General features: G+C 35.2%; 9 protein-coding genes and 1 pseudogene across 10 annotated transcripts in view; 3 read left to right on the forward strand and 7 right to left on the reverse strand.

Moving 5' to 3' along the window:
- The window catches only part of LOC125681703 (WD repeat-containing protein 38-like), a 10,046-nt gene extending 10,021 nt beyond the window's left edge, over positions 1-25 (reverse strand). Inside the window, exon 1 of one of the 2 annotated variants that reach the window (XM_048921894.2) lies at positions 1-25. This exon is cut by the window's left edge and continues 198 nt beyond it. The gene's annotated coding sequence lies outside the window, so the exon portion shown is untranslated. The other variant, XM_048921893.2, reaches the window with a different exon arrangement.
- Positions 26-21,073: 21,048 nt separating this feature from the next.
- On the forward strand, positions 21,074-23,039 carry LOC125680937 (acetylcholine receptor subunit alpha-1-A-like). The gene has a single exon (XM_048920765.2). It carries the CDS (start codon positions 21,074-21,076, stop codon positions 22,268-22,270), a length of 1,197 nt encoding a protein of 398 aa, XP_048776722.2. The 3' UTR covers positions 22,271-23,039.
- Positions 23,040-27,453: 4,414 nt separating this feature from the next.
- On the forward strand, positions 27,454-28,650 carry LOC125678732 (neuronal acetylcholine receptor subunit alpha-6-like). The gene has a single exon (XM_048917395.2). It carries the CDS (start codon positions 27,454-27,456, stop codon positions 28,648-28,650), a length of 1,197 nt encoding a protein of 398 aa, XP_048773352.2.
- A 2,403-nt stretch (positions 28,651-31,053) lies between these two features.
- LOC125678890 (complement C1q subcomponent subunit B-like) lies at positions 31,054-33,083 on the reverse strand. The gene is made up of 3 exons (XM_048917675.2): positions 32,696-33,083; positions 31,607-31,686; positions 31,054-31,494 (listed from the first exon to the last, which is right to left on the reverse strand). The coding sequence occupies exons 1-3, from the start codon at positions 32,998-33,000 to the stop codon at positions 31,085-31,087; spliced, it is 795 nt and encodes a 264-aa protein (XP_048773632.2). The 5' UTR covers positions 33,001-33,083; the 3' UTR covers positions 31,054-31,084.
- A 2,966-nt stretch (positions 33,084-36,049) lies between these two features.
- On the reverse strand, positions 36,050-37,358 carry LOC125678891 (shematrin-like protein 1). The gene is made up of 2 exons (XM_056156080.1): positions 36,692-37,358; positions 36,050-36,562 (listed from the first exon to the last, which is right to left on the reverse strand). The coding sequence occupies exons 1-2, from the start codon at positions 37,356-37,358 to the stop codon at positions 36,510-36,512; spliced, it is 720 nt and encodes a 239-aa protein (XP_056012055.1). The 3' UTR covers positions 36,050-36,509.
- A 7,319-nt stretch (positions 37,359-44,677) lies between these two features.
- LOC125678894 (ctenidin-1-like) lies at positions 44,678-45,561 on the reverse strand. Its single transcript, XM_056156081.1, has 3 exons — positions 45,423-45,561; positions 45,060-45,362; positions 44,678-44,969 (listed from the first exon to the last, which is right to left on the reverse strand). Exons 1-3 carry the CDS (start codon positions 45,559-45,561, stop codon positions 44,905-44,907), a joined length of 507 nt encoding a protein of 168 aa, XP_056012056.1. The 3' UTR covers positions 44,678-44,904.
- A 2,701-nt stretch (positions 45,562-48,262) lies between these two features.
- Positions 48,263-49,442, forward strand: LOC125678892 (acanthoscurrin-2-like). The gene is made up of 3 exons (XM_048917678.2): positions 48,263-48,469; positions 48,600-48,911; positions 49,050-49,442. Exons 1-3 carry the CDS (start codon positions 48,265-48,267, stop codon positions 49,148-49,150), a joined length of 618 nt encoding a protein of 205 aa, XP_048773635.2. The 5' UTR covers positions 48,263-48,264; the 3' UTR covers positions 49,151-49,442.
- Positions 49,443-54,099: 4,657 nt separating this feature from the next.
- On the reverse strand, positions 54,100-118,384 carry LOC125678889 (collagen alpha-1(I) chain-like). The gene is made up of 59 exons (XM_048917674.2): positions 117,953-118,384; positions 109,655-109,798; positions 108,344-108,572; positions 97,767-97,935; positions 97,256-97,675; positions 96,323-96,370; positions 95,917-95,979; positions 94,314-94,388; positions 93,847-93,912; positions 93,676-93,732; positions 93,243-93,296; positions 92,369-92,422; positions 92,213-92,266; positions 91,822-91,875; positions 89,556-89,609; positions 89,364-89,408; positions 89,178-89,231; positions 88,998-89,042; positions 88,794-88,847; positions 88,582-88,680; positions 88,047-88,091; positions 86,450-86,503; positions 86,306-86,350; positions 84,746-84,853; positions 84,366-84,419; positions 84,210-84,263; positions 84,016-84,069; positions 83,875-83,919; positions 83,197-83,349; positions 83,061-83,114; positions 82,505-82,558; positions 76,870-76,923; positions 76,680-76,733; positions 76,220-76,309; positions 75,991-76,044; positions 73,936-73,989; positions 72,764-72,817; positions 69,751-69,804; positions 69,506-69,559; positions 69,210-69,263; positions 69,001-69,054; positions 68,736-68,789; positions 67,391-67,498; positions 67,087-67,248; positions 65,262-65,369; positions 65,106-65,159; positions 64,756-64,809; positions 64,292-64,345; positions 64,093-64,200; positions 63,831-63,884; positions 63,462-63,515; positions 62,369-62,530; positions 60,494-60,547; positions 59,866-59,901; positions 57,142-57,177; positions 56,709-57,048; positions 56,352-56,461; positions 55,560-55,829; positions 54,100-54,951 (listed from the first exon to the last, which is right to left on the reverse strand). Exons 1-59 carry the CDS (start codon positions 118,095-118,097, stop codon positions 54,808-54,810), a joined length of 5,241 nt encoding a protein of 1,746 aa, XP_048773631.2. The 5' UTR covers positions 118,098-118,384; the 3' UTR covers positions 54,100-54,807.
- Positions 118,385-127,089: 8,705 nt separating this feature from the next.
- Positions 127,090-142,844, reverse strand: LOC125678893 (uncharacterized). Its single transcript, XM_048917679.2, has 5 exons — positions 142,665-142,844; positions 131,352-131,416; positions 130,505-130,646; positions 127,535-127,662; positions 127,090-127,283 (listed from the first exon to the last, which is right to left on the reverse strand). The coding sequence occupies exons 2-5, from the start codon at positions 131,371-131,373 to the stop codon at positions 127,219-127,221; spliced, it is 357 nt and encodes a 118-aa protein (XP_048773636.2). The 5' UTR covers positions 131,374-131,416; positions 142,665-142,844; the 3' UTR covers positions 127,090-127,218.
- A 724-nt stretch (positions 142,845-143,568) lies between these two features.
- LOC125678736 (uncharacterized) overlaps positions 143,569-144,179 on the reverse strand; it is a 1,946-nt pseudogene continuing 1,335 nt past the window's right edge.

A 144,179-nucleotide genomic window follows, 5' to 3' on the forward strand; every position in this document is an offset into this window, starting at 1 on the left:
TGGAAACGCTGTCGCTGTGCTATTTACAGCATGCCGATCCCGACTCAATGTGTAACGTCGAAAAGGGAGCCTTGGTATATGGGTAAACGTTTCATAAATATGTCAGAATTTTAGTAATATACCTCATGAAATAAGATATTTCATTTCCACTGATGGATAAGAACACATGCAAAATCAGATCGATTGGAATTATTTAAAAATTTAAAAAAAAGTCAACTCAAACAGTATTTCTATGTCAGTATTACACGTTCGCAAATTCAGCTATTTATCTAGATTAATGAGTAAGGAATTTTTTTTTTTCTAAATGAGGAAGATCTTAAACGTTTTCACACGGGAATTCTAGAAGGTATCCATACGACAGATGTTTACATTTTTTTTTTTTTTTTTTTTAGTATTATTAAACTACAAAGGTAGATCTACTTTTAAGGGGAAGGGGTCATATGGAGCGCCAAATTAACATAAACTCAAATAATTGAAGATATCTTCAATTATTTGAAGATATCATCAATTCATTTGATGCGCGCAACAATTTAATTAAAAATCTCTTCAAATAATTAATGATATCTTCAATTCTGAATTATTGCGCGCATTAAATGAATTGATGATAGCATTAATTCTTCTGCTGAATTGATGCGCGCTTTAATTGAATTAATGATCTCTTCAAATGAATTAATGATATCAACAATTGAATTGATGCGCGCTACAATTCAATTGAAGAGAGCAATAATTGATATAATACGCGCATTAAATCAATTGATGAGAGCAATAATTGAATTGATGCGCGCATTAATTCATTTGATGAGAGCAATAATGGATTTAATGCGCGCATTAATTCAATTATTGCTCTCTTCAATTGAATTAATGATATCTTTAATTCATTTGAAGAGAGCAATAATTCTTTGAGAGAGAGAGCAACTATATGATTAAAGATATCTTCAATTCAACATATCCACTTGAATTGTTGCTCTCTTTAAAGGAATTGATGCGCGCATTAATTCCTTATACAAAAGCATTGTAAATAATTAAAGATATCTTCAATTGAATTAAAGAGATCATCAAATTATTTATACCGAGCTCTAACTCAATTATTGCGAGCAATATTTCTACGAAATTAATGCTCTCATCAATTGAATTGAAGAGAGCAATAATTGAATTAATGCGCGCATCAAATCTATTATTAATTCAATTGATGCTCTCGTCAATTGAATTGAAGAGAGCAATACTTGAATTAATGCGCGCATTAAATCAATTATTGCTCTCATTAATTCAATTGATGCGTGCATTAATTCAATTGATGAGAGCAATAATTGAATTGAAGCGCGCATTAATTCAATTGATGAGAGCAATAATTGATTTAATGCGCGCATTAATTCAATTAAAGAGAGCAATAATTGAATTGATGATATCTTCAAATAATTAAATATATCTTCAATTATTTGAGTTTATGTTAATTTGACGCTCCATAGGGTCAAGGCTTGATAGTGCGGATGAAAAGCGTTAACACAAATGAAAGGCGTAATTTATTTAATGCGAAACAAACACACGATGAACCGAATTAAAAACATAACACGAAGTTAAAATGCGCTGTATAACGCAAAAGAAGGCATGAGAACGCGAATCAAAGGCCAAAAGCATAGGCCCCTAATATTTTAACGCGTAATATTAAAGGGGAGCAAAGACATAATGACGTAAAGTTATAGGTCGTAATGATATATTTAGTATTGTTCGGACGGGACTTCTCACTCTTTCTATATTTAGTACTCAGAACAGAAGATTGTACAGATCCAGTAGGGGCAAAATTATTTTGTTTTCGTAGCTCCTCCAAAGCCCAATCATGACTCCCCCCCCTCCCCCCCCAAAAAAAAAAATCTACCACATATCGGCTAATTCTAGCGAGGAATATTTAGTTGATTTTTCTACAAATTATAGTTTGAAACATTAGTGCTTTATTTTTTTTTTAGCACATTTTCATTGAAGAAGTGTATCATTTATATGAATTTTGGCGCTTTCATTTATGGTTAATTTTCCTCATCTACCATGAAACCAATATTCCAGCGAGTCAAAATTCCCCGATATATATGGTATCATTTTTATTGTATATGTATAGGTTGTACATGTATAGATTTACCATATTTATCCATTAATATGTATACCATAATACATGTGTTGTGTAAGATAATCGTAACTTCTTTGCCTATTGGTTGGGAAAAATCTCGGTACCGTATACCAGTTTTGCATCAAAAAATGATTAGGACCCATGAATTTTCCCTGAAGGGGTGTGAGGGTGTCATTAGTGGAAACTAGAATACTCCAGTCGATCACGAAAGAGATATTTTAAAAAAACACTAAACCATGTATTTCGTTACGTAATTACGTAATTACCGTATACTGTTTTTGTATTTGCATTATTCGCTTTATTACGCTTTTGATTGATTCGCGTTATTACGCTTTTGGTTCGTGTAAAATTATATGTGTGTATATATATATATATATATATATATATATATATATATATATATATATGCTTTTGAAAAAAAAAAAAAAGATGTTCTGTTTGAAATGATTCTCGTAGACATTCCTCCCTACAAGTACTAAAATAGACAGACCAACAAAAAAAAAAAGGGGGGGGGGGATCGAAGTTCATCTTTTACAACTATTTCGTACAAATGTTCATCTTTCACTATACCGATGTATCTGCTAGTTATGACTAGAAATACATATCTTGGTCATGTATCCCTTACATTCAATGTATTTCATGATTGTAAAATGTTTTTTATAACCAAAAATCATTTTTTTGATTTCACATAAGAAAAAAAAAAAGGATAAAAGCCGAATAGGACTACCCCGAGAGAAAAAAGAAAAAGAAAAGAAAGGCGTTATACATGTAATGTAAAGTAAAAAGGCAATCTGATTAAAATCAGATCTTTGATCCGCTCCGTTATTTTTATATCGCTACATAAAGCGACATAACAATAACGGAGCGAATCAAAGATCTGAATTTAATCAGATTGAGTAAAAAGTCGTATTAACGCGAAACAAAAGGCGTTATAACGCGGATAAAGTCTAAATAACGCGAAGTAAAAAGGCGTTAAGGTATTCAATGTATAATGACCATATTTCATATCTAATAAATGGATAGTGGAATATTTGTAATCATGGTATCATTTTGAAGGGTTCATCAAATAAAAATAATCCACCATAGGAATTTTCGAAATTTTGTTTACTGCTTGATTTATTTCACCTAGAATTTAACGTTGAAGTACATGTATATGGGAAAAGCATGTTTTATTACAATATTTTAAAAACAAATTCTATTTTCATAATTATCTCTTGGTAGAAAGTTACATACAGTTTTTATGAAAATATGAAATAAAATTAATCAATGACCGCACACAGTTTTAGAAAATGAGATTTTTCTTATTTTTACAAAGGACAGACAACTTTTCCAAAAAGTCTTAAGTGCAAAAAGGTCAGCTTCTAATCATTTACCAGTCATGTGAATTTCATCTGCTTCACTTTCATCATTATTTAACAATAAACTTTTATGTTGATCTAAATCCTTCAAAATTGTTCATTATCCTTTCATTATACATGGAATACCTTAAAACGCCTTTCAGAACTAGCGTATAAATAACGCGTTTCAAAAGGCCGAATCAGAGGACGTTATGACGCAAATTGAAAGGCGTCATTGCGTCTTTGAAAGGCATTATAATGCGAGCTGAAAAGGCGAAATAACGCAAAAAATGCAGGCAAGATAGGAAACCCTTAGAACTATCGTTTTCCGCCCTCAGTATGGGACTGTATGGATACCCCCCACCCCCCAGGGTGGGGCCACATTTCAGACCTTTCCAATGATTGAATATGGGTTGATCGAATGGAACAAAACAAAACTGCTAAAGGGCTAGAGAACCGTAACAGGGGTCACACAGGCCTATATAACGGTAATTGAGCTTAATTAAAAGTATCCACTTTTAAATCATGTAGGTCATAATGAAGGTTAATAACAACGTAATCGTTGAAGAGTCCACAAAAGGATAGAAATACTAATGATAATTCAATATGAATGAGTTAATATATGAATGAAATTTCTTTGTTGCTAAATCATAACTCGAGATACAGCTACAGTCTATGGAAAAAAGCATTCGTACAGTCACGCCATTTTTCAAACGTGTTTACGTTGCGGGTTATCTCGCTTTGCACAGACATGAGTTATCCTTTCACCGATGATTTATTTATAAAGTCAAAGGTCATTAATGTGACTTGGCGTAAAGATGTTTTTTGACGTCTGCAACTCTACATGGAAGCAAGGCAAGGTAGTGATTAGAAAACATGGGTTGTAATCATCTGAACTCAAAAAAGGCTGCAAAGAAAACATCGTAGCATTAGTTCAGGGCGGTAAAAGTTTCGGGGAAGTTGAAATATTATTAAAAATTCCTATATCAACTGTGTAAATTTATTTACAAGTGCTTGGAAAAAGTTTCGAGAGCGAGGTCTACAACAGATAACAAGCAGAGAAGTGGACGAAAGGAATTAGTGGATGAACGCACAGAACGGAGACTTGTTCGACAGACACGGGCGGATAGAAAAGGACCACTGTCGGACGTTACAAGAAAATATAATGAAAATTACGTACAATGCAAATATTTCAAAGAAAGAAATGGATACTGAATATGTGTTTGTATAAAGAAAATACGGCCCGGGTTGCCAATCGTGTAAAATGTGTGCAATGGTGCGCGGGTAAAATAAACTGAGCCATGGAAAATGAACGGAAAAGGTCATGCTTTTCTGACGAGTGCTAGATTGCTGTTGACTGTCGAGCATGTGTATAGAGAAGAAGTGATGAATCTTGACTGTCAGACTGTATCCCCCCCCCCCCCCCCCGAAATAGGTAAAGGAATTTGGGTGTGCATTAGGTGTCACATCTTCGCTAGCCAAGGGTTTACGATCCGCTCCGCTTCTCTACTAACCCTTGGCAGATTTAGTGCGATTTTCGTAGCTTTCAGTGGCGCCCTCTAGCGGAGGAGAGAACAAACCTGTTTGGATTACATCATGCTTATCCAATGAAAATGCGTGTTTCAGCTACTGTTTAAAAGTTGTTTAGAAATGGCTGCGCTCAGAGAGTAACGCAATGAGGTATGCAAATCATTCAAAATATTAATAATAAATTTAACTATCTCTTAATTGCATACTTGAAAAAGAAATCAGTGAGAATAATATGTTGTACGGTGTGACCGTTGAGACGAGCGAAGCCCATTAACATCCTGCAACACGACTTTTATCCGCCTCTTCATTTAACGCGGGAAATATAACGCGCTTGATGTAAACAGTTACAAATTGTGACGTCATATTAGCTGCAATGTTTTTTTCTTCTCTCGAACCAAGCAAAAACAAAATGTTTGAAGCTATGAGAAAGCTTGTATGGAATTTAAAAACGTTTATGGTACTTTCTAAACAATCTAATTATTTTAATTACGGGTTTGTCAATGAGGTATACCGCAGTGACGGTGACATTTTTTCGGAAGCATTATGGGTGATACTCATCTTTTTTCGGCTGATGAAGAGCAAATCACGTGACTCATATGTGTAATCATTGGAGCGAGCTCGTCGCGTCGCTTCGCTCGCTATTATTTAGAAAAATAAACATGTGTGAACCCATGACATATATGTAGTCGTTGTGTCTCCGTCTAAAAATAACCCCACGTGTGTAAGGTGAATTCCAAATTGAAGAAAATAGCTCTGACGCAACTCTAAATCTGGGATAGATAGAACATAAAACAACGAATGACAAAAGATGTTTAATAATATGATTACGGTGTGACCGTTGGGGCGAGCGCAGCATATCTGAATACATTTTCAAAAAATTTATATTGAAAACAAGGAAAACTGATCTGGTTCACTGTCAATACGTAGGATTACTGTTTTGCTCTTCTCGCCAATGTAGGAACCAGTTTAGCGGGAAATGCAACGAGCGTGTTGTGACGTAGCCTGGTAGTTGTGACGTGACTGTTTACATTTCTTTAGACAATATTTTAAAAAGAAAGGGGGAAGAATATGATTGTCATCCTTTCCTTTCAAATAAGAAAGGTTTGTAATAGCGAGCGCAACGAGCCAGCGCTCCGCGCTGGCTCGTACTGCGAGCTCTAATGACTAGAGCGCGGGAAATAATCCGAGCTAAATCTCAACCTCTAACAAGAATTTTTTTTTTGACGCCAATCCCAGAAGTCCCTCGTACAAAATGGCGGATGGTTCGATTCGTAAAATAATAATTAAAAAAATCTTTGAAGTATTACAAACCTTTCTTATACTGGTTCCTACATTGGCGAGAAGAGCAAGACAGTAATCCTACATATTGACAGTGAAAGAGATCAGTTTTCCTTGTTTTCAATATAATTTTTTTGAAAATGTATTCAGATATGCTGCGCTCGCCCCAACGGTCACACCGTAATCATATTACTTCAAAGATTTTTTTTATTATTATTTTACGAATCGAACCATCCGCCATTTTGTACGAGGGATTTCTGGGATTGGCGTCAAAAAAAAATTCTTGTTAGAGGTTGAGATTTAGCTCGGATTATTTCCCGCGCTCTAGTCATTAGAGCTCGCAGTACGAGCCAGCGCGGAGCGCTGGCTCGTTGCGCTCGCTATTAAACTTATGGTACGGTACTGTAGTAAATAAAATGCACTTCTTTACGCAGATATGAGTCTGAACTGCGCACGTGGCATCATTTGTTTGGATATGTACAACTGTATTTGATACACGGCCGAGTGACAGTTGTAGGTATTTAAATTCCTTTGTTTTGCACGTGATCTAACGTAACACGTTCTCTGATTGAGCAGTGAACTTTCCCTGCGTCCAATCATATGCTGAAAGTTGAGGCTACGAAAATCGCACTAAATCTGCCAAGGGTTTGTAGAGAAGCGGAGCGGATCGTAAACTCTTGGCTAGCGAAGATGTGCGTGTCATGGCGTTGGTACTCTTTGTTGAGAAAAATGACAACATTAAATCTGAAAAATGCATGCATAATCACCTGATTTAAGTCCCATAGAAAGCATTTGGGTGAAAATTAACATTAAATTCTGGTGATGAACTGTATCAAAAAATTCCAACGTTTTCGATAAACAAAATGGCCGCCATCACCCGTGCAAATACTTTTGTCCACAGTCTTGTTGGTATCAAACATTCTGTGCAATATCGTACACTATATCATACTATTCAACGAACACCATTTATACCTTTATATCATTTATACCTTTCATAGCAGTATTACGCCTTCCTGTCGCATTATAACATCTACTTTAATACCCCTTTACATCGCGTTATTACGCCTTTAATTTACATCAGTAGGCCCATCCTTTACGTTATTACGCCTTTAATTTACATCAGTAGGCCCATCCTTTACGTTATTACGCCTTTGATTTACATCAGTAGGCCCATCCTTTACGTTATTACGCCTTTAATTTACATCAGTAGGCCCATCCTTTACGTTATTACGCCTTTGATTCGCGTTATTACGCCTGTCTTTCGTCTTGGGTCGTAAGCGGAGTGTCGCGAATTCGAGCCCCGCTCATTCCACTGCCGCATTAAACCTAAGACATAAACATAGGAAGTGATTGCTCCTTAGCCAAACGCTTGTCATTTCGAAGTGGGTGTCATGGATCTTGGATGAAACCTTAAAACCGGAAGCTCCGTGTCGCGGCAACCGTTGGGACATAGGATCCTGTGATGCTACGGCCCTTAGCGTTAAGCCTAGTTATAGATATGTGTTACTGTAGCTCTCAGTGTGTGTGCAAAATTCTCAGAGGGATGTAACACAAACAAAGGCTTCCTCCCAAATAGAATTGACGTCGTTGATTTGACCACGATGCCATATATGTATCTAAAGTCGAGAGAAGAGATTTATTAATGATACGTTTAGATACCATAATCGCAAAACTCCCGTGGGGATCCGGGTTAGATTAGGTCCTCAGTACCCCTTGCTTGTCGTAAGAGGCGACTAAATGGGGCGGTCCTTCGGATGAGACCGCAAAAACCGAGGTCCCGTGTCACAATCAATCAATAATCGCAAAACAAGATTAAAGCTTTGGGTTTTTTTATTGGATCAGCATGTCCCCTTTTTTCTCATTGTTTCCAAGTATATTTACAAAGGGAGGAGAAGCTTTCTATAGATATAAATTGTGAAAATGAATACGTGTCGTTAATGAGAGCTTCACCGTTGAGTGCATACATTGTAGGTGAAATTGACGTGTGGTAGTGCTTTGATATCAGAAACAATCGCCACATATAAATCACAAAATAGAATTGGACTTGCCACTATTTCTATTGAAAAGCAAACCATTAAGTGTATTGATATAGCTTTTTGTACATGGTAGCATTATTGATCGTTTAAATCACAATAATAATAAAGCCTTTATTTATCCAGGATTACATATCTAGCAATAACGCTAGTTTTCAATATGGTCCTGTATATGACATACATACAGACAGATATTAGTAAAAGAAACACAGATTAAAAGAAGTAGAATACATATAAACTTAAGAAATAATTATGAATGTAAGATAAATAGGAACAAAATGAAGCTTAAAAAGTATGGTGATAATCCCTAAGATAATTTCTCTTAAAACACGCAACACTTGTTGAGTTTCTTATATTTTGACTCAAGGCATTCCACACTGTGCTCCCTGAAATGCTGAAAGATCTTCTATAATATTCTGTTTTTGCCCTGGGTATATACAATATATTTGAATAAGAATTTCTAGTTTGCCTCTGACTGACTTCTGATACATATTTAAAAGCATTTAAATAATCTGGCATTGAACCATGTAAAACTTTATACACTAAAATGACTTTTCTATAGACAAAGTAATCTGATAGAGGCAACCAGTTAAGTTCTGTAAACATGACATTAGATGGTGTTTCAAAATTTCTGATGTTAAGAATTACCCTTGCAGTTCGTTTTTGCAATATAAAAAGCTTATTCACATTTTAAGCATTTCTTGGATTGCTCCATATAGTACAACAATATGTAAAATGTGGAAAAATCATAGTATTAAAAATCTTCAGCAGTGCATCTTTGACATAAAATATCTTATTCTTCTTAAAATGCCAATACCCTTGGAAATCTTGTTCATAAGTGATTCTATATGACTTTTCCAGGACAAAGTTTCATCAATAATAATACCAAGTAATTTTGACTCCTGAACACATTCTATGACATGGTTATTCATCACTAAATTTAATTTTTTATACTTTGATAATTTTTGTGCCGATCTAATAAGCATACATTGAGTTTTAGACAGGTTTAAGCTTAATTTATTTTCCTTAATCCACATTATACTGCGCTGAAGATCTTCGCACATCTTTGACTCAATGTTTTCCACTGACTTATCTGTTACATCTTGTGAAGTATCATCTGCATACATATTTACATGGGAATGTTTCATGATACCTGATTCAACTATTAAAAGTTGACAAGATTGTGACCAAATCAGACGAAAAGCTGACAAATCATGAAAAACATGCATTTCAAATTAGTTTTGATCGTTTGTATTTTTCACTCTGTGTACTCCTACAATGTCACTGACGAGGGGCGGCTAATCACGGATTTGTTCTCTAACTACAATAGAGACCTTCGTGCTGGAAATGACAGGGATTACCCACTGAAAGTGTTGATGAATTTGTTTCTGTTTGCAATAAAAGAATTTGTGAAGGCGAGCAGCAAATTCACAGTAAATGGCGTGTTTTCAATCACTTGGCGAGATGGACGTTTATCCTGGGATCCAGCGACGTACAATAACATCATGGATACACAAGTGTTCCAGGATAAAGTATGGGTACCCAACATCGTGACTGTAAACCCATTCGAAGAGGCCTACGGACTCGGAAGTAATCTCGTCCAGGTTTCCGTGCATAATGACGGATCCTGTTTGTGGACAACCATGCAGTCTTTTGAAGTTATCTGTGACGCAGATGTAAGGTATTATCCTTTTGATAAGCAATACTGTGCACTCAGGTTTGTTGCTTATTCTTTGGGAGTAGGTTGGTTAAATCTATCTTTCTCAGATTCTAAGGTATTTTTAAGAAATTATGAAGAAAGTGGGTTATGGGAATTCGAGGACACGACCAACGATTGTTAAGTAGAGGGCTCCACATATGTAGTAGTCGGGCTGCACCTAAAACGGAGATCTACTTACTACCTAGCGAGTCTCATACTTCCTATGACAGTCATAGCCATTTTGCAGGCATTCGTTTTCCTCCTTCCCTATGAGGCTGGTGAGAGGGTCGGGTTTTCCGTGACCATTCTTCTGACAAGCGTGGTTTTCCTGACCATCATTCAGGGGAAACTTCCCGAGGCGTCCGAACCAAATATTTTTGTTCTCGGATTTCTTTTGTTTGGATATGTGATTTTAGGAGCAGTTGTTACTCTGTGTGTGATTCTCAGTGCAAACATCCACTCGTTTAAGGAGGGCTCCTATATCCCAAATTGGTTAAATTTTTTATGTTGTTTGAAAGCAAACACAGTGGATGGCGTGCTTTCATCTAAAGGTGATATGAAAGTTGCACCAATGGAGGAAGAAATGGACGAAGCATCTCCATCATGTTTTTGGAATGATGTAGCCAAAGGGTTTGACAGATTCTGCTTTATTTCTTCATTGCTTTTGTATGCAATTCAACTAATTGTTTATTTCTGGTTAACAGCCTGAACATTCCCACCAGATTTTAATTATTTGATTAATGCGTGCATAATATCCTATCAACAGTATACAATTCTAACGAGCACCAATCCACCAAACAAAATTACAAATGATATTGATATATTTTGAGATCATGGGCTAGTTTGCTTTCTTTTCATGGGAAGAAATTAATGAAATATACTATATGTTACAGGTGTGCTTTCAAAATGGACGAAATGCTTCAAAATTTTGTATTGCCATAGTTATATCGTGCGGTGTGGTTGGTTGGTTGGTTGAATTGTTTATCGTCGCTCTTGAGAATATTTCACTCATATGGAGACGTCACCTTTGTCGGTGAAGGGCTGCAAAATTTAGACCTCTAATCAGTGCTTATGGCTTTGGAGCGGGGAGGGATCTTTATCGCGCCACACCTGCTGTGACACGGGACCTCGGTTTTTGCGGTCTCATCTGAATGACCGCCCCATTTAGTCGCCTCTTACGACAAGCAAGGGGTACTGAGGACCTATTCTAACCCGGATCCCCACGTGCGGAGTGGAAGTGGATGGAACAGGAGTTTACCTTTACTACATTAATATGTATTCTTCACTTTCCCAGAATGCAATATGGTCTAAATATGGTCTAAAGTAGATTTTTTCATTTATATGTTGTTTTACAACCTATTTAAGAATTTCTACCTCCTATGGGGACAAACTGTACACAGGAAGCCACAGAGTTTGATGTCTTGCACGGCGATCAAGTCCGAAGCAGAGAGGGTTATTTATCGTGTGAACACACACCATGATACGGAACCTCCGTTTTCAGTGATATCCGAAAGAGCCATTAATTTTGCCTCCGATAGTTACCAATTTTAAAGGTTTTTAATTTGACTCGACCACTTAAAGAAAGCAAGGAGAATATTTTTAAATGGATATTTAAGAAATGAATTTCATTTTTAAAGAGATTATAGAGAATATTACTTGCCAAAATCCATATTATATGTCATATCAGACTGAGTGACCCCATATCAGCCCGAGGGCCAAAGACCCGAGGGTTGATATGGGGCTCGAGGGCTGATATGACATATGATATGGATTTTGACATGCAATATTCTATTTATCAGACTGAGTAACCCCATATCAGCCCGAGGGCCAAAGACCCGAGGGTTGATATGGGGCTCGAGGGTTGATAGGACATATGATATGGATTTTGGCATGCAATATTCTATTTATCAGACTGAGTGACCCCATATCAGCCCGAGGGCCAAAGACCCGAAGGTTGATATGGGGCTCGAGGGTTGATAGGACATGATATGGATTTTGGCATGCAATATTCTATTTATCAGACTGAGTGACCCCATATCAGCCCGAGGTTTGATGCAATGTTCTATTTATCATATACTACGCTTTTTAAATGCATAGATATCGTATACGATTTTTAATTTGATCAGAGTCCGGGAGCAATTTTATAAAATTTTATACTTTTCATCACATGAGGGTTACTGTTTTAGCATTTTAAAGGTACATCAAGGAATATGTGGTACATTACGTTACTATGGTACAATAAAAACTTGATGCAATGATATTCTGGTACTCGGTGCAGAATCGGCATAATCATTACCAAGTATATGATAAATAGGGTATGAACTGTGAAGTTTCATGGCATTAGCGGTTCATGAAAAGTATGCCGGTGTGTAGCTTTGCAGTTCATACCCTGATGAAGTTTCAAAAATGAAATTTATTTCTTATACTTACATTCTGCTTTCGTTTCTGTTGGTATTCCCAGCCGTTAAAATAAACATACTATAGCTATCAAGATTCATTGTCGGTATTTAAACATGCTATAGCTATCAAGATTCATTGTCGGTATTTAAACATGTTATAGCTATCAAGATTCATACTCGCCTACAACTGTAGCGCGATCATGAGGAAATGGCTATTATTACAATTTGTAAAGATATCAAAGGCAAAGCATCGGAAGTGTAAACATATGTCAATATTGTAAGCACATTTAGCATCACAAGATCTACCGTGTCACCACGTATAATGGCAAAACAAACCTTTCTTTCGAGTGTCGGCAAGTTGCTCTTGTATGATTGTAGGAAATGGTTATATATGTAAACATAAATTGTGAAATAAAAATGGATAAAAAATTCGATAGTGGTAATGAACCACTCTTGAATTATGTCCATTCATTACCAATCTGATCAAAATCAGATCTTTGATCCGCTCCGTTATTGTTATGTCGCTACACACAGAGCGGATCAAAGATCTTTGTTTAGCGACATAACAATAACGGAGTGGATCAAAGATCTGATTTTAATCAGATTGGTAATGAATGGACATAATTCAAGAGTTCCTAGTACTGCACGCTGATGCTGAATCCAATTCGATATTGGTAACAGTTGCAATTTAAAATAACATAATACAATAGAAATGGAAATTGTTTGTCTCGATTTTAATAGAAAAATGGAAGCTTTATAAAGCGATTTGTATATTGATATAACTATTGTAAGTAATTGTGGCAAAGTAATGATCGCTTCTAATAGCATTACACAAAAGAAAATCAATGGATCCAATTTCAATTTCTCTTTCACCATGATGCTGCCGAGAGGGTTGACTTTTCCGTGACCATTCGTCTGATAAGCGTGGTTTTACGAGACATTTCCCAAGGCATCCGAACCAAATACAGTGTATTTCTGTTCTCCAATTGTTTACTCAGTAAGAACATCCACTCATTCACAGAAGCCACCCATATGCCAAAATGGTTAAAATTTTCATGTTCATTGAAAACGAAATAGACCTTAAGTTTTCATCTACAAGTGCAATGAGAGTCACAGCAGAGGGGGGAGAAGAATTCCTATGGAAGGATGTAGCCAAAATATCTAATAGATTTTGCTTTGTTTCCTGGTTGGTTCTGTATGCAATTCAAACAATTGTTTATATTAATTTAACAGCTTGACCACCCGTATACACCATATTTTGATTGTGCAGTGGCCTGTGTATGATCTACACTTTGTAGATGATATTATGTAAACAATATACTTGCCATTGTATTTTATTTTACTTGTATTACAATGTTGGATGTCTCATCTCCCCTTTCTTAGAAAAATACTAGTTAATGAAATCATACCAAACTCATTGTATGTTTGGAATACATGAGTGTGGTTGTTTCATACGAATTGTTTTAGTGATAATTGACGACACCCGTTATAGAAGAGATCGCCCGATAGTTGTTTATCAGCGATGACTTGCTAGATGTTGGTTGTATAATGTTTAACGTCCCATTCAAGAATTTTTCGCTTGTATGGTGACTTCACTATTGTCGGTGAAAGGCTGAAAAATTTAGGCCCATGCTCGGCGCTTACGGCCTTTGAACAGGGAGGGCTCTTTATCGTGCCACACCTACTGTGATACGGGTCTCGGTTTTTGCGGTCTCATCCGAGGGACCGCCCCATTTAGTCGCCTCTTACTGAGGTCCTATTCTAATCCGGGTACTCACGGGATTAGATGATATAAAAGGAAAATTATGCAATGAAAATTAGAAAATACATAAAGCAAATGAAAAATATCTACATACACAATCAATTCAGAAAAAGGCGAGGACATCTAATTACGTCATTATCAAAATCCAGCACCCGGAGGTCAGAAGTCAGATTAAACTGTCAACCGTCTAATGTTATCTTTAAAAAAAAAGGATAGTGGAAGTTGGGAATATAGCTATCAACATTGTCTAGTGGGGAGGTCAGATCTAGAACATAGTCCAGATGTCAGATTTTTTTTTTTTTTTAAAGAATTAGCGAAGTTTATTCATACTTCAAAGTGCCCTTACAATGTTCCAGACATTCGGGCGCATGTCTTGATAACAAGAAAACATTGATATATATATATATATATATATATATATATATATATATATATATAATCGCATCACAATATATTACAAATTTTTTCAAACATATCATTGAAATCTATATGTAGCTTTTTGTATACATGAGAGTACATCTTTAAAGAAGCTTAAACATGCATGTATATATTTTCGGTACTTTCTTCAATTTCTTTGATTCTACAGTACATCTTGTATTTGTAAATAACAGTTGCTATAGTAGAAATTACGTTATTCAAAATGACAATTCTGTGGTTGTTTTTAAGATAAAATCCAATAAGAATGTGTTTCCATTTGATGTCAAATTTGACAACCTTTGACGTTATTTCCCATATATGCTTTACATTTTCACAAAAATAAATCAAGTGTTCATTGTCTTCAACATTTTCTTTACAAAATTCACACATGTTTGATTCGGTTTTCTTTATTTTCATGAGAAAAGATTTGTTACATAGAAGATTATTGAGAAGTTTAAATTTAAATTCTGCTACCTTTTTTTCATACATATCTACGATTTTGTTTTTGTAAATGAGACTCCAGGAGGGTTTATTAATATTTAAAGTTCTGCTATAGTAGGATTGATACAGGGGGGTATGAAATTTCCTTTGAACAAAAATGGTATACATCTTTTTCGATGAAATATCAGTTATTTCAAGAGGTTTTTTCATTGATGTAATTTCAAAGATGAGTTTCAAGCTCAGGTTTTGATAGGGTAAATCTTGAAAATTCAAATTTCTTAGCTTTATAAAAATATTACTCATGATTTTGTATTCGCATAAAATATTTCTTTTTCTCTTAAGATTATCGTAAAACCATTCAATGGGTTTAATACCATTTTCATCAACAATATTAACCACATATCTTAAACCACTTTGTATCCAATTTTCAAAAAATACACATTTTCCTTTATATTGAAAAAGTTTGTTACATCACAATGGTTAACATAGAACTTCATACAATTTCATATCATTGATGTCCTGGCATCTTTTGCATGAATTGAAAAATATGAATAATTCAGTATAGAACATGTTGAAATTGCTAATTAGTTCAAAATCATTCACAACTGTAGCATTTGTTTTCAGTATATATTCGATATCAATATTTCTTTCAATACAAAAACTATTTAAAAAATCTTTTAAACTGGCATTGGAGTAATATATCTTCTTCACTCACGCTGCCTTTAATGACTTTATTTTGGATTCAATATCAACTAGATTGATACCTCCTTTAGATATTTTCCCAATCATCGTATTTCTTTTTATTCTGTCCTTTTTGTTCCAAATAAAATGAAAAAAATTTTTACTAAGAAGTTTGATTGTTTGATCTTTTGGATAATCGAGTATAGATGCTGTATATATAAATTTTGATATATAGCAAGATTATTGATCAGACACACCTTTCCAAAAATTGTTAATTTTCTTTTTTTCCACGATTCAAAAAGCTTTTCTACATCATCTATCTTTTTTTGTCCAGTTATTTTTTTAACATAAATCTTTGTCATGCCCAATATGTATACCTAATACCCTTACACATGTGTCATTCACTGTAATACCATCTATATCTGCATATTGACCTTTCAGTGGTCCTAATAAAATGCACTCTGTTTTTGAAAGGTTTAATTTCATACCAGAGAACTTACTAAAAGTATTGATTTCACTAATCGCTGATTTTACAGAAGTAATATCTTTCAAAGGTAATGTACAATCGTCAGCATGTTGTAATGTTTTTACTTCACAATTCATACCTTTCTTTTTAAAACCATGTATTTCGTCATTATGACGTAATCTAATAGACAGTATTTCAGCAACAAACAGAAACATTATCGCCGAGATCGGACACCCTTGACGGATGCCTCGCATCATTGTACATCGTCTTGAGAGCCAATTATTATTTTTAAGTCTAAAAACAGGATTTTTGTATAGAATTTGAATCCATTTGATGAATTCTTGACCAAAATTAAAGCACTCTAGTGTTTTTATCATAAATGTCCATTCGACAGAATCGAACGCCTTTTGAAAATCTAGTAAAAGTAAAATTACCTCTTCATTATTATTTTCACAATATTAAAAAATGTCAACAATAAGTCTAGCATTCATACCAATATATCGGCCTTTTATGTAGGCAGACTGATCTTTTGATATAACATTTTCCAATATTTTTTGTAATCTTTTTGCTAATACAAAGGCTAAAATCTTATAATCTGTATTGGTAAGGCTGATAGGTCTATAATTATTCAGGTGTCTTTTATCTCCCTTTTTATACAATAGTGAAATGACAGATAAACGTTGTGAATACGTAAGTGATTCTTTTTCATATGAACTTTTCATGCAAGAATAAAAATGACTCTTTAGCTCATTCCAAAATTTCTTATAAAACTCTGATGGTATTCCATCTGAACCAGGATATTTGTTCTCCTTCATATCAAATAAGGCATCTGTATATTCATCAAGATCTGGAAATTGGTTTAACATATTCTTGTCATTATCGCTTAAAACATTCTCAAAAATTGTATTTTGTAAATAATCATTCAATTCACAATTTTCGTTTTCTTTTTGATTTGTATATAATTTTTCATAAAAGTCACACATGGTTTTCAAAATATCTTCATCTTTATGTATAACTTTATTTTTCTCATTGAACAATTGCTTAATTGTGTTTTTGGACTGACGACTCTTTTCCAAACGCATAAAATATGCTGAACTCTTTTCACCATTTTCAATCCAATTAGCTCGTGATCTTATTTGAGCACCAACTGCTTTTCGATCAATTAAAACATTTAGTTCATTTTCAAGATTTCTTTTTTCGTTCATGTCTATTAAAATGAATCCATATTTTCTATACTAAATATTTTGTTCTCAATATACCTTATTCTTTCTTTGATTTTTTTGTTTACTCGTAATGAAAAGCTGATACAAAAAGATTTGATACAATATTTCAAATTTTCCCACGATACTTGTGGGTCTGCACTAAAATTATCAAATTTTTTAATATATGATTTCATGTCCAAAACAAAACTTTCATCTTGCAGTAAGGATATATTAAATTTCCAGTAACCTGGACCTCTCTCGTTCTTATTCCTTAATATATGTAATGACAAGCATCGATGATCGCTCATTCTAGTGCCATTTGAATGAGTACCGGGTATTCGTCTAATACCAACACCTTTGATTTCATAGATAAAAAGCTTTGTGATAAATATGTAATCAATACGACTTCTGGGGGCGTCGCTTGCATCACACCAAGTATATCCAGTTTTGTCTGGATGCAATTCATTCCATATATCACATAAATTTAAGTTAAGTAAGCATTTACTCAAAATATTGCTACATTTATCATGAGAGTACATCTTTAAAAAGCTTTAACATGCATGTATATATTTTCGGTACTTTCTTCAATTTCTTTGATTCTACAGTACATCTTGTATTTGTAAATAACAGTTGCTATAGTAGAAATTACGTTATACAAAATGACAATTCTGTGGTTGTTTTCAGATGTCAGATATAGCCGTCAACATAATCAAATTTATGAAGAAATTTAAAGAAAGGCGAAGATAGCGAACAGTGATCAATCTCATAAATCCCACAGGAATACAAAATAAAATGTTGGGCAAAACACAAACCCCTGGACACACCAGGGTTGGGATTAGGTACCTAGGAGGAGTAAGCATCCCCTGTCTACCGATCGCACCCACAGTGAGCCCTATGTCTTGACCAGGTAAACAGAGTAATCTGTAGTCAAAATCACTGTGCCAATAACGACCTAACAATCGGTAGGAAACACGTCAAACAGCATTTGACCCAATGATAGGTTACACAGGCAAACTAGATCATTATAACGACCATAGAATTTGCGAAATGTTGACTTTAAAAGAGACTGTTAAAACCCCTGTAACATCAACTTGTTTGTCTGTAACTTGTCTCGATTTAAAACTGATCATACGCAAAACGAGCTCTTGCGTATAGAATCAGTTGAGAGATATAAACACCATATGCAGGTGATAATGAAATATTGCTACATAAGTATGGGAAGTTGACGATGGAGAATATGAAATCATCTTGTCAAGGTCAGAAAATAAGATTAAGCGATCAATATGGTGTAGTTTTCTACAGTAAATTTGCTTGTTCCCAATGCAAGGTGAAGATAACGAACAGTGATCAATCTCATAACTCCTATAAGCAATACAAAATAGATAGTTGGGCAAACACGGACACCTGGACACACCAGAGTTGGGATCAGGTGCCTAGGAGGAGTAAGCATCCCCTGTCGACCGGTCACACCCGCCGTGAGCCCTATATCCTGATCAGGTAAACGGAGTTATCCGCAGTCAAAATCAGTGTGCCAAGAACAGTCTAATAATCGGTATGAAACACGTCAGACAGAATTTGACCCAATGCGAGGTTGTATTGACGAACTAGATTGTTATAACGACCATAGAATTTGCGAAATGCTGACTTCAATCGAGAGTGTTGAAACCCCTGCACCATCAACTTGTTTGTGAGTAGCTTACTTCTATTTAAAAACTGACTATAAGCAGAACAAGATCTTGCATATCGAATCAGTTGAGATGTATGAACACCACATGCAGGTGATAATGGAATATTGCTACATAAATATGGGAAGTTGACGATGGAGAAGGTGAAATCATCCCGTTTGTCATACAGTTGAGTTGTCAGTTTGCCGTTAATGTCTACTTTCAATAAAATATCTAAGTATGAAGCAGAAGTGGACGACTCTGTGGTGTCCTTTATTTCGAGCTCACAGGGAAATATCAAATCGACATATGAATGAAAGCTATTATTATTAATAGACAAAACGTCATCGATATATCTAAATGTCGAATTGAAGGCCACAGCGAGAGATTTTTTCTTCTCGCGTTGAAGTTTTTGAATAAATTCGGCTTCATATGAATATAGAAACAGGTCAGCTAACAAAGGAGCACAATTCGTGCCCATGGGAATTCCAACAGACTGTTGGAAGACCTGATCACCAAAGACCACGAAGATATTGTCAATGAGGAACTCTAGCATATTTTTTATTTCAACTTCAGAGTACTTGTGCGTGGAATCAGAGTGGTGTTTAACAAAGTAAGTTTTTGAATGACTGATCACTAGATATGAATATTTCCGTTTTTGTTGAAGAAGCAACTGTCTATGATGTCAAAAAGTCTAGTCTTTAATTTATCGTGAGGAATGATCGTGTATAGTGTTGAAAAGTCATAAGTTTTAATGTTATTGATTTGGGAAAAATTCTGCGATTTCAAGTTTACTAAAAGTTCTTTAGAATTTTTTAGAATCCACATTTGATTAACATCACTTCTGGTATATGTAGTCGCACAGTACGTTTGAAGTTTCTCCTTCACAGCTGTTAATATTTTCGTGAGGAGAAAAGATAGGGGCTTAATAGAGCACTTACTGGATCCAGCAATGTATCTTTGTAAGGGTTTTTATGTAGTTTAGAAATCCAGTATAGGTACGGTAACTCATATTCATTCGACCCAATTGACTGGGATATTAAATGTGTCTAAAACTGAAGCATGGTTTTGAAGAATTTCATCTTTTGAAAGGGCAGTTGGGGTATATGTATGATTACCAAAAGTGGAATTAATGCCAAGTTCGTTTACAATACAACTAGTTTTGTCAGCTGGAACCAAAACATATTCCTCATGTAACATATCTAATTCTTTTATCACTTCTGGTTTACTAGACACACAGAAGGATAGATGGTACGTACTTTTGTTTTCATGTGTCTAATGCGGGATTTTAATATCCCTCTTACGCTTTTAACACATTCTGACATTGTATCAAGTTCTTCGTTTTCATATTTAGCCCATCGTCTGGCATAATCTTCGACAGAATTCATAATAGAGATGAAGTTCTGTCGCCAATTAAAAGACCGATGTTCTCTGTATTTAGGACCTTTTAGAATAAGTGATTTGAGGTCCTCATGCCTTTGAATTTTATGACAATATTATATCTAAAGCAGAGACAAAAGTTTAAAATGGATGTATGTAAATTGATTGAACAACTGTATTGTCTTGTATTATTCAGTATATGAAGAAGTGTCAAGTTACAAATTATCACGACAAAACAACAAAGTAAACTTGACCTGTTTCTCTTTGTTCTAGAATTATGTTTCTTTTGATCATTGCATTTAAGTGCAGTTCATATTTCTTTATGTAATAATAAATTGTGAACGAAAATGGCTAATCATTTCAGCTCATTAACGAGATACTTTAAACGTAAATGATTATGTCCATACGAATCGAATAATCAGGAAAAAAGTAGGTGTAATTGACGTGTGTTGATACTTACAATTACTGGATTGTATTTCTATTGAAATTAAATCCCTTCAATGCAAGCCGTTTAAATATTGATAAAGCTGCTCGATAAATGATTCTGAATTAATAACACGAATAATCGTGTCTAATACCACCACACAAAGACAAATCACGTCAGCTGATTTTACTATACGCGCAAGTGACAAAAGTGTTGCGAAATAAGAGAAGATATCAGACAAATTATGAAAAATATGCATTTCAAATTAGTTTTGATTGTTTGTATTTTCCATTCTGTGTACTCCTATAATGTTACTGACGAGGGTCGGCTCTTCACGGACTTATTCTCCAACTACAATAAAGACCTTCGTGCTGGAAATGACAGGGACTACCCACTTAACGTGTCGATGCAATTCTATCTGCTCGCAATAAAAGAATTTGTGGAGGCGAGCAGCAAATTCACGGTAAATGGCGTGTTTGCAATCACTTGGCGAGATGAACGTTTATCATGGGATCCAGCGACGTACAATAACATCACGAAAACACTAGTGTTCCAGGAAAAAATATGGATACCCAACATCGTGACTGTAAACCCATTCGAAGAGGCCTACGGACTCGGAAGTAATCTCGTCCAGGTAAATGTGGATAATGAGGGATCCTGTTTTTGGGTGACCATGCAGTCTTTTGAAGTTATCTGTGACGCAGACGTAACGTACTATCCTTTTGATAAGCAATATTGTGTACTTAAGTTTGTTGCTTATACTCTTGATGTAGACTGGCTAAATATATCTTTCCCAAATTCTGAAGTCACTTTGACGAATTATGAAGAAAGTGGGTTATGGAAAATTGAGGACACGGCCAACTATTGTTATATAGAAGAAGGATCTACATATGTAGTGGTCGGGTTGCACCTAAAACGGAGATCTACTTACTATCTAGCGAGTCTCATACTTCCTATGACAGTCGTGGCCATTTTACAGGCATTCGTTTTTGTTCTACCTAATGATTCTGGTGAGAGGGTCGGGTTTTCCGTGACCATTCTTCTGACAAGCGTGGTTTTCCTTACCATCATTCAGGAGAAACTTCCCGAGGCGTCCGAACCAAATATTTCTGTTCTCGGATTTCTTCTGTTTGGATATGTGATTTTAGGAGCACTTGTTACTCTGTGTGTGATTCTCAGTGCAAACATCCACTCGTTTACGGAAGCCACCCATATGCCAAAATTGCTAAGATATATATGTTGTTTGCAATCAAACATAGTGGAAGGCACCCTTTCATCTAGCAGTACGATGAAAGTTGCATCGAAGGAGGAAGAAATGGAAGAGGAGCCCCCATCATGTTCTTGGAATGACGTAGCGAAACGATTTGACAGATTCTGCTTTATTTCCTCCTTGTTTCTATATGCTATTCAAGTAATCATTTACTTTGGATTATCAGCTTGAACTCCTCTCGTCAACCCAGAGTAGGGGGTAATCTTGATCGTTGTGTATGTAATACAGGATAAATAAGGTACCTCTTCATGTAGTTTATGCGTAATAATATCTTGGAAACAGACATTGGCTGCATTATTAAAGAAAAAATGGAAATCATGTAAACTGCAAGGTACCTGCATATTTGCAATACTTCACGTGATGCATGATTGTGTTGTTTGAATTTTAAGTCCTAGTAAAAAATGATTACTCAAGGAATTGGAATGAATGCATAGAAAAAGTCTTTCACATTTCCTGTCGAGCGACGGAAGAATTCCTATGTGTCGTCTAACCCCTTGTTGTTCGTGAACTCTTGAATAAAGATGACTTCTCCTTTCATTAGAATTGTGTGAATATAACGTTTTACGAAATTATTGCAATATTTTCATTTCAAATTACTCTCATTTAGTAATGTGAATGTTTTTTTTAAGGATTATTACCAGTATGATAGTTCTCTATAAACGAATCATCGTTTTCTTGCATACTATGTTAATGCTCTCTCAAATTTGAATTGTTTTACTTCGTACACTAGTAATCATATAAGATGCAACTGAATTGTATTTGATAGTATGGATGATCAAGAACCTTGGAAACGGCCATCAAAGTTTAGGTTTGTCCTAATGGAATGATAACTGTATGGATTATTTGATTATAGATTGATATTCGAGCTACCAAAGCGAAGTTTACTAAATACTTGGGTATACTGCTCCTTTAAATATTAATTAAACTATCGAAGTAATGACTTGGGAAATTGTTGTTTTCGGGAGAAGAGGGTTATGGTGTTCTTGTTCGTTAAACCGGGATTTGTTGTTCCTCTAGACCTGCCATTTATTGAGTGGATGTTTCCAGTCACGAAAGACATGCACGAGATAATGGGGGTTGTGGAGGTATTTAGTGAAATTATTAAGATTGGGTTGTGTGTTCAAGTCTAACTTTCTGGTCTGCAGTATTGTTTATGAAATTGGAATATATAATTAAAACTGATTTCCTTCCTTCAGTCTCCTTAAGGTTGATCGATCCTCATGTGATGTCATAGGTTTTTGCAAAATCTTTATTCAATTAAATTTTGCGAATGATAGAAATATATTTTTCAGAGGAATTTTATTCACTGAATAAAATAAAAAAAAAGTAAGCTTTTGATAATGAAAAAGTTTTTATTTTCCATAGATAATCAATTATTTATAATTTAAAAAATTGTCAAGGGCAATAACTCCTATGCTGGAATTTCCTCTACTGCATGTCTATGACACAATGATTTCCCTAATATCCACAATTAATCTTTATATATCTATGAATTAGCAGTTTTCTTAAACTGTTGACAATTAAAATTTGTCATTTCAGTAGGTTTTTATTGATTTTCATTATTCTGTTTAACGAAAATGTGTGATTTTTAAATGTTGATATATACTTCTGGTTTTGTATGTCTGACATCTTTAAAAAGGTGGCAACATACACATTTTCTTTGGTTATTAATTAAATTAAACTATATTGAGTGGAAATTAATACAGTTTTCCCACTTTTAACCATTCACATTGATAAGTCACGTGAGGATCAATCCACCTTAATTGAATTGGATTCTGCTGACGAGTAAATGTGACCTATTTTTTAACCACCTATCTTTTTCATTAAAAGAAATCAAATCTGAAAATAAGTTTTACTTCTTCACATTTTTTCTTATTAGAAATAAAATCTGATATCCTCAACTCGTATGTGAAAAGCTGAAGAAAGCGAACAGTGATCAATCTTATAACTCCAATAAGGAATACAAAAACGGTTGGGCAAACACGGATCCCTGGACATAGCAGAATTGAGATCAGTTGCCTAGGAGGAGTAAGTATCCCCTGTCGATCGGTCACACCCGCCGTGAGCCCTATATCTTGATCAGGTAATCGGAGTTATTCGTAGTTAAAATCAGTGTGTCAAGAACAGCCTAAAAATTGGTATGAACACGTCAGAGAGCAGTTGACCCAATGATAGGTTGTATTGGCAAACTAAATCGTTATAAACACCATGGAATATGTGAAAAGCTTATTTTAAACGAGACAGTTTCCGTACAGTGGACGATGTTGATGGTTTCCTTGCTTCCACTGATGTATCCTCAGCTTCTCATCAAAGTATGACAATGGCTCCTTAATAGGCAGCACCTTCTTTGAGCTGAGTTACATTGTATACCTTTTCTCTCTATTTTTCTGTAATTGGTCTCAACCGTTGATACTCGATAAATAATGCACATCAGCTAACTGTTAACAGAGTCCAATTTCACTCAGTACATTTCACTTCCGGGAAGTAAGATCGAACCATTAACATGGTCCAATTTTAATAGGTAGATTTATTACTTACGGAAAGTTAGAGCTACCATAGTCCATTCCATGAAGGAGACAGGTTCGGGAAGTTAACCTCAACATTGCTCAATATCATTAAAAAGTAGATTTCAGTTACGAACAGTAAGATTTATCATTAACCAAGTTTATCAACACATGTACAAAGAGATGAAACATGAAAACACAACTGACTTTGACTACACATTGCTCCGTTTACCTGATCAAGATATAGGGCTCACGGCGGGTGTGATCGGTCAACGGGGGATGATCTTCGTAGGCCATCTCTACGGTGTGTTCAGAGATGCTGGTTTGTCCTACCCTTAATTTTGTATTCTATATAGGAATGAGATTGATTATTGCTCGTTAGGCCATCCTTAAAAAATTGTATGTTTGCTGTAACGCGACTCAGATTTTTCAGTGTGGGTAGGTAAGTAGGCTTTCTTTTTTTTTGAAAATCACTTACTATATTGATTTGTAAATGAGCAAAATTGCGATGTACACTAGGACAACACATTAAAGATTTCAAAACTAATAACTTTACTTCAAGAACTGAACTGGAGTCAAGTTTTCAATGCAGAATGTAAATAGATTGCAATAAACAGGTACTGGTATATATTTATATTTACATGTACATTCTGTTCTATATAACACTACCAAGTAGACAATGGGTTTATGGTCTCATGAATTACCATTCTCTCGTGCCAATGTGACGTCACTCAAGCTAGCTTTCAGCCGAAGGTTAGACATATTAGACAAATTTTACCATTAGTCAATAAAAAATTAATATTAGAACTTACTAAAAAATATATTCAGGAGATAATGTATTTAAATACAAATACATTGTAACAACTGTCTAGTTTGGGAGCGTTACAAGTTGATAATGCGATTGGCCCACATAGTGCTTTCACCAGCGTTTATGTCAATTATCATGTGATCTAAACCTAAACAAGAGTTATTCCTTATTTGTATCGTGATACATTATGTTTATTTTGTGTGTATTGTAGTTTATAGGTATAACATAATTATACTAAATCTCACTTTGAATGTGCCTACTGTTACACACTAATTAGGTACACAAGACACGGACAGCATTCAGACTTTATGAATATATAGGTACATGTATATATGGGCAATATGGAAAGGTATTGCTATTATACATTACAAGTGTAATTATTTGTCAGTCCCAGTCGATCTTCAACAGATACTAAAATAAAGTTATCTATGACTAGATCTATATTTAAATGTTTATATGTCTTCCATTTTGAAAACCTGTGAATTGTTGTTTGTCAACCAAAAAGTTACGCACTTTTTAGGTACTTGGTGGCTGCATTAAAACGTCGAATGCATTTCTGCTAGGCCTATAGTTTTAACTTGCAATTGGGACTGCTGGTAATCCAAGTCCCTTACAGTGGGTATCATTTTAATTTTTTGTCAAAGTCTATTAAAACACTAATTAATCATATGGACACGCATGATATGTAGAATCAGTGTGTGGGTTGGCAGCAACTGATGACCTCCGAGGTCAATGCACATTGGAGATGATGAGCAGGAATTACTGTCATGAAGACAATAATTCATGAATTGACATATTAATATATTGATACGATAGGTTTATGAAGAATATTCAATCACAATTATGTTATTCAATTTGTTCTTTTATTTTTCAATTCATTTACCGTCAGTTACAGCATATATTGCTTTAAATTGACAGTCACAGTAAACGTGACCATGGACTTGTCCACCATGTTGGATTTTTTTTTTTTGAATCTCAATCTCGATCAAAAAAAAACAAAACAACAGCTTTCAGAGTAGCCATAATAAAATTGAGTCGCGGTGTTTTGAGTGGGTCGGTCGCGTTACAGCAAACATACAATTTTTTAAGGATGGCCTTATCTTCACTTTTTCATTGAAGAAACTTCTGTTACGGATACTCGTGCCTAACCTTTAACGTGTTTAATTTCATTAACACAGACTTTACTTACAGGATGTCAGATTTAACCGTTTTCATATTCCACTTTGAGCAAGGAGACTTCATTTACAGGAATATTAACTATTAACACTTGCATTGTCAAGGATATAGACACGGGAACTTAACAGTGAACAGTAGTTAATTTTATTAATGAGACTGAAAGTTGCAATTAGAAGTCAAGTTTAACCGTTATCAAAGTTTATTAATTGCTTTAGAGACTCCAGGGAATCGGATTTTACAGTTCACATACTCTCATTTATAGTACGACAATTAAGATTTTCTAAGCCTACTTGGTTTGTTTCCATTCAGACGTTATTGATTTTGCAACAATTTCATATCTAACGCAGAAGGAAAAGATTTGTAATCTAATTCCAATTTCTTTTGTATTATGCTTCAGTATATTTAGAGAAGTATCGAGTTACCAATTAACATAGCAAACAATAAATCATATTGATCACTGTTCGTTATCTTCGCCTTTCATATGACCCATTTTTCTGTGGTCTGTTGGGAAGTTTCTTTAATGTTCTTGTTATTTACTGTTGTGTATTTCATGATTTTCTGTTTAAACATAAATGATGAAATAAAACAAATCAAAGCTGAGAAGTAATTGTATTAATGTGTGATAGCACTTGACGTAATTAATTTGATCACGGAAACAATCGCCACTTAAAAATTACAATAAACTACAAATCACGTTCATTCTTTTCTGAAGCAAACCAATACCCTTCATTGAAGGTCGTTAAGTCTATCATGATGGCTGCTGGTATAATCACCGCCATTAATCGTTTACAACTCCCTCACGGAATGAAAAACCACGATATCCCGATCACCTATCAAATTAAATGAAGAGTTAGTGGCTAACGAAGATGAAGTTCATGCATTTCACATCAGGTTACTTCATTTGTATTTTCTATTCTGTGTACTCCTACAATGTTACTGACGAGGACCGTCTATATAGGGACTTATTCAACAACTACAATAAAGAACTTCGTGCTGGAAATGACAGGGACTACCCACTGAACGTGTCGATGCAATTCTATCTACTTGCAATAAAAGAATTTGTGGAAGCGAGTAGCAAATTCACGATAAATGGCGTGTTTTACACCCATTGGCGGGATGAGAGGTTATCTTGGGTTCCAGCCAAGTACAACAATATTACAAAAACATTAGTATCTCAGGATAAAGTATGGATACCAAATATAGTGAACATAAACCCTTTCAAAGAGGTATACGGACTAGGAAGTAATCTCGTCCAGGTAAATGTGGATAATGAGGGATCCTGTTTTTGGGTGACCATGCAGTCTTTTGAAGTTGTCTGTGACGCAGACGTAACGTACTATCCATTTGATAAGCAGTTTTGCGCACTTAGATTCGTTGCTTATACTGTCGGAGTAGACTGGCTAAATATATATTTCCCAAATTCTAAAGTCACTCTAACGAGTTATGAAGAAAGTGGGTTATGGGAAGTCGAAGACACGACCAACTATTCTCATACAGAAGAAGGTACCACATTTGTAGTGGTCGGGCTACACCTAAAACGGAGGTCTACTTATTATATAGCGAGTCTCTTACTTCCTATGACAGTCGTGGCCATTTTGCAGGCATTCGTTTTCCTTCTTCCCAATGATGCCGGTGAGAGGGTCGGGTTTTCCGTGACTGTTCTTCTCGCAAGCGTGGTTTTCCTGACCATCATTCAGGGGAAACTTCCCGAGGCGTCCGAACCAAATATTTCTGTTCTCGGATTTCTTTTGTTTGGATATGTGATTTTAGGAGCACTTGTTACTCTGTGTGTGATTCTCAGTGCAAATATCCACTCGTTTAAGGAGGACACCTGTATGCCGAAATGGTTAAAAATTTTATGTTGCTTAAAAACAATCGATGCGAAAGGTCCATTTTCAACTAATATTGTGATGAATGTTGAACCACAGAAGGAGGCAAAGGAAAAAGAATGTCGATCGTGGTCTTGGAAGGATGTAGCCAAACGATTTGACATGTTTTGCTTTATTTCCTCATTGTTTCTGTATGTACTTCAAATAATCATTTACTTTGGATTAGCAACTTGAATCCCTCTCCCACAACCTAGCGTTCTTCAGAATACAGAGTGACTTTAATCACCGTGTATGTGATAGTTGATGTACAAAATAACTGCATAAGCAGAATTTTCGTGGAGATTTAATTTTGGCATCATTTGCGGGGGTGTTGTGATCGCTAGAATTGAACATCGCTTACAATTTATTCAGTATCGTAGGTTATAGTTACCTTTCTTGGAATGATTAGCTCTCTGGGGAAAATCGCTACATTTGTGTCTCGATAAAAAATTCACTTATACGGTGTCTCCTGACGTAATTTATGAACAATACGATTTTGAAAACGGACTTTGTCTCCCCTATTAAGGAAAATCAAGACAATTGCATATTTCCAGTACTTCAATTTGATCCATGGTTGTTTCCAATGAATTTCAAGTCCAAATAAAATTAGACAATTCCAGGCACAGTAGCATTAAGACAAAAGTGAAGGTAGACAGATGTTTTTATTTGCTATCATAAGCATATGAACTTATGATGAAGCTTTCCGTCCAATTTTCCATTTGATATACCGCCATCAAGAAGAGAATTATAATATTCATTTCTTAATTCAAGAAATATTCCCATATATAGAGACTTCACCACTGGAAGGCAAAATGTCAAATATTTAGACCTATGCGTGGCACTAAGGTCTGTAGTAGCGAGGTTTCTTGATCGTGGCACGCCTGGTATGAAACAGAACCTCGGTTTTAAAATACTGTCCGAAAGACCCGTGACTCTCACTTTACTTCTAAAGGCTGACTATTTGTCAAACGAACACCACCTTTTTGACGTTTTCGGTATGACGCTGAGTTTGTATCCACATCTTTTAAAGTCCAAGAGAGAGAGAGAGAGAGAGAGAGAGAGAGAGAGAGAGAGAGAGAGAGAGAGAGAGAGCACATGCTTGTATATCAAATCAATTTTAATCAAAACATTGCTAAATAACAATTAAAAAGATTTCAATATTCTATGTATTATCTATGATTGTGTGGCTGTTATTTTAGATTGTGATTCAGGCATTGGCACACTAAAGAATCCTCACTGCTACGGCCCTGAGCGCTAAGCAGAGGTCTGTATTTGTGGTACTTCACCTACATCTGCAGGTGATATCTCAATATGAGTGAAACATTCTCAACGAGACGCAAAAAAGAACCAAAAACCAGTGCCCCAATTAGTGGCAGGGTGTTCGCTTCGTAACCGGGAGGTCGCGAGTTCGAGTCCCGCTCGTGCCATGGTCGCGTCAAACCAAAGATATCAAAATAGGGAGAGATTGCTCCTTTGCCAAACGCTCATCATTTAGAAGAGAGAATCATTTTCTTTTTGGATATGACCTTAAAAACGAAGGTCCCATGTTGCAGCAGGCATTGGCACGTTAAAAAACCCTCACTGGTACTCAGCTTTAGCTATCCTGAAATTAACCATTGATCTCAAATTGGAGAACACCGAGAGATGACATGTCTTATTTAAGAATATATAAAAATTCATAAAGTTCATATCACTTTAGAATTGGAGACGAATCATAACGTTTGTTTATATGACCAAAACAGATAGCAACAGATAGTAAAAAAACCCACCTAACTTACTTGGTTACATTGCCTTAGAAATAACATTGGAGAATCTATTGACGAGGCATTTAAGCAATGGGTACTATTTCGCCGTTTATCTGATCAAGATGTACAACTCACGACAAGTATACGTCAACAGAGGATGCTTACTCCTCCTAGGTATATATATCCAGTGGTCCGTGTTTGCCCTCAAGTTTGTATTCTTTATAGGATTTATGAGATGCTCACTGTTCGTTATCTTCACTTTTTCATTGGGTAGGCTGTGGGGTTCGTGAAGCTGAAATGACTTGTTAGTCCGCTAGCAAATTGACTGAGAGCAAGGCATAAATGGGCGTTTGTCATGGAACAATATGACAATTTAGTCAAAGCCTTTTAGAGTATTTCATTTTCAATGGATGGTAACGTTTTATTTGATTCTATTTTGTGAGAAATTAGTAAAATCGCTAAAAATCTGTAAGCAGATTTTCTAATACGCCAAAATGTTGTAGAATCTGGATTGTCTACTTTAGTATGTTATTGCCAAAGCAACTAGATAAAGTCGTATGAGAAACTACCCATGTATTAAATCTCAAATTTAAAATGGACCTTGTTTTGTCCAAAGGATAAACGACCCCTCAACTCAGCATTGATCGATCAAAACATGCATAGCCGCAACGGTATTCGTACTTGTAGGTACATCAGGCTAAAGTTTGTCATGATCTGAGTGTAATCAGGTCAGAGTTTATTAGTACCGTCAGTAAATAAAATACAATTTGTAGTCTCAAGAGGTCTATGCTAATCACGAATCCCTCTCTTTCTGTTTCTCTCCTTTATAATTCATAAATGAAAAAGTGAATAGTGCAAATTTGCAATCTTTAATCAAATATAAATCAATTTAACAAAAACCCAGAAAACATGGTTTTGTGACCGATTGTGTCTGCATTTGGATTACTCGTGGAGCTGACACGTACCCATATTGAACTTCCTGACGTCACTTCCGCAACAATCATCTCACCGCTGTTGCTATACGCGTCAGATTTGCTATCACAGTAAGTGTAGCCGATTGAGTTGCCATCGTTCATGATTTCTATCCCCATACTTTGATGAGGTGCACATTCTACGCCAGAATAGAACACATAGAGGCCGGAGACATCAGCAGAGAAAATCCCAGTGTGCTGGTTATAGCGTGATCCAACATTGCTGAGGACCTTTTCGTAAATAAGGGTTTGTTTTGGAATAAGTGGGTCGTCTGAATACCTATAGGCTGTAAACCCAACACGCTGTACAACGCTTCCACCCACTACAAGAAAACAAACAAACTCTCGCTGCCATATATGCTACCTCTCTACAATATATAATATCCATTTCAAGTTAGTTGTTTATTACATTTATCCATAATTGTGTGGACTTACTTAGTAGCCTTTTAACATGAGGAGTCAAAGGTCCTGCAGAAGCCTTCCCTTCAGTAGTCGAGCTCTGTTGGTCTGGTTCCCTACAAATTATAATATAGTACTATAATACAGTATTGATGCTGTGATACTAGTTATTCGTTGATAGCAGTTGATTTCTTCTTCTTTGATTCTAGATTAAAAAATAGTCTTCTCTTTATTAATCAGTGTTCTTGTATATAATAAAAAGGTGAGCACCTAACCCCAACAAAATAAACTTACTTTACGTCCTTATTTGTTTGATATATAAAGATTACAATATTCGGGATCACATGTGCATGTCTCGTAATTTCATAGTACGAACGACAATTGAGTATTAAGGTAAGAACAAAGCAATGAAAACAAGCACTGCGATGGTTAATTACTGAGCTGCAACGTCTTCCCATTGTAGAGAAGGGTGTTCTTGTAGAGAGGTCACCTGCTTTAGATGAAGTGCAACGAAGTTTGATCAATGGATGGTTCATACGGTTGTAGCAATGAATACCAACGTTAACCGTAACACGGCCGGAAAACTCCATTTAAAGGTCATATCTGAAAGACCCATGTGACTAATGACATAGCCCTCGGTGAAGGTCACGACTTATGTTAAACATCTAATGTTCGAGAATCAAACCGGGGCCTTCCGACTGCAAAGCGAGCGCTCTAACCATTAAACTTATTCATCTGGTTACACAAGGAACCCCAACCTTGATCATCAGCGTCATACATTGGATCAAATTCGCGCCACTTCATGCACAGCTGCTGACGTCACAATTTCACGATTCTCTACGAAAATCTAACAAAACTGTTAGCATATGTACCTATAAGCACTTCAAATAAGAGCAAAAGTTAGTGCTCTGTTGGTTCTACTAAAACATTGCCCACTGTAAATCAAGTTCATCAGATCCACTTTAGCGTGACACAATTATATGTTAAGAAAATAGTATGTGCCTTCATGGCCCTCATGTTTTATAATTGAAGGAAATACATTCCCATATGGCACATAAATGATAAGAATCCATCTCTAATCTTAATGGTGATCGTCAACTACGAAAATAATAGGCGACAAATCACCTGTGGTACAGTTTGGTCGGCGGGGCGGTTGTCAGGGTCACGTTGTCTGATTTGTTCGAACCTGAAGTTCGATCATCTGTGTCCTTGTGGTGACTCTGGGCTACAGTAGATCTGAGTGTCTCTAATTCACACCCCTGTGTCTTTACAATCTGCTGTAACTGAATAATCTTTTCATTTTGTTCTTGGACCGTAGACGTCAATTCGGAGAGTTTCCTCAGAACATTTTGCAGCATAGGGTCCCCGTCAGCACAGACTCCGATTATTCCCAGAATAAGAAATAGAAATATTGAACTGTATAACGTCATTTTATGTGTCAGTGTAACAATGCTCAGGGATAATCATAAACACGCGTAGTACGTAGCTAGATAAGGTGGTTATCTAGTTTGATGTCGAATATACGGAAATATTTCTGAGTGTATGAATCGCCAAATTAATATCAACGCAAACAATTGACAAAAGGCCCATGGACCACATCGCTCAGCTGAGCAGCAGTTCTTGGCAATAAACAAACTTGAACAAAACTTTCATTATACAAGCAACCATCTTCGCAAGCCAGAGGTTTTCGGTCCACTCCGCCCCCACTCCGCATGTGGGGAGCGGCGTGGACCGAAAAGCCTCGGCTTACGAAGATAACAAGCAGATTGGTTCAGAAAAAGCTTGTCAAATGTAACATCTAAAACTTAATGATTTATCAAACTTAATTATTAAACTTGATTTCAGATTCATTAATTATCATATGCCCTTGTAGATAGATATGACCTTTCATATCAACATATTTCATCTAAGGATGCTTTGTGCCAATTGGTTTGGTTCCCATCGCATGTAAAACTTTGATTCCCTATTGCGGCTCCCACCTTAATCCCGGAGATCATGATTTTGACACTCGGGTATATCCACTATGTCAGGAAACTTCAGTAAATTTCAACTTTTCTGGCCTAGTGGTTCTTGAGAAAATGATTGTTAAATGACCCCACTCTATTTTTGAATTTTTGTGATTATCTCCCCTATGAATGTGTCATGGCCCTTCATTTGAAAAAATTTCAATCCCCTTCACCTAAGGATGATTTGTATCAAGTTTGATTGAAATTGACCCGGTGGTTCTTGAGAAGAAATTTTTTAATATTATATTTCTGCATGTAAAACTTTGATCCCCTATTGTGGCCCCACCCTACCTCCGGGGGTCATGATCTGAACTTTGAATCTGCTCTATATCAGGAAGTTTTCAGATAAATATCCACTCTTCTGGCCCAGTGGTTCTTGAGAAGAACTGTTTTAAAGATTTTCTTTATATAATCGCATGTATAACTTTGATCCCCTATGACGACCCCAACATACGCCCTGGGGTCATGATTTTGATAAACCTGAATCTCCACTATATCAGGAAGCTTTTATGTAAATTTCACCTTTTTTGGTTCATTAGTTCTTGAAAAGGAAATTTTTGAATGACAACATCCTATTTTTGTGATTATCTCCTATTTGAAGGGGACATGACCTTTCATTTGAATGCAATTGAATTCCCTTTACCCCCAAGGACGCTTTGTGCCAAGTTTGGTTGAAATTGGCCATGTGATTCTGGAGAAGATGAAAATGTGAAAAGTTTATGACAACGACGACGACAAAAACGTCAACAACGGACAACGGAAAGTTTTGATCAGAAAAGCTCACTTGAGCCTTCGGCTCAGGTGAGCTAAAAAGTCGTTAATTATTTGAAGATATAATCAATTCATTTGATGCGCTTCAATTAAAAAATATCTTCAAATAATTAATACTATTTTCAATTCTGAATTATTGCGCACATTACTTGAATTGTTGATAGGATTTCTTATTCCGCTGAATTGATAAGCGCTATAGTTGAATTGTTGATGTCAATAGTTGAATTCATACATGTACACGCTATAATTCAATTGACGAGAGCAATAGTTCAATTCATGCAAGCAATAATTCTTTTTGAGAAAGCATCTATGCTATAGATTATCTCCCATGATCCTTATACGAATTTGGCTCCAGTTTTTTGGCACTCTAGTTTTCCTTTTAGCTCTTACAAGTTTTTAGTTATTTCGGATTTCCAATATTTCGGCTTGAGCATCACTGAAGAGACATTATTTGTCGAAATGCGCATCTGGTGCATCAAAATTGGTACCGTATAAGTTTTACATAATTAGACTAGAGATATCTTCAATTCAACATACCCTAGGCACCTGATCCCACCTCTGGTGTGTCCAGGGGTCCGTGTTTGCCCAACTATCTATTTTGTATTGCTTGTAAGAGTTATGAGATTGATCACTGTTCGTTATATTCACCTTTAATCCACAATTTAATTAAATGATCTCTTTAATTGAATCGTTGATATCTTTAAAAGAATTGATGCGCGCGCTTATTCCTTATACGTCAGCGTTGTAAATAATTAAAGATATCTTCAATTGAATTAAAGAGATCATCAAATCATTTAAATTTTGCGAGAAATAATTCTACTGCATTGATGCGTGCATCAAATCGATTATTGCTCTCATCAATTAAAATGATCGATTTGCTTGACAACTGCATAAACGAGTAAGTTACAGCCTTTAGTGTAATGTAATTATATAATTACAGTATATATCTATTTCATTTTTCAGAGCTGATAACGTTACAATGTACACATTTAAGTCGACTTGTTACAAAGATAGGATTTATATAATCGATACACATCACTAACCAAATTTAAAGCCAGTTGTTGCTACATGGATACTCTAAAACTTCAACGTGTACACACAAAAAATATTTTGACTTTTTCAAATGTTTAGAAATATCGTTATTCCATATCTAGACAGGCTAGACGTGCTGTATTTTAAAAGTACACTAAATTTATTTTCTTATACCAATAAAGATTTTAGAAAGCATAATATAATTATTTACAGTTCATTCACACAAGTAGGAATATATCGTCTGGGAAAAAAAGATCCGTAATTGTTGAAACGTTTGTGAAATTTGATGATCAAACATTAACATATTCATATTTTACTATTTGATTTATGTAATAAACAACTGAGTGATACACCAAATAATAACAAACAATAAACACCTTCACATTAGATCTATCAAAAGTGAAAGTAACGAACGAGCTACGATTTTCGTCTAGTAGCTAGACCCCTGCCTAATTGACTGTATACTGCGCATACGTATTTGATGTTGTTGAAACAGTGTTGTGGTAGACGTAGATCCTATTAGAGCCAGAGGGAAACAGAGTTTATCGAAGCGTAACCTTTTGAGCACCAATTAAGAAATTAAGTTCATTAACTAATCCGAAGGCTAGATTATGGATGAATCTACTTAAAATTAGGTGTTAGATCCGCTCACATACTCGGGGATCGAACATCCAATTTTAATTCGATTGGATTATTGATGTTAATTAGATTAGAATTATCATGAATTAACACAGATTGACAATTATAGCGGATTAACAAAGGTAGTGCTGTTTATTCTTTGTGCGTTATTGAAAAGTTAAATACACTGTAGATGTTCAATATACCGCATGTAAGACGAAGAACAACCGCTAGCTTTCAAAGGGATTTATTCTTGTCTATCATGATTATATACACATAGAAAAGACACAAAACACTAAATATGGTATATCAAAATCAAATTTAAAAAAAAAATACAAAATACACATACTCGCTACAAATCAATTTTAATCTCTCTCTCTCTCTCTCTCTCTCTCTCTCTCTCTCTCTCTCTCTCTCTCGTATTAAATACTGTCTGTGTGTAAAATCGATTTCTCAATAGATTAAAGCCAATATAATATACACAGGTTCACAGTTTCTATACATCCTCTGTTTTATCCAAGTTTCAGCAGACCTGCAAACAAAAGCGCTCCTCCTACCACTGTCACTGTAATGTAGAAATAAATAAAGAGATAAAAATAAGTCTGATCCAGAGAGATGTATTCAAATCTTTGAAGTTAGAATTTCATAGGATTAACATTTGACTGAAAAGTATGTGTTTTTATAAAAGAATTACCTATGTCTTTGGAAATTCCATGAAATCCTAATCGGTCTAATAACCCTGGCTCCCTATATCCAAACATAGAGTTAACACCGGACCCAAAAATAGAGTTAAAACCGGACCCAAAAGCCCCAGAGATGGGGGCCCGCATCGGATGGTATCCCCATAATCCGTTTCCATATCCACCCAGTGGACTGTTATATCCATACATTTGATACACGTTATAGTGGCCGCCATATTGATATAAAGGATTGATCGGATAACCATACAGGTTTTGGTAGGGCTGAAGTAAAGCGTGAGGATGGAGGTAGGAGATACTTTGAAGCCCGTATCTCTGTGGAAGTGCAAAGCCCATCATTTTATACAGCCCATTTCCAAGGAGTGAATACATGTCTTGACCCATAAACCCGTATCCCAGGTTCTGTGGCAATACGATTCCAACACGCGGATAAGAAGAGACTCCATATCCGGATCCCCGAATTCCGTTTGCATACGTTCCAGAATATGTCGTTCCATAGGAATTTCCTGTGGGAAGGTATGACTGTCCCGATAAACCACTTCCGTAAGATTTTTGGCCAGAATACTGTTTCGTCCCTTGACTCCATTGGTAATCGTTTGCTTGACTTAGTGTTAAGAATGAAGAAGAAATGCAGACGGTAATAAGAACTGAAGTGAAACCCATTCTAATCTCAGAGACAAGTTAAATATATGTCTATTTACTACAGCCAATGCTATCGGTTTTTGACGAATATCTGAGTTAGTACAAGATTCAGACTAGCGTTTATATACATCGGAATGTTTATATGTGTAACGAGGATGACTGTATCTTTTTGCGGAAGAAAACTGGAGTATTGACGAAATTAGTCATTTTTACGCCTGAATCGACCAATGCACAATGACGGTCGAGACTATAAACGGTCATCAATGACGCCACTAGGTATCACGTCCTCTCCCATTAGCCATGACCACCGTTGAACATCGTATAACACGAAGTTACTCGAAGTTATGTTCCCCGATGATCGCCCAGGACGTATTACCGCGTGATGTTTCGCAATAGAAGGAAGTAGTTCCCTCTACACGGCAGTGTATTGACATAAATTGTCGTCAAAATTTCAGGTAGAATCGAATGACTAATATCTTGATAGATATCTATTTGTACCGAATTACATTGTGGGTATACAAAGATCACATAAGTATACTAAACTACAAAATTGCAAAACATTATGCATCTTACATGTATATTAATGCGCCTTTTCTATAGTATACATTGTATATATTTACAGTGCATCCACCTGTCAATAGAATGTTAATATTAATTTCTTTGACTGACTTTTAAAGTTTTGAGGGAAACAACATTTTAATCAATCGTCTGGAAAAAGTATTGAATTAAATCCACGAAGGAAAATGTCTCGGTAAAGTTTATGCTAAGAAAAAGAGGACATTAGAAAGAATTCTCATACTTTTCAATTTTTTTGTCATTATATTCATCGGATTCCGCATCAGCTTGGGGTTTAGGATGGATTCTAGACTAAAGCGATGCTCCCGCTATACGACAGCAGGGATGTCGATATGTCTGAAAGACACCTCTCGTATATTTATTTTATAGAAACACCAAAACATAAAAAGATATTACGAAGTTGGTGCAGAAGACAGAGACAGATCCAGAAAAAGTTTCAAAGGGTTGGTATTACGACCCAAGTTTGTACTCTTTCCTCTCGCTAAAAAAAAAGGGGGGGGGGGAGGCAATTTATTTGTTAAAAATGTTCAACCAAAGGGAATTGCAACTCCCATACCCCTCTCTTGATTCGCCACTGGATGTAGATCATTTATTATGGGCCAGCACGAGCCGGCCCATTCTATGATGTAAGCTGGAAAAGTCGCATGCGTTTCTGCAGGACAGGTGTCTGTTACCTAGGACGTGTTCTAATAAAGAATAATGTGTTCTATATTTCTATTTATTTATCTTTTTTATCATATTTTTAAAAAGGCCAACTTTGCCTGTAATAATAGCGGAAATAGAAAATTGTCGAAAACGTGTGGAGATAATTCCTACCCCCACCCCCTAATGCTACGTAACTCAATCAATGCATGTCGAGTTGTTTAATGTATTTAAGTTGATTTAAAGAAAACATTATTTTCAAAATATTGAATCGCACGAGAAAAGAACACACACCAAAAAAACCCACCCCCCCCCTCCCAAAAAAAAACCCCAACCCAAAACCCAGATTCCAACAGAAAGATTACATCAGATACGGATTCAATATACATGTACATGTAATCAACATTGTCCAGGCGCGGATCTAGAATATTTCCAAGGGGCAGAACCAGAGGATTAAGTTGTTGATATCATGATATATATTTTATGTATTTTTTTATCGTCTGCATGGGGTTTTATAGGTTAGCTACAATGTACATGTACCAAATAAAGACACTTTATAAAAAAGAATTTTAAATGACAAACGAATTTACAACGTTTATTGCTAAGAGGTGTGATCAAAAGTTCAATGTCTGACAAAAATACTAAATTCACATATTTCTCATTAACATCCCACCCCTTTTAAACTACATTAAATGACTGTTGAAAATGATAATAATCAGTGTGTGAAAATCGAATCGGATGACATAAACTTACAGGAGTTTTTATACCCCCCCTTCCCCAACTATTCAAATTTAGATTTTTATCCTACAATCAATGCGATGCAGTAATAATATTCCTGGAAAATATAGATTCCATACCCTGATATTTCTCTCGTTCTCTCTGTTTTAAAACAAATCAAGGGGGGGGGGGTGCAACCTTTGTACCCCCCCCCCCCGTCCCCCACTAGTAATGTTAATGCGTTGGTTCTACATGTAGTTTTTGCATATCGAATTGTGTTTTGGTCGTCAAAAATATCAAACTTGACAGTGAAGAATTGAGTTATGCTTAAGATACATGTATCCTGATCCTGATCTGAGTGAGTAGATGACTAATATTTACAAAATTTGTTTCCTCATGCCCGCGAAAAAAATCACACAATGGACACATAAATAAAATCTGTGACTAAAATTATTTTGCAGTCATATTAGCTTTCATTAACAACTGGCACTTAAGGAAGTTAGCTCCTGAGCTTTTGAGCAAAACTGCGCAGAATGCTACAGCTAAGTATTTAGTGGTTCTACTGATCCCATTGGTGCACACATATTACACATCTATTACTAAACTCTATCCAGTTGAAAATTTTTGTGTCAATTAATCCCATTTAGATGTCTTTTTATTCAAATATAAGAATTTTTACCACGTAATATTACAGAAACTGCCAAGATCACAGAAATTTTCACGTACAACGTCAAGAAAAAGAAATCATGCATATTATTTAGTCGAGGCGAAGTATATCAATTGATCGGACAAACGTATTTTTGTATCGATCGATCGGACAAGCAATTGTGTATAGCCTGCTGTTGACTTGGGTATTGCGAATGAAGTTAAAATCTTATATAAGACTAGTTGCATTATTCAGCTACCAATAAATTGTTACTTCTTATATAATTAGCTATTCTTTTTACTTAGTCCGTTCATCTCCGGATTTGATCAAAATTTCTCTTTTACCAGCGCGTTGTAATTTTCTCGTGCTTTTAAACAAATTAAAGGGATTCTTTTGAACACCTTTTCTGAAAATGTTTAGTTCTTACACTTCCCAATTTTTTTCCGGCCCATGAATTTGGTGCTTACACCAATGTTTATTGTAATTGACCCATATCGGCTAATGAAGTCTTCCGAACAAATGGAGTTCTACATCATATGTATGCAAGGGCTTCTTTGCACCCATTTGCGTTTCCGTCAAATACCAGTGGAATTTTGATTTATAATGTTTAGAATGCTTAACTAAGGTATTACTAATGATCAGCAAAAATTTGAATGGCAGTAGTCAAGGTACATGGGAGATACAGAGGTCACAAGTCCTTGTTATGTAAACAAGGCTGTGCCATGTTTTTGTTTACATAGGTGAAATAACTAGTAAAAGTTTCGTTTAAAGCAGAGTTTTTCAATTTATAAGTGAATTCGTAACACAGTTAAATATTTTCTAGTGTTTGGCACATCTCATTTTGTTTTAAACACGCTATTTTCTATCAAACAGTCTAATGCAAACAAAAACATGGCACAAGCCTTTTTACATAACAAAGAATTGCGAGTGCTGTATCTCACTTATAACTCAACAACTGATGTTCAAATTTCGGTTGACCATTAGAAATACTTTAGTTAAGCATTGTAAACAAATAAAAATGGAAAAATAAGATTTGAAAATGTTCGGCCCAAATCGTGTCCATGTCCCTTTAAACCACACCTAGGGTACCATGGGCCCCTGTATTGGATGTATTCATAATACGCGGACAGTAATTATGATATCTTATTTCATATATGATTGTTATTGCAGTAAAAACCGGGACCTAATCAATCAAGAAATTATTTGAGAAAAGAAAATATATATTTACATGTTTTGAAAAGTGTAATACTTGTAGATTAAAAGTAAAAACAGTTTTAATTTTTTTTAAAAGTATATTAGCTTATAAATGCAAAGACCGAATCACTATAAATCTGTTAGGCGTATGAACACTGTCGATCATGTAGTCTGCACCTCGGCCAACAGGAACCGGTCATTTTGTGATAATAATAGAAGGGGTATATACCATACCACTTATTAATAAAATTATTATTACCCTTTATTAGGGGGTGGTATGGTACCTACTACTATTATTATTGCAGACAAAATTACCGGTTTTTGTTTTCGGCTGCACGTACAAAGCTTTGTTGTCCATTCCCGTCTCAGACAACACAAGTGCACCTCATTCGATGCCTAGAGAAGTTCATCTTACCTCTAATGTGGTTAATATCACCAAACAAACATAAGAAATTAATCCAAGTGCTGGGTTTTTCAACAGTACAGTAATTGTACTTTCAATTTCTCAAAGTGACTGCATGTTTAAACCCAGTTCAGATTGTACAACTTTGTTAATAAGTTGATGTTTATGATATTTAATTGAAAATCAATTCAAGAATTGATTGGACTATTATATGCGCATCTGGTGCATCAAAATTGGTACCGTATAAGTTTTACATTACGACCCCTGGGTAGAGACCTCTGCTGGTGGACTGTTAGTTCCCGAGAGTCTCTACAGCCAAGTAGCTAAGTACATCGTTACTAACTTGAAAATACGGATGTATATTTAATTGCTGGGATAAAAGTTAGAAATTCATTTCAAAATAAAGGATTATCTCCCTCATGCATAGCTCTTATCCTTGGACGAATTTGGCTCCAGTTTTTGGCACTCTAGATCTAGTTTTCCTATTAGCTCTTACACATTTATTGTTATTTCGAATTTCCAAAATTTCGGCTTGAGCATCACTGAAGAGACATTATTTGTCGAAATGCGCATCTGGTGCATCAAAATTGGTATCGTATAAGGTTTTACATTTTTTAAGCATTGCGCACTCTTTTCTTTTACGTTATGACATCACACTTTTGCTGTCCATGGCTGTTCCGTTAATCGCTACTTACCCAAAGAATTGGGCGGGAAATTGAAGATATAAATGAAAAATGCACACGTTAAAAAGGTTTCAAAAAAGTAAATATAAGCAATGAATTATTATTTTTGAAAGATGTACATGTAGTCTCATAACTGCACAACGATGTGTGCAAAAGATTTAATTGAGATGATGAGACATATTTCATCAGACAAAGGAGAGTAGTTTTGGAATCCTTTGAGAAAATTGAATTTCATGAGAACAGATGCTATGAGACATACATGTGAGAATTTATCAGATGATTTAGAATTGTTTGAGAACATTCTTGAGATTGTCGAGGAAATTGAAATGATATGATCAGACATATTTCTATCATTTTATCAGATGAATGAGAATTCTTTTCGAATCATTTGAAAAGATTCATGACATTATTGAGATATCCACTTAGAATATTGCTTTATAACTTTTTCCTTTGGGGTGATACAATTATTTCATTTATTGGTTTTTGACGTTCCTTTAAGCAGATATTTGCTCAAAATGGTATTGTGTGACAACTTTGGAGAAAGACCAAGCATTACTCTTCCTAAATTTTATTTAATAAAATGGCGTGTTTTTCATATATCAAAACGAGTTTGTAATTTATCTAAATAAAATGTTTTAAACATATTACGTATATCACTGCAAAATTCGGCCATTTCATTAACTTAACAGTCCCAGTATAAGTCATTACAATAAAAATCAAATTAGATCGAACAACGACATGAATTGTTCATTTGCAAGATATAAAATACAATTCTTCCATTTAAAAAAAACAACTCATCTCATTTCATAAGGCAACCCCATCGTGATTACTAGTATAACATGCATCTATAATTGCTTAGAAAGGTGTTCCTATGTTTTACTCTTTCCATTACTTGGCAATTGCAGCAATTTATTGAAAATTATGTTTTAAAAAAAGCTAGTAGTGCTATTATAACTTGTATATCTATACATCATCATTCCAAACCACGCCTAGCGCTTCTAAGTACTTTCAGGACTTTGATTTTTATTAGTAATGACAGTCCATGTGGTGATGATATCGTCAGTTGTAGGTCTGTTTAAATTGTTTTTCTTTGGTTTTATCACGAACTGGGGGAAGAAACCTCTTTTACATGGGTGTGATAATGTAATTTATATACATTTGTATACTCACTCTGGCCAACCGCCGCGGTGGTCTAGAGGTAGAGCGTTCGCCCCGCATGCTGAAGGTTGGGGTTCGAATCCCGGCCGCGACAGACCAAAGTTTTTAAAACAGGTAGTGACAGTTCCATCGCAAACGCTCGGCGTGAATGTCACGGGTCCTCGGAGATGACCTTAAAAACGGATGACCCGTGACACAGTAGGTGTGGCACGCTAAAGAATCCGCACTGCTCAATGGCCGTAAGCGCCGAGCACAGGTCTAAATTTGAAGGCCTTCATCGGCCTTGATGACGTCTCCATATGAGTGAAAGATCCTACTACCAATTTTGTATTCTTTATAGGAGTTATGAAATTGATATCTGTTCGTTATCTTCACTTTTCATTCTAGTAATAGAAAACCGATAGATAGCTAAAAATATAAGAGGAGCGTGCTGTCTTTGGGGAATTCTGAGGCGCTTTTTCCGGGGGGTATGGACCCTGGTTGGTTCTTTTTAGGGGGATATTCTATGCTGGATTCATTTTTCCGGGAAGAGAGTTTAATCCCGTCCCGTTTTTACGGGGAAGGGGGGGGGGGTTTATACGACAAAACCGGCTCCCAAAATCGTGTTTGTAAGCACGGTCTTTGTCTATATCTAGAGTCAGATGGCTGGAAACAAACGCTTGCCATCAGCCAAGAAACCACGTGAGGAGATGAGAATACATGTACTTGTAGCGAGATTCCTAAAAAGATGTCAAAAACATCAACATTTTGACATAGCTTAATGATGAATCAGATTAGGGTGCTTGCACAAATGAAAGTTTCTAAAGAGTTTTTTTTAACTTTGGCACCATGTTGATAGTTGGGTAACGCAATCTGTTTAGCAAAAACAGGGCTCGTGCTATTTTTTTGTCGTTGTAGAAGTAGATGTTTGTGTCAATTTTTAAAATTGGGGTTTGTTGTTTTAAATATGGTTTACACTACTGAGTACTCTCATGTTAATAGATTAAATATCTAAATATTCTTTTGGACAACATTTTGGTTAAGTCATCTTTTGTAAGTAATTCTGTGCACAATATTGGATACAAAATTTAAAAAACTAAATATGTCCTATACTGTATTCATTAATGCGATGGCAAATTGTTTCTGTCTTCCAGTTAACAGAATTTAGGAAATTATCGTCGGCTGATACCGAGATATCACGTGACATCCGTGAAAGACTGTCATCACGTGTATTCTCGTGTAAAAAATAAGAACAGGGCTGGATAGAGAGAGATGCTTTTAATAGCAAGTGCAACACAATACAATAAAAAACAGAAACTTCGGGCGACCAATTCAAGTTTGCGTGATGAACAATCTGTGAAGTAAAATGGTAATTAGTATCTCATTTTGGCTGAATATACGCTGTGTAGTCTGTGCCGGTTCTTCATCTCTATTTAAAATTTATTTATATATTCATGAGAAATACACACTTTTCATCTACGGTAAGTAGGGTAGGCACTGTTCTATCATTATAAGAATACACCTTTGAAATGGCGACTTACAGCGATAAAAGACAGAAACCCTTCTGGTTTATCCAGTGGTGGTGGTGCTGGTGTTGTTCCGTTGGTAAAGCCAGTATAATAGAAGACCTCCCACTGAAAAACAACACCAATAAGTTTTAAATCAATCCGACAATTTCAGACAGCTGACATTCAATACCGCCAAACGGTCGCATGTATACTTACACAACGCGGCAATCCACCCGTTCTGGTTTTGCTGCGTTTGCTGACGAATTCCAGTTCCCAAGTTTAGGGGGACGGGGTTCGGTAAGGATGGCAGGGGAGTCGGAACGCCTGCCCCTCCACCACCACCACCTACAGGGACAGGGTAAGGAACAGGGTTGGAGTAGTAATAAGGTATGTATAAGGCACCCCCTCCTCTGCGTCCTTTACCGTATCCACTTCCGCCATTTCCTCCACCACCACCGCCATATCCACTATAACCTCCGTATCCCCCGCCGGAATATCCACCCATGGCGGAATACACGCCTCCACTCATGTATCCCCCTCCTCCTCCTCCCCCTCCTCCAAAGCCGCCGTAACCCCCACCGCCGTAACCCCCGCCGCCGTAACCCCCGCCGCCGCCGTAACCCCCGCCGCCATAACCTCCGCCATATCCACCACCGTAGCTGTCAGCAGTCACACAGGAAAATACTGTCAAGGCAGCGATCGCTATTAGGATCCGCATCTATGTATAAGAAAGGAGGAGATAAATCATCTTTGACGTACCATTTGTAGATGTCGCTGACCATGGAATACCTCTGCAGTGTTTTAACACATTCGGAGCACGTTTATGTACCTATAGATTTAATTATTTTCCCCCAGAAAAATGCATCCTTGATAGAATTAACAGAATTAGAATTTGCGAAAAAATATCTCGGTTACCAAAATGTACAACTTTATCATATCTTATGTCAAATGTAGTAGCGCATATAATATTATATATATAAAGATTCTTTGATTGAAAGAAAAAGAAAGTATTCGAAACTGAAAATCCTAAGAAAAGAAATGATAATTATATCTAAACATCATCAAGATATCGCATTTGAAAAATTGTGAAAAGTTAAACATGGACGTAGAATCCTCCTACAATTACTAAATACATCTGTAGAAAATGAAAATAGCAGTAGATAAACAGTGACGAACAATATATAATTACAATTCAAGAGCAGCGTCACTTGAAAATAAATGATTGGATGAATATACCAGAGCTACACTGATTTTATCGTTAGGTCGTAAAATCCCAATATGAAATGCTGTAGAGTACCTTGTTGGGATGATCCACGGGCGCCACCAAATGGATAGCACACTTACCCGGTCAAAATCTTAAATACCAGGACCTGACTTAACGTTACACAAGACAACTCCCTTTCCGTAGAAGTCAAACTCATGGGTGACTATGATAGATATACCGAACATATATCCGTTTTCGGATCGTGATTTGGGTTGACTTTTGTAAACGCAAGAAGATGGATCGGCTCGGTGACACAACTGAGCAAGTAGACCATCGCGCATTGATACAAGCCGTATTTTCGCAGTTATATGAATGGGTATAGATGCTGTACACATAAGTTTGTTTTATCTTATCGCGCCTTTATGTAAAGCAATGTCCTCACATCACTACTCTGTCGTAGGAAACAGGCGTCTTATTTCCCATTACATCTACACTATTCTTCCGTATCTAAATACTTTATTTCATTTTTATTTTCTGTGAAGCCTTAAATACAGTGTTGAATGTTTGTTGTAAAAACAACTGTTATTCTTCTAGATTGCAATGCTATAGAAATACTTAGAGTATACATGTAGCAGGTGGGGGGGGGGGGGGGGGGGGGGTGAGGGCTGGCCCACTACTTTTGGCAATGTTCATTTTCCGTTACTTTTACATGAAAAGTGAGTTATTTTCAAATGCAAAGTCAGATATGTCGGTTGATTCCCATCTTCACGGTTTATTGTAGTGAATATGATAGGTGAAACGTAAAAACAAAGTAAGAATCAAATTCATGCAGGGAAGGACCACCAATGCTCGCCTCAACCCCCCCCCCCCCCCCACCTACCCACACACGCACGCAAGCACACACAATCACACACGATTAAGGATGTTGGAGTTTGGGGAAAAGTACCCATTTGTAGGGGTTTTTTTCATCAAGAATTTTAAACATATGTGAAGTAAACTCCGACTGCCCCCTCCTCTTTGAAAAACGATGCTACGTGCTTAGTAATGTTTCCCCATCTTTAGTGTTTACCGTTTTTTCTAATTCATCATTTACGACTAGATACTGGTATGAGATTGTATTCTTCAAACAAAATGATATGACGCTGTGAAATTTACATCAGAAATAAAAGTAACAAATGTGAATGTAGTCTTTCGTGTTTCTCTTTTCTCGTTACACGTGGAGGACTGTAATATATAATAACAGATCGGTAAACCGTCCACCGTTTTCGGTCTATCTCTTCACTTTGCGAGGATGAAACGGGAATCGCGGAGATTACGTCGGCAATCCATCAGCGCTGTGACGTAACTGCTCATTCACTGTAACGCATAGCAGGAAAAACTACGGCAAACCAATCAAAGCCCATCGCTATCTATTAAAACATGCTTAAGGTACACAGGGGGGTGGATTAAAAACCGCAAAAGGAACGACAAATGGAATAAAAGATAATGTCTTACATTGCATATTTCTTTTAAATGATCAAATATGCCCATTAAATATATTTCATAGGAATTTCGATTAAACTATCAACGGTGGGGAAAACAAACTTCACTCCTTTTTGTACCGATATCCTGTCGGGATCCCCATCGGACACAGTGGTGGTTGGTCAGTATAAAATAAATTGCCACTTTTAAGGTTCGGGGTCCACTCTGGATACGGTAGCCGAGAACACACTAGTCCCCGAAGTAGTGAGTGAAATTTTGTTGTGAATTTCTCTGACTTTATCAGATTGGTTTACTATCGTTTCAACAACAGCAAGCCCCTTCGCTTGATCGAGCGTGCAAATATTTGGGCGAGGATTCTCATATATTTCAATGAAACGGGTTTTACTTTTGTTCTCAGTGACCAATCACATTGCAAAAAATGATAAAACGTGGTCCAAACTCATTTTTATTGAATCAGTGTGAAATTTGTTCGCTCGATCGAAATGTCATGCTGTTATAAGAACGATAGTAACTGTATTTCTCTCTTATTCTAAATTGACATATATCTTTTTAAACAACACACTTTCGAACTATATTAGAACTTTATTTAATTTAACGGCAAAATGAATTTCAGTAAGCATCATATTTTGAAATCAAAATTTATTCATTATAAATTTTTCGCAATTTGAATAATCATATATGCAATAGAATGTACATTTGGCTATCGAGAAAAAGTCCTTCTTTTCAGGAGACAAAATGAAGGCCATCTTGACGACTCTGTTGGTTTCGGTGTGTGTTGGGGCTAGTTTGGCCGGTGGATACGGCGGCGGCGGCGGCGGTGGATATTACGGATATGGAGGTGGATACGGCGGTTATGGTGGATACGGAGGAGGATATGGCGGAGGGTACAGCGGATACGGCGGTGGCGGCGGCGGTGGTGGTGGAAAGGGCTACGGAAAAGGTATTGTCATTTCTCTTCAAATAGGGTCTATACTTCTACGTAACTAATGCCAGTATTGCTTAGGAATGATCGCTTGCTCCGATTAAAAACAAACATTCATATTTGGTACAATTTTCTGATATTTTATCAGGCAAAGGGGGAGGATATTCTACCATTATCTATTACCCGGTGGCCCAGGATTATTATGTTCCTGTGCCCATGGGCGGAGGCGGATTTGGATATGGAGGCGGCTACGGAGGCGGACTCGGCGGATTTGGAGGCGGCTACGGAGGCGGAATTGGAGGCGGCTACGGAGGCGGACTCGGCGGATTTGGAGGTGGACTCGGAGGTCTAGGTGGAGGACTGCCTAACGGTGGACTAGGACTGGCCTTGGGATCCGTTAATAACCAAAATAATATGGGATTATTTGGTGGTATGGGTGGCCAAAGCGCTTTAGGAGGAGGTAAGTAGAATCTAATAGCAATTAATGCAGATATTGGCACTGGAGAAGTGGCAGTGTGGGCGGGGTCTCCTAATGATGTATTTGTAAATCATTGTGTTCAGAACTCCTTAATCTGATTCTTGCCGTTTTAATCTACAGCTCTTGGTCTGGCTCTCACTGCGTCTAACCCTCTACTCGGAGGACTAGTCACAGCTGGTTCAGGATTCCCCGGCCTCGGACTTTTGGGAGCCATCGGCTGATTGTCCATACAATGCTGGTATTGGTAACCAGACATTTTTTTCAGGGGCAAGTTAATGTACAAAATTTAACAAATTTTCCCTTTGATTTTGACTGAAAATAAACTGTTTCACGTCCGGTTTATGTTTAGAAGATATGACAATCATACAATGAACTGATATTTTTTTCTAATTCTATATCAATTAAATTACAGATTATCTGCATCTCGCATCGCATTCAAGAGTTTTGTCACCGCCCACATTTGTTCATAATTGTATATACAATATTATTGATGCAATAAATGGCTGTATCCTTTTTGATTGTTAAAGTCTGATTCTTTAAGCCAATGTTATCTTAATAAGGGAAAATAATTTGACGTCTTCAAGTATAATGACTGTATTGACCATAATCTTTATTTCGCTTCTTTTTAAGTCTTTCCACCAAAACAAGATTTGATGTTACAAGGCGCGGTTCTAGCGTTTTTTGGTATTAGGGGTAACTGAGGTACAAACTGTAAAATGACACAATATGACGTTTTATTGGTAATGTTCAACCACAGGAAGTACAACCCCCTTAAACCCTCCACCTTTTAAATCCACCACTGTCCTATTAAGTTTATTTTAACTTCGGACCTTGATAAGTGTTTTCTAACGAAGCAATTGTGAATAATTTACATGATATAGGGGATATTTTTTTTAATTCTCATTTTGCAGGTGTATCATATCTAGAAAGCTTTTGCGAGATTTGTCGAGACATCAATATGACCGAAATATTCCAAATTAAAGCAGTTTGCAAAGTCAAAGCTTTATGGTGAAACATTTTTTGGTATTCATCCAATCAATGAAAATGTTGAATTTTTAGGACATTAATAAATCATCTGGCGTTGACTTTAATTGTTCCATGTCGTCTAGATAGATATGTGCACCGGTAACTCACCTTATTATCGCAATTCACCTTTGAATTAGAACGCTTTACCCGATATAGTATTGCGTTGAGTGACGACACAATTGAATGAGGCGATTGAACAGTTTGAATGACATGTTTGATGTAATACAACAAGAGTTTTCTTTGGCCGATCACAGCCCGCCCACTTTCTCGTGCGGATTCAGGTGATCAAATAAGTTGAACGAACTAGAAAATTACTTGCTGGAGAACTGTAGCTCTCTGAAAAAATATTGTGACAGCGAGCAACAGATCCACCTTTTATAAAAACCTTCGATTTATGGGGCACTATATCGGTGTATTCTTGTGTTGCTGTCTCATAAATTCACTATAAAAACATTCTTAACAACTTGTGCCCAAACATACCTTCAAATATTCATTAAATCCACACACGACCCGAAAACTCGCAGCTTGCCACAGCAGGAGTTCCTCAGGGTTCTATTTTGAGTACGTTTGTATTTTTATTTCATATAAATGACTTTCCGTTGCTTGTAAATAATTCATTACCATATTTACTCAATATGCAAAACCTTAAACTACAAATTATTTACACTAAGCAAGATAAAATCGTTTCTCCCCCTGAAAGCTTTATTACAATGCATACATTCTGCCGTCTGTTAACTACTGCCTGACTGTTTGGGGTACGTGTAATACATCCAAAGTTGGTTTGGAAAGAATATTTTAAAAATTACAAAAAAGAGACGCAACGACAAATCTGGATGAAACCCAGATTCATCATCTAAAATTTTGCTTGAGAAACTTGGTTGGTTCATAATCTATGAGCTAGTCGATTTACACAAATATGCTTTATTATTTGAATTTCCCGCGCTTTGGCTCCTCATTATCTTGGCGAGTTATTTGAATTTCAACCCTCTGCGTTCTGAATCAGATCATGATCCTCGATTACCAAAGTTACGCACACAATTATTCAAAACCTCTCTGCAATACTCAGGTGTGTGACTATGAAACAAAGTACACCATTACATAAGGCTTTCTCAGTCTCAACATACCAGGCACTTATAAAAATAATGTAGAAAAATGCATTATCAGCTGCCGTACCACTATCTAAGCATGCTTGTGTTTTCTCGTTGATAATTTCTATACATTTATGTCTATTAATCGCATTATCTAAGCATGCTTGTGTTTTCTCGTTGATAATTTCTATACATTTATGTCTATTAATCGCATTATCTAAGCATGCTTGTGTTTTCTCGTTGATAATTTCTATACATTTATGTCTATTAATCGCATTATCTAAGCATGCTTGTGTTTTCTCGTTGATAATTTCTATACATTTATGTCTATTAATCGCATTATCTAAGCATGCTTGTGTTTTCTCGTTGATAATTTCTATACATTTATGTCTATTAATCGCACTATCTAAGCATGCTTGTGTTTTCTCGTTGATAATTTCTATACATTTATGTCTATTAATCGCATTATCTAAGCATGCTTGTGTTTTCTCGTTGATAATTTCTATACATTTATGTCTATTAATCGCATTATCTAAGCATGCTTGTGTTTTCTCGTTGATAATTTCTATACATTTATGTCTATTAATCACATTATCTAAGCATGCTTGTGTTTTCTCGTTGATAATTTCTATACATTTATGTCTTTAATCGCATTTTGGAATATTGGATTTTGTGATTCTTTATCATTGATATATAATTTTGATATATAAATTTGATATAAGTGATATAAACAAAAGTTTACTACGTGCTCTTGTGTTCAGGCTATCGAGACTCTGTTTTAAGTGATTATTCTTGTTTATAATTATATATATCAAGTGGAAGGCCCTGGGGAAGAATAGTGCGTGTACTATTCAGGTCACCTTCTTGAAATAAAGTATTATTATTATTATATTTTATTACTTATATTTTTCAATATTTATTACATCTCAGATAACATTGTATACATATGGAATGAGCAAATAAATTGAAAGGGAAGTTGAGCATACCAAATTAAAGTCATTTTCAAGAAACTAAATGCAATACAATCGCTTGAGGCAATTGATTTAATTGTGAATTTCAAATAGAGAGAAAGTACAAGAAATTACCCAAACAGTGACGTATAACACAGTTACTTAATTTGTAAATTAAACTCCATAGCGGCGTATGAATGTTAGGAGTGTTACCTTTGGCTCAAGTGAGCTATAACGAACACATACGCGAATATTTTACGTGTGCTGTTCTCCTTAGTTTTCAATATTGCGTCATTGGAAAGTTTGTGATAAATCTGCGTTTTAAATCGTACGTATTTTAAATACATTGTATACGAAAGTATTGGAGACAATATGATTTCCAGTACATACCAACTGATGAGTGGAACGCCTTAGTTTCCTTCATTATTTGATGTTGTAATATCATCATGTGATGTTGTAATGTTACCATGCGATGTTGTAATATCATCATGCGATGTTGTAATGTTACCATGCGATGTTGTAATATCATCATGCGATGTTGTAATATCATCATGCGATGTGGTAATGTCATCATGTGATGTTGTAATGTCATCATGCGATGTTGTAATGTCATCATGTGATGTGGTAATGTCATCATGTGATGTTGTAATATCATCATGTGATGTGGTAATGTCATCATGTGATGTGGTAATATCATCATGTGATGTTGTAATGTCATCATGTGATGTTGTAATGTCATCTGTGATGTGGTAATGTCATCATGTGATGTGGTAATGTCATCATGTGATGTAATGTCATCATGCGATGTGGTAATGTCATCATGCGATGTAGTCCGAAATATCTGACGTTTTCCTGACTTTTTTATGATTTTGATATTTACCGTGCCAGGAAAACGTCAGAACCGGCGCCATTACGTAAACTGGCAATTCGCCGCCTCCAACTGGAGGCGGCATTCTCGGGCCGATTTTAAATACTTTGGAGTCGAATTCAATGTTAAACTCATAATTAATCAATAAAACGATGCTTCTTGTACTTACTAATATCGGTTTTATGGGTTCTTTCAACACATAAAAGTGTCTTGAAAACATTTTAAGAAACTGTTGAGCTTTGTTTTGCGTCACGTGACTCGTTCGCTCAAATGACAGCGAAACTTCGGTTGACTACAATTGTGTGCTTCTGTTATCAAATTTTGGAGTGGTATTTTCTTTTCATCGATATCAGTAAGTACAAGAAGTATCGTTTTGTTGATTAATTATGAGTTTAACATTGAATTCGACTCCAAAGTATTCCAGTTTACGTAATGGCACCGGTTCTGACGTTTTCCTGGCACGGTATATATCAAAATCATAAAAAAGCCAGGAAAACGTCAGATATTTCGGACTACATGCGATATTGTAATGTCCTCATGTGATGTTGTAATGTCCTCATGTGATGTTGTAATGTCATCATGTGATGTGGTAATGTCATCCTGTGATGTGGTAATGTTATCATGTGATGTTGTAATGTCATCATGTGATGTGGTAATGTCATCCTGTGATGTGGTAATGTTATCATGTGATGTTGTAATGTCATCATGTGATGTGGTAATATCATCATGCGATGTTGTAATGTCATCATGTGATGTGGTAATGTCATCATGTGATGTGGTAGTGTTATCATTTGATGCTGTAATATCATCATGCGATGTTGTAATGTCAGCAAGCGATGTTGTAATGTCATCATATGATGTAATGTCATCATGTGATGTTATCATGTGATGTGTTATTGTCATCACGTGATGTTGTAATGTCAGCAAGTGATGTTGTAATGTCATCATGTGATGTGTTATTGTCATCATATGATGTTGTGATGTCATCATGCGATTTGGAAATATCACGTGATGTAGTAATGTCATAATACATGTATAATATGGTATAATCATTACGTAATGTGGTTATATACTATGTTATACATTTATTATCTGTGATAATTCTTCGGAATACTGTGTAATCTATTTTTTTCCATCCACATCACGCATTGAGATATTACCACAACACGTAACGAGAATCAGTCGTGAATGGGAGTTCAAAACCATAAAAGTTCAAATCTATTTGACAAACAGAAGTAAATTGTACAATTTAATCTTTATTTTGTAATTCATGATTATAACAGCCTTGGCAGTGAAAAGGGCTAGTGAAAAAACCCAAACAAACAAAAAACAATGCAATTTACAAAATGGCAAGTGCAAATATGATACATACCTGGAAACGAAAAATTATGGGAAATAATAATTTCAGCCTCTTATCCTGCAATTGCTGATTGTATGATTAATTCTCGGAGATTGTATGAAACTTTGGGTTGAAATTTATTACGAAGAATAAAATGAGACCCTATTGTTGCAGTATGTATTCAGTTTAGATGACACATCGGAGCTGATTTCCTCTTCTGTCACATGTATAACTTGTAGTCCTTGTCCAGCCATACAATATGAGCGATACATTCAATACTAGTGGGCGATATGTGAGTAATAAATTTTATAATGACGCCTGGCTATATTGAGTACTGTAGATGTCGTGTAGATTACAATAAACGTAACCCAATATAATGGTTAATCACAGTTTCGCTATAAATGATAAACCGAGTTTACCACCAGTGTTCCTATCAGCTAAACAAATTAAAGGACTGTCAATTTCTATGTCCAACATAACATTGGTATTCCTACATAGTGTATGTATATAGGGACATTAGAACACAGTTCTCTAAGAAAAACATTGTTTGAGATAAACATGAAGATGATAAAACAAATACAGACAAAATGAGCTAGAGTGTAGTAAGTTAAGAAAAGCAAACGGGTCCGACTTCGAATCCAAATTCCTGATGCGACTGTCCGTAGTCCGTTGGTATAAAGTCAATAATTGGTAAGCTTTGAACTGCCTTTGTTGATATTTCGAAGATGGCTTTTCCATCGCTACTCCTTGACTGAAAAAAACAAGATATTGACATCCTAAACATAATGTCTGTTGCTGGATAATTTGGTCAGGTAAGAAGTAATGGTGATTGACAGGGGTGTAACAAATAGAAGTGTAGGCACCAAGCGGCAAGGGGTCAGGGCGCTTAAGGTCTCTAGCCGGTCCTACGGCTTTTTGCGCATTCTGAAATGCCACAAGATGTCTGTTTTTACCGAGCAGATTAGCGGCGCCATTTTGTTGATTTTCCTTTCCGGCTGAAATGTACCTCTTTTTTAAGAGAGCTTGGTAAAAGGATGCCAACCCAGTACCGTTAATTTAGTGTTATGGTGAATGGAAATAGCGTACCAAAGTTACCAGAAAGTGTGGAGATAGGCATAAATGACTTATGATTTTTTTTGGCATAGACGACTGAATTTTTGTGTGTGAAAATTATGTGTAGGTCTGGGCTTTTGTGCCACCATTGATGTTACGCCCCTGACATTTGAATAGTGGTAACTATTGCATTTATTATCATTAGAAGCAATTTTGAAATTTTGTAAGACTTCTCTGAAAGCAAAACAAGGGACCTAAACTGAGAAAAATAAGATGACAAAATCTCCACAAGCTTGTCCGACTTACCTTGCATCCATCTACCACATTGGCGAAATTCTTAGTCATGTGCTTTGTTTTATCGGCACCTTCCAGGACAATGGCGCGCTTTTTATCTTTGTACTTTTCATCGTACCAAGCCAGAGAATTTTTACAGTAATAAGTAAAAGTCTGAGTAGCTCGTTCGCTGAAGAGCTGGAGAAGACGGAGTTGTACTTCATTGGAATATTCAATGCTAAATCCAGATTTCAGTCCACTAAACGATTGTCCTTCTTCTTTTACTCTTGGTTGAAGTGGAGACTGCAAGACAAAATGGCATCAAATAATCAAGGTATTACTATGACAACACTTTTATAACTAATACATTTATCATAAAAAAAAAACCCCACAAAACGTTACAATATTAGCATTGAAACTTATAGGCGTGTATTTTGATATTTTAGTCATGTTAGGGGATTTTTAAAATTTATTTTTGTCGTTGTAGAAATTGCACAGTGGATCAAAAGACAGATCTTTATTTCCAATGTTTTTGCCTTTGCTAGCTCTATAAATTGTAATGATAGTCATTTCCCCATGAACGCGCTGCAGATGTAAACAATGCTCGTATGAATCTTGATAAAGTGCATTCATTTTAATGACTGCTAGATGTACTTCCAAGAGAAATGAAAGTAGAATGTACATATAAGAAATACATTTCCTTTTTGAACTTCACACCGGCAAACACTTTCACCGTCAGAAATATGCCGGTGTAAAGCGTCGCAATTCATTTCCTCGTGTATTTTCAAATATCAAATTTATTTCTTAATTAAATAGGGACCGTACCATCTTGGTGTCATCTGTTGGATGGAGGCAGGTACTTCCGTCTGTCATGTTACACCACACTTTGATGGCATCACCAGTCGCGCCGAGGGTGGGATCTACCCAGTACCATCCTGTTCCAAATATTTCAAGTGGCAAGTCAATCACAACATTTTCTCAGAAAAATATAGACTTTCAAACTCAGCATCTTCATTAATTTATGGATCTACAATCTATATATAATGATACCATAAACACATGATGAATAGGAGAATACTACCGAGTTGGTATACTTATGGTCTCTATTAGTATTTTCCTTTTTTGGAATGAATATTTTCAGTATTTCAATTGCAGTTCAGAACGACTACTAAAGAAACCGACCGTCTTTGGATTCCGGATTTCCCAGTTTGATGTCATTACAGGTACTGGCAGGGTTGTCGTCCTTTCCTGTGGGATATCGGATCCTAGCTATCTCATCGTTTATTTTTTCTATTTGTCCAAACAATTTGCCAACCAGAAGAGTGACGCCTTCCTTGAATTCAAATTTCTGTCCCGACATGTCCTGTATCAATGTGTCAACGTCAAAATGGAGGGGGTCTTCCTTTTGATTGACAGCACGTTTCTTTCTGCGTTGTTGTTTATTTCCACCGAAATTTGAAGCGAAGAAATCGGATGGGAAAGCTTGAGATGACCCCGGGGGACCAGCCGGTCCTGTGGCTCCCTAAATCAGAAACAGGAAGACAGTATAGGTAAAGGTAACGCGTCTCATTAAAATTTAAAGCGTCATTACAGTAACGTTGTTGTTGCTACATACCGAAAGTCCTGGTTCACCCTTGGGTCCTGTATCTCCCTGCAGTCAAAAAATAACAATGCTACCTTTAGCAAGAGTTTAAAACTGACCATTACGACTAGATATCTTAAATAAAATGCAATTAAATGATTACTGATGAATCTTACAAACATCACAATTTTTGATAGAAAATAGAATGTAGTCCAGAAAAGTATATATATGTGTATATATATATATATATATATATATATATATATATATATATATATAAATTGGTATCGTATAAGTTTTACATGTATATGTACTACATGTTCTCCCTTTGCTTGACGTCACCCACTCTCCCTATACTATGTTAGACTCAGTAAGGAGTGTATACACGATTTGTCGCTCCGTAGATAAATGTTTCTATACTTATATTACCCCACTTAACCCAGGTTTATATAATACCAACCTATAATCCAGTAATGGTGTTTTCCCTAAATTACCGGTTCTCTTTATAACCAGTAATATGTTTCTGTATTACCCGTTCTCCGTATAGACCAGTAATATATTTCTATATTAACCGCTGTCCCTTAGCATAAATAATTCCATAGTTCTATGATACATGTATTCGTACTCCCTAAAAACCAATATTGTACTAGTATTTCTATATTCTCCACTCTCCCTTAGAACCAGTAAGTTCATGGTTCTATATTACTCGTATTCCCCTAATATATTTCTATTCTACCCGCTCTCCCTAGAAATTAGTTCCATAATATAATAACATATACCCGTTCTCCCTATAAACCAGTTATATAATTCTATATTACCTGTTTCCCCCATAAACTAGTTATATAATTCAATATTACCCGTTCTCCCTAGAAACCAGTTATATAATTCTATATTGCCCGTTCTCCCTATAAACCAGATATATATTTCTATATTACCCGTTCTCCCTATAAACCAGTTATATATTTCTATATTACCCGTTCTCCTTATAAACCAGTTATATATTTCTATATTACCCGCTTTCCTTATAAAACAGTTATATTTATAGGTTATAGACTTTGTATGGGAAAATATGACGACCGAGTTTTTTGGCGCGTGCACGGACCGAGCTTGCGAGGTCCGTCCGCGACAAAAAACGAGGTCGTCATATTTTCCCATACAAAGTCTATAACCTTTTTATTATATACTTTCAATTTCACTTAGAAACTAACAATAATTTATTTTTAACAATTTCTTTATTGGTTTAACTGAGTAAAAGATGAAAAAACACGAAAAAATTGAAAATTAACGACGCAGTAATTTGCTTGTGTATTGATTGTGACGTAATGTTTGCGGGCCGGGATGTTTCCGGGCATATATCGCGTGATATATGACCGCAAACTTTTAAAGAAAAAAGAAGAGATGAAATTGAAAGTATATCTATATTACCCGCTCTCCTTATAAACCAGTTATATAGTTCTATATTGCCCGCCCTCCCTATAAACCAGTTATATATTTCTATATTACTCGCTCTCCTTATAAACCAGTTATACATGTATATTTCTATATCACCTACTTTCCTTATAAACCAGTTTTATAGTTCTATATTACTCGCTCTCCCTATAAACCAGTTAAATATTTCTATATTACCCGCTCTCTCTCTAAACCAGTTATATAGTTCTATATTGCCCGCTCTCCTTATAAACCAATCATATATTTCTATATTACCCGCTCTCCCTATAAACCAGTTATATAGTTCTATATTGCCCGCTCTCCCTATAAACCAGTTATATAGTTCTATATTGCCCGCTCTTTCTATAAACCAGTTAAATATTTCTATATTACCCGCTCTCTCTATAAACCAGTTATATAGTTCTATATTACTCGCTCTCCTTATAAACCAGTTATATAGTTCTATATTGCCCGCTCTCCTTATAAACCAATCATATATTTCTATATTACCCGCTCTCCCTATAAACCAGTTATATAGTTCTATATTGCCCGCTCTCCCTATAAACCAGTTATATAGTTCTATATTGCCCGCTCTCCTTATAAACCAATCATATATTTCTGTATTACCCGCTCTCTCTATAAACCAGTTATATAGTTCTATATTACCCGCTCTCCTTATAAACCAGTTAAATAGTTCTATATTGCCCGCTCTCCCTATAAACCAATCATATATTTCTATATTACCCGCTCTCCCTATAAACCAGTTAAATATTTCTATATTACCCGCTCTCCCTATAAACCAGTTATATATTTCTATATTACCCGCTCTCCTTATAAACCAGTTATATAGTTCTATATTGCCCGCTCTCCTTATAAACCAGTTATATAGTTCTATATTGCCCGCTCTTTCTATAAACCAGTTATATAGTTCTATATTGCCCGCTCTTTCTATAAACCAGTTATATAGTTCTATATTGCCCGCTCTCCTTATAAACCAGTTATATAGTTCTATATTGTCCGCTCTCCCTATAAACCAGTTATATATTTCTATATTACCCGCTCTTTCTATAAACCACTTATATAGTTCTATATTACCCACCCTCCCTATAAACCAGTTATATATTTCTATATTACCCGCTCTCCCTATAAACCAGTTATATAGTTCTATATTGCCCGCTCTTCTTATAAACCAGTTATATAGTTCTATATTGTCCGCTCTTTCTATAAACCAGTTATATAGTTCTATATTGCCCGCTCTTTCTATAAACCACTTATATAGTTCTATATTACCCGCTCTTTCTATAAACCACTTATATAGTTCTATTTTACCCGCTCTCCTTTTGGTCCGGATAGTCCTTGTTGTCCCTAAAAGCAAAAAAAAAAGAAGTTTGGTTTATATTCTGTCTGAGAAGTAGGGATTGGGAAATGATATCTGCGATTATTATACTAAAAGTATGAAACATCAACTCCAAATGTGTAAATGTTTGCAGACCCCCCATATTTACCACAAAAGTTTCTTATGAAACCACATTTATTTTCGCATTATTCACAAATCTTTATTGAAAAATTCAATGGAAAACATGATCCAAAAATTAATCCTTCAAAAGTGTCTTTTTATTGGTGCATTTCATGAATTAACGAACGATTTACATTATTGTTTGATCAATTGATTTGAAAATCCCACATAAACAAAATCCTACTTCATTTGATGAGTACATAATCTTGGGGTATCATATAACCTTAAATCCATTACACGGGCAAAGAAATGTTGAAAATCACTTTTCTACAATTAACAAATAAATTATAATCTGTCGAATCAATTCACATATAGCCTGAAACATGTGGTGTACAAATGTCTAATACCAGGATTTAGCTTTTGTGAGATGCAACAGACAGGGCGCCACAACAGAATGACTTCAGAGTTATGGCGCACTTGTCTCCTGCTTTTTATACTTACAGGAAAGCCTGTCGTTCCCTCCGGCCCTGGAAAACCTGGCGGTCCATCGGGTCCCTAAAACAAACAAGCTCTGATTCTGTTCTACAGATATACAATTCCCAGAACTTTTGAGTTTAACAAACAGAAAATATCCATGAATACCGTACCTTATTTCAGTAGAATTTTCTAAGATTTAATCAGAATTTTATTTCAGTAGAAGTTTCTAAGATTTAATCAGAATTTTTGCAATGTTAATAAAAACTTTAATGTAAATTTTATTAATAACAGGAATTAAAGAAAGGCGAAGATAACAAACAGTGATCAATCTCATAACTCCTATAAGCAATACAAAACAGAGGGTTGGGCAAACACGGACCCCTGGATATACCAGAGGTGAGATCAGGTACGTATTAGCAGTAAGAAATTTGATTTTCCTATGTTAAAATGAGTTTTAAAAGTGGAATAAGAACAACGTCATCAAATCTTGATCAAATTTGATGTGAAATTATTCAGAAAGAAACTTATTATTAACTGCTTTTATTTTCTTCACAGTTTGAAAATTCAAAGGAGCTCAAATGTATATCTTGGGTAAAAAGTTTTTATTATTCAGGGGTTTTCGTGGATTTTTCCATTGAGCATACGTTTCTTTAACATCTGTATGCAGTCTTGCAAATTTCGTTTGGTAATGTATGGTAATTGACAAGGTAAAAGTGGATTTTTTGTTCATCTTGTATCTATTTTTCAGTAACAATTTCTGATCAATCATTACCATTGATTGCTTTTCATAGTTTTATAACATCTTCACAAGAGAAATTGAGACAAAGTTTAACCCTACCAATATAACTCGACCATCATCCCGTTCTGAGTTATTTAACTTTTTTGTTATTTATTTCTGAGCTATCTTATTTTTATTCCGACTTACTTTACTTTTCTGCTGAGTTACTGTACTTTTCCTCTGTTACTTTACTTTTTCTCTGAGTTACTTTACTTTTCCGCTGAGTTACTTTACTTTTCCTCTGAATTACTTTACTTTTCCTCTGAATTACTTTACTTTTTCTCTGAGTTATTTTACTTTTCCGCTGAGTTACTTTACTTTTCCGCTGAGTTACTTTACTTTTCCTCTGAATTACTTTACTTTTCCTCTGAGTTATTTTACTTTTCCGCTGAGTTACTTTACTTTTCCTCTGAATTACTTTACTTTTTCTCTGAGTTATTTTACTTTTCCGCTGAGTTACTTTACTTTTCCGCTGTGTTACTTTACTTTTCCACTGAGTTACTTTACTTTTCCTCTGAGTTACTGTACTTTTCTGCTGAGTTACTTTACTTTTCCTCTGAATTACTTAAGCTTTCCTTAGAGTAACTTTATTCATGAGTTACTTTACTTTTCCTCTGAATTACTTTACTTTTCCTCTGTGTAACTTTACTTTTCTTCTGAATTACTTAAGCTTTCCTTAGAGTAACTTTATTCATGAGTTACTTTACTTTTCCGCTGAGTTACTTTACTTTTCCTTTGATTTACTTTACTTTTCCTCTGTGTAACTTTACTTTTCTTCTGAATTACTTAAGCTTTCCTTAGAGTAACTTTATTCATGAGTTACTTTACTTTTCCTCTGAATTACTTTACTTTTCCTCTGTGTAACTTTACTTTTCTTCTGAATTACTTAAGCTTTCCTTAGAGTAACTTTATTCATGAGTTACTTTAATTTTCCCTGAGATACTTTATTTTTCTTATGAGCTATTTTACTTCTCCTGTGAGTTATATTATCTTTTGTCTGATTTACTTTACTTTTTCCTACTATTCAATTGTTTGTTTCAGAGTTACTTTACCTTTCTTCTGAGTTATGTTACTAATAAATAGCAGGCAGTGTCAGGACATTCAATCAAAGATATAATTACAAGAATTCCTCTGTCACCCTTCGGTCCCGGGGGGCCTGGCTCTCCTGGTTCACCCTTCACTCCGACGTCACCGATAACTCCAGGGGCCCCTACACGTCCCATGTGTCCCTTTATTCCCTTCTCTCCCATTTCTCCTTTAGGTCCAGATGGTCCAGGTGGGCCCTGTCAACAGCACAGAATATTTTTTCTAACACATACAGACATTTACTTCAGTTTTATTCATGGATGTAGAGTTTTTCTGTAACCTTTACCATTGTGAGACTACTTGTAAAGAATGCATTGGTTGTTTTTTTTTAATTGTGATTTGTCTTGAAAATTGTATAGTTATAGTAGACCTTGCACGAGATGAAGAAAATGGATTCCTTTCCATAGGTAGAATCTACTGTCAAACCTTGCAATGTGTACATATATATCTAATATACAGTAAATGTTTTGCTTAAGAAAGCCCGATACAACAACAGAAAATATATTTTTTGTCAGATGACCTTGTCAGTCTTGTTACTTATGACATTATGAAACGATATTCTCAACTTAAGAATATGGTATTTGTGCTTGTTTGCGAGAAAGATCTTGATTTCATAGAATACTTGTTCCTATTTACTATCAGTACATATATCTAGTAGGGGCATTCAATTAACAGCCACTCCATGTTTTAGAATCAAGGGCAGATAACTAAAGTTCACAGTGTATTGGCCTTCCTTAAAGAGGTAGTAAAGTTCATTTTGGCGATAAGATAAATGAATGATATTCATCAACTTTGAAATGAATGCATGTGCGTCAAAATTTACACTAGAAGCCAGTGTATATAGCAGATTCAATTTTTTCCAGGAATAAAACATACAGGGGATGTAATTTGAATGTCATAATTATTTTAAATTTGGAATTAAATGCAGATAAATGCATACAATTGTTATTATTTACACAAAATGCCCCGTTTAAGTCAATTGGACTCATTCTTTTTTTGATCACGATAACCTTACCATCATTTAAATGTTTCTGTGTCTCATATCAAAGTATGAGGGAGATCTCTTCCTTGTTCTTCAACATTTGATAGAAATACTACAGATGTTAGTTATCATTTGAAATGCTTTACCAATAGTCCTTGTTCTCCCGGAATTCCTGGTGGCCCCACAGCACCTGCCTCTCCCTGAAATACAAGGGACGAATTCCCTATTAATGCGTGAAAGAAAGCGCGTAGATAATGTACATAAAACATTAACTTCATCCGCGATAAGAAGTGTAATGACTAATTGAGCAAGGAGAGAAAAAGAACACGAAGACATTCAAAGTATATTAGCTTCGCTTATTAAAACTTTTAAGGACATTTCAAAGTTTTATAAACGAAGTTAAGAATCGAACACAAAAACATAATATCAGAACGTACCAATTTCATTAAGAATTGGACAACTAAGATCTCTGACTATGATTTTAATTATTTAACAATGAACTATAAAATGCTTACCACGGGTCCTGATGCACCGGGCGGTCCAGACGGTCCTGGGGATCCTGGATTACCCTTAAAATGGAAAGAAATCAAATACTTTGGGATAATTTCTTTTAGGTCGGCTTATAAATATCTATATCGTACTATCTATACTGACCTATCACAAATGAAATTGTCATAAGAATAAAACAGAAGCTGCTTAATTTCCTTTATGAGTTTTTCTTCTGCTTCCTGTAAATTAACAAATGCATTATCCAATGAAAAACTACAACACAATTACCGCTGGTCCGGGTAGTCCGCGGCTTCCCATTGGTCCTTGAACTCCACGGTCTCCTTTATCACCAATGGGGCCAGGTTCGCCCTGTTTACCCGGTCGTCCTACCTCACCCTGTTGTAATTATTCATTAAGTAACTAATGTTAATTATTTCAAAGTTCAGTATGACAGGAAATCTCTCATTCTCAAAATCTTCAGGCTTACCTGTTTTCCGGATTGTCCCGGAATTCCAGGCTCTCCTGGCACACCCGGTGGACCCTGGAATGTATTTCAAAGAAATGTGCTGACTACAAAATCCTTTAAATGGATTCAACTCTGTACAAATAAGAATTCATGTAAACTTTAAATTTATAAGAATCGGAATTGATTGTTAAACATGCCTATCCTGACATCCGTATGTACAGTAGAATCCTAGCTATACGCGAGGAATCTATTATCGCGTAATTTCGCGAGAGGCATCACTCGCGAAATAAAATTACTCGCTTTTTATTTTTTGTTGCTAAAATACATAGTAATCTATTTCACTGACAATTTGTGTATTCCTCTGTTACATGTATGTCAGATTAGACAGCTCTCGCTGTATTGTGATATCCCATTAATTGCGGTACACAATTTTCTATACGCATAGCTACGATAATACATGATAAAAATAGTAAATGAATTCTAACCACCGGTCCAGTGGGGCCTTGCTCTCCATCCGGTCCATCTCGACCAGCTTCACCCTGAGAAAGAGAGAAAACATTTCGCATGTATTGGTCACCTTAAGAATACTATACATCTGGTGAATGCCCTTAAAACATCAAACTCTCTTTTCATTGGCGCTTATCTTAGCTACACCTCTGCTATTTTCAGGAAGATCAACAGATAATCACTTGTTTTTTCTTGTAATTTTTTTTACAGTGGGAGGTATGTTTCTCTCTACATTAGTGAATATGATATTGCAGCTTTGTATGTATTCAAAATTCTGCTTTACGTGAATTGTAAAATGAATTTTGATCCGGATAGAATTGTTCTTTACCTTCATACCGGTGGATCCCTGTGGCCCTGGTACTCCGGGGGGTCCAGCAATCCCCTGATTTAGAAATAAAAGAAATTAAACCCAATTCTGAAAACAAAAATACCATTTTGCTTGGAAATATAAGAAAAAGTTCTGGATAGAAATGATTTTTTTTACCTGGTGACCCTTTGATCCGGGCACACCAGGCTCCCCTCTGATTCCGGATGTTCCTTGTGGTCCTATTCTTCCGTTTTCTCCTTTTGGTCCGGGTTCTCCGACTGGTCCCTATCATTAAACACTTCATGATGAAATATAACGTACAAAGTATTTTGCTATAAGTAAGCAATAAGTTCAGATACCAAATACTCAAGACAAACTCCTCATTTCTGAGTGCAAAATCCATATCCTTAAAATACATTCAGGAAACGATTATAAATTTTCCGGTATTGCCGTTCTGTGCTATTTACGACACCCACTGTCAACACGAAATAACAATACCAGTAGTGTAGTTAGTGTAATTTTGTAATATTTCCTCAGAGTGTCAACATCTTTATACCAGTGTAGTTATTGTAATTTTGTAATATTTCCTCACAGTATCAACATCCTAATACCACTGTAGTTAGTGTAATTTTGTAATATTTCCTCACAGTGTCAACATCCTAATACCAGTAGTGTAGTTATTGTAATTTTGTAATATTTCCTCACAGTATCAACATCCTAATACCACTGTAGTTAGTGTAATTTTGTAATATTTCCTCACAGTGTCAACATCCTAATACCAGTAGTGTAGTTATTGTAATTTTGTAATATTTCCTCACAGTATCAACATCCTAATACCAGTAGTGTAGTTATTGTAATTTTGTAATATTTCCTCACAGTATCAACATCCTAATACCAGTAGTGTAGTTATTGTAATTTTGTAATATTTCCTCACAGTATCAACATCTTTATATCAGTGTAGTTATTGTAATTTTGTAATATTTCCTCACAGTATCAACATCCTAATACCAGTAGTGTAGTTAGTGTAATTTTGTAATATTTCCTCACAGTGTCAACATCCTAATACCGGTAGTGTAGTTATTGTAATTTTGTAATATTTCCTCACAGTATCAACATCCTAATACCAGTAGTGTAGTTATTGTAGTTTTGTAATATTTCCTCACAGTATCAACATCCTAATGCCACTGTAGTTATTGTAATTTTGTAATATTTCCTCACAGTGTCAACATCCTAATACCAGTAGTGTAGTTATTGTAGTTTTGTAATATTTCCTCACAGTATCAACATCTTAATACCACTGTAGTTATTGTAATTTTGTAATATTTCCTCACAGTGTCAATATTCTAATACCAGTAGTGTAGTTATTGTAATTTTGTAATATTTCCTCGCAGTGTCAACATCCTAATACCAGTGTAGTTAATGTAATTTCGTAATTCTTATCCACAGTTTCAATATATTTGAACCGAAACAAAGAAAAGAATGGTGGGTGTGATCTATACTTGTATGTCAGGCATGGGGAAACAAAACAAAAACAAAATCCACAAACCAAAAAGAAAAATGAAACATATAAAACCCGACCAATAGTTTTACCAATTCTTTTAAATCCTAAATCGTGGGGGAGGGGACTTGGTCCTTTTCACTACATGGGTTTAATTCATCAGTTCAACCTTACATGTTTTACATTTCCACTATCACTATTAGAATCAAAGTACTGATAGTACTGAAAGAAAAAGGGGAGATTAGCCAATATACCTTACTTTGTATAACAGAAAATATCCGTTGTCAAAAAGGGGGCGCGTTGCTACGTGTCTGAATACTAGTGTAGCAGGGCCCCTAATGGGCAGTCTGCACTTTAAACTTCACCATCGTCGTCGTGTCTGAATATGTACTGTATGGTATGCATAGTTATGAGGAGTAACTTACTTCCCGTATTGTGTAAATCAAATGACAATTCATAATGTCGATAATGAAGCACAAACCATGTTCAATAAATAACACCTACTGGAGTACCGTCACTTCCGGCCGAGCCCGCAGGGCCAGGAATGCCCTGTTCTCCCTTCAGACCCTGTTTTCCTTCATATCCAGGAGGCCCGGGCATCCCAGTCAGACCAACTGAACCTCCTGGTCCAGGCTCTCCTTGCGGGCCGGGAGCACCAGGAGGACCCTGAAAGGATTGCACATGCTTTAATAATTTTGCATTTCATATATCTATTGCTGCCAAAGAGAAAAATATTTTTAAAATAATGAAATGTGTAGAGCCACAACATCAAATTAGATCATGTGACTTTTGCCCGAAATATACTCACATTCATGCCTCTGTCGCCCTGCTCGCCTTTGTCCCCATAAGAACCCGGAAGTCCCTGCAATCCTTGTAATCCCGGCCTTCCTTGAAGCCCTACAGGACCGGTGGCACCCTGTGTAAGAAAGTTTTATCAATTTTATGCAGACTAAATGTTTAGTAGCTTTGTCCCGACTTTTACAAAGGAGTTTTTTTTTTTTACAAAAGTCATAATCCGTAGCCCCATTTTAAAACCCTCTTGAGGAACGTAAATTGTCTTTGATCAAGACTTTTTTTTTTTTTTTTTTTTTTATACATATACGACTTAAACTGATGTTATCAAAGTAAAAGCATCAGGTTTGTTAATCTACAGAAGACATCGGTTACATCGAACACGCTTTTAATGAATTAACGCATACAGCGAAGTGATATCTATTCCCTGTAGTTGCAAAAACATCTTATAAACTTACTAACATCGGGTATGTCGAATTACATTTATAACGAATAAAAATATTTCAGTCCCAGTATTTCGCTATAAGCATGTTTTACTGTACACTAAGACTGTAACACTGCTAGAAATGCTAATTAATGATACCCTACTTCATGCATTAACTCCTGGATTTTCGGGTTAGTCCGGTATGTTTGTTAGATATCTATAGTAGGCGATGGCGGAATCCAATTACGCATTCTTGGAATTTTTTTTCTATGACTTCAAATATCAATTTCCAGGCTTTTAATGGTTATCTGATTCGCTAGAGAAATTAACCAAATATAAAACCAATACGTGTTTTGAGTATCTTACGAACTTCGGAGTAATTGACTTTCTCTCAAAATGCAACGATCTCATTTAGTGTTTGTTTATAAGGATTCACGCGGTCAGCTTAAGTTATAAATCATGTGATACGAGGTCAAAACCATGTAAATAATGACCGCTCACGATGGAAAAAGCTTTAAGTGATTTGATTTAATTATTTCATTTATATGAAGTTTGAGAACAAATGGTAAGTAAATAAAAATGGCTTTTTAACACAACCTTTATCTGAATGCGATACAAGTTTGGTATTTGAACAACTCTGATCAACAATGCGCTCGTTGTAAAGAACATAAAAAGTATGAAAATCCGATGACGTTTCTTATAAAATTTTACTTCGCTCTTCTTCAATGTTAGAAATATTTGAATTGAACATGCTTAAGATGTAGTAAATCAAATGACGAACTAATGAAGCTTAATTTGAAATCATTTAGTCGTAATTTGCTTGGATCGGAAAATACATTTAAGCTTGCAGTGGGTTGCTCCTTTAAATTTCAACATCAGCTTTCTGTCCTTGGACATTAGTTCACATTCACCAGTTGATAATGTTGCCTGTACATACCTTATGCCCGGTGGGTCCCTGAATTCCTTGGATGCCTGGTTCTCCGGGAGGACCCTTCATAAGAAAAGGGGTAAATCTTTAATCCATTTGTATTAATTACTGAATGCCTTTCATTCACTATTATGTAAGGGTTTATTTTAAACTTTCAAAGGTCACTATAATCATTTTCGTATAGTGAATATTTTAAAAAATCGGTAACAAAAAATGCATGGAGAAAAGCGCCTGTTTCGGAAGGCTGAGTTGTTCGCAAATTTGACTAACATACCGGTGGTCCTTCAATTCCCTGTAAACCTTGTGGTCCTTGCGGTCCAGATAGTCCCTAAATTTAGACAACAGACTGATCATTTGTAATATCACACGATCATTTTCATTACTACCTTTATCTCAATTTGGACAAAAATTGGTTTTATAAATTTTTATTGTGTTTTCAATTTTGCCTTTGAATATGGCAGACACTCTATCACTTTTGCTAACCATTTGTCCATGGTCTCCTTTTGTCCCTCTTGTTCCAGGCTCACCGATTGGCCCCTACAAAATGCAGACGTTTTCGGAGATGACTCTTAAAAATCAGATTCATTAACATTGACACGCAGTGAAGACTGATGAATGTTTAAACTTTCAAGTAATTGAAAAATGTTATCGTCGTATGTTTCCTTAAATTTTTCAGGATTATTTGAAGTTTAAATATTCTGTGATAAAACTTGTCATATCTAAATATGTTACCTTATGTACATGTGAAAAATTTAATCTGAAGAATTCAAAATACTCACTTTATCTCCAGCTTCGCCTGGGGGCCCTATGGGTCCCGGGGACCCGGGATATCCCTGCAATCCAATATGTATAAAATTATCGTCTATAATTACAGTTTCTATAAATCAAATATTTATTTTTCGACATTGACCTTACATATAAGAATTTGAGTAGCTTTAAAAGATATTCCATAATGCAATATTATTTATGAACAGAATTTGTTTGTAGTTGTCTCTCATTCACACTTAAAATCTGAATCATTTACCCGTGCTCCTTGGGGTCCTTCTGGACCAGGTAAACCTGGGTTACCCTCTAATCCCTATAAATAAACGAAAAGGTTCAAAGGACTGGATTTTCAACTGTGTTCCACACTTCAAAAACAAAAACAGATCTATTGTCTGGTGTTGAGGCAATGACCAATTAGCTTATCATTCATGCGTGTGATGAGTTGTGATAATAAGAGGGAAATCATTGATATTTTGTCAATTGTTTTATAAATTCCAGTAATGCATTTTTGAGCTTTCTATTTAAGATATTTTCAGCGATAATCCACGTCCGCAAATTAGGGAACAATTAGTGTTTAGTGAACTCACCCCTTCCCAATGAAAGGTGAAGATTTTGAGCAGTGATAAATCTCATCACTCCTATAAGCAATACAAAATAGAGAGATGGGCAAAGATGGACCTCTGGATGTACCAGAGGTGGGATCAGGTGCCTAAGAGGAGTAAGGATCCCCTGTCGTCCGATCACACTCGCCGTGAGCCCTATATCTTAATCAGATAAAAGGAGTAATCCGTAGTCAAAATCAGTGTACCAAGAATAGCATAACAACTGGTATGAAACACGTCAGACAGCATTTAACCCAATAATAGGTCATATTAACAAGGTAAATCATTACATCTATAACGACCATAGAATTTGCGGAATGCTGTCTTTAAACGAAACTGTTGAAACCCCTGTAATATCAACTTGTTTGCCAGTAGCCTACCTTTAATTAAAAAAAATATCATACGCAGAACAAGCTCATGCGCATCAAATCAGTTGAGAGATACAATGTAATATCAATTTATCTGCCAATAGCCTGCCTTGATTTAAAAATGATCATACGCAGAACAAGCTCCTGCGTATCAAATCGGTTGAGAGATATAAACACTATTTGCAGATGATAAATTCCATTATTACATAAATAAGGGAAGTTGACGACGAAGAAGCTGAAATCATCCCGTTTGTCATAAAGTTAAGTTGTTAGTTTGCCGTTAATATTTATTTTAAAGAAAATATCTAATCACAAAGCAGATGTAGAGGGCTCTTGTTGTCTTATTTCGAGTTCACTGGGATATATCGAATCGACATATAAATGAAAATTATTATTATTAATAGATAAAGCGTCGTCGATATATCTAAATATCAAGTTGAAGGCCACAGCTAGAGATTTGTTTCCTCACTTGTAGAAGCTTTTAAATAAATTCTGCCTCATGAGAATATAAAAACAGGTCAGGTAACAAAGGAGCACAATTCGTACCCATCGGAATTCCAACAGACTGTTGGAAGACCTGATCACCAAAGACTACGAAGATATTATTTGGTCAATAACTACCGTCCAGTGTCTGTTTTGCCTATTCTCAGCAAAATTATTGAAAGGCATGTTCACAATTATTTTTACGAATACCTAATACATCACGATCTTATCAATGAAAAACAGTCTGGTTTTAGACCCAAGCATTCATGCGAAACAGCTCTTCATAGTATAATTGAAAAATGGTTAGGAAACATTGACAATGGAAAACTTACAGGTGTCTTATTTCTATATCTAATTAAAGCTTTTGACACGGTAAATCATGACATATTACCTCACAAACTTTTGGAATATGTGAAAATTCATACAATTGGTTTAAATCTTATTTGACAAATAGATCACAATGTGTTAGATGGAATGGAATTCAGTCCGACAAACTAGATATTACAATAGGAGTACCTCAAGGGTCACTACTTGGTCCTTTGTTTTTTATTCTATATGTAAATGACTAACATCCAGATTGTTTACAATACTCTGCAGAGCATATATGTATGCGGATGATACAACCCAAGATGTCTCGGATAAAAGTATAGATGTTATAGAAAACAAATTACATATGGATCTTAAGAATACTTTGGAATGGATGGATAAAAACAAACTTACAATCAATCTCAAGAAAACGCAGTGCATGATAATTGGTACAGAAAAAAGATTGAGAAATTGTAGAAAACTTTCGATAACAGTGGACAATATCGCCATCGAAAATGTATCATGTGCAAAACTACTTGGTGTTTATATTGACAGATGTCTCACGTGGTCTGAACATGTTGAAATTTTAACCAAAAAACTTGCAAGCAAAATAGGTGTGTTATCTAGATTACGTTCATTCTTGTCAACTGAATTATTACTGAAAATTTTAACACAATTGTTTTTCCTCATTTTAACTACTGCTGTACTGTTTGGGGCAATATGAAAAACAAGGACGGTCTTTACAAATTATGCAAACTTCAAAAGCAAGCTGCTAGAGTGATTTTAAATAGAAATTTTTATACACCTACAACAGAAATGATGCAGCAACTTAGATGGATGCCTCTGTCAGACTATTTTGTATATAGAACTATCATTCTTGTCTTCAAAGTTTTACATAGTCTAACCCCCGATTATTTAGATGTTTTTCAGTATGTTCATGAAATTAGCAGTAGATCTACCAGATTAAGTCAAAGTAATTCATTATATATCCAGAGAGCAAAGACATAATATTTTAGAAGATCTTTTACAATTTACGGTTCGCAGTTATGGAATAATATGCCAGAATTTTTAAAATATTACCCAACATTGGAAACTTTTAAATCCGCTTATCTTAGAAATTGTTTTTTTATTCGGGAAATTAAAACCATATAGATTAGTTTTTGATTATTTTAGTTTTATTTTTATTTGTTTATTTATTTATTTTGTTTTATTTTCAGTTTCAAATATGTAAATAGCATACATGTATGTATACAACATACCTTCATATACTATTTTATATTGTATCTGTATAATACTGCTGTCTGTATATATGTTTTCAGGAACACAATGTAAACTAGATTTTCCATTTTTGTTGCAGAAGCAACTGTCTATGATGTCAAATACTCTAGTCATTAATTCATCGTGAGGAATGGTCGTGTTAAATAAAGTGTTAAAAAGTCATAGGTTTTGATGTTATTGATGTGAGAAAAGTTTTGGAATTTAAAATTTACTAATACCACATCAATTAACGTACCACTTCACCCTTTGTTCCTGGGGGTCCTTCAGGGCCTGTTGGTCCGTGTGGTCCCTTGGATCAAGAAAAAAGTCAAAATCATAAGATGACATATAAATACCAAATTATAAACAAGAAAAGTTTGTAAAACACATATGCCCCCGTGGAGCAAAAATTGAAAAGGGTTATATATATGCATCATTTAATTGATAGTAGTGTCAAAAAAATTCAAGATATTGAGTGGAAAACATCTTTCTATGTCCAGTGTGGATTTACTCTTGGCCTTTGACCATGTGACCTAAAAATCCATAATGGTCATTTAGTTCTTACAATGTACCAATGTACCAAGTTTGATGTCTGTCCAGCAAAGGGTTATCAATATATTGAACAGACAGTTTCTTTTTATGTCTAGTTGACATTTGACCTTAAAATCAAAAGGGGCCATCTACTACTTAGAGTGTACCAGTGTAACAAGATCAATGTCTGCCAAGCAAAGGTTTTTCAATGTATAGAGTGGACAGTATCTTTTTATGTCCAGTTTGACCTTTGACAATGTGAACTTAAAATAAAAAAGGGTTATCTATTTCTTAGGGTGTACCAGGATTGATGCCTGTCAAGCAACGGGTTCTCAAAATATTGAGCATACAGTATCTTCTTTTGTCCAGTTTGACCCTTTACCTTGGACCATGTGACATCAAAATCAATAAGGAGCACCACTCCTTATGATGTGCCCGTGTACCACGCTTGATGTCTGTCAAGCAAAGGGTTCTCAAGATATTTAGAGGACAGTTCTTCCTATGTCCAGTGTGGATTAACCCTCGACACTCTGACCTGAAAATCAATAGGGGTCCTTTTCTACTCATAACTAACCCACTAATGAAATATTATAATGATTAAGTGAATGGTTCTCAAGATATTGAGCGGACAACACCGGCCAACAGATCGACAGACAGGTGCAAAGCAATATGCACCCTCTTCTTTGAAGGAGAACAGAATAAATTATCAGTATTTACCGAGGAATTGGACAATAACTTCATAAATGAATATCAGAAATTAAATTTTCTTTTAATCTAATATCATTACCTGAATCAATTTGAAAAGAAGTGATTGTCATAACTTGGTAACTCGCATGGAAAGTGGGGCTAGACGCCAACATATTATCACGTGACTTCATACTATATAAACATACTTACGGGTATACCGGGGCTTCCACCTGGCCCCGCGTCACCGATTGAGCCCTTCATTCCCTGTCAAAGTAGAGAAAATATAATTGTATTTCATTTCTTGTTATCACTCAGACAAGTTAGATGCATGCCATCTTGTGCGTGTATTTTCTTCAGTTATGAACGACGCGGGTTATATTGCCACATTTCTCTTTCTTAGTTACAGTTGTAACATTGAATGCTAAAGTGGGGTCTGGGGGACAACTTGAATGATAGGGGATTATATTTTCGGTTAATCAACGGCGTAGTAAAATATCACCTTATTTCCTCGTTTGAAAAATTTGAAAGTACTGGCTTTCGTCTCTAGTACAACAAAATCAAAGCAAGAAAATGTTTTCAAAACTATGATGGAAATAGTGAGTGACAAAATGAACAGGGTATAGTAAATTTGTATTTTATCTTGAACGTGCTACCTCGGGAGACCATTTTAAATACTATATTCCTAATATTTTTCTAAGGAAAAATTGGGAAAAGCATTACTTTCTTTCTTTTATGTACAGTGCAGTGATGTACCAGTGTACCAAGTTTGATGTCTGTCAAGCAGAGGGCACTCAAGATGTTAAGCGAAAACCTAGATTAGATTTAACCTTGACCTTGTGACCTCAATTGGGGTCATAACAAATTTGATGTTTGTCAAGCAAAGGTTCTGAGGATATTGAAATGACAACACTTTTTCTACCAACCGATCTACAGGTGCATACCAATATGCCCTTTTGGGGGGGGGGGGGGGGGGGGGGCATAAAAATCATATTTCCGTGATTAAAAAAAATCTAGAGAAAAATGATTGTAGGACCTGGGATGATATGGAATTTATGTTCTTTCTACACGCTATATGTGATTTATTGATCAAGTTTAAGGTAGTGAATCCATAACAGTCATATTGTATTACTAAAAAAATGGTAATGTACAATGTACATCACTACATATTTAAAGAATTGAGCAAATGAAAGTGATTAACCACGAAAATTGAACAAGTTTAGCATACAAGTATATTCATAAGACATGAGTATGTGGATATATCTCAGAATTTTATATGAATATCTATATTTATTGAATCTTTTGAAATTGACATTGCTTTCATAATAAACAATGAATACATGTTTGTTGCAAACTAGTTCGATTCGTTTTTTTTAGTACCACGTGTATGTGTAATCATTACCAAATATGGAGCATCGTCAAGGTTAGACGGTGCATCGGTTGATCCATTTAAGGTAACGAATGGGTCAACGATATATCTTAGTACTTTAATTTAGTCTACATTATTTAAAAAATACATAAAAATATGATTATAAACAATAAAATTCGTTTTTTGTTTGTTTCAACGGTTGCAGAAAAAAATTGCATAACCCGCTAACGCGGGCTATGATTTTTCTCTCTCCAATACTTGCTACCTTCATCATCCGATGAAACAAAGAAAACATTTTGTTTAAATCACAAACCAATTTCTTGTAAATTGTCGTTTCTTAAATTTCATCAAGAACTGTTAAGGTGACCACACAAATGTGTGTATTCTAATTTTTTTTAAAGGAGCATTAACTGTGAAAGTGATGGCAACCATTTTTTTTCTCAAAATCTCTCAGTGGCATAGGAATGCATTTTAATGCCTAATAAAAACATTTATTTTGTACAAAAACAAGAGAACCCTAATAAAACTACGTTTCAGTGTAGAGAAATATACAAGGACGAATTGCTGTCTTGCAAGACTGTAATTATTTAATCGCTTGTTTTGAAGTTAAAAAGGTGTTTGAAATAATTAAATACCTGTGTTATTACTAAAATATATAATATAGAGCAATTTTCATTTAATTCAATGATTGGTGACAAAAGGACAGTTAATGCCTCTTTAATCACAAGGGAACGCAACTATTGAAAAAATTATATCATTGCAATAAGTTAGCAAAATTAAACACTAAATATATAGTCCACTGCAAGTGTTTTATGATAAAATGTATCTAATTTATCAATTTCTGTAACATTAACATTTCTAAAGCCACCTTTGATACCTTAATCTATTATCGTTCATACCATTGGTCCTTGTGGTCCTGGGGATCCTTGCTCACCCGGAAGTCCATCTTTACCCTACCAAAAAGTAGTCAGGTAACTTAAATTCTCAGACATGTCACTGCATGATATCAATGGCGTAATGCCACAAAGTACTATAGCATTGGTCACTTTTTGCATTACTTGTGCAACTTTGTTTTTGATTTTGTAAAACGATGCTTGTTGAAAGAACGGTGAAAGAATGTTCACTTACTTGTGGACCAGGATAGCCCCTCAGCCCCTTAGCTCCCGGGGGTCCGGGTGGTCCTTGGATACCATCGTTTCCTGTTGGACCAGGTGGTCCCTGAAAAATGTTATTTATAATTTTATGTTGCACAGTAGTCTTTCTCTGTTTGCAAAATTTTACTTAACTTAGAATAACGATGATTACTGTAAACCAACTATTATTCGCGGCTACCTTATTGCGTGATTCACCTGTGGTAAACTAGATCGCGTGAAGTAAGTTTCGCGATCTAGCTTTGTTCGAGCCTATGGCAAACATTCAAGTATTGGTTCGCGACGAGAAATATTCTCAGTGATGAAGTTCCCGTGAAATTTTCTCGCACGCGAATAAAAGTTGATTAACAATATTTTGAATGTTAGTCTTAGAAGTGAATTCACAACAGATGAAATATGAAGATTTCAATGTGACTATAACGCGTAGTGATACTGACCGGATGTCCTCTATCTCCCGCCTCTCCTGACAGCCCCGTGTCACCAGGGGGTCCCTGTTATAATACAACATAAAATCAAATTGAATTACAATCCCTGATTCTAAAAGACATTAAAAGAAAGGTAAAATGAAGTTATAGATCTTTATGATTTTCCGTTAGTAGTATAAGTTATCTCGTATTGTTGAATTACCGAGATTCCGGGCGCTCCTCTGTCTCCTGGTGCTCCTGGCTCTCCTTGTGATCCCTAAAGACCAAAACTATTTTTAGAGCATTTTGGTATACTCTTTTCATATTGTAGAATAGTGTCCTATTACATCATAATATTACGTCGTTTCGGTGTACATTGAGAGGAAGCACTCAGACATGTGATAAGCTTCAAGTAATGTAAAGATATTTCATTGTGATTATGAACCACTGGATGTTTCAATGTGATAGTCATCTCTCTATCCAATGTTTCACTATCACAGTTATCTCCCTATCCAATGTTTCACTATTATAGTTATCTCTCTATCCGATGTTTCACTATCATAGTTATCTCTCTATCCAATGTTTCACTATTATAGTTATCTCTCTATCCAATGTTTCACTATTATAGTTATCTCTCTATCCAATGTTTCACTATCATAGTTATCTCTCTATCCAATGTTTCACTATTATAGTTATCTCTCTATCCAATGTTTCACTATCATAGTTATCTCTCTATCCAATGTTTCACTATCATAGTTATCTCTCTATCCAATGTTTCAATGCGATATTTATCTCTCTATCCGATGTTTCACTATCATAGTTATCTCTCTATCCAATGTTTCACTATTATAGTTATCTCCCTATCCAATGTTTCACTATTATAGTTATCTCTCTATCCAATGTTTCACTATTATAGTTATCTCTCTATCCAATGTTTCACTATCATAGTTATCTCTCTATCCAATGTTTCACTATTATAGTTATCTCTCTATCCAATGTTTCAATGTGATAGTTATCTCTCTATCCAATGTTTCACTATTATAGTTATCTCTCTATCCAATGTTTCACTATTATAGTTATCTCTCTATCCAATGTTTCAATGTGATATTTATCTCTGTATCCAATGTTTCACTATTATAGTTATCTCTCTATCCGATGTTTCACTATCATAGTTATCTCTCTATCCGATGCTTCACTATTATAGTTATCTCTCTATCCAATGTTTCACTATTATAGTTATCTCTCTATCCAATGTTTCACTATTATAGTTATCTCTCTATCCAATGTTTCACTATTATAGTTATCTCTCTATCCAATGTTTCACTATCATAGTTATCTCTCTATCCAATGTTTCACTATTATAGTTATCTCTCTATCCAATGTTTCAATGTGATAGTTATCTCTCTATCCAATGTTTCACTATTATAGTTATCTCTCTATCCAATGTTTCACTATCATAGTTATCTCTCTATCCAATGTTTCACTATTATAGTTATCTCTCTATCCAATGTTTCAATGTGATAGTTATCTCTCTATCCAATGTTTCACTATTATAGTTATCTCTCTATCCAATGTTTCACTATCATAGTTATCTCTCTATCCAATGTTTCACTATTATAGTTATCTCTCTATCCAATGTTTCAATGTGATAGTTATCTCTCTATCCAATGTTTCAATGTGATAGTTATCTCTCTATCCAATGTTTCACTATTATAGTTATCTCTCTATCCAATGTTTCACTATTATAGTTATCTCTCTATCCAATGTTTCAATGTAATATTTATCTCTCTATCCGATGTTTCACTATTATAGTTATCTCTCTATCCAATGTTTCACTATTATAGTTATCTCTCTATCCAATGTTTCACTATCATAGTTATCTCTCTATCCAATGTTTCACTATCATATTTATCTCTCTATCCGATGTTTCACTATTATAGTTATCTCTCTATCCAATGTTTCACTATTATAGTTATCTCTCTATCCAATGTTTCAATGTGATAGTTATCTCTCTATCCGATGTTTCACTATCATAGTTATCTCTCTATCCAATGTTTCACTATTATAGTTATCTCTCTATCCAATGTTTCACTATTATAGTTATCTCTCTATCCAATGTTTCACTATCATAGTTATCTCTCTATCCGATGTTTCACTATTATAGTTATCTCTCTATCCAATGTTTCAATGTGATAGTTATCTCTCTATCCAATGTTTCACTATCATAGTTATCTCTCTATCCGATGTTTCACTATTATAGTTATCTCTCTATCCAATGTTTCAATGTGATAGTTATCTCTCTATCCAATGTTTCACTATCATAGTTATCTCTCTATCCAATGTTTCACTATCATAGTTATCTCTCTATCCAATGTTTCACTATCATAGTTATCTCTCTATCCGATGTTTCACTATTATAGTTATCTCTCTATCCAATGTTTCAATGTGATAGTTATCTCTCTATCCAATGTTTCACTATCATAGTTATCTCTCTATCCAATGTTTCAATGTGATAGTTATCTCTCTATCCAATGTTTCACTATTATAGTTATCTCTCTATCCAATGTTTCAATGTGATAGTTATCTCTCTATCCAATGTTTCACTATCATAGTTATCTCTCTATCCAATGTTTCAATGTGATATTTATCTCTCTATCCAATGTTTCACTATCATAGTTATCTCTCTATCCAATGTTTCACTATTATAGTTATCTCTCTATCCGATGTTTCACTATCATAGTTATCTCTCTATCCAATGTTTCACTATTATAGTTATCTCTCTATCCAATGTTTCACTATCATATTTATCTCTCTATCCAATGTTTCACTATCGTAGTTATCTCTCTATCCAATGTTTCAATGTAATAGTTATCTCTCTATCCAATGTTTCACTATTATAATTATCTCTCTATCCAATGTTTCACTATTATAGTTATCTCTCTATCCGATATTTCACTATCATAGTTATCTCTCTATCCAATGTTTCACTATCATAGTTATCTCTCTATCCAATGTTTCACTATTATAGTTATCTCTCTATCCGATGTTTCACTATTACAGTTATCTCTCTATCCAATGTTTCACTATCATAGTTATCTCTCTATCCAATGTTTCACTATTATAGTTATCTCTCTATCCAATGTTTCAATGTAATATTTATCTCTCTATCCGATGTTTCACTATTATAGTTATCTCTCTATCCAATGTTTCAATGTGATAGTTATCTCTCTATCCAATGTTTCACTATTATAGTTATCTCTCTATCCAATGTTTCACTATTATAGTTATCTCTCTATCCAATGTTTCAATGTAATATTTATCTCTCTATCCGATGTTTCACTATTATAGTTATCTCTCTATCCAATGTTTCACTATTATAGTTATCTCTCTATCCAATGTTTCACTATCATAGTTATCTCTCTATCCAATGTTTCACTATTATAGTTATCTCTCTATCCAATGTTTCACTATTATAGTTATCTCTCTATCCAATGTTTCAATGTAATATTTATCTCTCTATCCGATGTTTCACTATTATAGTTATCTCTCTATCCAATGTTTCACTATTATAGTTATCTCTCTATCCAATGTTTCACTATCATAGTTATCTCTCTATCCAATGTTTCACTATTATAGTTATCTCTCTATCCAATGTTTCACTATTATAGTTATCTCTCTATCCAATGTTTCAATGTGATAGTTATCTCTCTATCCGATGTTTCACTATCATAGTTATCTCTCTATCCAATGTTTCACTATTATAGTTATCTCTCTATCCAATGTTTCACTATCATAGTTATCTCTCTATCCAATGTTTCACTATTATAGTTATCTCTCTATCCAATGTTTCACTATCATAGTTATCTCTCTATCCGATGTTTCACTATTATAGTTATCTCTCTATCCAATGTTTCAATGTGATAGTTATCTCTCTATCCAATGTTTCACTATCATAGTTATCTCTCTATCCAATGTTTCAATGTGATAGTTATCTCTCTATCCAATGTTTCACTATCATAGTTATCTCTCTATCCAATGTTTCAATGTGATAGTTATCTCTCTATCCAATGTTTCACTATCATAGTTATCTCTCTATCCAATGTTTCACTATTATAGTTATCTCTCTATCCGATGTTTCACTATCATAGTTATCTCTCTATCCAATGTTTCACTATTATAGTTATCTCTCTATCCAATGTTTCACTATTATAGTTATCTCTCTATCCAATGTTTCACTATCGTAGTTATCTCTCTATCCAATGTTTCAATGTAATAGTTATCTCTCTATCCAATGTTTCACTATTATAATTATCTCTCTATCCAATGTTTCACTATCATAGTTATCTCTCTATCCAATGTTTCACTATCATAGTTATCTCTCTATCCAATGTTTCACTATCATAGTTATCTCTCTATCCGATGTTTCACTATTATAGTTATCTCTCTATCCGATGTTTCACTATTATAGTTATCTCTCTATCCAATGTTTCACTATTATAGTTATCTCCCTATCCAATGTTTCACTATTATAGTTATCTCTCTATCCAATGTTTCACTATCATAGTTATCTCTCTATCCAATGTTTCACTATTATAGTTATCTCTCTATCCAATGTTTCACTATTATAGTTATCTCTCTATCCGATATTTCACTATCATAGTTATCTCTCTATCCAATGTTTCACTATCATAGTTATCTCTCTATCCAATGTTTCACTATTATAGTTATCTCTCTATCCGATGTTTCACTATTACAGTTATCTCTCTATCCAATGTTTCACTATCATAGTTATCTCTCTATCCAATGTTTCACTATTATAGTTATCTCTCTATCCAATGTTTCACTATCATAGTTATCTCTCTATCCAATGTTTCACTATTATAGTTATCTCTCTATCCAATGTTTCACTATTATAGTCATCTCTCTATCCAATGTTTCACTATTATAGTTATCTCTCTATCCAATGTTTCAATGTGATAGTTATCTCTCTATCCAATGTTTCACTATTATAGTCATCTCTCTATCCAATGTTTCACTATTATAGTTATCTCTCTATCCAATGTTTCAATGTGATAGTTATCTCTCTATCCAATGTTTCACTATCATAGTTATCTCTCTATCCAATGTTTCACTATTATAGTTATCTCTCTATCCGATGTTTCACTATTATAGTTATCTCTCTATCCAATGTTTCAATGTGATATTTATCTCTCTATCCAATGTTTCACTATCATAGTTATCTCTCTATCCAATGTTTCACTATTATAGTTATCTCTCTATCCAATGTTTCACTATCATAGTTATCTCTCTATCCAATGTTTCACTATTATAGTTATCTCTCTATCCGATGTTTCACTATCATAGTTATCTCTCTATCCGATGTTTCACTATTATAGTTATCTCTCTATCCAATGTTTCAATGTGATATTTATCTCTGTATCCAATGTTTCACTATTATAGTTATCTCTCTATCCGATGTTTCACTATCATAGTTATCTCTCTATCCGATGCTTCACTATTATAGTTATCTCTCTATCCAATGTTTCACTATCATAGTTATCTCTCTATCCAATGTTTCACTATCATAGTTATCTCTCTATCCAATGTTTCACTATTATAGTTATCTCTCTATCCGATGTTTCAATGTGAGTTATCTCTCTATCCGATGTTTCAATGCGATATTTATCTCTCTATCCGATGTTTCACTATCATAGTTATCTCTCTATCCAATGTTTCACTATCATAGTTATCTCTCTATCCAATGTTTCAATGTGATTGTTATCTCTCTATCCGATGTTTCAATGTGATAGATATCTCTCTATTCGGGAGGATAATAAACCTTGAAATATACATGTTACCTGCGTTCCCATGACTCCCATCTGTCCTGGGGCTCCAGGTATACCTGGTTGTCCCTGAATGAAAGAGAAAATGCAAATGTGTGAAAGAAACAATTGTATTTGTAATGTCTCATAGCCTGTACCAATCATATTATGATATTAAACTGGAATTAGATTATGTGGATTCTGCTCTTCGCAAAAAATATCACAATATGAAGACGACACCTCACTGGTTTTTGATGGTTCACCTGAACTCCTGTTGAGTAATCGTTATGACTCAACAACTTTCACCAGATAAAAATAATACTTACCCGTAAACCTCTTTCCCCGGGGGTTCATGTGATGATTACGAAGTAAGACTTACCGGTAAACCTCTTTCCCCGGGGGTTCATGTGATGATTACGAAGTAAGACTTACCGGTAAACCTCTTTCCCCGGGGGTTCATGTGATGATTACGAAGTAAGACTTACCGGTAAACCTCTTTCCCCGGGGGTTCATGTGATGATTACGAAGTAAGACTTACCGGTAAACCTCTTTCTCAGGGGTTTCATGTGATTATTACGAAGTAATACTTTACCGGTAAACCTCTTTCCCCGGTGGTTCCTGGCATGCCGTCATGTCCTGGGAGACCCTGAAGACAAGCAATTATTTTAGTAAATGCCACATACACTGTAAAGTACTTTATTCTCACTGAGAAATTCATTCAGCGTTACCTGTGGACCTGTAGGCCCCATCAGCCCCCCTGGCCCCGGGGGACCCTGGATACCCTGCTCCCCTTGGAACCCTGGTGGTCCAGGAACTCCGGTCTCTCCCTTTGGTCCCATAAGCCCTGGTACTCCCGGCTTTCCCCTCTCACCCATCGGCCCCTATAGAAGTAAAAATAGATTACTAGATTCAGCAATTCCTTCATCATTGTGTATCTTTAAGATCATGGTTGTTTTGATATAATTTCCCCTAGCCAATTGAACATATAAGCTAGCGTAAAAACAACAAGTAGTACTCATTAATATCGAATCACAAGTAAGTTATAGTCTTTAAAAACCTTAAAAAGATTTTTTCTCACACTGAAAGTTAATCAAAATAATTTTTGCAGCATTTCTAAAAATAGCCATTAGATTATAGACGGCTGATACATGTGATACAGCAGAATTTTGGATCCACCAGCTGATGAAAATAAAACTGAATTCTAGATCCACAATTTTATAGCAGTAATCCTAAGTAATATGAACTCAGTTATAAGAAAATTATTCTCCATTGCAAAGGTTATAACACTTTTTATTTTGACATAAGGGACCCTGTTTTTAAAGAATATAAAAGTTTGGTGTCTATGAAGCTCCCTATAAATAATGTTCACTGTTGTATGAAACAAAATGAAGCTAAGCGAGGATTACCATCGGTCCCCGCTCTCCAATGTCTCCAACTGGTCCTGGTAAACCCTGTATAATAACAAAGTCAATTTTAAAATGATGAATTCCTAATTTTAAGATAATAATCGCTGTATTTGAGCAACAAATATCTCCTGAATTGCGTACCGGTTTCCCGCGCAATCCTCGTCTTCCGCGACGCCCATTTCTACCAGATGGTCCCTAACACAAAACAGAGAAGATTATAACAATTGTATTGTAGAACTTTCCAATTGATAAAAAATATACGGCGTGTGTAGGTAAAGTCTACAAGATTCCTTTATTGTGATACACAGTATGTTAATGATAGCATATTTACAAACCACGAGTCCCGGTGGCCCGGGATATCCCGGCATTCCTTGCGCTCCCATCATACCCTGAAAACGTGTTCATCATTTAGTGAACTTGTATAACAGAGCGGTATATTCAATATAATTAAATTGGTTAAACTATTTTGTGTAATAAGTAAAAATTCAAACCTTTTCTCCTTGGGGACCTGCTTCTCCTGAATCACCACGTGGCCCTGGATCTCCCTAGATTTACAACAAGTATGTCTTGGTCATTGTTGAAACATCAGCGGGAATACAAATACAAACGTTTTCTTGAATCGAATCGACGGTTTTAAAGACATTTATACTATCCACCTTGAAAATGTGACGTGCTGGTCATTGTTCAAACAAGTTAAACTTGTTTTAAGAAGTCCATTATTGGGTTCCAATCATAGTATTTATAACAAATGAATTGTTAAGTATTTAGTAAAGGATGTAAATTAGAATGTCACGTGGTATCTTGCATATTCACAAGATTACTTTCATTACTACACAAAGTAATCAATGTTTTCGCCACGCCCCCTACTTACCTTGACGCCTTCAATCCCCTCTAGACCCGGGGGCCCAGGTTCTCCTCGTATACCTTTATCTCCTCGGTTGCCATAATCTCCCTTTGATCCCACTAAGCCAATGTCACCCTAAACCAGAGACATGTGCCTTATTATAACAAGAATGCACACGTTGTCACACACTGTCTACAATAATGTACACGTTGTCAGAAACTGTCTATAATAATGTACACGTTGTCACACAATGTCTATAATAATGTACACGTTGTCACACACTGTCTATAATAATGTACACGTTGTCAGACATTGTCTATAATAATGTACACGTTGTCACACACTGTCTATAATAATGTACACGTTGTCACACACTGTCTATAATAATGTACACGTTGTCACACACTGTCTATGATAATGTATACGTTGTTAGAGAGTGTCTATAATAATGTACACGTTGTCACACACTGTCTATAATAATGTACACGTTGTCAGAAACTGTCTATAATAATGTACACGTTGTCAGAAACTGTCTATAATAATGTACACGTTGTCACACACTGTCTACAATAATGTACACGTTGTCACACACTGTCTATAATAATGTACACGTTGTCACACACTGTCTATAATAATGTACACGCTGTCACACACTGTCTATGATAATGTATACGTTGTTAGAGAGTGTCTATAATAATGTACACGTTGTCACACACTGTCTATAATAATGTACACGTTGTCAGAAACTGTCTATAATAATGCACACGTTGTCAGAAACTGTCTATAATAATGTACACGTTGTCACACACTGTCTACAATAATGTACACGTTGTCACACACTGTCTATAATAATGTACACGTTGTCAGACATTGTCTATAATAATGTACACGTTGTCACACACTGTCTATAATAATGTACACGTTGTCACACACTGTCTATGATAATGTACACGCTGTCACACACTGTCTATGATAATGTACACGTTGTTAGAGAGTGTCTATAATAATGTACACGTTGTCAGAGATTGTCTATAATAATGTACACGTTGTCAGACACTGTCTATAATAATGTACACGTTGTCACACACTGTCTATAATAATGTACACGTTGTCACACAATGTCTATAATAATGTACACGTTGTCACACACTGTCTATAATAATGTACACGTTGTCAGACACTGTCTATAATAATGTACACGTTGTCACACACTGTCTATAATAATGTACACGTTGTCAGACATTGTCTATAATAATGTACACGTTGTCACACACTGTCTATAATAATGTACACGTTGTCACACAATGTCTATAATAATGTTCACGTTGTCACACACTGTCTATAATAATGTACACGTTGTCACACACTGTCTATAATAATGTACACGTTGTCAGACATTGTCTATAATAATGTACACGTTGTCACACACTGTCTATAATAATGTACACATCGCTTTTAATATCATTTATTTCCGAAGACATTCTCGGAAAGTAAGCAAGTCAAGTTCATTCTCCGTATATTTACTTCCCACATTTAAATCATTCTGCCATAGTTTTACGTTTAAATCTATATAATAAACAATCTGACCTTTGCACCTTTATTCCCCAGAGTTCCGACTGGTCCGGAATCACCCTACAATAAAGTTGCAACATATCACCAAGAGGAAGACTGATCTTTCATCTATACACAGGGAAAATCTAATTGTGACGTCAGTTTAATAATGATACTCACTTTGATACCACGTGGTCCTGGGTACCCTGTTACACCCTGCATACCCATTGTACCCTGTAGGAAACAAATTTCAGAAACGGCATACAATAAATTGGTCCCTAAAATATTCTCTATACCACTACTGTAATATGATTTGTAAGTGAAGAATGACATTATTTGGACCCTTTTGTGAAATGGGATTTTATATCATTAGTTATGTTAATCACGGGGTATGAAAATTAACCTAGGTTGTATTTCAATACATCCCGGTACCAAAGTCTAAAAAGGGTTGTATTTCAAAGCACCCAGAGGTCGTGCATGGTATCGAATTAATTTCTTATTACACCAATGTTATTATATGAAAACTTTCAAAAAATCTAAGTAGTAGAAGTTTGTCAGAAATGAATATCAATGTGCATAAATCTAAAATCATGAGAAAATTCGGTCTACCTTACTTTTATTTTTAATTTGCCGGTAGGTTTTGGGGGTGGGTGGGTGTTTGGCATTTTTGTTTGTTTGTTTGCTTTGGTACGGTGGCGAATCACGTGAATTAACATGATCAGTTACACGGAAAAATCAACACAAAGAAAAATTCAAACAAGTAAGTAACACCTTTATCAATAGTGAATTGTCACATAACTTATATCAACATTTGAAGGATTTACTCAGAAACAAATATATACTAAAATGGTGGTTCTACGTGCGATAGAAGCATAGAACACTGATATCATATTTTGGAGGTCGGAAAGTCTTTGACTAAAAAAAAAACCCCAAAAAATCAAAAAACAAAAAACAGCGTTTCCTGCTTCTATCACACGTAGAATTACCAATGTAGTTTAGATTTGTTCCTGAAAAAAAAATCTTCAAATGTTGATATGGCATATGGCAATACGTTATTGATAAAGGTGTTACTTACTAGTATGAATTTTCCCATGTGTTGACTTTCGTCGCCATTTTCCTTGTAATTGATCACGTCAAAGTCACGTGATTCGCCGCCGCCTGCTTTGCAACAAACGAGCAGAAATTCATACATAGTGACTGTGCATATTAAAACAAAATGTGAAAGGCATCACACATATATACAATTGATATGTGCTTTTAAAAATAATGTGATTTCAAATATATTTAGTAAGAAGAGAGTGTGACCTTGTATTAAACTTGAGACAAAAACAAGAACCACGATGCCCATTTTTCTGTGTGCCAAAAGAATATTGTTGAATACAAAGTATCAAATCTCAATGCGCCCAGTAAATATGAAAGGACAATGCGCCCAGTAAACATGAGAGGACAACGCGACCAGTAAATATGAAAGGACAACGCGACCAGTAAATATGAGAGGACAACGCGACAGTGCAAAAAATACATTGAGCTATAACTTTACACATATTTTGAGGTGAAACTGAATGGTTGTATTTTAAATACTTTTTTTTAAAATTCAAATTCCTTTCACATATATTCCTCAAAGAAGTTTAACACAATATATCATTGAACTCAAGAATTTGCATGGAAGCTGATATGGAGTATTACCTTTCTAATAATTTCCTGTTACTGTATAGTTGTCTTAATCTAAGGGTGCACTTGATTTGTTAATTATCAGTGAAGGACATGAAGTACTCACCTCGTCTCCCTTTATGCCTGGATCGCCGGCATTTCCCGGAGTACCCTGGTAACAAATATACACATTGTGACAAGATGTCGCATTTGGGGACCAAAAATTTAATCGTACAAATGAAAGATTTAATGTTGAATATAATTAAACTTGCTTCATTTACATGGCAAATTATTTACGTGTACTTAAATGGTAAATATCAGGTTTTTAGCGTATTGTTAAAATATAGGATATTTTCAGAACTTGACCTATTTTTAGGTGACGTCACTCAGCGGTTTGCCTATATATAAATACGTGTTTATTGCCGGGGTTTATACATGTAAATACGTGTTTATTGCCGGGGTTTATAATGTAAATACGTGTTTATTGCCGGGGTTTATAATGTAAATACGTGTTTATTGCCGGGGTTTATAATGTAAATACGTGTTTATTGCCGGGGTTTATAATGTAAATACGTGTTTATTGCGGGGGTTTATAATGTAAATACGTGTTTATTGCCGGGGTTTGTACACGATCTTTTATTAGATATAAAGTCAGTACTTACTGGTGGTCCTACAGGTCCTGGTAGTCCCGGAAGACCCGGCTTACCCATAGGGCCGTTGATTCCAGGGGGTCCAAGGGGTCCAGGGGGTCCCGGAGGGCCCTAAAACAGAAAATGTTATGTTATTACTTGATAGCATATCTAAAATAAAAAAGTGCCAAGTTTCACGCACGTGCCCTTTCGTTTTGATATTTTATAAGATGAATGTTACTAACTGTTGCTCCAGGGGCGCCAGACTGCCCGGGGGCACCTGGGGGTCCTGATAATCCCTACAGAAAAAGTGTTGTGTGGCTGATAAAATATGTTTACAGAAGATAACCATCATAATGATACTTGTCAGATGTCAATCAAAATCTCAATAATGAAAGTTTTCACTTTTTATACTACATGCATAAAAGTTTTTGATTTTGAACACTAACCACATTTCCTTTCGGTCCAGGAGATCCTTCCGCCCCGGGAAGACCCTTAGAAAACATTAAGTTACAAGACAAATTATTCACATGTTACAAAATGCATAAGTTAATGCTTTGACCTGATTTAAATTAGCATATAATAGGATTAAAAGCACGTGCAGCAACCCCTAAACGAGCAAAACTTACCGGAGGCCCCATGGGCCCAGAACGACCTTGGGGTCCTAAGAAACCTCTTGGACCCTGAAAAAGGGCAAAGAACAGTAAGATACGCTATTTTTATATATAAACACTGAACGTGAAGATAAGTAATTATCTACATGGAGACATGCACATTAATTTAAAGATCAGCCGCAAAAATCATGCAACTCTTACGATTTCTCCCGGCGGGCCAACTGGGCCCTGTTCACCAATGTCTCCCTAGAAAAGAAAATCAATCTAATTCATATTCCCTCTTAACAGTTTAAATTTTCAAAGAGAAAACACTATTATGAATGACAAATTCTAAAAATACCGAGTCCCTATCGGGATTTTGGTTACTTTTTCTATTATTATGCAGTTACCTACCGCTTTGCCTACTGGCCCGACTTGACCGGTGGGACCTGTTGGTCCAATGTGGCCCTACAATTAAAATTGGAATTCATGATATGACTGAATGACTTTTAAAATAGCTTAAGGATTAAACTTATACAGAAAACATAATAACATCGAGATACTTGTACATACTGGCCGACAAAAGCCTCAATCTGGTAGAGTTACATTAAGCTTTGTGAAACATGGAAATTGATGTATCTTAAAGTTTATATTAGACGTTTTACTGTATTTTACTCATTAAAACTGCATTACGAGTTTTATTCAACAATAATTTAAATTCTCGCCCCAGCCAAACGAGGACTTAGCTATTCAATGAGAGTCACATAGCTTCTCTGTGATATTGAACTGGTTAAAACCAGTATCAAGCAAACAGAGCCGGCTGCTCCTGTTATGTCAATTTCACGTACTTGTATAAGATAAGTGGCAAGTTTAGAATAAAAATAAACAATCAAGAATTTCTACTTTGAGAAAATGCAATTACTATAGGATTAAACACTCACAAACTGAATAAAAGTACGAAGCACTTTTTTGTTAAGTTTGTGAGTAAAATGTCAGGAACTTACGCATCGATAGAATGATTCTAATAATTCCATGTATAAAAAAAATCAAATATTTGAAGTGTCCTCGCTTCTTTGTTTTCAGGCACGTATAAAAATAAATCGCGTTTTAAGATTTTTTGAATATGTGAATTCTCGTTAAGTTTTATTCTTGTCCCATTAAAACAATTGTAATAAATTACACTGGAATTAGATAGCATTGAATGACAATTATTTTTGACATATGCTGCATAAATAACACGAAACACCCTGAAGACAATACTCGCTAAAACGTGTTATTCAATTTGCCTACTTTATTAAAATACCACCGAGAACGATATAAATTCTATGCTAGACCGTTGAGATCGATGTAAATCCTATGTTAGACTGCTGAGATCGATGTAAATTCTATGCTAGACCGCTGAGATCGATGTAAATCCTATGTTAGACCATTGAGATCGATGTAAATTCTATGTTAGACCACTGTGATCAATGTAAATTCTATGTTAGACCGCTGAGATCGATGTAAATTCTATGTTAGACCATTGAGATCGATGTAAATTCTATGTTAGACCACTGCGATCAATGTAAATTCTATGTTAGACCGCTGAGATCGATGTAAATCCTATGTTAGACCATTGAGATCGATGTAAATTCTATGTTAGACCACTGCGATCAATGTAAATTCTATGTTAGACCGCTGAGATTGTTGTAAATTCTATGTTAGACCACTGAGAACGATATAAATTCTATGTTAGATTACTGATATCGATGTAAATTCTATGTTAGATCGCTGAGATTGTTGTAAATTCTATGTTAGACCACTGATATTGATGTAAATTCTATGTTAGACCGCCAAGTTCGATATAAACTCTATGTTAGACCAATGCGATCGATGTAAATCAATTGTTAGACCGCTGCGACCGATGTAAAAGAAATATTAGGGTGACCTTGACCCTTACAAAATGACCTTGAGTGACTTTTTCAGAAAGTCATTTGCCTATTACATGTACTTAGAGTGGAAGATTTTTGAAAATTGGTCAATTTGTGACAGTTTTTGCTCCCCTTAAGGCTCCCAGGGATGCAGGAGTCCTGAAGTTTACATTTTATGTCCGATTTATCCCAATGATGTTTCATACCAAATTTGAAAAGAATTGTAATAGTGGTTATCAAGAAGTTAAAAATGCTCAATTGTTAACGCACGATGAACGACGAGAGACGCAGACCAATTGCAATAAAACACCTGAGTGACTTAGGTTACCTAAAAGTCGTTTGATTGTTAAAATCAGTAACATATTGACATCTTAATATCGACATGTTGATGTTTAGTGAATAAGATAAGACACTTAAAATGTTTCCATACTGAACATATGTCATGAAAAGTTGCGTCGTACTGAACATGTCGTATCATGTAAAGTTATACCACACTGAACACAAAATGTCATGAAAGTTATACCACACTGAACATGTCATGTCATTAAAGTTACACCGCACTGAATACATCATGTCATGAAAGTTACACCGTACTGAACACAAAATGTCATGAAAGTTACACCGTACTGAACACGTCATGTCATGAAAGTTACACCGTACTGAACATGAAATGTCATGAAAGTTACACCGTACTGAACACAAAATGTCATGAAAGTTACACCGTACTGAATATGACATGACTATGAAAAAGTTGATGAAGTCATGCTTACCCGCTCTCCTTTTGATCCAGGAAATCCGGGCATGCCGGGATATCCTGGTGGCCCCTACAAACACAAAGGTATTATTTGATACATGGCACGTACATTTTTCTTAATAGTATCTTTTTAATATACCTATTCTAAATATCATACGTGTCATTGCTTGTTCTTGCACATGTCTGGTATTTTAGCGTTAGAACTGGGAGATCACTCAATAAATTTAGAGTTTGTCAGTTTGAAGATCTCTATCGATCTCTATCGATCGATCACTTGAATGATCGGATCTATCTGTTTATCTTCTGTCTGGAAAAACATAAGCTTTTCAACCTGGAAATTATGATTCTGTTCAAAGAGTCCACTTGTATGCCTGTCACTCACCTAGGCTGATAACATGTGATTTTACCTTTTCCCCTGGAGGTCCTAACTCTCCTCTGTCTCCATCCAAACCAGACCGTCCCTAAAACACAAAAGTTTACGTTTTGAACATTATTCGTTATCCCTATAAGAGGATTATGGAAAGTGATCAAATGTAAAAAAAAAACAAACAACAAATTTGTACCCTTTCTCCTGGCTGCCCTACAAGACCTTGGAATCCCATTGGTCCCGGAACGCCCTGTAAGAATAAACACAATTTAATTTTATCAAAACAGAACTTTCTGTGAAGTCTTCAGAAAATGTAACCTCTACTAAGGTGTTCTGTTGATATCACTCGTTCCTTCATGTTCTGTTCATGCCACTCATTCCTTCATGTTCTGTTCATGTCACTCGTTCTTTCATGTTCTGTTCATGCCACTCATTCCTTCATGTTCTGTTCATATCACTCGTTCCTTCGTTTTCTGTTCGTGTCACTCATTCCTTCGTGTTCTGTTCAAATTACTCGTTCCTTCATGTTCTGTTCATGTCACTCGTTCCTTCATGTTCTGTTCATGTCACTCATTCCTTCATGTTCTGTTCATATCATTCGTTCCTTCATGTTCTGTTCATGTCACTCGTTCCTACGATGTTTAGGGCGAAGATGTGAAGGAGTGAATCTGCGAAGGCAAAGAGCAACACGCAAGGGCCACAAAGCGAAAGCGCAAAATTGTGACGGCGTAGGAGGAAAAAGAGAAAGGCGTCGGAGGGCTAACGGCGGGTGTGACCGGTCAACAGGGGATGCTTACTCCTCCTAGGCACCTGGTCCCACCTCTGGTGTGTCCAGGGGTCCGTGTTTGCCCAACTATCTATTTTGTATTGCTTGTAGGAGTTATGAGATTGATCACTGTTCGTTATCTTCACCTTGCATAAACAAAAATATCGCTAATTTGCCCCTCTTTCCACTTTCACTTTGTTATCCACTCACAACAAAAGGCCATATACCCTCTCTCTCTCTCTCTCTCTCTCTCTCTCTCTCTCTCTCTCTCTCTCTCTCTCTCTCTCTAACTGTATTCCCATACCTGTTCTCCTGGGTTCCCTACATCTCCTTTAGGACCGTCCATTCCCGGAGGTCCCTGGAAAAAAGCAACGATTATTTTTTAAACAATATTTTATTCACAAAGTGAATGGAATCGGGCAGAAAGCATAGGCTATTTAGCCCTAAGCAACAATTATTGCAATTGATGTAATTTCAAACAATCATCAAACTATTTTTCATGCCACAATTGCAATATGAGAACAAAGAAAAGGTATTTTACTCAGACTTTAACCTCATTCAATGACAATAACAAATATGGATGTTCACTCAAAATACTGAATCGCAAAATACAAACCACGTCTTATAAAATATTGGACTGGGGAAAAAAGAGTGTTTTATGTAAAATCTCTATGTTGAGTCAGAATTTTAGTTTTATGTTTCATTTTTAAAGAAGGGGAGGAGCGGGGGATACTTACCGCAGGTCCAGCGAGACCCGTCATTCCTTGAGGTCCTGGGGCACCACGCATTGCAAGCTACAAAGTAAAACACATCTAATATTAAACACATCATATATATAAAAATGAGATACGGAAGTCTATTTACTTTGTATGATAGCAGTTTGCATCTATAGTTGTTAATTGCCTTACCATGTGTTGTCCAAGAATTTCTCTAAATGCTTGGGCCTGGTGAGATGTTTTGGATGCAAAGTTGGCCTAAGTAAAATAGAGAAATCAATTGGCCTGTAGGAGAAATTAATAAATCAATTGTCCTGTAGGAGAAATTATTAAATCAATTGGCCTGTAGGAGTAATTAATAAATCAATTGGCCTGTAGGAGAAATTATTAAATCAATTGGCCTGTAGGAAAAATTATTAAATCAATTAGCCTGTAGGAGAGATTAATAAATCAATTGGCCTGTAGGAGTACTTGTCAGTCGTAATGAAAGAATGAAGATCGAACTATCATAATGATCTGAAACGATGCAATCAGATATTGTATCAGAGTTTGTCAGATAATCCAGGAAATAATGTCTTTCAACTTACGACCCTTGAAAGGTTAGAACCTTGAAATTAATGAGTTGATGAACATATTTGTATGTAATAATAGTTACTCACATCGATGATGAAGACATTCCCTGGAGGTCCTGTCAAACCAGATGCTCCTGGTATACCATCGCGTCCGTCAAAACCCTAAAAGAACGGCAAGCAAAACAGTAATCTAGTATTTAGTAATTTTATTAATAAGGCATGTACAGAGTTTACAATGTCAGGTTTTGTAGATGAAATAAAGATAGCTCAGTCATCTGAAAATTGTATAATTTGCTATAAGGTAATCACCGAAGATTGGTCTACGGGAGGACAGCTTCTATTAAATTTACCACCAAGCAATTTCGTAGAAACTATCTCGTATTTCATAGTTTCTAAGTCTATATTTATAAACATATATATTATATATTTTATCTGTTTTCTTTTATGTTTTACTGTATATTCCCAATAATACACGCTTTTATCTATCTATCACTGCTTTTTATACAATAAGTCCTTAGATGTAAAACTTATACGGTACCAATTTTGATGCACCAGATGCGCATTTCGACAAATAATGTCTTTTCAGTGATGCTCAACCGAAATGTTTGAAATCCGAAATAACTATGAAGTTTTAGAGCTAAATATAGCCTAAAACAGCGTGCCAAAAAAGTCCAAGGATAAGAGCTATGCATGCGGGAGATAATCCTTAATTTTGAAATGAATTTCTAAATTTTATAACAGCAATTAAATATACATCCGTATTTTCAAGCTAGTAACGAAGTACTTAGCTACTGGGCTGTAGAGACCCTCGGGGACTAACAGTATAACACATATCATCTTACATTGCAGCAAACTAACGGTTAAATTCAGTATTCGCATAACATGAGGAATTTACAGTAATGAAAATGTAAAGATAACGAGCAGTGATCAATCTCATAACTCATATAAGGAAATCAAAATTATGAGTTGGGCAAACATGGACCGCTGGATATACCAGAGGTGGGATCAGGTGCCTAGGAGGAGCCAACATCCCCTGTCGACCGGTCACACCTGCCGTGAGCCATATATCTTGATCTGATAAACGGAGTAATTTGTAGTCAAAACCATGCAATGTGTAAAGAACGGTCTAACAACTGGTATGAAACACGTCAGACAGCATTTGACCCAATGGCAGGTTGTATTGGCAAATTAATTCGTTATGACGACCATAGAATTTGTGAAATGCTGCCTTTAAACAAAACTGTTGAAACCCCTGTAACATCAACGTGTTTGTCAGGAGCCTACCTCGATTTAAGAACTGACCATACGCAGAACAAGCTCTTGCGTATAAAATCAATTGTGAGACATAAACACCATATGCAGGTGATAATGGAATATTGCTACATAAAGTTGACGATGGAGAAGCTGAAGTCATCCTGTTTGTCATAAAGTTGAGTTGTTAGTTTGCCGTTAGCATCTATGATCAATGAAATATCTAAGTACGAGGCAGATGTGAAAGACTGTGGTGTCCCTTATGTAGAGTTCACTGGGATATAGCGAATCGAAATATGAATGAAATGATTATTGTTAATAGATAAAATGTCGTCGATATATCTCATGTATCTGTAATGTGTCTTCAGTTGTTTTTTTTTTTTTTTTGAATAGTTGTTTCATTTGTATAATTTTCCTAGGGGTGATTTTGCAATCTTACCGGCTGTCCTTTCGCTCCCGGTGGTCCTGGGGGACCCAATGGCCCTGGTGGTCCGGCCTCTCCCTACAATTATTCACAGGTATTGAAAACCATCTTCAAAAGCTAAAAATGCCAGGACTTCCCTCCCCAAAGCAAGTAACAAATCCACACATAAGACATGAAAATATTACACTATTTCCATACCGTAAATCTGTTTATTTTTAGTTTAGATAAATTTTTGACAATTTAAATGTGCTATGAAATTAGCAAACAAGATATTTTTCGTGAAACTAAAACCTCCTAATTCGCAAAACTGTAAGCACACAAAATTTAATCTATAACAATTTGACCCAATTTCGCAAAAATTTCCAGATTTACGGTATGTTAGTGTTGACCCCACATACTAAAATACTGTAGTAGTTCTTACGTATCTGTAGGCGTACGACACACCAGTAGACGCATCATACGTCACCAACTACAATGAGATAAAAACAGGGCGTATTATTCCAGCCATCACAGTATTATTCGGCGGGTTTTATCCATAATATTACTGACAAATACGCAAGTTTTGATTTGCGTACAGAGTTACTTCCTTTTATAGAACTCTTGTACACAGTAAGGCGCGAAATATTTTGTTTACACGCGGGGTGAGGGACAAAATATATAAATGTACACAGCAAGTTTCTCATACCCAGTTTTATCATCAAAATTTGATTAATACAGGCACTAAGTTAAAAGGAAGTATTCAGGAAGTAATTAAACATATATTGTTATTTCATTGCTTATACATGCCATATCTAGGTTATTGCTTGCAAATTGTACATTGTTTTTTGTGTTTTTATTTCAGCAAAACATTTCTTTCGATACTATTTTTATGTTTCCTATATTTACATCTTTAGAAGAAGCCGCTTTTCAATTCTTTTTATTGCTTTTCCTCACTGATCGTAAGTGCACCTTGTCCCATTTAATCTTCACAGTAGCACTAAATGCACCTCCAACACACAAAATTTAATATTTTGATGCTCAATACGACATTGAGGACAGCACCTAAATCATTATTTTGAATGCCAGATGCCTTTATACTTGTGAGAGTAAAGCGTACAATGTATCGTAAAAATATCCTTACAGATAATAATTAAAGACGGGATCCGTGGCTTATTTTGATCAAAGTTTCGAGACATAATGATTTGGGGTCAAACACGAAACATTTGTCTATGTTTTTCCAAATTTCACATTAAATGTGTCAGAAACATCGTCACGCTTATCAATGACATGTTAATCGATTGCATTTTAATGAGATAACAGGACATTAGAATCATTAGCTGAACCCAATAATCCTGTAACTCCATTTTATACTTACGGGTGCTCCTTCCATGCTCACTTTCACGGCACCCCCAACTTTACCCACGGTTTCGCCAGTTTTAGCATCAACAAGGATTCCACCAGATTTATCTAAAACTTGCATAGCACCAGATTTATCCACCATCATTACTCCTTCCGCTCCTGAGCCCATGCCTGATTTATCGACCGTCACTATCCCCTGGGCGCCTCCCCCTATACCGGACTTGTCCACCATCACTACCTCACCACCTCCAATCTGCCCGGTGACCTCGATTCCACCTTCTCCGGTCACGGCGGCCATTGATTTGTCCACGAAACCTTGATCCGACTTTCCCGTACTAATAGTGAAATAATCCTGGTTACATTCAGGGGAATAATATCGGCACACATCCTTGGCTCCCTCGGGGAAAGGGATGTAAATCATGTCTTGGATTTCACCCTTAAACAATTACATAGATACATTTTAGACAAATGTCTTGGAAATAGTTTAGATGATATTCTTTGATACATCCTTTGCAATTGACAATTACCTTGAATTCAGGCGAATCGTGTAAGTCTCGACCGATGAACAAGATTCCCTCAGTACTGAAGGCATCTTCCGGGGACATGCTGCGCTTGAAGGAAATGGCTTCCCCTGGAGCACAATCAAAGTAAGGTGTCACTTTCCCGCCACTTACACTGATACCTATTCTGTGCCAGCTGTAAACAAAATGTTCATGGTTAATATCTTTCTTCTGTATAAGATAAAACTGCATACCCCTGGGTGATTGGTAGACTTCTACACGCAAATATTATCTTCAAGATATGAATTTGCAGATGAGAGGAATTTTGAAAAAAAAAATTCTTCTAAAATTTTGGTGTTTGTAAAAAATCAATATGATGTTCCTGTAATATTGTATGTTTTTAAAACAGTAAAATATGATCATCTAGTGGATATCTATTGAAAATCCGGTTTTTTAAAATTTGATTTGCATAATTTAAAGAATTTATGGAGGTCCATTGCAAACATCGGCTGCAATAAAATCTAAAGCATCAAGAATGGGTAATACTATGTGCACTACTACAGGTCGATAACTCCTATCAATGGCACAAGGAGTTTTGTTTAATTAATAACTGTACAAACATTTGTTCCGTGTTCAATTACTGTACAAAGGTTTGTTTTATATTCAATTAACTCCACTTTATGATAAACGGGATGATTTCAGCTTCTCTTTCGTCAACTCCCATATTTATTTAGCAATATTCCATTATCACCTGCATGTGGTGTTTATATCTCTCAACTGATTCGATACGCAAGAGCTTGTTCTGTGTATGATCAGTTTTTAAATCGAGGCATGCTACTGATAAAGATGTTGATGGTGCAGGGGTTTCAACAGTCTCGTAAAAAAGTCAGCATTTCGCAAATTCAATGGCCATTATAACAATCTAGTTTGCCAATGTAACCTATCATAGACCATGGGCCAGTAAGACATTACCTCCCTCCCTCTAGGGATTTTTCTACACTATGATTTTTTGAAAGTGTGTATAAAATAAAAGTAAATGATGGTTGTTTGATATATTTATGTTGGGGCGTTTTCAAGATAGGGCCATTTGAATTTATAAAATTTTTGGCAAATTCAACATGGCTGTTTTGGTGTTCCATACCGAATTAAAGACAACACATTGTAAACACAAACAACGGGATAGGGATTTCCCAGAGAGGACATTTGTGAGAAATACGTATAAAAAATAGAAGACAGTGTATTATGGAAAGTGGTACATATTTTTAACTGTCTACAAATTCATGCCATACGAAATTATACAGTGTATACTACATTCCCAAAATAACATGTACCTATCAACATGTTCAATACTAAATAAACAGTATGAAAAACGGTTCATTCCTAGATACTATAATCCATAGACCCTATCTTTATATGATATATATGCAATCTTGACTTAGTAAATATAACTTTCAATATAAAAATCTTTGCCCACATTTCCATGTCTCACACAATATATCTAATGTATGGAAGCCCATAAATTATGCAAGGTGAAGATAACGAACAGTGATCAATCTTATAACTCCTATAAGCAATACAAAATAGGTAGTTGGGCAAACACGGACCCCTATAATCAATACAAAGGAAGCACATGGATTACTTTTGTGTATACAATGCAAAAATGGGGGAAACCCTAATAAATAACGGTTCAACTATTGAGAATCGGATATATTACAAACAATAAACTAATTTATGAATAATTTAGATTAATGAATTATATTAATCTACAATTGTAAAATAGATAACTATATTGTCATAGTAATATTGAACACCTTTTCAATTTTCAGCTTACTTATAAAGATGTCACATAAGACAGAGTCCCAAGAATAATAAAGGCATAGATTGTTTGCTAGCTTTAAATGGTGCCTTACATGGTTTCTATCGCTGGTGTTATAATAATTTACAAATATTAGTTACTAGAAGTAAAACTTGCGCATTGACGAAGTTGCGCCGAGTCAAGTGAACTGGAAGACTAAGAGACATTCACTCAACCTGTGTTCACTATCGACACTTTTATCCGCCCATAAATGTCTGTTCTGTAACAAAGGACCAAGTACAAGGGGAAAACACAAACTGGTAAAGTGTGTGACAAAAACAATAGAAGCCATTTTAAAAACACTGCATAGAATAAAAGTGACTATAACACAATAAATTAGTTGGTTGATTGTATATTGTTTAATATTGCTTGAGAATTTTCACTCATCTGGAAGCGTCACCATTGCCGAAGAAGGGCTGCAAAATTTAGGCCTATGCTCGGCGCTTACGGCCATTGAGCAGGGAGGGATCTTTATCATACCACACCTGCTCTGAAACGAGACCTCGGTTTATGCGATCTCATCCAAAGGTCGGCCCCATTTAGTCGCCTATTACGATAAGCAAGGGGGTACTGAGGACCTATTCTAACCTGGTTTCTCTCGGGACAATGGTTTTCTTGCCCCATTATTCGCCTCTTACGACAAGCAAAAGGTACCGAGGACCTATCCCTTCTAACCCAGATACCCACGGGACAACTATAAGTAAACTTCAGTATATCGATTTGGTTGCTAAAGGGGGAAATGTTTTATCCAACCTGTAGAAAAACGTACACTAAGTCCGATGATCTAAACAAGTCAGAACCTAAAATTGATATAATTCTTGAGCAACATGGAAAGGCATTTGACTTTATCTGAATATATGGAGATAAATATCGTTTAGAATTATGTGGCTGAGAGTATGGCAATGCTCAGAGAGAGATACTTGTCATTTATCCCGATTCACATAACAGTGATTACAAAACTTGAAACCTAAATCAAAAACACAACGAAAAGCAAAGTCGAATTTCGGAAAACTCCAAAGGCGAACTTATATAATCTGCATATGTTAGCCCCTTCAAGTCAAAAAAGCTGCTATGATAATCAAAAGGCAGATTTCTGACTGCCACAAAATTGCCATGCAATAACTCACCATGGGCACCTCTCCATCATCTCTGAATGCATGTGTATGTAAAACTTATACGGTACCAATTTTGATGCACCAGATGTGCATTTCGACAAATAATGTCTCTTCAGTGATGCTCAACCGAAATGTTTGAAATCCGAAATAACTATGAAGTTTTAGAGCTAAATATAGCCAAAAACAGCGTGCCAAAAAAAGTGGAGCCAAATTCGTCCAAGGATAAGAGCTATGCATGAGGCAGATAATCCTTAATTTTGAAATGAATTTCTATCTCATTGCTTGTCTCTCTCAAGTCGTATCAGGCAACCCATCTTATTTTCAATGGCAAAAAGGTTTCCCAAATCGTACTCTCGGGACATATATGTCTCAGCTATGGATGGCAAATGCATATTACCTAAGTACCTCACGTTTAAAATGACTATGTACCATCTGATGAGAAGTACTAAGTCAATTACACTATCAAACATGTTGTGTCACTGTAGATTGATTGATTGTATCTTGCTTAACGTCCCTCTCGAGAATTTTCCACTTATATGGAGATGTCACCAAGACCGGTGAAGAGCTTCAAATTTAGGCCTTTACTCAGCGATTACGACCATTGAGCAATGAGGGTTCTTTAGCGTGCCACACCTACTGCGACACGGGACATCTGTTTTAAGGTTATCTCCGAGGACTCGTGACATTCACACCTGATGCCGAGCGTTTGGCGATGGAACTGTCACTACCTGTTTTAACCACTTAGGTTTGTCGCGGCCGGTTGTAGAAGTTAATCACAGACTCATTAGTTTGAAACTACTATTTGCAATGATTTCAAATTCTGGATTAATATTGCATGCAAGAATATCTCTTCCAAATAACTCAGTAATTCATATACCTCGCCTTAATGGCAAACAACTTGATATATAAACAAGGGGTTAAGTTCTTTAATGCAAAATACATTTTTGCAAATGTTCGTATTGTGTTTGTAAGATTCTCGAAGTTTTTCCAATTTTAAACAATACTTTAATTACAAATTTCATGAGTTTGCCCCAAAACTTGAAAAGGTCCCCTTGTATTAATATCAAACAATCTTATTCACAATTAAAGTGTTAAATACTTTCAAAAAATAACTCTTTTCAAATGTCCATATTAATTATTATTTATATATGATCTGAAGAACTTTTCCATTTTTCGGCGATTTTTAGAAAAAAATGTTTTAGCCCCAAAAGTCGTAAACATCCCCAATTATTTATGTCAAATATCTTGTCAATCAAAGGGTTACATAAGTTCACATAATACGTGTTTGTAAATATCAATGACATCTATATCGGATGTGAAGAGTTTTTTTCATCAGTTTTTGGCTATTATTTTTACAAATTTTTGGTTTTTGCCCTCAAAATTGAAAAGGTCTCAATGTTAACAATCTGATTTATAGTTACAGACTTTCAGAAAATAATTGTTTTCAAATGTCCATGTCATTTATATAGGATCTGAAGGAGTTTTCTATTTTTCGTCGATTTTTAACGAAAAAAATCATGTTTTAGCCTCAAAACTCGTAATTGCCCTCACATATTTATGTCAAACAACTTTATATATAAACAAAGGGTTTCATTCGTTCACAAAATACTTGTTTGCAAATGTCAATTACATCTATATTAGATCTGAAGAGTTTTCCCAGTTTTTGGCTATTATTTTTACAAATTTCATGTTTTTTGCCCCAAAACTCGTAAACGCCCCCACGTAGAAATGCCAAACAACCTGATTTATAATCTAGGGACTATACTTTCAAAAAATACTTGTTTGCAAAAATCCCTAGGGGGGTCCCCCATTACCTTTACTAGCCCTGGTCTATCATTGGGTCAAATGATGTTTCACTTGTTTCATACCGATTGTTTCAACAAGTTGTTGTATCTAAATGTTACAAATCCATTTGTGAATTGTAAATATTTATTCATATTTTGAATTCGCAAAATTAAAATTTATATCATCCCATGTATCTGACATGTGTGAATTATAACCCCAGAAAGACAAGATAGGTGACAATCATTGACATATCTATTTAAGCAATCCTTCAAAACATAACGTGCACGCGTAAATAATAGTTTGTTGCATCAATTAAGAACGAGTAGAACGAAATGTTGTGTAACTATTGAATTATTGTATTCAGTTTCTACAGAAGGGTAGTCGGTTCATTAATTTGATATTGTTTAAAGATACATGGGTCCGTGTTTGCCCAACTATCCATTTTGTATTGCTTATAGGAGTTATGAGATTGATCACTGTTCGTTATCTTCACCATTTATGTGTTCGAAAGTAATTTTAATCAAAACCACTTCACTTGGTTTTATCAGTTTCGCTCCTGAAAATGAAATACCAGATCATGTAAAGCACCAATCAATCAATAATTTACATACTGATTGTTTTGTGTAATTGTTTATATATTGTTTGTTTGTCCCATTCGAGCATTTTCCACTCATTCAGGGCGACGTCAGCTTTCCGTATTGTGCCAAAGTTTTTAATTCATGTTTGCATGATGATGATCAGAGGCATACCAGAAAGAGCTACCATTTCAATAACTTTCATTATATAACTAAAACATGTATCAGTTGTTGTATGCTGATACCGGTAATTTAATCATTTACTCGTCAAAATTTGAATTAAACTTATTTGGCAGTGGCCTTCCTTGATTAGAAAATTGATCATACTCAGAACATAATACATGTACCATTATTGAATCAGTTGAGAGAGATGCACATGATATACAGGTGATAATGGAGTAATGCTACATAAAGTTGAATTGTTCGTTTAAAGGTAACATCTAGATACAGTAAAACGTCCAAAGAAGAAGTAGATATGGAAGACCTTGTGTTGTCTTTTATTTCGAGTTCACTGAGATATATCGAATCGACATATGAATGAAATAGATAAAACGTCGTGGGTGTATCTAAATGTTGAGTTGAATGCCTAATAAGAACACAAAAACAGGTCAGCTAATAAAGGAGTACAATTTGTGTCCATGGAAATTCCAACAGACTGTTGAAAGACCTGATCACCGAAGACTACGTAAATATTGTCAATGAAGAACTCTAGCATCTTTTTGATAACAACTTCACAGTGCGTGTCCGTAGAATCAGAGTGGTGTTCAAAAAAAGCAATGTTTTGGATGACTGATCACATGTCATGAATATTTACCGAGTAATATTTCCATTAAAGAAGCAACTGCTTATTTATGTCCAAAGCATAATCTTTAATTTGTTGTGAAGAATGGTGGTTGTACATTTTAATGCTGATGACTTTGGAAAGTTTTTCTGATTACAAATATACTCAACGTTCTTTGAAATTTTTGGGAATCCACATTTGATTTATACTATTTCTCGCATGTTGTCTAACGTTTCTCCTTCACAGCAGTTAATATTTTCGTGAAGAGTAATGACGATGGCATCGAAAGAACACTTACTGGATCCAGCAATGTATCTCTGTTTGAAAGGGGTTTTGTGAAATTTAGGAATTCAGTATAGGTGCGGTAACTCGCATCCATTCGTCTCATTGACTGGGATATTAAATGTGTTTAAAACTGAAACCCGATTCTGAAGATTTTCGCCATTTGGAAAGGATGGAATTAAAGCTATATGTAAGTTCGATTAATAAACAGTTGTGATTTCATATGAGCCTTACGAAAAGACGATGTTGTATCAAGTTTTGTCACCTGAAAAAAATATTTTCCTCGTGTATCCTATCTAATTCCTTTATCTCTTCTAGTTTACTAAAAACAAAAGGAGAGATGGTACCTATTGTTTGTTTGAAACAATCAAATACAAAATTTTAATCTCCCTCTTATACTTTTTATCCATTCTGACAAAAGCCGAGTTCTTCGTTTTCATAATTAGCCAATCTTCTGGCATAAATCTTCGACAGAATTCATGATTATCGAGATGAAGTTCTGTCACCATTTGAAAGATCAGTACTCTGAATTTCGGACCTTTTTAAATAAGAGACATCAGATCGTAATTTTCAACTTCCAATCAATCATCATTAATAACATCTCCAGCTGGACAAGAACATGTAGGAGGATATTGTGTATCTCGGCACTGTAAAGGGTCTATTACATTACTGTATAAACGATTATATATGTTGTGGTGATCTGTTTGCCAATGCGGCCTATAATTGAATCAAGTGCTATCTGACGTGTTTTATACCAACTGTTCGGCCGCTCTTGACACACTGATTTGACTACGTATTACTCCGTTTACCTAATCAAGATTTAGGGCTCACGGCGGGTATGACGATGCTTACTCCTCCTAGACACCTGGTCCCACCTATTGTATATCCTGGGGTCCGCGTTTGCACAACTCTCTATTTTGCATTCCTTGCGTGAGTCATGAGATTGCTGATTGTTCGTTATCTTCACCTTTCATGAATCCAAGTTTATCTATTGTATTTGTACTGTCTTTAGCTCCTGTAGAACACTATTGATATGAAAGGTTTAATTTATGATTAATGCATAAATGCATATTGTGTTTGTGATCATAACAGTTTTCTTCATTATCGCATCAAAATATCTTGAAAACCAAGCTAAAGAAATATGAATGTGTGACCGGTCGACAGGGGATGCTTACTCCTCCTAGGCACCTGATCCCACCTCTGGTGTGTCCAGGGGTCCGTGTTTGGCCAACTATCTATTTTGTATTGCTTATAGGAGTTATGATATTGATCACTGTTCTTTATATTCACCTTTCATGAGCAACGTCAATGATTTACACCCAATAGAATACTAATTCAGTAAAACAAATTATCGGTTTCCCCAGAAGTTTGGAAATTTGTCGGTAAAACTTTAATAAAAATCAATAGTAGTTTTACATTCAAGAACGATAACACTGAAAAGTCTACAATCTTGCAGATCATATGTTAGATGCAAGGTGAAGATAACGAACAGTGATCAATCTCATAACTCCTATAAACAATACAAAATAGATAGTTGGGCAAACACGGACCCCTGGACACACCAGAGGTGGGATCAGATACCTAGGAGGAGTAAGCGTCCCCTGTATTGTATTACTGGTTCTCTATAGATATAAATGAATTTCGGTTTAGAAGTGTTTACAAGGTGAAACAGAGAGACTAGTGAATGTTTTATACATTTGATTCTCATGGAGATTTGTACTTTAGTACTAAAGTGAAAATCAAATAATGCACGGAATACAATGATTAGAATGAATCGATGCATTTTGTTTTAACTTGTCTTTCCAGAAATGAAGAAGGTATGATGAAAATGTGCATTTTATTGCCGTAAAATTATTTTGTAATTCTTGTACTAAACATCCATATGATAGCTGGGAAATTTTGTGTCGCATGCAAAAAAAAAAACCGTGTCCGTCTGTTTGTCTGAAATATTATAACAGCACTGTTTGATATATAGATGATTGATTGAATGTACATATGCATATTGTTTAACGTCCCTCTCGAGAATATTTCACTCATATGAAGACGTCACCATTAGTGGTGAAGGGCTGCAAAATTTAGGCCTATGCTCGGCGCTTACGGCCTTTGAGCAGGGATGGATCTTTATCGTGCCACACCAGCTGTGACACGGAAATTCAGTTTTTGCGGTCTCTTTCGAAGGATCGCCCCATTTGCTCGCCTCTTACGAGAAGCAAGGGGTACTGAGGACCTATTCTAACCTGGATCCCCACGGGATTTGATATATAGAAGATGATTATTTCTTGTGTATGAAAGATGAAGATAATGAACAGTGATCAATCTCATAACTCCTATAAGCAATATAAAAAGAGAGAGTTGGGCAAACGCGGACCCTTGGATATACGAGAGGTGGGATCAGGCAAGAATCGGGAACAATGCAGTAATGATATGATTTGAAAACTCAAGGCCGAAACGAAGTTAGATGAGTTGTGCTTGAATTGCTGTTTTAAAAGACTGAAATACGTGAAAAGATTCAATGGTGGTACGATTTAGAAACATAAGGTTGATACTCAAGTCCGAAACGTATATGTTATTATTTACTATGCATTTTATATACCATGCTTGACACCATTTCGAAAACAAAAACGTTGTTGTTTTCAATTTCAAGAAGGAAATTTTACCCTATGATAAAATAATACTGGCACAGTACTGTATCACTCATCAGTTCCCTATTTCGGTTATCCAATCTATACTAAATGTTCGCTTTCAAGAGAATGCTACAAAATCACTACTTAATTTCAAATACATCTGATATCCTACAATAATTTTACAAAATCATATTCAATTTTAAATACATTTAATATCGAATTCGAAAACGTCACAAAACCATTACAAAGAAAAATAGATTGCAGAATCCAGCAGATGCAGTAAATGTTTTACCAACCCCCTGTCTATACTCCACACGAAAATAGTAACTGCCGTAAAGGGGAAATTTCAGATGTTCTATGCCACAACATATCCAAGAAGTGGTATAAATCAAATGCAGATTCCCTGAATTTCCAAAGAACTTTTAGTAAATTTGAAATCGAAAAACTTTTCCAAACTCAAGATCGTCAAACCGTAAGGTATTCAACAGTTAATACCAAAATCAAAGGTTAGGTTTATTGACATCATAAACAGCAGCGTCTTCATAAAAGTTGGAAATTGAAGATATTCATATCTTGTAGCCTGTAATCAAAACAAAATTACTATCCTAAACACTATTCTACACGCAAATACTATAAAAGTTTATGTTGAAAAATGCTGAAGATTTTGCATTTTCTTTTATTTCCAGTTCACTGGGATATATGGAATCAACAAATGAATAGAAAACGTCGTTAATGTCAAGTTGAAAGCCATCGCAAGATATTTCTTCTCTTCGTGCAGAAGCGTTTTTAATAAGTCCTCCCTCATAGGAATACAGAAACAGGCTAAGCTAATAAAGAAACACATATGTGCCCACGAGAGTAATAATCTCCGAAGACTACATTGATGTTGTCATGAGGAACACCATAATCCTTTTAATGAACGAGTAAAGATAACGGACAGTGATCAATCTCGTAAATCCCAAAAGAAACATGCAATTAAGAGAAGGGCAAACACGGAGTCCTGCACATACGAAAGAGGAAATCATGTGTCTAGGAGGAGGAGTAAGCATGCCCTATTGACCGGTCACACTTGCTGCGAGTCCCATATCCGGTGTAATCCGTATTTAAAATTACTATATAAAGAACGATGAAGACAATGGAGAAGTCGAAATCATCCGGTTTGTCATAAAATATCGAAATATGAAGCAGATGTGGAAGACTGTTGTGTCTTATTTCGAGTTGAATGGGATATATCGAATCGACATAGTGATGAAAATAAGTATTGTTAATAGATAAAACGTCGATATATCCAAATGTTGAGTTGAAGTACTTATTTTCAGCTTTTATTTTGTCTCTAAACTGAATATTTTTGTATAAAACGATTATTTTTCTCATATTGTTGTGCTGTATACAGGAAATTTTCCCTCTAACGTTTACAACTTACTGTACATTTGTATTTACTACTACTGTAAAAACCAAAAAGATGTATTTAAGTCATGTTATTCAAAGTTTGCATCATCAATTTGAAAGCAGTACCTCCCAATGTAAATCAAATAAAGAGCTCACAATACGGACCTCAGATAGTATGCACATGATCATTGTCCTTACTTTCCATCGTTAGTGTCCCAGGACTCGAAGGGAGTGGCCTTCTCTAAGGTTGTTCTGGCCTCTTCGTCACTAAGAAGAAACTTTGCATCGCTCCCTATGTATAACCCGAATACCTGTCGAGCTTCATTGTTGTAAATTGTCAGCAAAGGTATAGATAATTTGCCATCTGTTGTTGTCCTGTTGTTTTGTCTAAAAGTGGCCATTAAGGAAAAATCTGCTGGAAGGCCATCTGAATCAGAAGAGAATGGATATAACAGTGATCCGAAGCTTTTTTTTTTTAAGATTCTAATCTAAATGATTTTGATATGGTTATTTAATGCTATAAGAAAGAGAAGAAGTGGTAAAACATGATTCTATCTCAAATTACTGGAATACAAAAAGATGTACAAGATAGCATAGCATCCCTTTCCCTAAGATCGCGGTCATTTTTTCATCATGACTTGTATACATTGCTCATTAGTTTTTTCATTGCAGAGAATGTTGATGACAAACTGAGCTGTATAATTTTGATGGTGATTATACAATAGTTTTTGTGACACAGACCACGGATGTGTACTTTTCGTAAGAGCGCGGACAAAATTTGAGAGTTTGTGTTTGTAATGGTATATTTGTTTGCAGCTTGTTTGACAGCGAAATCCCACCAGACAATGAGCCTTTCTGCCAAGACATAACAAAATCCCACCAGACAATGAGCCACCAGACAATGAGCCTTTCTGCTACGACATGGACGTTGGACAGCCTTAGAAAATACCTCTACAGGTAATCACACTTAGTAACTTGTTCTTGCTAAATGAAGTTGGGGTCATTTACATAGATGGTATACGAACAAACATTTACATAGAGGGTATACGAACAAAAGTTTACAAAGAGGATATACGAACAAACATTTACATAGATGGTACACGAACAAACATTTACATAGAGGGTATACGAACAAAAGTTTACATAGAGAGTATACGAACAAACATTTACATAGATGGTATACGAACAAACATTTACATAGAGGGTATACGAACAAAAGTTTACATAGAGAGTATACGAACAAACATTTACATAGATGGTATACGAACAAACATTTACATAGAGGGTATACGAACAAACGTTTACATAGAGAGTACACGAACACACATTTACATAGAGGGTATACGAACAAACATTTACATAGAGGGTATACAAACAAACATTTACATAGAGGGTATACGAACAAACATTTACATAGAGGGTATGCGAACAAACATTTACTCAACTTTTAAGGTACATCGAATATTTATGGATTTTAACTGAATTTATACATTTAAATGTGTTCCTTACCTTTGAAAGTAGACTGAAATGGCACGGTGAGTTGTTCCTCCCCCGTGATTTGGAATGCCCGATTGTCATCTCTCCCACTACACATACCACTCGTCCTCGTAGTAGCGTCATTTATACTAACTACCTCCAACAAATCAACCTCATCTGAAACAATGCAACAAGATCTTATTGAACACTCGTCCGCTAATACTACAAGCATAGCGTTTGATGCGTAAATAGATACATAGTTTAACTATAATTCAATGGCAAAAATATTAATGACAGTTTTCAGAGTTTAAGTAAAAGGTATACAATTAGCAATTTTTTTTCAAATGAAGCATTTCAGCTATTTCCTTCATAAATGTATACATTTTCATTCCTTTTTATCATTTTATACAATTTAGAATGCAAACATGACCATATGAAATGTCTTTGAGAAAGATGCATTGTGGTGAAGAGCATTACCTATTATGCATACTTTATTCTATCCATAGTTGTGTTTTATTGGGCAAACAAAAGACCAATCTGTATAAGGCTTACACTGGTATTGGAAATCATGTCTACACAGGTAAACTCAGCTACTATTTTAGTTGTATTTTCTGGAAAGGACATTATCATTAACAGAACAAACAAAATTCGAATTATTGTATTGATGCACGTGGCAAACTTGGTCGTCGAAATCAAAACGTTAATGCAGGCATCTGCGAATTACACTGTATTTACTTCAGCGTTAATGCAAAAAAATGAGAGGAGATCAGAAAGAAGGTGTGTCCTTTCAATAATCATCTTCACTAGCCAATGGTGACGGTTTGCTCCTTTTCTATTTCTTGTCTTCAAAAGTAAATGAAAGAATATGATATGGCTTGTGGGGTTTATGAGATTGATCACTGTTCGTTATCTTTACCTTTCATGTCCTGCAATTTCCAACAGTGTGGCACTAAGGTGTTGCATTACAAAAATATTTAGTGGTTTTCTACAATTTTGAGTTCCCCTATATGTTCTTTTCCTTCGCCAAATTATTACGTCACGGGACACTATTTTCTATAGGATGGATACATTACTTACGTCAACGTTTCACTGAATTTGACTATTTCCCCTTGACTCCAGAGTTAATATGGTATATAGGAGGTGTGTAACCAAGTGTGAGATTTAAAAATGAACTGGGTCTCTTTATCAGGTTGGGAACACTTCCCCTATAGCGAGATATTCTCGCTAAAACGCGATTATCCCTCTCTAGCGAGAATAAATATATCTCGTACAACAGAGAAAAACACCCGCGTAGTACATCTTTTCGTGATTCACGTGAAAAGAAGAAAAAGTGCTAAAATGTTTGATACTTCTGCAAATATATGAATCAAAACAAAAACACTCACGATGTGTATTGGATTTCAGACTGTTTCCCTCTTACGCAGCAACTTTGATATGCAATTTCATTACTATGTTGTCAATTTCATAGAAACAATTCGCATCATGTTGAGTGCGTGTCGCACTTATTCAGCGTTGCACGGGATTTGCCATTATTTTCAATAAAGACGCCAAAACTCCTGTTTATGGTAATGTTTATTTCTCGCTAAAGAGGGATAATCGCGTTTTAGCGAAAATATCTCGCTAATGGGGAAGTGTTCCCAACCTGTTTATGTCATGTTGTCAATTTGCCAGGATTACTGTATACAGAGAATTATTCGTTTCAGTTTCATTTTCTCTCTCGTTGAAATTGGACTGGGCAAAACAGTTTGTTGCCTTTCTGATCTCTTCTTTAATATGACTGTGTCTAGGAGAATTTAAAATGGGGAGAAAACGTCGGCAAGTTTAGAAAGACGAAAATAACATGGAACGAAAATAAGCTTGTCTACAGTATCTACAACACTGCTGTGTTAATCACAATGTATGTTGAAACTTGCACGGCGATAAATTTACAACATTTTTACATTAGTTCTATTGTCTGTTTTTCTCACTATTTTACAGATAAAGCGAAACGCCATGAAATCTGTTTTGGTTGCAGTAAACTCAGAACTTTGATTGCAACCTGTTTTTCTTCACTGTGTAGTGATATACGTTGTCAGGCATATTGAGATCATGTTATTTCATACTCAAACACAAGATAATAAACGAACGAATGGCCAAGTAAACAATCCCCGTCACTGAGGTGAAATAATCACTACATTTGATTATTTCAGCACCATACGCTCTCGATATACCAATAGAATATGAAATGTCTAGTGAAAAAAGTAGTAATTAGGAAAGAAAAACATGTAAAACATTTTCTTGAAGTTACAACATAAATTCATAGAAGGGCTTCTCAGACCAAGTTCATATTCCAGTGAACTTACTGTCCTAGGAAAAACACATGGGATCAAGGTCTTCATTATTCTTCAACCCTAGAATCATTACTGAACATTGTTAAACCTTTTGTTTTTAAATAACCTTAAGAATTAACATTTAGCTGGGAAATTCGATATGATGTTTTCAGATTGTGTAATAAGATTTAACGGAACTCTTCCAAAATATGTCATAGGCATTGTAAGTAGGACTAGAAGACGTAACAAACAAAAAGTCTGTGTAATATCGGGTGTGAAGTCAGCATGTAAACACAATTTCAACCTTTTATGTTGCTTTTCTTTAGTTTTGAGAATCATCATGAGGAGGACATCTTGATTATCGTGAATCACGTGCTGGGTCTGTGCAGACCAGGATGCGTGTCGATTTCAACACGTCCTCGTGCGAGCTAAACCACTAAATCATGCTAGAAGAATATCATCGTAATCCTGTCTTTGCTCTCTCCATCCCTTAAAATGAGGTACTCTGTCAATGTTTATTTAAATTTTACTTTTTCTCGATACATATTTTACAGAATGACATCAGAATAGTTTCTGTTGCACAGATGGGCAGTACAGCATTTCTATACGCATCGAGTATGGTTATGGTCTAGTTGACAATGTTTAGTTAATAATGTTAATTTCGTTAAGGCGCTCGTTTTGCAACCAGGAACCCGAGCGCCTTGCATCGTTCAAAATTTGTGGAATCGTAACCCAAAGTTATAGTGATGATTCCATGAGTGAAAAATTCTCCAATGGGACAAGAAACAATAATGCACCAGGAGAGAAAAAACGTCCATAGTATCTACAAATGTTTTGATAATTCCATTTCAAACTCACCGCTGTTCAGTTTATATTATTACAGTTTACACCCTGCACATGTAACGCATCATAGTCAGCTGCAAACATCGACTTACTCAGAACTCTATTTCTTGTATTGTCTAGGAACAGAATCTTTCCTGTAGAAACACAATGCCAATTTGCATAGTGATTCAGTCTTTCATTTCTGTTGAAGTAGATGATAGTGTGTTTTGTATTATATTTATATGTGCAGTGTACTATAGAGGTTATTGTATAAAGATGAGGACTTGATTTATTTTGCCCTTTGTAAAAGGTCCCCATGGGGATCCGGGTTAGAAAAGGTTCTCAGTACCCCTTGTTTATCGTAAGAGGCGACTAAATGGGGCGGTACTTCGGATGAGTCCACAAAAAACCAAAGTCCCGTGTCACAGTAGGTGTGGCACGATAAAGATCCCTTCCTGCTCAAAGGCTGTAAACGCCGAACATAGGCCTAAATTTTGCAGCACTTCACAGGTAATGGCAATGTCTCCATATGAGTGAAAATTTCTCAAGCGTGACGTTGAACAATATTCAACCAACCAACCATTTGTAAAAGGAACTTGGAAAATTTCACTGGTATCTAAATAATTCTTATTTATTTGGATGTAATATAAACAATATTATGCATAATAAAATATTGTTTAAATTAAATTTGAATTAAATTAATAATTCTTATTTATCGTGAGGTTTCATCAATTTCCGTGGGCATTACATTTCGTGGATCTGTGAAATAATACAGTTAGGTAGATTCGCAATTTCGTGAAAACCCTACCCATGTTTGTCCTCGACTAACCGAATTTCTTGGTCTGATGCATCCACGAAATCAACGAAAATTAGCATTGGACGAATACCGATAAAATGACGGTAACTGTGTAACATTATCATGCTGTCTGAAGAGCTTGGCCTACTTGATTGATACTATTCCCTTTCAGGCTGTGATTAAATTCTGCACTGACTAGATAACTTGGAAAGACGTTCAACGGAAGAAATGAATTCAGGTTCGTAGGATAAGATAAATCATCAAGACACTGCTGTGAGAAATTTAAATATTTCTCTGATACTTCACTTATGTCATTCTGGATCAATCACTGTCCTTCATTCATTTTTTAATTCTATTTTTATTTTATTTTTATAGTATACCTAGGGAACAAAATGGCAGTCAATATTAGGCCCCTAGTATAAATAGTCATATTCTTTAATGGCAACAATTTCATAGACTTACAACACACTCCGCTCCAATCTTACGAAGCAGGGTAGCAAAAAACCTGCTATGTTTAAAATTAGTGATTTACATGTATGTACATGTGGCAGAACCTACACATAATTATTGTTGATATTCTCGTTTTATCATACTTTCATGTCAAATCTGGTTAGCCAAAATATGTTTGGGAAAAACACCCCATAAAGTTTCCCCGCGGGAGTAAAAACACACCCTCTACATTGATAGTATCTAGCAACAGGAAACATCACTTGACAACAGGTGTCGGGTGATATTATAAAAAAAGATATATCACATAAATCAAATCGATGTGCGTATGGTTCGCCGTAGATTAGTGAAGGACGTCTCTGACTCTGAGCGTTTGTAAGCGGTGCGTCACAGCGATGTTGAATTATAGAAATTGATTAAGGATGAATACTACCCCAGAGGAATTTAACGTAGATGAAAATTAAAGGAATTGTACAAAAATATTTTGAAATTGGAAACTTTCAAATTTACTTTATTTAATCACAAAAGGGAGTTTTAGTACAAAGTAATCTGGGGGGAAAATAAAACCCCTGTTGGACTCGAACCCGCAATTTACAGTTCAGCAATCCATTGAGCTACACAGCTAGGCAATTAGATCTAAAAGAAATAGACAAATATTGCTGATATTTATATTAATATTTATATTATCATTTAAGCTTTTAAAGGAAATCAGCCATTATGACGATGTAGTATACCTCCTTAAAAGAAACACGTTCATCGTCAGCTACATCACATTGCCGTACACAATATATATAGTACTACAGGTGTATATCATGGAAATCCTAGCAATTCTTATATATCATTTCGGAGCTAACAGTTTTAACGGTTTATTGGGTTTAAGAAAATGCAGAGCTACATGCAGCACCTACATGCAGCCGGCCCCCTAACGAAATGTAGTCTGGTTCCCTGACTAAAGTCGACGCGGAGCATAACAGGGACGGGGAACCAGGCTATACGTAATGATGCTTCACATTTTGTACTTAAATCTTTTCAACATATAAACCACCTAGTGAATGCTTCTACTGAACATCAAACAATGTCAATCGTCAGTCCCTATCTGCCATGTATATACAACAATCATTAGGAATTTTAAAAACAATTTCAAGATGTAACAGAAAATTAACATATTTACCGCCATTTTCAAATGAATTATTAAAACAGACAAAAAGATTGATGAATGATTATGATACATGTATGATTGGAATTTGGCTGCTAAAATGTACCATCATTGATCTGACGTGTAATATGAATTCCCGCCTTAGTGTGTCACGTGTACTTGTTACGTCTATATATTTATCAATAGGAGGCGGGGTGTTTCCAGTAGTGCGAAAACGGCCTGGGAGGGGGTTGTTCCAGTAGTGTGAAAACGGAAGGAAGTACACGTGTTGCGCACCATCTTCCAATTACCAGAAGCAAAAGCCTACATGGTACTCAACGCATTTCGGCCTAACCAAGTACGTGAAGTCTTAACTACGATCATGTATAGGTAATCATTTATAAACAAATAAAACATTTGTTTGCAGTGTTCGCTTTGAGGAATTTATGTGTTAGAGACACACAGAAAAAATGTATTATATCTACAGATAGCAGTCGTAACACTCTTACGGAATGGACACGAAGTGAATAATTCTCTTCTGATTGAGATTGGACAAGTACATGTATAATGTATTCATAGTTAGAGAGTCAGTATCACTAGTTAAGAATAGATGTTTTCAATCTGTATAAAAAATTGAATCATTATGCAATAAGTAATCATTAAAGCTCATTTAAAAGGTATAGTACTTATCGTATATCATGGAGGGAGTCAGCAAGTTTCCAGTGGGTTTTTTTTTTTTTAAGAACAAGCCTACATTTTGTATTTCCCTGGGCTTATTGTCGGGAGGTAGGCTTGCTCAGAGGGAACTGGAATTTTGCTGACTCCCTCAATAATATACTATAATTGTTTTATTATACCGATACAAACATTAAAACCCGAATGGATTGATGCAATGTTTATTTTAACCAGTAAAGGGCATTATAACAAAGGGAAGGAAACTTGTTTAGTATAATAGTGTAATGCCACATGGTTATCCATCTTATTGCTTACTTCAACAATGTAGCACAAAGAGGACAGTATTGTCCATCTAAATGTTTAATTCAACATTGTAATGTTTCATGAAAATTAGTGTCCATTTTTATTGTTAAGTACAACATTGAAATATCACATGGACAGTATTGTCCATCTAACTGTTTAATACAACATTGTAATGCCACATGGTTGTCCATCTTATTGCTTACTTCAACAATGTAGCACAGAATGAACAGTATTGTCCATCTAAATGTTTAATTCAACATTGTAATGTTTCATGAAAATTATTGTCCATCCTATTGTTTAGTACAACATTGAAACATCACATGAACAGTATTGCCCATCTAACTGTTTAATACAACATTGTAATGATATTTAGAATTTTTTACCCATTGTTTAGTTCAACATTATAACGTTATATAGAAATTATTACCCATTGTTTAGTTCAACATCATAATGTTATATAGCAATTATTGTCCATCTTATTGCTTAGCACTTTATTGCAATGTCACATGAAAATTATTGACCATCTTATTTTTTGACCTTGACCTTTTTATCAAGGTGGGACCCATCTTTGTAAACGAACAGGAAGATGGTAGCTACTTTCTCCAAAATATTTAAAGTCTTCAGATCAGAACTACGCAAATTTAGATAGATTAGTAACTTGAAAAATATTTCTTTCTTGTATAGTTAACTTGATTAACTTTTTATATTAATGATAAAACGTGTTAAACGTAAATAAAAATTTACATGTCGGTCATGTTTTGTTTAAAATCGGAAACTTTCGTCTTTGAAAAAATATTTGTACATCACTAGTACATCAAAACAACATAAATAGAATTTAACAGGAGACTTCATCATGTCATTTAAATATATTCGAAGTTGTTGAATGTGGGTTTTTTTAAAAGCGTCGAAAAAAAAAAAAACATTTCGCGGAGAATTAAAAGATATATAATTTGTAAAAAGAAATATATCTTTATGATTAAGAGATTTTTTAAATTCATAATTCATTCAAAAGAGGTTCTTCTTTTCAATGAAAACGTCAAATGACTTGTCATAATCATATAACTGTACAGCTGTACGGGCTCATCAACACTAGAAAGGTTGTTACTGTTCTAAGATAAACGAGCCTGCGCACTAGCACTAAAAAATCATAAGTTTTTATTCTTTATAAAATCTAGTCTTGTTAAAAATACAATTTAATAATTAACATTCAACCTAACAATATCAAGGCAATCAGATAAATGTTCTTTTGAAACAAATTTATGGCTTTTCTGCAAGCAGATGTCTACGTGTCCGATTTCGTTTGGCTGACGGCATGAGAACAGAACTGCTGATGCAGGGGAAACTGCGATAATGTGGCGGTCGGTCTGTTTTCTTCTCTAACAACTCCCCCTTTGTCGTCTGTTATTAAGATTTTTATTTTATATCCAAGATTGTTGTTGCAAATTATTAACCGAATACTTTATAATGAATATTCGAAAGATTTAGAATGTATATACATGTAGCAATCTCTAATTACACAATGTGATTGGCTTATGATAAATAAACACTCATTTTTATGTACATGTATATAAACCAGGTATCACTGTATTCTTACGTAAATTCTCTCGTAAGTATGCATTATTTGTCTGGAGGTTTTCCCCCCAAACTGAAATAAGAGACCCATAAATAAAAAAGTAGCATTGCTAAATAAGAAATAATTTTCTTCATTCCGGAATTATTTTCCCTACGGGGTACAGCAACTATAACTCGTACATGTATAATAGAGTTATTCAAAGAATCAGTTTTCTCGCAGTCGGAATAGAATGATGTGACGTGGCGACACTAGGAATTATGGGATTACTTACCTAATACCAGTGCAACGTTGGCACACAAACATCCTGGAATTAATAAAATGGAAAGAAAAAAGAACTTCATAGTGGTCCATGATATGGAATACGCCGACTGAAAACTCCACATATTTGAGCAAATTGAGAGTAAAGGTTTCCTCATTTCAATGGAATTAAAATCCTAGTCAAATTATCTTCAAAATTCTCAAAATGGCGTCTGTTTCAAAGAAATTTGTTACACCAACATTATGAATAATTTCCTCTACTCCTAGGAAACTTGTACCCGTTGTGTCCGTGTATTTGTACTTTGGTCCGTTTTTTTGGTCACTTTGGCCTAAGTGTTTCTGACCAGTGACTACCGAATCTCAAGCTCCCGAATTTCCCAGAAGCGAGCTACAGTAGTGATTCTGTTCAATCGTAATCTCAGCCCCCGACGGCAACTTCAACTTCAACCTTTTTAAACGTGACGTAGCACAACATAACACGTGTAAAGCTTGAGAATGAAGAATACATAAAATGCAGAGTTTAGGCTAAATTTTAAGAGAGCAAATTTTTCGCTGATACTTTTCTTTTTAAAATAGACCACCTGCGATGTATTGCGATGAAGTCCGCACTGTTATTTGTGCCATGTATTGCTTATAGTAGTAATTAAAAAATGTGCGATGTAATTGATTTCAAAACTTTATGAAAAATATGACATATGAAAAATAAATACACATGCTATATCGTAGTAAAACTACAATATCGATTTACTCATACGTGAATAAAATGCGGGAAAATGTTTATTTTTAAAATCGTATATACAATAATATAGATGTTCTGAATTTATCAGTACTATATCAAAACAAAAATTATACCAGGCATTTCTGTTTATTTCATGTTTGGTAATTTATTTATTTTTTACGAAAATTACCATACCCATATCGTGGTTTTGTTTTTGAATATGTACATCACAAAACATAGTTAACCTCCAATATTCGTTAAAAATTATGACAATAAAACAAATAACGTAAAGTAGGACGTGGCAAAAACTTCAAACCAGCAGGTGCGTGAAACGAACAAGGAGTTTGCTAAAGCCTTGGTGATAAGTGGAGCATTAAAACAGTATGTTATATCTCTACACATAATCAAATTCTGACCCGCTTCTGCTGTTTATCTGCCAGACATCGTAATATTACAGACAGCTAACTGAATGTGCTGAGCCTAAAACGTACACGAAGTGATCAAAAATTCATAAACAAGTCGTGCATTTTGTTGCATTCTAATTCATTGCAATCTTATTGAAATAAGAACAAAAATTGTTTAGTATCGTTAGAAAAGAAATTTGTTTACAGCTTTTGTGCAAAAAAATTATTAAAAACTTCTTGTTGACTGAAATTGTATGTTTTGATATAAGTTCTGAGTCGCTGTGAAAATGCATTGCAGCTTTTCCGAGTTGATATAAGATTACGTTGAACTTTTTCGAGGGCCGCAACGAAAATAATTTTACGAGCATTTCTATTGGACCAGAAGCACCTAAAACCTGTTTCGTAGAACATCGTAGATAAGGCGTTTTGAATCGGATTCCAAAAGATATCTTCTTTCATGGTTCATTAGAAACAAATCTAGTACTTCTACAAAACATTTATCTCTCTCCCCACTAGAACGCTACACATTTTAGATCTTGTATTTAGACTTTAATCAAGACTCCGATTTCCATGGGTTTACATTACACATTAACAAAATATTTTATATACTGCCAGACATCACTTTGGTCTTCCAAACCGGAGTGCAATCTACATTTGGAACATGACCTAAATGCCTATCTCCACGAAAAGCTAAAACGATAATTTTGGTATTCCGCACTAACACTTATTCTGATTATGTCAAATTTTCGTAGCTACAGATAATCCATCTTCGCGGAATCTTGATTTGGCGATTGAAGAAATTTCTCTCTTTCTAATATGTTCGTGGCATATTTGAATTTGTGGGCGTATCCCTACCACGAAAACAACTGAATGTAGTGTCCCAGGATAAGCAGTACCTTTATGTAGTGTCTCAATGTAATACCCGCACCCGAGACTATAGACGCTTTCATAATATGCTCCTCAAACTGCTGCCCATTCGATATTTCATTTCAATACGCAAGTTCCGAGATATCAGCTCTTCTGTGATGGAGGTACGTTCAATATTCTGTTGAACGCTTTGGTGGGTACAAGATGTATACATATATTATAGACTAGCTATGTAAATAAGAATAAAAGTCCTGAAAGCGTAAATTTTGTTTATATCAGCCGTTGGTATACATTAAACTGACCATATGAAGAATAACATTTGTTTGAATTAGGTCATTAAATTAAATATTCGTTTATTTTTTATTTCCTCTTCTGCAGGAGTGATACTTTAATGAAAGAGAGATGGTGATTATCGATTTTAGTTTGAGCTATTTTATTATCAAATACTCATAAACGTACTAAAATTGTGTGTCCCAGCAGTTTGGGTTACGTTCCTTTATAATGAGATGTCACCAGCTGTAGGTAAAGCACTAAGTTTGGCGCTCAGGGCAGAAGCATGAAGAATTCCTTAGAGGAGTTATCGCTCATTTCCAAAATACACAAAATTACATGCAATTCGTCTTGCTTATGCATTAAGTAATTAACTCTGATAGTTAATTCGTCGAAATATTGCGTTAATTGGTTACAATACGGTTTAAACATTACATTGCATTTCATTGTTTCCAGTTGGTTTACTCGAGGATATCCTCGGTCTACATCATGTTGTCAACAATTTCATTGTATATTTTTGATACATATGATTGACATTTCCATTTTTTCTCTAAAACCGAGGACTCCTCTTACAAGTAGCGGGTCAGTATTTTTTCTTTGTTTATTTGAACAAGCACAATCTGAATGGTGTCGCTTCCAATGCTTCAAAATTTGTAACAATGATTGTTACAAAATTCTAGTTGTTAATTGTTTATTAATTTGTGCAGGTATTGAACCCAATCCTGGACCTTCTAATTCTCGTATGGCAAGTTTAAGTATTGTGCATAATAATGTTTGTAGTTTGAAACCAAAAATAGATATTATTGCTGCTGAATTGTCTGGATATGATGTTACTGGTATCTGTGAAACCCATCTGAAATCCCAGGTTATTATAGTCCTATACGAAAAGATAGAAATAGACATGGTGGTGGTGTTGCCTTATACATGTCTAACAAAAAATTTTATGTTGTGAGTTCATAAACTTCTTTTATTTTACAAAATAGCTCATGGAATTGCTCCCCACTATCTTCAAGAACTTCTGTTACCTTATTTTCCTTCACAAAATTTACATAATCTAAGAAACTATGACAACCTAAGGTTTATTTTACCTCAAGGTAGGACATCATCATACATGAACAGTTACCTACCTTCAACAATCAAACTTTGGAACGAACTACCTACTCACATTAGACAACTCCCCACTCTTGCGTCGTTTAAAACTGCTATTAAAAACATGTGTTATAGAAAACCAAATATTCCGTCGTTATATCCGTATAAACTCTTTTAGGTTTTAGGGATTTTCATGACAGGTCAGCATATGGCTGCTGTTCATGTAATGTCATTTTTGATGCTGCAATTTTCAGATATGTTTCAATTTCCTGCTTTTTTTTATTAGGCAAATATTTAATGACAGGTCAGAAGTAGTCTGCTGTCATTTCTGTTCAAAAAACCATTGTTATGTTTTGTATACATTATGGTTCTGGTTTCCGCACTTCATTTTCTTTTCATAACAGTTCAGAAGTTGTCTGCTGTTGATATTTGCATAACCAGAACTGTGTGTCTGTAATTTCTATTGTCTACAGGGTTGACCTTGCTGGCACTTCATCAATTATTGTTATGTCAAGTGCACGCTGATTACATGATATCAATACCTTATGTGTGTACAGTTTTTGTTCTTTTTGTTTGTCACTTGTAAAATCATATATATGCCTTGGTTTCCATGCCCCTCTTATGTGTGGTTTTATCTATCTACTTGCCAAGTGGCCTTTGGGTGGGGTTAATCCAATTCATTTTGCCTTGGATTCAATGGCCTTGATTTCTTGTTGCTACCCACCCTTTTTTGTGGGCAGGCAATATTTTTATGCTAGTCTTTTTACATATGTGTATGCAATAGGGGGTCATCTTGTTAGACCCCCTATCGGATGTTTTTATTTTGTGTATATATGTTCTCTTTCTCAATGTCAGTTTTATAGATGTATGTAACAGGGGGTCATCTAGTCATTTGCAGCATATGATCTTAATTTTTACTTGGTTTTAATGACCCCCTGTACTGTATATACTTTTCGTCATTTACTAAATAAATGACATTTTCTATTCTCAAACTTGTTCTGTTTTGCCTGCTTTGAGCAAAAAACGAGTGCAGTCCACTTGGCTAGTGCTTTTGAGCTAAGGATCATAAATTGTTTAATTTAGGTAAACGTCGACTAAATATTGTTCATTGCCAATTAAGAAATGATGCTAGTAACCTAAATTTTGACTTACATTGTCATTTTCTTCGAGATAATGCTACTTGTGATATGGGTGGTTATCATACTGAGAATGCATTTCATTTCTTCTTTGAATGAGTCCAGTTCTCAGAACTAAGACTTAATTTATTTGAATCTATAAATGCAATGCAGCTGCATGTTCCTATATCCTTAGAATTATTACTCTGTGGAAATGAAACTCTTAATTTCAACGATAATGCAAAGATCTCCAAATTTTTCAAAATTACATCTTTCAAAGCAAAAGACTTTAACAATGCATTTAAAATATGTATTTTTAATGCATTTATCTATTCTCTTACTAGTATATGTATTATGTATTTAGCCTTGAACCGGTAACACCCCCCCCCTTTTATGTTTACTTGTTATAAAAGTTCTTCTTATTTTCTATTAACCATCTACCTTATTTTTGGCATTTTTTGTGTTTTTGTTTGTTTACTATACATCTACAATACACATTTTCCATGTTATCATGACATGCTATGTGATACATGATACATTTATTCTATCTTCATCCTTTTGAATTATGTATTGATTTTTATATTGTCAATATTTATCATACATATTGTATATATACTCATGCTCATCATTATACATACATGTAATCACCTTGTACCTTATTGGAGAAGGTTTATATAGGCTGCAAGCCTGCAGCCTAATCCATTTATGTTTCATACATAATAAAATATTGTTTAAATTATAAACGTACTAACATTGTGTGTCCCAGCAGTTTGGGTTACGTTCCTTTATATTGAGATGTCACCAGCTGTAGGTAAAGCACTAAGTTTGGCGCTCAGAGCAGAAGCATGAAGAATTCCTTAGAGGAGTTATCGCTCGTTTCCAAAATACACAAAATTACCTACAATTCGTCTTGCTTATGCATTAAGAAATTAACTCTAATAGTTAATTCGTCGAAATATTGCGTTAATTGGCTACAATATGGATTAATCTAAGCCCGGATTGTAAAAACATCTCGTTATTCAGGTAGGGAGTTAAGTGTTACAGTGACGTCACATGCGACCTTCTTCGATCAACTTATTGTGAAATTTAGAGGAATAAAATCTAACATATGTATGAACGTGCCGTTTTTCTGCTGTAATGTCGGAGTTCGCCAAGGTGAAAGTTTATCCCCCTTTCTATTCTCTATTTATATTTATGACTTAGAAGAGGTTTTGATAGAAAAAATATTGTTGGTTTACAAAGTATTTGTACATCTGTCGACGATGAATTGTTTTTGTACCTAAAGCTTTCTATATTATTTTATGCTGAGGATACTGTTATTATGGCTGAGACCGCAGATGCACTTCAGAAAGCATTGGATGAGTTTCATGTGTACTGTTCTCAATGGAAATTGAATGTAAATGTTGAAAAAACAAAGGTATTAGTGTTTAAAACTAGAAATATTTTTATTACAGCAATAATGTTGTAGAAAGTGTGAATGAATTCAAATATTTAGATATTGTATTTTCTAGAATTTTTTTTTTTTTTTGGAAACCTCTTGTTAAATTCAAAACAACAAACCACCATTTACCCATAGAGGTAGGTAGGTGATATGGAATTCCAGCAATTGATAGAAAAATTGCCCACTCTGTAATACTGGTAAATTAACCGACGAATACCACCTTATCTTAGAATGTAAATCCCTATCCACTTTACAGGGAAAAAAATGGCTTCTAGATATTGTCATGTACCAAATACAGTGAAATTCAGAGAATCAATGACAACATCGAAATTTAAAACATAAAAAAAATATGTATATTTATTTCTAAAATTCAGGAGTTAGTCTTCTGTCTTCCCTTACGTGTATATTTATTAAATGTCCGAATCTCTTTGTATGCATTATGCCCCCACCTCTCTTTTGTGCTAATGAACATACATGTATATATGCATGTATTATTTATATATTTATACCATTGGAAATATTGTTAATATAATTACAGAATTAAACTTATGTACCTCATGTACCATTGTGAATGGTTTGGGTGAATAAAAGAAATGAAATGTCGATAAAAAGCTCAACTTTAATTCACCATAGACAACATTCATGTTGAGAAAATTCCCAAGTCTTATAATGTTTGAGGTATCCGTGCATACAAATAGCGATGCAAATATCTTAGAATGTAGCGAGGAAAGCGCGGATGAAATCGGCCATTGTGAGTACATGTGTAACAGGGGTCGCTGACTAACCACTATTTTTTGGACCAGAGAAATTATGATACATGCACCATCATAGAACACTACTAATATGGGTGCATTTGGAGGGGGAATTATTAAATATCATATAAATTAAAGAATAAACCACAGTACTCTATTTTTAACGCAACCAATATACATGTATATTTTTTTTTTTTCAAATTGTAAAGAACAGAATGCATACTGCTGTAGCTGTGCATAGCTTCTACATAACCATTTCCTTGTAGTATATCCGGTCTCTGTCCATCTGTTATTTGGAGAAGTGCATAAACAATGGCGACTGCTTTTCGATGGCAAAGTCCCTCCTCCGACAAACAATTACCTAAGTTTGTTTTTCCTCACGCCTTCCGTCGGAAAACTGACCAAAACAATCAGTCCACACCCCTTCCTCTGAGCGCTAGAACACCCGTAATCGGCACAACCTAATGAATGATCTGTATTAGCCGTTAATGTGATGTTGACTTGTTTGTCAATTAAATCTAATCCATTAAAATTGTTTAAAACCACAGGCACCAGAAGTATGGATATTAATACCCACCCACCCACCCACCCCACCCCCTTTTATGATAATTTTTTTGGTGGCAATAATTTTTCAGAAATGTGTGGATTCCCTGTCTATCTCATCCCTCTTTCGATTTATGTAATTGTTTCACGCTTTTTGTAAGATAATAAAAAACACAAGGTATGAAACAAAAATTTGTAAACAAACAGGGGGTCCCCGTTCTAGGGCACATGTTCCAAGTAATTGCAGCGTTACCTAAGGGATGTTGGCGAGCTGCAGGTCAGGGAGATGTCATACTACAAGTCTCTTCAGCTCGAAACCCATCGCATCTCTTTTATTTGACACAATATTGTATGCATTGATCGGAGAAGGCTTCCTCTCTTCCACTGGCAGCCAAAAAGGTCACAGAGTACGAATTTGTTGTACGTGTCATGTGATTGGTTCGCAAAGACATTGCTTAGTCTCGTGATCATCCGAATGGTCTCGGGATTATTCGAGGACCAATCACACGACACGTTATAAATTCCTTTTTGTCAATATATGCAGTATCCATCTGGCAGAAATCTTTCGTACTTTCAAAATACGCTTCAAAATGAAATGCAGACCCATAAACTTTCCCCAATTCAATAAAAATCTGCATTACCGAATGACCGAGTTTTGTGTGAACTTTTGTATAAGCTCTCATTTCTTCAATATTCTCAACCCGTTTCTCGACCATTTTTACAACAGTGGTCAACAACTGGCTCTATTGGAATGACTAAAAGTTTAAAACTATGTGGAACTGAAGGCCCGTGTTTATACCGTTGGAAAGGTATTGAATATAGCTGCAGAACTGTAGCTCTCCGAAAAAATCTCCGGTCTGTCAACATATTTTTTTTCGGAGAGCTACAGTTCTGCAGCTAGTATTGAATAGAGCTATTCAAGAGTATCATCATCCACGAAATCGTACAAAGCGTTATCGCGCTGTGGTACAATACACATTGCATATCGGACAACCTTCGTATATTCGAGTCATTTTTTCGCTTGGTTGTATATTGTTTAACGCCCCCCCCCCTCCCTCGAGAATTTTCCCCTCATTTGGAGACGTCACCATTTCCGGTGAAGGGCTGCAAAATTTAGGCCTATGCTCGGCGCGTTACGGCTTTTGAACAGGGAGAGATCTTTATCGTGCCACACCTGCTGTGACACGGGGCCTCGGTTTGTGCGGTCTCACCCGAAGGACTGTGCCCCATTTAGTCGCCTCTTACAACAGACAAGGGGTACTGAGGATCTATTCTAACCCGGATCTCCACGGGAGAGAGAAACCCACTGCCAAGAATGTTAGATTGCGAAAACTCACTAAATTATTGCCTGGAAGGTTAAACTTAATATTGTGAAAACTCACCAAATTATTGCCTCCATGGAAGGTTAAACCTAATATTGAGAAAACTCACCAAATTATTGCCTGGAAGGTTAAACCTAATATTGTGAAAAATCACCAAATTATTGCCTGGAAGGTTAAACCTAATATTGTGAAAAATCACCAAATTATTGCCTGGAAGGTTAAACCTAATATTGTGAAAAATCACCAAATTATTGCCTGGAAGGTTAAACCTAATATTGTGAAAACTCACCAAATTATTGCCTGGAAGGTTAAACCTAATATTGTGAAAACTCACCAAATTATAGCCTGGAAGGTTAAACCTAATATTGTGAAAACTCACCAAATTATTGCCTGGAAGGTTAAACCTGATATTGTGAAAACTCACCAAATTATAGCCTGGAAGGTTAAACCTAATATTGTGAAAACTCACCAAATTTTGGCACAAATAATTAAGCAAGGTTTACTGGTGGTTCAATAATGGTTCAGTTTAAAATGTACTACACTCTGCCTGACAAAGACTTTTAAAAATCCAATGCCAGTCATTTAATTTGATTGAACGATCAATGAAACATGAATAAATGCAAGTCAAGTTTATTGTCAACATTTTTATTGATAAAAAAAATAAATAATTACGTACAGGAGAAAAAAGAAATAATTTATAATGTATTAAGGATTTCTTTTTTGAAAGACCAGTGCAGCATTATGAGAGAGGAGTGCTTTTACTGCTCTATGACGTAGTTCATAATGATATGGTCGCCGTTCTTCGGAATATAGCTACTCACACCTGTGAATAAACATCAACAATTAATTAATCATTCGTATCTCTGTTCATCTAATTAACGTATTCATAAATTACAAAGTAGTTTTTCATGGATGAATTTTTAAATAAAGTTATATGCTGAAGTGGTTGTTTTTCTACATCATTTATTACATTTAAACAACATGGGAAAATGGGTCAAAACTACGAGGATCTATACCGTTTAACACGGTACACTAAATACGGAAAAGTTGAAGGAATAGATTCAAATTTCTTACCCACGGGTAGGACTGTAGATGGCGCTAGAACGAACTGCCAGTACGCCAAGCCAGGGGTACCCGCTAATCTGTCTTTTCCCATCGCTTCGATGAAGTATCCGAGCTTACTATAGTATGTAGAGGAAAATCTGAAATGATAACAGAATCATCAATGTACATGTACCATTATCTATGTGTTTTTTAAATCCAGAATTACGTCATACTGGATTCCTCTTAAAGTATTTAGAAGCATTGTAAAGTTTTGGGATGTAGTCGGATTCCATAATACAACTTTTTGCCCTATCTGGACCAAACTTTTATGGAATATACATCAAGGGATTCAACAAACATAATATCACTGAATGCTGAGTGTAGTTCATGTATTCAAAAAGTAGTGGGGCAAGTTAAAAATTCTGGGCTAGGTCGCATTCAATCGACCATAGGACCAATGTTTAGAAGTAACATATACACGTAACAGGGAATGCGATGTTAACTTCTCCTAGGCACCCGACCCCACCTCCTTGGTGTACAGTCTTTTCCCTACTCCTAATTGTGTATTCTTTATGAGATTTATGAGATTGGTCACTGATCGTTATCTTCACTTTTTCATAGGAATGTTAACTGCCATGGTTTGCTGTGGTGCTCAGTGTGACCTCTAGATTCCAGATGATTGACCAGGTTAAAGGTTTTGGACTCGCATTTAACAAAATTACAGGCTCCATGTGGATCAAAATTGCATAGAAGTGGATTTGGATGAGTATGATGGTGGACTTGATATGAGAAGAGACGGCATACACAATGTATATATTTAGCGGAATTAGATCTATACGGAGACGCTCGACATGTATTTTGTTTATTGTCTTATGGTGGATGCAGATTTATAAAGACGAAAATAAAAGTGCAAAATTTATAAAGTTTAGTCTGATTTGTGGGCTGAAATTCATAAAGACGACATCTACTTATTCAGTTTGACGGTAAATTCATAAAGATTGCATGCATTAAGTAGCAACCACCACCCATTTTTTAAAAATTACCCAAATCAATAAAAATCAGGTGTAATTACCAATTTTGAGTACGTTGATTTCAAATCTGGATTCCTTTTACTCCAATTTCTTATAGAAAATGAGATATAGTGTCTCAAACATCCCTACCGTCAGGTTGCCAAAAACGGAAAATGTTTCATTTCGCATCAAAAAGTGACCCAACTTTATTTCTTGAAACACCATTACCCAAAACAATAAAAAGCAGGTGTAATTACCAATTTTGAGTATGCTGAATCCAATTCTGGATTCCTTTTACTCCACTTCCTTACAGAAAATGAGGTATAGTGTCTTAAACACCCCTACCGTCAGGTTGTCAAAAATTGAAAATGTTCCATTTCACATTAAAAAGTGACCTGAAAGTTATTTCTTGAAATAAGGCATACAACAGAAAAGGAAAACAATTAATACTAAATTGTTCCATGAACATTCTTAGTTGTTTTGGAAAGAATATATCTCACCTCTGGACTTCACAGATACAGGAAAGGAAGAGGAATACGGAGCGGATCAACGATCTTAAATTTAATCAGATTGGGCTATAGCCTAATGAACTGATGAACAGGAGCAAAAGTACAATTAATAGGAAAACTGATTTATTAAACAACAGCAAGTCTTTTCCGAGAACTTCTGGTAGAGCTGTCGGGGGGGGGGGGGGGGGCTGAGTTGCATCATTATCAGAATTTACCGAAACAGTGGACTCTCTGGTCAGTCTGGGGGCTGAGCTAGTTGCATCAGAACTGACAGAAGCAGAACTATCTGGCCAGTCGGGGGGGAGGGGGGGCTGAGTGGTATCAGAATGTATTATTTATTTATTTTTATTTTTTCAAAATTCAGAAATTTAAAAACTGCAGGATCAGATTTTTTTGTAACACTAATAATTAATGTCCCTTTATTGCGATGACTCTACAAGTACAAACCATGATATTAAAAAAAAAAATGAAATGAAATGATAGATAAATAAATAAATAAAATATTTGTAAGTTACTTTATTTATCTGTAAGTAAGTCACTTATTAAGTGTAACTTGTGGCAGTGCAACTTGCAAGTGAAAATTGCATCATCTGTAGCTTATGACCCCTTTTGCCTTGCCTTATAATTAATATTGTTGAAAATTTGGCAAATAGCATTTTTAACCCCCCAGCCCATACCCCACTTTTCTTTAAACGTTAAAAATCCAGCTAATTCAGTGAGGAAGAAATGTCACTACCATATTTCGAATTTCCTCTAGACTATATCAAATTAAATACCGCACTGCTATCAGTCACAGATTGACACTGGTAGGGGAATGGGGACCTGGTCTGCGAGTATGATGGAAAAGATTCTGATGAAAATAAAGATTCACTCATCATTCAGAAATGTATAAACATTGTATTATTGTATATCACCGGTACGTTGTGAGTACGTTAAAAATGGGAGTTATCTTTCCTTGGATATCTAAATCAATCAAATACTATATGAACACGGGCAATTATCGTCCATGTTTGACCTCAGTATAATTTATTCATGCATAAAATGTATTAATATGTCACTCTTTGTTGCGTATTTCACCGTTAAGTAAATGTTTACATATACTCGCTCTGCTTAATCGCTTCAATCTCAAAGGGATTTTCTGGAATATGCCTAATCACGTGAGATACGCTAAATATAGCTATTTTAGATCCGAACGATCAACTTCGCATCATTCGTAGGCTCTAGGTTTATCCATACTAGCCCGTAAAAAATAGGGTGGAACCTCGTCCCACTTTTCCTGTAGAAATAAAAATGGAACATGACGCGCCACCTAGCGAGCGTGGTTGTTGCTACATTAAGTTTAGTCTTATAGAAGTTTGCAGTCAACCCTTATTGTGAATTTACAAGCACTATTGATTAGAGACCAGCTGATTGGTAATTCATTTTGCCAGTATATCTGGGTACATGAGAGATATCAAAAATCACTATTTAAAATCACTCACTGGTAGTTTTTGTCTTCATCGGCTGCCTGTTCCATGAACCGAATAAATGGGCTGCCAGCCAGTGACGTCACATTCCGTTCATATTGAAACCAAGGCTCCGCTAAATGGTTTCGTATGGTATACTTGATCGTGATATTATTCCCTGAAATACGAATTTATAAGAATTCAAAAATTCTACGCATGTATTTTGGAGTAATTGTGATGTCATTAATTTAATTCAACTCATAGTCAACAAGCTGTCAAATGATTTATAGTGCATGTACTTTATAAAATGATTGAAATCAAAATTATGTTCACTATCAAACATTTTTGTTATATCTGACTGTTTACAGAAATTATAGGGGGCGTTCGACACCTTTTCTTAACAGAGCATAATATAGTATGTATATATCATATATCATACAAAGCTATCAGACATATACTGTAACTAAATATAAAACGAAAAAGAGGTTGTCAATTCGCAAATGTTTAGATATCAATCAACGTCAAAACTCGAAATGCACGTCGACCTTTTTTCCGTCAGAGTTCCCCACCCCCTCCCCGAGTGAAGGTGTATTCAGAGAATCTCCAGTATTCAAAACAATATGGCAAATAATAATTTTTTTGTGTTCTGTCCTGATGAATATTGACATATATAAAATAGTTTAGCATTTCATCCGGTCCGGATATATGAGAATATAAAATGATTATTTGTGATGGAGAAACCCCCAAAACGCACGATTGTGCTTCATTTTTTAAAATAACTTTCCGGGGAGCAAGCCCCTGGACTCCCATCCCTAAAATAATTGTGCCATCGCCACTCATCACACCCCTTTGGATCTTACTTGGATACAAATGTACACCTTACCTTTCTCAGGGTAGTCGATCATTTCATTACATAGAGTTTTTGCGTGTAGTATCCATCCATCACAACTGTTAAAGCAGAAAATTACAGCGTCATATTTTAATAAATTTAATCTGTAAAACTTTTCTTTTTAATGTTTGAGGGAAGAAACAGTAATTAAAAATAAATAATTACCAGTAAAATATTGAAAATATAAAAATCGCCAGAGATTTATCAAACCACATTTTACTCAGTCTCTGTTTTCTATAGTAAAACCGATAGACAGTAAACTAAACTGACGGAGTCGTTAAAATTTATTTATATTTGTACATCCGCTTATGTCATTCTGTGAAGGATGGTCTGCTGTGCTCAATCCAGGACAAAACCCCCTGATCCCTGACGTGTGACCCTGGTAATACCGATGTGATTTGACGAATGGTGCGTCATTAATTAATTAAAATTCATGTTGTGTGGGATCGGTGCGTGTGTACAAACATCCTATAGTCTTTAAATTTATTTTTTTTAATTGTGAAATAAATTGCAAATTTTCAATAGTTTGTGAAGTGCTTTGGGTCTGTTTATTCAGAAAGACACTGCTTTCGAATGTTTAGTGTAGTTTAAACTCGATATTGCTTTCAATATTTCTTACCTGTGTCAGAAATACACCTGGTTGTCATGTTTATATATGTATATGTACAGTTATACATCTTTTCAATATATCTGTCATACTTTGATAATTACAAACACGTCTAATTATAATTATGTACATGTACCGACCTTGTACCTCAGGAGAAGGTTTATTTATAGACGCTGCATAATACTATTGTGTTCTACTTGAAATATATTTAAATTGAATGAATTATACCTGGTTTTTCGAGGTTAATAATCTTAAGATTTTTTTTCATTTGATATTTAGTCTGTTTTCCTTTTATTGCCGGTATTATACAGACGATAAAATGAAGTTTTCAGTAAGGCATATTTTGATAAATATGATCAGAATGGTACACAATTAATGCACTCGGTGGGAGAACAATGAATTATATAAGATGATTATTGCAAACTTTCCCCAAGATAAGGAAAGCTATTGTCAGTTGATTTGCATTTATTCAAATTTTCTAGTTCAAACCATCATTTATGAACTCAGTCATCCATAAACAGACCAAGCCTTACAAACTAGAAATTAGGAAATCCATTTTAAATAATTTCTTTTTCAGAAAATGCAGTTTGAATAGGATGTAAACAACTTCTTTTAAATTACTCTTGAATTCAAGATCACGTTTTCTGTTTACCGTTTATGTTGAAATTCAAAATAGTTACGGTGTTTTAGATGGATTGAACACCTGTCGTCATCTACAGTGAAACCTACATTTCTGGGACGTGCAATGCAACAAACACCTTGTTAGACGAGATAAGTTTATTTCCTTCTTTGTCCGTTACATGTATCGTCGACTGACCAGTTTCGGTGACCTTGGTGATAAACCGCGATTTTTTCGTTAATCACTTGGATTTAATAAATAATACTCCTACCTTTGAAGTATGGGGAAGCCATAATGCCAGAGATATAGAAAAGATACAGTTAGAGTTTATAAAATCTGTTTTAGGTGTGCGAAAAAACATAAATTCTGCCTCAGTGTATTTTGAAACGGGGAGGTTACCTGTGAAAACCATTCGATTCTTCAGAATGTTCAAATTTTGGTTTAAAGTGTTGCGTAGTGAAAATTGTATAATTAGAAATTGTTACGATGAATTATATTACAACTGTGATAGAATGAAAAATTGTAGGAAAAATTGGGCCTATTGCATCAAACAAAAATTGTACGATATAGGGTTAGGATATATTTGGTGTGATCAGGAGAATGCAACTTCTAAAATTTTCTTTCCTATTATAAAACAGAGGTTGACTGATATGCGTGTTCAAAGTTTAGTTGAACAAATTAATTGTTCTTCAAAAAGTATCATTTACAAACATGTTATTGGTCACTTTTCGTTACAGTATTACCTTTGTAAGCCTATACCTAATATGTATAAAAGACACATTTGTCGAATTAGACTATCCTCTCATAATCTTGAAATTGAAACAGGCCGCCATAACAATATACTTAGAGAAAATAGAGTACATGTATGTAATTTTTTGTAAAAATGACATAGAGGACGAATACCACTTTATATTAATTTGTCCTCATTACGAGGAATTTCGACATAGATATATCAAAAAGTATTATTGGCAAAAACCATCTGTTTTTAAATTTGTACAATCTTGCTTGAATTAGTACACTGCCATACAATGTCATTTTTATGTACATGTATTTATGAAATTGATGTGATAAGACATATGTCTTAAGCAATAAAGAATATATATATTAAAGTAATTAAATTCCTTCACTTTCATTCAAAAATTCCAACTCCATTGGTACGTTAATTGAATATATTTCGTAACAAAAAACATGTCACTTTGTGGTCCTAAAACGGTGACGTCACCTATTACGGTGACCATTGTTAATATAGGTTTGCCAAAAGTTTGTAACTGTTAAAACGTATACACAGGAGGAATGTGCAACTAAACGTCAATGAATAATATAGCATAGTGTAGAATTCTAGACTTTTGGTATACTTTATATAAATTTGAAGATTTGCTTGAAAAAGTAATAAGTAAATGGGCCTATTTTTGGGGTACTGTGTTGATTTTTTTGCATACTCTCCTTCTAGTAGTTGATTTTCGGGGGGGGGGGGGTTGATTGAAGACGTACTCTATATATGTTTGCAAACACTACGGCGAAATTGATGACACAATCTACATATACACCCGGAAACGACAACACGCACATGTAAACAAAAGGTCACCGATTCTGGTCAGTCACCTAAATAGGGCAGTCGACGATATTTGCCCGTTGTATGTAACTTTAGGCAACATAATTTACACCGGCAACTGTGAGGTTTCTGTATAAATGATTTTTTCTTTTCAAATGGGGCATATGTTAATAGCAAACAAAGCATATGTATTTCAAGTACACATATACAGCAGAATGATATGAACAATGCATTTAAATATGGGGGGGATTTGGGTTGTGTTTTTTTGTAAAGTTAATAATTTCGTCTTGATCGTTGAATTGACGATCAATGCAATATTACCTACAGCACTCCGTTATAAAGTATTTTTACATACTTCACACAGTAAGGAATGATTTTGTTCCAAGGTTATGAAGTTTGTACAATCTATCTGAGAAATGCTATACTGTAATGGGATGGAGAGAAACTCTCCTCTAGTTACAGCGTACATATGAGATTTTCCGAATGATCTCGGGGAAATCCTGGACTGCTTCAATCTCTCTCAAAGTCCCATATCCCTTACATCAGCCCCGCATGCGAGGGTAGGTAGAACTAAGCTGTCAAAAAGTTCAAAGCATGCATTTGGCCCCAGTTGTTTAGAGTTGTAAGAATATGTTTTTATCATGATTTTAGCTTTGTGCGCTTGTAGCGCCAATGATTTGCAAAATTGTGCCCATTCTAATCTAGGAGAGCGAGATATTAATAAAATATAAATAGAAAGAGAAGAAATGGTAAAAACATATATACAGTACAACCAAAAAGTTGGCGTTCAAAAAGAATGGGGAAAAAAATGTCCACAAAAAGCAAACAAATGTTTGCATGAAACAGAACAACGCCAACTTTATGAGAGTTATCCCTCGTGGACGGGTTTTGTTTTTGTTGTTTGGTTTGGTTGGTGGGTGGGTTTTTTTTGGGTTTTTTTTGGTTGTTTTTTTGTTTTTTCATGTTTAGCTCTGAAACACGTGGGTAGGGGTATACATCAAAGTCAGATTATGACAAACTAATGAAAAGTCATATTTCACTTTTATGTCAATACTTATATTTCATATTTGTGTACCGGTAGTTAATAAATTATGACCCTAAATTACATGTAATCCATATACATGTATACTGGTGCTGGTGCACAAAATGTGCTCTGCCCCTTTCTCGCTTTGAATTATCAGAGTAACGTGCGAGGGGATTTGGACACTGTGCACCATTAAGAACTCTTGTCACCCTTTTTAAAAATCTATCTTTCATATGAGGTCATCTATCTTCCTCTTTAGCTACAGCTATGTAGGTTTTATCTGAATTTCATCAGCAAATGACCACATGTTGATTTATTTGCATGATTCCTCTCCCACCAAAGTACTAGCTATAGACTGTTATTTTTAGATCATTGTAGTCATCGGAAGTACTTGTGTAAGCTTGGTAAAGGTATTGCTATCCTTTATAGAAATAGAGCGTTTCTTAAAGAATGATGTGTCGATAATATTTGAACAGTCTATTAGTATATTTTCAGTTGAAAATTCCTATCATTATCTTATACATTATCCTACCCAGTACAACCACACCCAAAGAGTGTTCAAAAGTTTGTATAAAATACTAAGTATGAATTATCTTGTACATTATCCTACCCAGTACAACCACACCCAAAGAGTGTTCAAAAGTTTGTATAAAATATTAAGTATGAATTATCTTATACATTATCCTACCCAGTACAACCACACCCAAAGAGTGTTCAAAAGTTTGTATAAAATATTAAGTGTGAATTTAGAGAATATATAACAGTTATCTGTCGTACATCTATGTTCTGCTTTATATTTATTAAAGTCTGTACCATATGTAATATAGACTATAATTTGTATTGTACTTATCATGTTATATTGTCTCAAAACATCAGCTAAAACATCAGTGTACATACATTTCATGCTCGTACTGATCCCAGTTTAATTGGAACTGTGGTGTTCTCCAATACTACACTCCCTTCTTTATTAATCATGGTCCTCACTTTGTAAATGCCAGATTTATTTCTAATCATTAACACTAAGAAATTATTATGTCTATTTATAATATCAATTCAACAGTACACTTATAGAACAATGCTGTCGTTTTTGTGGGACCCATCAATTGTGTTCACATGTTCGTAGAAATTGGAATGATGTTGGTATCATCGTCAAATGATTTTAATTTGGAAAGTACGCTGAACATAAAACTCCAACACACAATAATTAACGCACGCTTATAAATGTGTATGCCCACCGCGTTCCAATTATAATGCACTGTCTTAGGGGCGAGATCAAAAGATCAATGTCTGACAAAAACTAAATTCACATATAGTTTTCACCAACACCCCCCCCCCCCTTAAATCTAAATATATATATTGAAACTAATCGATTAACAAGTAAAAACATACGAGTATAAATAATAATCTGTATACCTTTACTACAGTTTATTCACAAAATAAAGTGTACAATACAACTATTAATTAAAAGCCACTTGTCTTTTTTACCACTAAAGTGTAAGCGATGTCGGATGACAGAAACTTACGGGAGTGTTTACTCCGCCTCTCCACCTAACTATTTGAATTTGATTTTTTATCCGACATCGATCTTTTGACCTCTTCCCTTAAAACAAATCATCAATCATACGATGTTTTAATACACATGTGTTGCGGTAGTTGTAAACTATCATGGTCACATGAACAGAACGTTATAAATAGAACTGTCAAAGCAGTTACGATTCAATGAGATGAAAAGATGCAAGGGGGGGGGGGGGGTGTTGTTGTTGTTGAAAAAACTGTTATTTTTGAAAAATGTTAATATCCTCCTTAATTTACATTTTGTCATGCCTCTTTTTATATACTGTAGCTCTGACTAGTTTTATTTATTTATGTACATATGTTAATATTGTACCTCATGTGCCAATATAATGGTTTGACAGATCATGGAACGGGCGGCATTGTAATAACACATAAAAACTCTGGTCAAACCAAGCACGGAACTTTTATTATTTTATTTTTAATGATTGTTGAATCTGCACAAAATATATGAAACTTGGAGGCTACAAGACCCTGGGAGAATTTTTTAAATAAATTGTTTGAATGTTTTTATAATCGGATTGTATCGGATTATAGTACTTTTCGGGTTCCAATGATTAATAGTTAAATTGGGACGTAGTAAGTGATAATTATTTTTATTTGAATAGCAAAAACACGCGCGTGCATGCCTGCCACGCGACGGGGTACTTCTTGTCAATTTTTGATCTACCAACGCGATCAATTAAAATGGAAAACAATTACCAAAATCTGACCGGTGGTCAAGTTCAAGTTTTGTATTACTGTGTACTTAAAACTTTACAGCTTATCAGTACAATATTATAAACAATATAAACACGGCGGTGGTGCATTTACTGGATGATGATTTATTCTCGTAAACCAATGTACAAAAGAAAAAGAGAAACACAAATACTACAGTATACAATACACAAAGTCAGTATCCAGAGTAGAACAAAAGATATAGAGAAATACAAATACTACAGTATACAATACACAAAGTCAGTATCCAGAGTAGAACAAAAGATATAGAGAAATACAAATACTACAGTATACAATACACAAAGTCAGTATCCAGAGTAGAGTAGAACAAAAGGTATAGAGAAATACAAATACTACATGTACAATATACAATACACAAAGTCAATATCCAGAGTAGAACAAAAGATATAGAGAAATACAAATACTACAGTATACAATACACAAAGTCAGTATCCAGAGTAGAACAAAAGGTATAGAGAAATACAAATACTACAGTATACAATACACAAAGTCAGTATCTAGAATAGAACAAAAGAGAAAAGGAAAAAAGAAGACAGCAAAAACAAAACATATACATACATGCACACACATATATACATATACCGTACATAAAGAATATACACATTATGAACTGCACTTTCTGCATTGTGGAAAGATTCATTGAAGTGACCAATGTCATTCTTGTACATGTATATGTGAGAAAAATAACTGCTGCTGATGATGATTTATTTTCGTAAACCAATGTACAAAAGGTATAGAGAAATACAAATACTACAGTATACAATACATAAAGTCAGTATCCAGAGTGTAACAAAAGATATAGAGAAATACAAATACTACAGTATACAATACATAAAGTCAGTATCCAGAGTATAACAAAAGGTATAGAGAAATACAAATACTACAGTATACAATACACAAAGTCAGTATCCAGAGTATAACAAAAGGTATAGAGAAATACGAATACTACAATATACAATACACAAAGTCAGGAACCAGAGTAGAACAAAAGATATAGAGAAATACAAATACTACAGTATACAATACACAAAGTCAGTATCCAGAGTATAACAAAAGATATAGAGAAATACAAATACTACAGTATACAATACACAAAGTCAGTATCCAGAGTAAAACAAAAGATATAGAGAAATACAAATACTACAATATACAATACACAAAGTCAGTATCCAGAGTAGAACAAAAGGTATAGAGAAATACAAATACTACAGTATACAATACATAAAGTCAGTATCCAGAGTAGAACAAAAGAGAAAAGGAAGAAAGAAAAAACAAAACCCATACATACATTAACACACATACATATATACATACATACACACACATACATACATACACACACACAGACATACATGCACATACATGCACACACATACACACATGCACACGCGCACACGCACATACATACACACACATACATACACACACACACACATACATATACACACATACATATACACACATACATACATACATACATACACACACATACATACACACACATACATACACACACACACACACACATACATATACACACATACATATACACACATACATACATACATACACACACACACACACACACACATACATACATATACACACATACATATACACACATACATACATACATACATACATACATACATACATACATACATTAACACACATACATATATACATACATACACACACATACATACATACACACACACAGACATACATGCACACACATACACACATGCACACGCGCACACGCACATACATACACACACATACATACACACACACACACATACATATACACACATACATATACACACATACATACATACATACGTACACACACACATACATACACACACATACATACACACACATACATATACACACATACATATACACACATACATACATACATACACACACACACACACACACACACACACACACACACACACACACACACACACACACATACATACATACATACACCCATGCAACATAAAGAACATGTACATGATGCAATATCATATTCTGGAGGACTAGCGCATGAAAGTTAAGTAATCAAAGTGTTGATATAAGTGATAAATTTACATTATTCTTTCAAAGAGATGACATTTTTTAGATTGAAACAAATTTTTGTATTTAATGATATTAACATTTGTTCTGTTTTCCAAATTAATAAAACGATTTCTGTACAAACGTAAGTGTGGACAAACTAAAATATAATGAAACTCATCTCCTAAATCATTTTTGTCGCAAAAAATGCATTTTCTTTCATTTCTTTCAACATTTTGCCATCTACCAGTTTCTATTACTAATTTATGGTTATAAGTTCTAAATGGACAAAAAGTTATTCTGTCTTTGGTAGCTAATTTATCTAAATAATCTTCAAAGCCCAAGTTTTCTTTAAATATTCAATAGTTTAATCCCTTTGAGAGATTGAAACATCATATTTCCAGGTTTGCTGAAATTGGTCAAACAATCTAAGTTTCACACTTTCATTCAACCACTTTTTATTAATCGAGTTCTGGGACATGAAAATATTGCTGTATCCTGATGAATCTAAAGTATGTTTTATACATAATGGTCAATTCGAATTAAATTCGTTTAAAATGTGTTTATTATATACTAAGTTATATAAAACCTTTGACAGTTTGTCATCTCTCTGTGATAATACTTTTGCCCAGTAACCTAACATTCTAGTTCTGATGTATACAGTGTATGCCCAGTGGATAGGCTCCTAGCTCACCATATACCATATAATTTGGCGTTGACTTTTTCAGACACAGTAACAATTTACAATACTTTAGATGGAGTCTTTCAATTAATCAAGATTATTTGATGTATATCAAATAGTCCACAATTAATTGAGATTGGCCATCCGAATTATTACAGTATAAGAAACAACTTCGTTCGAACTATCTAACCACAAGCCTAACGCGGAACGAGTTAACTTAACTTTAGCAGGAAATCTCCACAGTTTACATTAGCCTAGGTCACGTAAGCCGTTTGACTTCCCACTCAAACGCCTTGGAGCGTTCTATTTAAAAACATCACACCGCTAGGGGGCGCTATCGAAAAACGGAAATGGCGACACCGAAGAAAACAAAGACCACAGCTGTTGTTCCAAATGTCAGTTTATGTGTCGCTTGTTCTAAAGAAAGCAAACGTTGTGTTTTTGCAAGTTCGAAACTTGGTTCTTCATTAGAGAAACCAGTGACGATATGACCAGAATTATGCTGACTTCACGAGAACTAGTATTACTATGCAGGTCTTCTTCAAACATTAATTGCGGTAGAATCGTATACAATAGCGATTTCCCATAGCCTGTTGGTAATACTGCCAACACGTCTGACCTATTTGCTAATTTAAGTAAACACTCTTTCTGTAAAGGTTTCAGTGAGAATCCGATTTTTAAATCTGATAAAACTTTGTTTATCTTCTGTTCGACTGCATCCGTCATCGTTATGCATTGATCAACCAATCAGCTGCTTTATTAGAATTCGGATAAGCCTCGTTATGGAGTGTAGACGTTTGTCTCGTAGAACATTGCATTGACAAACGTGTAGGTGACCTAGACTACGGCTTACATCAGAAGAAATTCCCACCCACCCAACCCCCCCCCCTTATTTTTTTCTTGCTTCATTAAAATGTCTTTGGTATGACGGGTATTGTTGCGATCTTTTTTCTTTTTATATTACAGATATATTTCCTGTGCTACCACCAGATAACATGCCTATTTTCAGATGCTGCCAGGATGCTGCCTTTTCCAATTTCGTTTTTTCCAACCACATGCTACGATTCGGTCAAAGCTGTTATTTGTCGCATCTTTTCATGGGGGGTTCGGGACCGGGGAGTGCGTTGGGGTAGTTGATCACTAATTTTGCGCCAAAACCGGTTCTCCTCCCACCTGCTACTAAAGCAGGGGGCAGGTAGTTAAGGTATACCCTCCAGATGACCACTTACATAGGTCAAGGGTCAGTCAATATTCATGAAAATAGTAATTTCTTGAATAAGTTGGTAAAGTTTATTTCGTGGGGCTCTCGGCTAGTTCATAGCTGGGGCCACATCCACCTCCTACCAAGGGAGGGGATGCTTCAGGCTGGTGCATGTTGCGACAACTGTAGGAGGGTCTACAGCTTGATCTGCACTTGCTAATTAAACCAGGTAGCACGCAGGAGACAGATGAGATGCACAGAGGTCTCTACCCCCCCTTAGAACGTGGTCACCCGTTCAGGCTGGGCACCTATGTTCACATAGGGCCCCCGGTGTTATCCCTACTTTGGTAGTTAAACTGGTACACTGGCCGCCTCCCCAGTCCCCACAAAAAATTCCTATGCGACCTTTTCCACCATATATTATTATTGCTGCATCCTGTTTCTGATGAATTCAATAAATATTCAAACTTGTATCACTCTTATCAATCCTGCTGTCAAGCAGCTTATCAAGGACTACAAGGGCAGCCAGCTAAGTGTAGACACACCTACTTGAGTAATTCATCATATATTAGGTCAAGGTCACTTTCAATCCAGGCAGTAGGCCAAATGTCTCACAGCTGGTTGTGCTGTATACATTATACATTACAGTCAAATTAGTTTTCCAGTTAATTATAACATGCCTCAGGCCAGATCATGGCCTTGTAGCCAATTCTATTATTAATTCAGTATTTACATAGCCCCATATTTCACAGCCGTATAATAGTATTGGTGTTACAATTTTGAGAAACAATTCATATTGACAACTAATAGATAAGTGATGTATACGACCCTTTCTTAAAATGTCATACATTGCCTGTGTGCCTTTATTTACATTACGTTTAATTGTATTAACAGGGCCGTAAATTAACCTTCAATTTGGAGGAGGCAGGAAATTAGGCGGGGGTCTGGGGGCCGCCCAGGCCCCCAGACGCTGAGTACATTTTGTGCACACTGAACACGTTTCGTGCAAAACCCTTGATTCTAGGGCCTTCTAAGATGTTACTTGGCTAACTCATTCTAAAAGAAAGATTTGGAATGCTTTTTAAGGGAGGTATCATGTTCTTAGTTATTGGAAACAACATAAATTCTAATGAACTTTAAATTTTAATTTTTTTTGGCTCAAAAGTTGGAGGAGGCAGCTGCCTCCTCCGCCTCCATGTAATTTACGGCCCTGATTAATAAATGACCCTCCACGTGAGAATACTACACCTAAATATACTTCCGTCTTCAGTAAGTTCTGCATTTATGATGTCATCAACGCTTTCATTTTCATCAACATGCGGGAACTCCCCTCCACCATAATCAGCTTCATTCAGATCTCTAAAGTATTTAAAAAGAGTATTTATATCTATGCTATTCCTACACTTTGTCTTCTGATTACCATTAATTAATTTCCACAATTCTCTTGGATTATTGCTTTTTAATCTATCATATTTTCCTTCATTTCGTTCCTGTGTTCCCTTATGGATTTATTTCGAGAACATATATACGTACGTAATTACAAATATCAAAATCATGGATTACAACTTTCTTTTAGGATTATACTATTATACATGTATATATATTTTCCAAGGTTACAAAGATCTCTGAAATTTTCTGTGTTAAACAATTGTATCAATTTAAACATTGAAGGTCTTTTATAGTAATACTTCTTAATATATTTTTCCGTAATGCTGTATATACAAGACAAACTAATATAAAATGGTATTCATCTTCAATATTATTCACACAAAAAGTACTAGTGCAACATCTATTTGCTCTGATTGTATTAAAATGTCTGCCTGTTTCTATGGGTAAATGGTGCGAGGATAATCGCATTTTGGATATACACTTTTGCAATGAATTTTTGTATGTAATGTAGTTAGTAAATAACCCCCGCGCACCATTAAAGGTAAAGTCATTCGAATATCCTCCTTTGTGTCGCCCATTCACCGAATACCTGAGGATTTACACAATAGCCGTGTTCCGTACTCGTTGTGACCTAGATATGGGTTGACCCGCTTGGACAGCTGATCATCGTTCGTATATTATAATAAAGATACGGAAGTATGCATTGTATTGTTTTAATAAAGTCTGGATTATCCTTAGTTCTACTCTTAAAATCGCTAAAAAAAAAAAAAAAAAAAAAAAAAAAAAAAAACATTGCCAATTGACAAATAATTACTCAACTGTTTTTCTAAGAAAAATAAAATAAGTCCACATCATTGTCTTTTAAAAATGACGAATTATGTACATGGCGGAAAATAAGTAAATGCCATATACATGTAGCTATCGCTTTGCTGTTAAAAAAGTAATTTGTCAAATTTAAGCCATGTAATACAATCATGAAAAGATTCAACAACAGATTTATAATGTGTAAAATCATTTTTAACCTATAAAACAGTTCATCCACCTTGGGTTGATTTTGATTTCCTAGGGAAAATGTACGATTTAAAATGTGGATCGTCAATATTGTAATCTTTATCAATCTAACATTCTGATAAGCAAATTACATCGTACGTGCACAGAAAGGTTTTTAAGTTTTTGTCCTTCCATTTATTTTAAAAGTCTCCATGGATGTTCCAACCTATAATTTTAAGTTCAGTTTGACTCTTCTCCCGACCTCCTTAATGATCTCTTCCGCCGCCTCTCCCCCCTCGTCTCCCTCTTCCGGGTCCATTGAAAGCGTTACGGTTTTCCGCTCTATGGGTTAATTGTACTGGCGGTTCTTCGTCCATGGGAGTT

The sequence above is a fragment of the Ostrea edulis genome, chromosome 2, assembly GCF_947568905.1.
Source record: "Ostrea edulis chromosome 2, xbOstEdul1.1, whole genome shotgun sequence".
NCBI classification, from domain to species: Eukaryota; Metazoa; Mollusca; class Bivalvia; order Ostreida; family Ostreidae; genus Ostrea; species Ostrea edulis.

Excerpts from the sequence above, each read along its gene's own strand:
- LOC125680937 (XM_048920765.2), top strand. The coding sequence starts at position 21,074 with ATGAAAAATATGCATTTCAAATTAGTTTTGATTGTTTGTATTTTCCAT.
- LOC125678732 (XM_048917395.2), top strand. The coding sequence starts at position 27,454 with ATGAAGTTCATGCATTTCACATCAGGTTACTTCATTTGTATTTTCTAT.
- LOC125678890 (XM_048917675.2), bottom strand. The coding sequence starts at position 33,000 with ATGACGTTATACAGTTCAATATTTCTATTTCTTATTCTGGGAATAATC. Across the intron at positions 31,687-32,695 it reads CCGACCAAACTGTACCACAG|GGAACCAGACCAACAGAGCT; the intron begins GTGATTTGTCGC and ends TATAATTTGTAG. Across the intron at positions 31,495-31,606 it reads TCATGTTAAAAGGCTACTAA|TGGGTGGAAGCGTTGTACAG; the intron begins GTAAGTCCACAC and ends GTTTTCTTGTAG.
- LOC125678891 (XM_056156080.1), bottom strand. The coding sequence starts at position 37,358 with ATGGGTTTCACTTCAGTTCTTATTACCGTCTGCATTTCTTCTTCATTC. Across the intron at positions 36,563-36,691 it reads TGGAATTTCCAAAGACATAG|TGACAGTGGTAGGAGGAGCG; the intron begins GTAATTCTTTTA and ends TCTACATTACAG.
- LOC125678894 (XM_056156081.1), bottom strand. The coding sequence starts at position 45,561 with ATGCGGATCCTAATAGCGATCGCTGCCTTGACAGTATTTTCCTGTGTG. Across the intron at positions 45,363-45,422 it reads CGGCGGCGGGGGTTACGGCG|GCGTGTATTCCGCCATGGGT; the intron begins GTGGGGGTTACG and ends ACATGAGTGGAG. Across the intron at positions 44,970-45,059 it reads CGGGTGGATTGCCGCGTTGT|TGGGAGGTCTTCTATTATAC; the intron begins GTAAGTATACAT and ends GTTGTTTTTCAG.
- LOC125678892 (XM_048917678.2), top strand. The coding sequence starts at position 48,265 with ATGAAGGCCATCTTGACGACTCTGTTGGTTTCGGTGTGTGTTGGGGCT. Across the intron at positions 48,470-48,599 it reads TGGAAAGGGCTACGGAAAAG|GCAAAGGGGGAGGATATTCT; the intron begins GTATTGTCATTT and ends ATATTTTATCAG. Across the intron at positions 48,912-49,049 it reads CCAAAGCGCTTTAGGAGGAG|CTCTTGGTCTGGCTCTCACT; the intron begins GTAAGTAGAATC and ends TTTAATCTACAG.
- LOC125678889 (XM_048917674.2), bottom strand. The coding sequence starts at position 118,097 with ATGAGGAAACCTTTACTCTCAATTTGCTCAAATATGTGGAGTTTTCAG. Across the intron at positions 73,990-75,990 it reads CAGGACCACAAGGACCAATG|GGAATGAAGGGCTCAATCGG; the intron begins GTATGAACGATA and ends CTACTTTGACAG. Across the intron at positions 67,249-67,390 it reads AGGGCGACAGAGGCATGAAT|GGTCCTCCTGGTGCTCCCGG; the intron begins GTGAGTATATTT and ends CAATCCTTTCAG.
- LOC125678893 (XM_048917679.2), bottom strand. The coding sequence starts at position 131,373 with ATGATCGACTACCCTGAGAAAG. Across the intron at positions 130,647-131,351 it reads GATCGACTACCCTGAGAAAG|GGAATAATATCACGATCAAG; the intron begins GTAAGGTGTACA and ends TTCGTATTTCAG. Across the intron at positions 127,663-130,504 it reads GATGAAGACAAAAACTACCA|ATTTTCCTCTACATACTATA; the intron begins GTGAGTGATTTT and ends TTATCATTTCAG.